The sequence below is a fragment of the Eublepharis macularius genome, chromosome 3, assembly GCF_028583425.1.
Source record: "Eublepharis macularius isolate TG4126 chromosome 3, MPM_Emac_v1.0, whole genome shotgun sequence".
Taxonomy (NCBI): domain Eukaryota; kingdom Metazoa; phylum Chordata; class Lepidosauria; order Squamata; family Eublepharidae; genus Eublepharis; species Eublepharis macularius.
In genome coordinates, this window is record NC_072792.1 from 44,053,241 (window position 1) to 44,197,419 (window position 144,179).

Genomic DNA, 144,179 nt, shown 5'->3' on the forward strand with positions numbered 1-144,179 from the left:
GCGGTTTACAAAGTGTTATTATTACCCCACAACAATCACCCTGTGAGGTGGGTGGGGCTAAGAGAGCTCAAGAGAACTGTGACTCGCCCAAGGTCACCCAGCTGGCTTTGTGGAGGAGTGGGGAATCAAACCCAGCTCTCCAGATTAGAGTCCCGTGCTCTTAACCACTACACCAAACTGGCATATGAGGAGTATGAGGACCCGCAGTCCTTCTAATGGTCACATTGTCTAAAAGGGACAATACATGGACATTGCCTTCATTCTCTACATGCTACATTGTACCCTGATCATTAATGCACATGTTAAGTGCTGATCAATACATCTCGATGTGGTTATGTATTTGTACCTTGAGAGGATGTCTGTATCTTTGAAATCAAATATTTGCTCCCCCCATGAAAAACACTAGGGCCGTTTCCACACAGCCAGTCATTCCCCTCTCTTTTCCTGCTTTAAGTGTGTGTTTTACTGAGTCGATCTGAAAACTCATCCTCCACACCCACTCCCCACAAACTCTTGCCTTGCACAGTGAGGTCGCAGGACAACCTCCAAACAGTCCCTAACAAAAGTAGTTTTAGAGGGGAAGTTGGGAACTTTCCTCATCATAGCTTGAAATCTCCTTTACTTGACATATGCACATTTGCATCCAGCTCGTTTTGCAAGGAGATTTCCACAGCTGAACGGAAAGGGAAAGTGCTTTGGGGGAGGAACTGGGCGGAGATAGGGAGCATTCTTCAGAGCACTTTAACCATTCAGATGCCAAAGAACACTAAAGAATTGCACCGTTAACACGCTGCAAAAAAAAAAAACACACTGGTGAAAGTGAAGTCCCAGAAAAGATGCCAAAAAAACGGTAACAAAACCACATGCAAACGTTTTGCAAAAGTCGACATGAGGAAGCCAGAGGAAAAGCCGCCAGAGTTCAGAGCGTGGACAATGCCTATAAGGACATGGAGAGATTTGAAACATGAGCTGGATTATAAACTTGTTTAAAATATTAACTTAATTGCTGTCATTTCCTGATATCATGAGGTTTTCCAGGTCAAATCTCACTTTACATCGGTTAGCCTGCAAGATAATGTTGTGTAGTGATTAGACTGTTGTACTAGGATCTGGAAAACCCATATTTGAATTTCCTGTCTATGGAAGCTTGTTGGTCAGTCTTAGCCTAAACTACCTCATAGGGTTGTTGTGAGAATAAAATGGAGGAAGGCAGAAGATAATGTGTGTCACTTTGGGTCCCCATTGGGCAAAAAGTGGGGTATAAATAATAAAAATAAAGTTAAGCTGCAAGATATTGGGCAAATGTAGGCAGTCGTATACCAAGTAGTAACTTACCAGGGAATTCATGTTATTGCTTGGTTAGTTGTCTGTATCATTTGTATAGGAGAATTTTTACCATTCTGATTTTTTCAGATTTCTTCATCAAGAAAGAATGGTAAAATTCTGTTAATTGCTTGACAAGATGATCCTATGTGATATAGGATGCTTAGACGCGAAAGGTAGTAATGGAGGAGAAAGAATGCTGAAAATCCAAACAGGCAAAAAAACCTCCACGTGGAAATATTTACTTTAAATGGTCCAGTTTGCAGAAATCTGAGCCACAAGCAGCACAATCCTAAGCAGAATTATGCCCTTCTGAGGCACCGTAACTGTTCTTAGGGAAACACTAAAAGAGATTAATGCAGTCTTTCAATTATTCACAATTCAAAAGCACAGAACAGACATTATATGTTATGTCTGGACATATAGACAGATGTATAATATACACCTAGGGATACTATATGGGGTTTGGAATAATACTAGGTCTGGGGAGGGGCGGCTGCCCCCTCCCAGGTGGTGGCACACAGCCACAGGAGACTGGATGGCCAGGCTGGCCATTCCCACCGGCACCTCGCAGGAGGCCGGGTGTCGGGGCCAGCAGCAGCGCTCAGGAGGCTGGGCGGTCAGGCAGGGAAGGCGTGCTGGCTGGAAGCAGCGGGGAGGAGAGGCGTCTGGTATTTGGATGACATTTCCCCTGGACAGTCCTCAAAGATACCAGACTGTCTGGGTGAATACCAGACACCTATATATCCCCAAATCTTCAAAACCTATTTAACATTTTAATATTAGACAAAAAGTACAGAAGATATTTGTACTAAAAACAAACAACCCCTTGCTTATCATGCATTAAAGAAGAATTTTGAACCGTCCTTTAAATATATTGTTTTTAGTTTTGTCTCATCAACTTCCATATGATCCTTGGGGGCTGGAAGAGGAATGGGAAGGAGTCGGGTGAAGAAAAGGCAGGAAAGTATTATAAAAAGAGAAAAGGTGAAGAGAAGAAACAAAAACAAAGTGGGGTGGGGCTGAATGAAAGGGTGCAGGCAAAAAGGAGAAAGGACAATTCTACTTTTAATTTCTCAACAACATAATTTGTCAAAGTAGAGTAACCTTGCCAGTTTGGGGATGCTTTTGGACCACCAGAGGCCTTCAAAGTATTCACAATTAAAACAGTCAATAATTAATAGAACAATAAAATAACCATACAATTACACAATAATGATTTCCACACCTGAAAATCAACGAATTGACAAACAAAATCAGCAGCAGAACATTATTTTTATGTTACCCAAGTTCTGAAGAGACAGCACAATGTCTGCCAATCTTCTACAGATTTCAACGGATTAGGCCTCCTCCAGGAAGTGAGTTCTTTTGAATTCCAACAGGAAGGTGGTGCTCCTTCCCAAGGCTGTTCCTTGTAGACATCAGCCTTGCTTCTGGGCATCCAGAACAAGGCTCAGCACCTGAATACGTAGACTCCATATCGGAGGAGATAATCTCCCTGAATCTAGGCTGTTCAGAGCTATCAAAATCTGCACCAGCATTTTGAATTAATTCCCAGAACTAAGTGGCAAATCAGTGGAGTTTAATTCCTGCAGCACTGATGTACAGCATTCCCTGTAATTAACTCCAGCAAACAGTTGAGACATCGCATTCTAGTTTCTGATCAGTTTTCAAGTGTAGTCATGTTTAGAACACATTGCTCTAATAAAGCTGGTGCTCCCTAGGTTACATCCATAAGCTGAGAACCACTTCAGCGAGGAAACAGTGTTAAGGTTCACATGAAGTAACAGCATCTCTGAATATAAAAGTTTTCCAGTTCACACATTTGTTTTGACTTCTGTTGTTATTTCCTGTTATCCTGCTTTCAGGATTCCAGAAGTCCTTAATAAAAATAGCTGCCAACATTTTTTCTGAAAGGACTCGAGTGTCTTGAAATGGTGCACATGTAACCTGGTCCACTAGAGGGAGATAGAGAGTTGGGGTATTCCTTATAAGGAAAAAAACGCAATTTTCCCTGAGAGACTGGAGGGCCTGAAACTGCAGGGAGAAGCGCACTCTCCTCAGAAGCGCTCCTTTCTATGAACTCTTTATTAATGTTGTAGACTCCTGTGAAGAACAGAAGACATCCCAATGCAGAGCACAGCTACAAGTTGTTGCATTTCAAAGGACTGGCTAGAAGATGTTAGAAAGACTGAGACTTCGGTCTGCTTGAGTAAAACAGGCCTGTTTTGTTACATGATTGTTGTTGTATATGCTTTATTATTGTATTGTTCCAAATAAGATGTTTTATTTTTCCACGTTCATTTTTTTAATAAATGTAAGGGTCACAAGTAGGGTTGCCAGGTGCCCACCGGTGGCGGGCAAGCTCCCGGAGTGTGCCTGGCACTGGCACACACCTCAGGAGTGTGTGCCACGCATGCGCTCCCACCCCTTGCGCTGGCTGCAGGAGCATCCTTGTGCTCTGATTTGGCCCCAAACCGGCCAAATTGGAGTGCAGGAGTGCTCCCATGGCCAGCACGATGATGTCACAGAAGTGACGTCGCCACACATGTGGCGTGGTGACGTCACTTTCGGAAGTGACATCATTGCGCCGGGCGCTGGAGTGCGTGTGCAAGGGTAACTTCCAGGCCCCTATCCTCCCGCTGACAGGATAGAGGGACCTGGCAACCCTAGTCACAAGATGGGATCACATAGACATGAACTCTCCCAGTTCTTAGATATATCTATTTATTTGATGTTGCTCCTTGAACAAAACAGGTTACACACACACTAGAGTAGGTGAAACGCCCCCAGTAATTTCTCTCGCGTGCTAGAGCCAACACAGGAGCCTTGCCAGAAAAAAGCTGGCATATGCATTGTGTCCGGGGTCTGAGTCCCAGCCCCCAGACTTGGTAGGAGGGAACAGCAGGTCAGCCGGGCTGACAGGCAAACAGAGGGGGCAGCCAGCAGACAGCAGGTCAACTGGTCAGCCAGCTGACAGCAGGTCAACCCCTCCCACAGGCAAATGGAGCCAGAACCTGCCGGTGCCAGGGGCAAGGGGCAAAAGCCCAGGGCCTCAGGAGGCAGGGGGAGCCAGAGAGAGGCCAGCGAGTCCCACTCCCCTAGGGAGGGAAAGGGGGCTAGGCAAGGCAGAAGGGGGCAAGGGCAGAGGGATTGGGAGCCCAGCAGTCACCCACCCAAAGACCTTACCTGAGGAGGAGAAGCAGCAGCAGCCCCAACAACCCAAAGCCACGCCCCAGCTAGAAAATAGTAGCCTGGCCCAGGGGTTGCCAAAAGCCAAGCCACTCCAGGTGGGGCTATTGGAGGCACTCTGCAGGAAGCCCTGGGCAACCAGCCAAGGAGCCGCAGCTGGACCCACCTTCAGCCATCAGCTCAGCCAGGGAGGCCGAGCTGTTAGCCAGGGGACTGCAGCTGGACAGGCCTTCAGCAATCAGCCAAGGCAGGGAGGCTGGGCAGCCAGAGAACAAGGCACAGCTGGTGCTGGTCAGTGGGGCCAGATCAGCTACCCCAGCTGCAACTGCTTGGTGCAGCCCAAGGCCAGGCTGGAAGAGGGGTGGGGCAGTAGAAGGAAGCCCTATAAAAGCTGGCTGGGAAGAGCCCTGTGGTGGTGGGTGTGAGTGAGGAGTGATGATGTGGAGTGAGAGCAGTAAGATGCAAGGGTGGAGGCTTGGAGGAGAGTCTTGGAAGGAGGAGATGAAGGAGGATGCAGAGGGTAAGCAGGCCAGGTTGAGCAGGCCAGCGAGTGGACTGAGAGGGAGTCTGGGTGAGGTATACCGCCCCTCCTTCCACAGAGCAGGGTCCTGCAGAATCCCTGGCCCCCCTGTGACGTCAGGAGCAGACCGCCCAGGGCCACGCCCAGCGGCAGCAGCGGCAAGCCCTGACAAGTTGGTGGCCCGTACGGGGAGAGACGTTCCGACGCAGGCGCCCGTCAAGGGGCAGCCTCCCAAGGCTGCCGCCCCAGCGGAGCTCGGACCGTGGCTGGAGGAACGCCAGGATAGGATGTGGGGAAAGCTGGAGGCAGCCTACCCAGCCGCTCCAGTGGAACTAGCACAGACAGCGGAGCTGCAGATGCAAGCTGGCGCGCTCACTGAGGCCTTGCCAAGGGTTTGCGCCCTCGTTTGGGAAAATAACCCACCGCCTGGCAAGCAGGTGCAGAGTCTATGCGCCACCGTGAAGATAGGCCGGCTGATCCTACAAGCCCTGTTGGACTCTGGGAGTGCAGTCTCAGCAATTCGGCCCCAGCTCCTCCCAGCTGCCACCCCAGTGCACCGCTGGATCCCGGTGACAGATGTGATGGGCCGCACCCAGCCGTACCCTACGGCCCTAATCACAATAGAGTACCTAGGGGTCCACCACCAAATGGAAGTTGCCCAGTTAGCTCACCTACCTGTACCAATACTGCTGGGAAGAGATGCCCCGGGGTTCTTCAGGCTCCTCCAGCAGGCAGCGGAGAAATTGGGAAGAGACACCCCAGAGATCGCCGGGTCTCGGCTGAAGGCGGCAGGGGAATTGACAGACCCACAAGTTGCCACCGCTCTGCAAGTGGAGGAGGCCAACGACCCGGGAGAGGGTCCCTCCACCAGACCAGGGGCAGAACCACGGACTGGAGACGCAGTTGGAACCCTGGCAGACCACCCATTCCGTGAGGCTCAAGGGGCAGATGAGTCCTTGCAGCGCTTGCGAGAGACAGCCGCTCGGGAGGAGGAGCAAGTGCGGGATGAACGGAGGTCCCAACGGCTCCCTCGCATCGAGAAGCAAGGAGGGGTTTGGGTCCGCATCGCTCGTGCCCCAAATGGCCAGGGGGAGGTCCGCCAACTACTCGTGCCAGCAGCCTATCGGGCAGAAGTCCTCCGCACGGCCCATGAGCACGCTTGGGCCGGGCACCTGGGGCACCACAAGACCCTGAGGAAGGTTCTTGAGCAATTCTTCTGGCCCTCCGTGAATGCAGACGTGAAGGCCCACTGCCGCTCGTGTCCCACCTGCCAGCGGGTGGCAGCCCGCCGCCCGCCGAAGGCCCCCCTCTCCCCGCTGCCCGTCATGGAGACGCCCTTCCAACGCATCGCAATGGACTTCATCGGACCGCTGCCACGCACACCCCGGGGCCATCGCTTTGCCCTGGTGATTGTGGACTATGCCACGCAGTTCCCCGAGGTCATCCCGCTGAAGACCATGCAGACCCCAGGGATGGTACGGGCCCTGTCCAAGTTTTTCGCGATGGTGGGGCTGCCAGACGAAATTTTGACGGATCGGGGGGGCCCGTTCCGTGCCACAGCCATGCGCCAGCTCTGCCGGAATTTGGGGATCCGGCAGGTGTTCACCTCGGCTTACCACCCTCAAACAGACGGGTTGGCAGAGCGGCTGAACCAGACCGTCAAGGAGGCCCTGAAGAAGATGACGCGGGACAAGCCTCACCAGTGGGACTTGTACATTGACCCGCTCATGTTTGCCCTCCGGGAGACCACGCAGGCCTCCACCGGCTTCAGCCCATTCGAGCTGCTATATGGGCGCAAGCCAAGGGGGATGCTCTCCCGGCTGATGGAACGCTGGGGGCCCCGGGCCAGCAGCCCCGCACCCCCCATACAGGAGTATGTGAGCCGGCTCCGTGACCGGGTGCAACAGTCCCAAGCGGAGGCAAATCGCAGACTGACTCGCACCCAGTCAAAGCAAAAGGCCGCCTATGACCGGGGTGCACGGATGAGGACTTTCCAGGCCGGAGAGAAGGTCCTCGTGCATCACTCGGTGTTCCCAAGAGAGGAAGGGGACCCATGGAGGGGTCCCTACCAGATTCGAAGGGTGCTGGGCCCCACCACCTACGAAGTCCAGTGTGGGGTTGGCCGGCGTCGGCGGAAGACCCTGCATGTGAACCTCCTAAAGCAGTGGCACGAGCGCCCAAAAGAGGAGTGCGGCGTGGCTGAGGACCCGCTAGAGCTCCCTGACAGTGTGCTGCCTTGGACCACTGATGCCCCGGAGTTCGAGGAGCCCAAGGTGGACCCTCAGCTCGACCCAGCTCAGAGGGCCCAGCTACAAGACCTCTGGGCTCGGATTCCCGGGGTCTTCTCCCGCAGGCCGGGCAGCACGAGCCTGATCCAACATGCCATTCCAACAGCCCCGGGGCAGACAGCCCGGGCTACCTGGCGCCCCATCCCCAGGAAGCGGTGGGAGGCAGTGGAGAAGGAGACCGACGAGATGCTCAGGCTTGGGGTAATCGAGCCCTCGCGAAGCGCTTGGAGGAGCCCGATAGTCTTGGTGCCCAAGCCAGATGGGACCACCCGATTTTGCATCGACTATCGTGAACTGAATAAGGTGGCCCAGTTCGATGCATACCCCATGCCCCGAGCAGATGTGTTGGTAGACCACCTAGGGTCTGCCCGCTACCTGTCGGCCCTAGACTTGACGAAGGGCTACTGGCAAGTGCCCGTGCGGCCAGCGGACCGGGAGAAGACAGCCTTTGCCACCCCACGAGGCCTCTTCCAGTTCAAGAAGATGCCGTTTGGTCTACACGGGGCAGCTGCCACGTTTCAGCGGCTGGTGGACCAAGTGCTGGGAGAGTGCCGGGCGTATGCAATGGCGTACATAGATGACATCATCATCTTCAGCCCAGACTGGCCCACCCACCTCCAACACTTGGAAGCTGTCATGGGGGCCCTCCAGCGAGCCGGACTACGGGCTAACCCAAAGAAGAGCCACCTGGGGTTCCAGGAACTCCAGTACCTGGGCTTTGTGGTCGGGGGAGGCCGAGTTCGCCCACCACCAGACAAGGTGGCCTCGATAGCTGATGCCCCCCAGCCCCGGACCAAGAAGCAGGTCCGACGTTTCCTGGGACTACTGGGGTATTACGGGCGGTTCATCCCCCACTTTGCCTCCCGAGCCGCCCCCCTGACAGACTGCTTAAAGAAGGGGCTGCCCAACCAAGTCCGGTGGACCCCAGCACTAGAAGCAGCTTTCAAGGACCTGCGGTCAGCCCTCTCTAATACCACAGCCCTGTGGAACCCGGACTTTGACCAACCCTTTACGCTGGCCACAGACGCTTCTGACACCGGCCTTGGGGCAGTCCTGACTCAGGAACGTGACGGAGCCGACGTCCCCATCCTCTTCCTGAGTCGGAAGCTGCAGCCCGCAGAGAGGCGCTATGCAACAGTGGAGCGGGAGGCCCTAGCGGTCAAGTGGGCAGTGGGGGCCCTGCAATACTACCTGGCCAATAATCCCTTTGTCCTACTAACGGACCATGCACCCCTGCAATGGCTCCACCGCATGAAGGCACACAACCCCCGTGTGCTGCGGTGGTACCTCTCCCTCCTCCCCTTCCGGTTCACCATCAAGTACCGCAAGGGGGCGCAGCATGTGGATGCGGACTTCATGTCCCGCATGTTTGAGTCTGACCCTGACCCCCACAACTCAAAGCTAAGTGGGGGGGTGTGTCCGGGGTCTGAGTCCCAGCCCCCAGACTTGGTAGGAGGGAACAGCAGGTCAGCCGGGCTGACAGGCAAACAGAGGGGGCAGCCAGCAGACAGCAGGTCAACTGGTCAGCCAGCTGACAGCAGGTCAACCCCTCCCACAGGCAAATGGAGCCAGAACCTGCCGGTGCCAGGGGCAAGGGGCAAAAGCCCAGGGCCTCAGGAGGCAGGGGGAGCCAGAGAGAGGCCAGCGAGTCCCACTCCCCTAGGGAGGGAAAGGGGGCTAGGCAAGGCAGAAGGGGGCAAGGGCAGAGGGATTGGGAGCCCAGCAGTCACCCACCCAAAGACCTTACCTGAGGAGGAGAAGCAGCAGCAGCCCCAACAACCCAAAGCCACGCCCCAGCTAGAAAATAGTAGCCTGGCCCAGGGGTTGCCAAAAGCCAAGCCACTCCAGGTGGGGCTATTGGAGGCACTCTGCAGGAAGCCCTGGGCAACCAGCCAAGGAGCCGCAGCTGGACCCACCTTCAGCCATCAGCTCAGCCAGGGAGGCCGAGCTGTTAGCCAGGGGACTGCAGCTGGACAGGCCTTCAGCAATCAGCCAAGGCAGGGAGGCTGGGCAGCCAGAGAACAAGGCACAGCTGGTGCTGGTCAGTGGGGCCAGATCAGCTACCCCAGCTGCAACTGCTTGGTGCAGCCCAAGGCCAGGCTGGAAGAGGGGTGGGGCAGTAGAAGGAAGCCCTATAAAAGCTGGCTGGGAAGAGCCCTGTGGTGGTGGGTGTGAGTGAGGAGTGATGATGTGGAGTGAGAGCAGTAAGATGCAAGGGTGGAGGCTTGGAGGAGAGTCTTGGAAGGAGGAGATGAAGGAGGATGCAGAGGGTAAGCAGGCCAGGTTGAGCAGGCCAGCGAGTGGACTGAGAGGGAGTCTGGGTGAGGTATACCGCCCCTCCTTCCACAGAGCAGGGTCCTGCAGAATCCCTGGCCCCCCTGTGACGTCAGGAGCAGACCGCCCAGGGCCACGCCCAGCGGCAGCAGCGGCAAGCCCTGACACATAGATCATACAGGTTCCGGCACTTAGCCTGCCTCAGATGTTGCAGAGCTTGCACAAGTTTAGGCCTAAGACTGCAGCAATAATGGTGTTGAAACATAGCGATTACTGGAAGGTGCAGTTTGATTTTATTAGCGCTGACCTCTTTGATGCATTGTGTGCCAATCATACTTCATCTGCTTAAAGAGACATGTCGGCATTCAAATTATATTCCCACAGTTTTCCTGCTTTAATGCATTTTTTTAATGTACAGTCTTCAGTAAGTAATCTTTCCACAGTAAAGACGCCAATATGGAAAGGAATCTGATGTACGATAAAGGGTAATTCCCCCCCCTTTTTTTTAAAGCATAGCATTGCACATTGGGATGTGCCATTTCCTTGCGTGTAGCTGCTCCTTCTTTAATGGATTCCTACTCATCTCAAAATGGATCACTACTGTACATTAGAATTTTATTTTCTGCTTAGAGTCTATTGATTCAGCTGGGTTCTTGCTAGGACCACAAGCTTCATAATGCGGTAGTAAATTCTGGTTTTGTACTCAGTTGATAATTAATGTCAGCAGCAGTTTAAAATGCAAGTACATTTTTCCCCTTCAAGTTACAAAACATGGATTATAAGTCAACTTGCTTTATGCTGGGTATGTTTCTGGAAGGTGTACAGCCTTTGCCAAATGCAGTGTGATGTTACTTGGTAAAGTTTTATCTGCTTACTTGCAGAGTTCCAAATCAATAGAGTGACGCACAGTGCCATCTCAAGTAGAATTATACCCTTCTAAGCCCACTGATTTCAGTGGATTTAGAATGGTGTAGCTCTGCCTTGGATTATGCTGTTAGCCCTTTTACTAGTAGTATTTAACTAGTATAGAGTTTTTGATTACATGAGTCATAAGGAAATGTACATAATGGACAAACTATTTTGAGTCAAACAGCTTGTTTTAAAGAGATTTATGCAACCAACTCCGCACTGTAAAACACCCATGCTTTGCTGAATGGAAGGATCATGTAATCTTTGAAATTGCACAGAAAGTACATAAAAGCTCCTGAATACAATGTGAGAGCCCGTGTGATCCAGAACAGAAAGTATTGCATTCAGAAACTTGGATGTGAATCTCAGCTCAACATGGAAAATTACAACAGTAGTTTAATGCTATTACAGAAGTTAGAACTTGACTCCCCTTGCTACAGAAGCAAACAAGGACTTCATTTAGAGTTTCCAAACCAGAGTTCTGTAAGATTCTGGGTTCCACAAGACATTATCAGGAGTTCCAACATGCCAAGAATTCAACATTTGTACAAAAATAAACAAGCCAAAATACCCACACGGGTTAAAGTAAATCTCATATTGATTTTCGATCCGAACTTATTTTGATGTTTAAGCAAACTTTATTTTGATTTGATATTTGAAAAAAAGATTGGATAATACAAAAAAGATAGGAAAAATACCTCACTTTTTTTCTTATGATGTAAACTGAAAATGAATTGTACTTCCTGCTGCCAATTTTTTCTGGCCTGCAAATGAGGGATGCCAGACCCCCGGTGGGAGTGGGGGATCCCCCGCCCCAACACCCCGCCCCCACTTACCTGGCCAGCAGGGGGCACGCAACTTCCATGCATGCTCCCCTGTGGTGCACTCCCGCACAGAGCAACCACCAGAATCGGGCCTGTTTTGGCCCGGATCAGGGCTGCTGTGGAGCGCAGGAGTACTCCTGCACTCCGCAGCGGCCCAAAACAGGCCCAATCTGCACCAAAACAGGAGCAGATTGGGCCCATTTTGGGCTGCTGAGGCGCACAGGAGTGCTCCCGTGCTTCACAGCAGCTGAAAATGGGCCCGGTCTGCGCCAAAATGGGCCCGTTTCAAGTGCTGTGGAGTGCTGCAGTGCCTCAAAAAGGGCCCAGTCCACGGGCGTGTTTTGGGCTGCTGTGGAGGGCAGGAGCATTCCTGCACTCCACAGCAGCCCCCAACCCAAGCCCCTGTGGAGCTTAGAGGCACTCCCAGGGCTGCGTGATGACATCACTTCCCAGAAGTGACATCATATCACGCTTGCAGGAGCGCACACTTTGTGTGTGCGCTCCCCCCCCTTCTCAAAGGTAAGAGCCAGGCCCCAATCCCCCATTGGGAGATTGAGGAGGCCTGGCAACTACTGCAAACCTCATTGGTGGGCGTTCCTTGGGATTTGAAAAAACTGATTTATGGATTCTTCCATGGGAAAAGAGTTCAGGGAAAACAGCTTAATTGGAAAGACACAAACAACAACATCATGTTGGACAAGAGCTACAATGTATAAGTAGGCGGACAACATTTTGATCGGTGATGTATCATTATATGAAAGAGCAATCATGTAAAAATGCTCCTACATCTACAAAAGGTTCTCTGTATCAGTTCTATGATCCTTCCTGTGGGCACTACCACTCTATTCTAGTGACAGAAATGGGGGGCAATTTCCATTGCCTCATCTATGAACCAGCTGCTCTTTTGAAAGAAACCTGACAAACCCATTTTAGTCACTGCATTATTGCAACCATTGCCTGAACTTCTAACAATAACCAAAATGAGGACAGAATTTAGCTCAGTTTGCTAGTCCAAATAATATTTTTGATAAGCACAACCTGCCTCATTGTTGGGCTTGCACACTCCCTCGTCCCGTCCTCCGACTCCTCTTCCTCCCCATCATGCAGCATGCCAAGAGTGAATCTTCAGCTAACTGCAACTTTTTTTAACATCCAAACGTGGATGCTTCAACAAACCGAAGTTTTCTCTCAGGATGGGAATCAATAGACTGCAAAGAGCTTCCATCACCAGTAACCAAAATTCTTAACACAGATTTGTTAAGGCACCTATATTCAGGTAAGAGAAAATGCAGTTGGCTGAAGACTTCAGTCTTTAATCTCAGTCCTGCTGCCCTTTGTTCAAAAGGACTGAACTGAGCTTTTTGTCTTAAATGGAGGGGTTCTATTCTGTCTAGTTCAGTAAGCACAGAAATATGGAACATATCAAGGTTGAGTCTATCCCAACCAAAACATCAACATTCATAACCATTTCATTCATTGTCATGATCTATGAGAAGTCCTTCAAGATGTTGATATGCAATTATTTTCCATTAGCCCTGTTTCTCACCTATTTCTGAACTGGATGGTCCAAGTAGCCCACTCTTGTTAGATCTTGGAAGGTAGGCAAGGTCGGCCCTGGTCAGCTTGGAAGGAGACCACCAAGGAAGGCCAGGGTGGCTATGCAGAGGTAGGCAATGGCACCTCTGAACACCTCTTGCCTTGAAAACCTGTGCAGGGGTCGCCATACACTGGCTGCAACTTGACAGCACACACATGCGCGCACACACACATACAACTACCCATTAGTGTCTGCATGATCCAATGTGTGTTGTGAGTTCTGTGTTGGGAACTGAATCCCAAACTCACACAGGTCAAAACTGGATCAGGACCACTGTGTATGAGGAGAAAGGGCTTCAACCGTTCCCTACTGTACTATTTTCTCAACTTGAAAGGGCCCAGTGGGGCTGCTGTTCACTCAATTGTGGACTCCATGACTACTGGTGGGAACACCTAGGTTCCCCAATGGGACAAATACCACCCCCCAGGGCAGTGGAGGAGGAAGGCTTAAGCTCCATCTCATTGCGTGCCATGGTCTGGTTCCAAATCAGACCACACATGCCTGAGTCTGAGGTTCCCAGGACAAAACTCACAGTACATGTTTGCTCATGAGGATCCAGGGAAGATCTGGAGAAAATGCTGATGTGTCATCAGACCTCAGAATCTGAAAGCAACTGATGATAACTGATAGCCTTTTGATGCTGTTATACGTATTAAGACAAACCTGGCAAATAGACATATGAGATGAGAAGATAAAAGAAAAAGTGGGTGGTACTAAGCATTCATCAAGCGCAGGAGCACTTAGATGAGCCCCACATTTTGTTCATGGGATGAGTGGAGGGGATACCACACGGACGACCTTTGCTAGCCCTCTAAGGTTGTTTCCCACATCCCACAAGTACCTTTAGTAAGTGAGAATTAACAGTCAACCTGCATGGAATGAAGCTGGAAAAACTGGATTCCAGTTCTTGTCAAGCTGTACAATATACAAATGAATGGCTTACACAAGAAACAAAAAAACCAATAGAACACAAGATGTTTCAAAGGGATAGCTGTGTTAGTTTACTACCGCCAAACACTGAGGAGTCCCGCAGGGCCTAGAAGGCCTAGACTGATTGTTTGGGATGGCTTCATTGTTCATGCCGAGCGCTCCTTGTCAAGACCAGTCCAGGAGTTTACAGCTTCTATGGCTGTCCTGGGCCTCTCACAGGACCCAACACATGAAAGCGGTCACACCTTGGACTTGAGCTTTTGCACTGAGCCTTTGAAGGAATGTCTTATTTGAAGGTTGGAGAGTCAGCCTGACCCACGGTCTGACCACTATCTAATCAAGGTAAGGGTGAGAGTGGCTCCAACGCCACACAAAGAAGGAGGGAGCAGTTAAAGTGACCCACCCAGAGAGGCTCGTGAATCCATCCGGATTCTAAAATGCTTGGGGATAGGGGGTAGGATTTCAAGCATATGCTTTGTTGAAGTTGTGGTGGAAGCTTGGAACCTGAAGCTCCTTGAAGCTATCAACAAAATTGCTTTGTCAGCATCACCTGCTCTTGGGGCAAGAACCCGCCCCATGGTTTAACCTAGAGCTTGGTGACCTAAAGAGGGCTGGAAGGTATCTAGCAAGACACTGGTAGAAAACTAAGTACTGAATCTGACAGTGAGCTGAAGATCCCATTAGAAGACCTACGAAATAGTGGTTATTTCCCTGCTACCATTGCTTCAGCTAGCTTACAAAGGTATCTAGACAACTGTTGACTCCTAAATTGAGCCTTTCTTATCTAGAGAACAGACAATTATCTGTGAAACCTTTGCAAGGTTTTTTTATTGATAAAACAACAGGAATACACTCTCATCTGGATGACAACTGTAACAGAGACCAGGCAGAAGAAAGTTCTATTGCTTCATCTGATCTGCTTATGGACTATTTTGACCCAGTTACTGTGATGGATGTTGACAGGATCTATGAAGGCCGCTTGATCCTTGCCCATGCTGGCTACTAAAATCATTTAAGAAGCACATTACTAAGCCCTTGATGTCCATGATAAATCAGCTACCAACTCACAGTGCCTTCTGCCAGCCACTCAAAGAAACGGTTATCCGTCCATTACTAAAAATCCATCCTTACAGAAAAATTATGTGGCGTACTGCCCACTCTCTAATCTGCCCTTTCTGGTAAAAGTGATTGAGAGAGCAGTAGCAGACCAGCTCCAGGTCTTCTTGGATAACTCATGTGCTATGGACCCTTTTCAGTCTGGGCAATTGCACAGGAATGGCCCTGGTGGATCTAGCTGATGACCTCTGTCTGAATGTAGAGAAAAGCCATTCTTCTTTGCTGCTCATCCTGCTCATCTTCAGCCTTTGATATAGTAGATCATGCCATCCTGTTGAGCCATTGGGAGGCAAGAAGGATGTACCTTGGACTGATTTTAAATCATTCCTCATGGAATGGACTCAAAAGGGTTACTATTGGAGACCAGCTATCACCAGCGTGGGAGCTGTCCGGTGAGGTTCCACAGGGCCCAATCTTATTCAACCTCTATGTAATTTAGGAGAAATCATACATAGCTTTGGGAACTGTATGTCATTAATATGCTGATGGCACTTAGGGGACACTCTGTCTCTATTCAAATCCCCTAGTGATGTGGTAGAGTCTTGAGCCACTGCCTGACATCTGTGGTTAAATGGCTATAAGTGAACAAACTGAACCCAGACAAGTGATGCTGGTTGCAAAGCTGGAGGCCTTTAAGGGCACTTTACTTCCCATTTTCTGTGAGGTTCAGCAGATCCTTGCTGATTCAGTTAAGAGCCTGGGGGTTATACTGGATCTAACATATCTATGGGACCACAGAACTTTTGTTCATTGAATATCTCGCCCTGTTAACTGTATTTGACTTTTATTGTGCAATCTGCCTTGAGTCTCAGTGAGAAAGGTAAACTATTAACAGCATAAATAAATAATATATATCTGTTGGGGCATAAATATCAATGAGCCAAGATAAATGTTGCTATTGTGTCTGATCAGGTATTATGCTCTTGATAATATACTTATGTCATTAGTTAGGGAGGATGGAGATGGGCAAGGAATCTGTGAAGTCTGTGCCAATATAGGACCTTGCTCGTGGCATAAGCAATATTCGGTTCACCTGGATGGCTGATAGTAACTCCATTAATTATCGTGATGTGACTGTATTTCAGACCCATGACAACATGGTAGGGGTCCGTCCCTTCAGGAAGACGATGGATGGAAACGCTTTTTTGCACTTCCAGTCGTTTCATCCACCACATTTGCGTTGTAATCTACCTTTTAGCCAGTTTTTACGGCTCAGACAAAATTCTACCTCATTACAAGATTTTTGCACTAGCAGTGAACGTTTGGGAAGACAGTTTTCATCTAAGGGTTACCCGGAACACATTGTTAGGAACTGCAGAAACAGGGCTCTTCAACGTAACAGACAGGAGTTACTAACAAAACAACATAAAAGAGTGGAGGATAGGTTTACTTTTGCACTAGATTACACTGCTCTGGCGCAAGCCATTTGACAGGTGGTACTCAAATACTGGTTGTTAGTCCAAGATCTGCCCGGCTGTAATGATATGCCAAGGGTAGTTTTCCGCAAAACTAGACTCTTCAGGGACCATCTAATACATACGGATTTGACAATCAGTAGACCGCTCAGGGAGCTACTGAGGGGTCACTTTAAATGTGGGTGTTGTTCCACTTGTAACTTAGTCATGTCTCCACAAGTTAAAAGAACTGGGTTTGCAGTGTGGGACATTTTCAAATTGTAATACTCAAAATGTGGTGTACATTATTGCTTGTCCATGTAAGAAAGTATATGTGGGTAATACTAGTAGAATACCAGTAGATACAGGAGCACCTTTCCAGACGACGCCGGAAAGTGGAGGAAGCCCCTATGGTGGCTCATTTTATGGAGAAGGGACACAGAGATAACGACTTAATATATTCAGTTCTATACGTGAGCAAATATAAGGACGATTCGTTTGCACGGAGGGACCTGTTGAGAGAAGCATGGTGGATCCACAAATTACACTCTGTGGAACCAAATGGACTCAATATTAACTGTGATTTAACATCTTATTTATGAGGACGTGTTGTAGGTGTTCTGTCCCTTTAACATTGTTCTGATTAAGTGTGATTTAAGAGACGCCTTGAGTTATGCTGTGCACACGCCACTGAGCGAGAGGCCATTGCGCATGGAAACTTTTGTGTGACTTACCTTGATTGGTTTTTGTAAGTATACCTTGGGATGGAATAGTCTTGCTAATTTTTTATTATACTGTTAATAAAACACACATTATTTCCACAGTTGTAACTGCCAGGAAGAAGGGGATACCAGAAACGGGATTCCTCACTAGCAAACCTGTTGCGGTTACTACTTATTGGGAAATGGGATAATTTAATTCTTGCAAGCTTGTAGCTGCTATGAATTTTTTTGGTTTGTCACTTATTAAGCCTATTGTCTGCTGTTCAAGCTATTGCAAGCTTGTAGCTGTTTTTGATACATATCTTGATTTCTGAGTTTGTACTCTTTATATTGCTCTGTGGTATATGGGGATTCAGTTGTGATTGCGAGCACCATTTAAACTGTATACATTTCAGCATTTTTGCACTTTGTATGACATTGTAAGCTTGCCTCTGGATTGCACTTTCTATGAACTGTGTGTAACCAGCCTTATAACCACTTAAGAGTTTTTGTTGTAATTAACTATAAAAAAGAATCTTTGAACATATTAGATATATTGTAGCTTCAATTGCTTTAGTTAGTTGGTCACGGTTAGAATTTTGCTTGTTAGTTACATTGTTCCGTGACCCTCTACTTTGGGTGTGTGGCATAAGCATGGCTTAAAATGTGTAGCACCATTACCATAATGAAGGATGTGAGAACACAGAAGACGCTGATAAATTCAATATAAAATATTACCTCGATGACATCTAGGAAAGACCATAAGTAACCATCGTTCGTGCATTATTGTATATGGGATTTTATTACATAGACTGCTGTGGAAATTTCATAAAAGTACTTGAAATAAAGTGAACATTCTTTTCACATCAAAATTCACCCTTTGCCAGTGTTAAGTATGATTCTTTTCTATGGTTCCCAACATGTCCTCTGCAACCACGATCTTGAACCCTGAGACTTTAAGGCGGGGGTGGGGGTGGGGGTGGGGGTAGGGATTCTCATGCACAGGAACAGAAATCGCATTGTCATATCTTCTGTCCACTGTTTTTACTGTTCAGTTTTCTTCTTTCTCTGACCTTCTTTGTCAGGTATCAAAAGTGCTACCAAAATGACCAGAAAGAATAAGTGTATTGCCTATGGAAGCTCAACATGTACAACCATTGTAAAATAAATTACAAAATGTTGACAAAAGCCTTTTTGATGTATGCCCCTCTTGTAACTTGAGAGGAAGATGAGCAAGATTTTTTTTTAAAACACCTTACTCACTGTACCATCCTAGGGTAAATGTGTACATGTATCTGTTCAGATAAAAAGGACTATTGGGACCTGTTTTCATTATCTGTGTTGCTGGTAGGAGAAACAGCGGCACGGCTGCATCTGGCTGCTTGTGGTGATGGTTTGCAAACTCTATGAAGACCAACATATAAATTGTGCCTGAATCTACTGAGCACTATGTTGTCTACTTAGGGTCAGGGCTAGTTCAAATTACATTGCTGTCCCTCATCATGTTGCATGTGTGTGTTTTCTAGCTTCTTTCAGAGGTCAACTTGGGATATCAAATACATCAAGAGGAAAGGGTCACAAACCAGAGAAATTGACAGAGTAGGATACACTATCTCCCTGCTCCACATCCTATTGTTTAAAAATCCTGAGAGGTTGGGCAACTGTCACATCCTCTCTGATGATTTGCCAGAGAATCAACCACCTCTTGGATTTCCACATACTAAGAGGATACTTGTACAGCCTATTGAGTTAGTCCAGGATTTGACTTGGGATGTTTTTCACTATATTCCAGGTAGTCAAGGAAATGGATCCATTCTCATAAACTGTGAGATTAAGGGTTAGACTAGAACAGTAAGATGACCAAAAATACCACTGCTTCATGCCATGTGCATTTTGCTCTCAGAGTTACTAACCAGGTCCAGTTCATCACAAGGAACATCTGAGTTAAAGGAAACCTTTCAAATTTTAGGTTGGAGGCAAGAATTGAGTTCGCCATCTCCTTGGCAGGTGTAGAAACACTAAAGAGGATGGGGGATGGAGGGGAAAAAGGAAGAGAGAGATGCAAGAAAATCCAAAGAAGGCATTTTTCCATAGGAAAAAAATATTTTATTTTTTTAAAAGAACAAATTCAGTTTGAAACAGATGCGGAATGTGAATTTTCATAGATTTCATTTTCTGGGAGGGGCTAACCGCAATGGAGAACAAAAGCAGATTTCAAATCTATGACAGTCTAGGTTTTTTTTAAAAAAGAGAAAAAATTATTTATAACTCAAGCATAATACTGTGTTACTTACAAACTGGACAAAGGAATTCTTAAATAAATATTCATGGTACACAATTACAGCACAAATATGCAGCAATTTGGCAACCTTTTTATACCATATCTTTTTTTTTCCTGGATACAGTGCAAAGGGGAATGACACTGCCTTTAAACAAGCTGTAGCTAAATACATAGCAAAAGTCAGATTTTATACAAAACATCTTGCTTAGACTTTATAAAAAACCAATGTTGCTCTATATACACAATCTGGTTAAGAAAAGATGTTTTTTCTTGTTTCCATGTGTATTTTTAAATTTTATATTTACTTAAAAAGGTGAATAAGGCTACTTTAACACCCCAAATCCATATACAGTAAATCTGAACTTATTTACAGCATCTTCACTCTTAGACATGATGGTGCAAATTCCAAAAAGTTAGGTGGTCAAGGGGTAACACAAAGCAAGGCATTTACAGTAACTTTTCAAAGCTGAACCAACACCAACTAAAGGAACAGTTGGTAAGATTGTCATTATTCTGCACGAGACACAACACAGATATATGGGGCTCTTTTTCTCCCCCCCCCCCGCAATGGTTGTAGGGTGCTCTTTTCCCCATTGATTCTTCCAGTCCTCCTATCCCTCCCCCAACCAGTTTAGAACATAATCATAATATAACCAACCCTTTAAACATACTGTTGATTTTTTTAAAAAAAAAATCAGGCCCATCATTTCCCCCTCCCCCAAAACAAAATCTTAATGACTTACAAGAAAAAATCTTGCATGGATGGATTCACAGAGAGGAAGGTTTAGGAAAGAATTACATCTGTATTGTAGTCAGTTACCATGGTAACCTCCCACAGAACCCTGCTTCCTTTCCACCCTCCTCTTCTGGACCAACATTTTCAGGTTCAGAAAATACAGAGAGTAATCATTTCTATGACAGTACATTTTTGCACGTGCTCAGTGGAGGTTTGAGAACCTTAAAATGCTGTAGTTACATGTTCTTTCCAGTCCAGAAAGTGAAGCGTTACTATGGTAACAGGACTATGTGAAAAGACATCTATTTTGCATAGCACATAAAAAAGTAGATTTCCGCCCGCCCCCCCCCTCAGGGTTTAGAGGTTGGAGGGGGGACAACTTTCATGCTTCAAGCAGAAACTTTATACTGGAACTCTCCTATTTGTGACTAGCTGGAATACTCCATCTTATAAGGCAAGGGGAGAAAAACAACACAGGGGGGGAAAACCCACCAGAGTATCTTGTTGTTGTTAAAATGCATGATGAACTTAAATTGATTTTGTGGTATTTTGAGGCTTGTATTTCCTAGTCTATTGTTATGTAAGACAGCTTTAGAGGGCTTTGTTATTTTTATATTTCCTCCCAGTACTGTTATTTTTGGAGTGAAGCTATTTCTTTCCCAGAAGTAGTTGCCCAAATTGTTTTGCTTTAACGCTTACCATTTAAGATTAATTTCACTGCCGCAGATGAATTTCACATCTTCTGGTATAGATTCTGTGCAATCTCAATATATATATATATATTAGTAATCAACAAAATCTGCTACTTTATATCCCTTGGGTTCTATACACCTATTATAAATAAGTCATACCTTCCTTTCCCCACTCTGCTCTTGTGTCTTGAACGTATTGCATTTTTATGGACCATAAGCAGTTTACCATATGTGCTTTAATTCGGAAAGAGAACACCCTAGGAATGGCAATGTCCACTAGAGCATCCATTTGCAAATGCACTGCCAGAAACTAGAAAGGTAAAAAGGCTCTATTGGAGGAAAAATAAAATCCTGATCAGTTTTTAAGAGATGTGAATTTTTTTTAAGTGATGGAATTATAGCCCTCTTGACGGTTTTGTGATTTCCCCCCTCCTAAGTCAGATGTTGCTGTTTTCTTAAAACACTCTCCCCCCCCTCCCTTGTTATTAGTTAAAATGTGATAAGTAGAGCAGCTGAGCCTACTTTTAAAAACCAAGTGTTATTTGAAGCAGGCCAAGATTTTGCTACAGCTTCTTCAATGCTGTACATCTTATTGCTGGTACAGTACCACAGAAGTCCTGCCCTAGTATATCACCAATGACTGTCTATTGTCTTGTCTTCCAGGTACACTCTTTGACTTACCCTCTCTTTGTCCTACTTTGAAGAGAGAACTATTTTCTCCTTCACACTGCTACTTGAGAATAACCTTGGCATTCTTCAAGTACAGCCCTGATCCACTACCCTTTGCTACTGTGTCCCATAACTTGCCTCTTAGAACTCCAAAGTGCTGTGCTACCTAAACTATCAGGTGTTGTCTGTTTAATTTCAGAGGCAGCACCAGTCCTGGCCCTTCCCTCTCCCTTCCCCACACTGTGCCACCTCTATCTTACATTTGACTTTGCTGACAAGCTTAACTTTCAGCCAGAAGATTTCCTTTTTAGCAAGCCCAATTTCTCCCAGAGTCTTATCCATTCAAGTGAGGCTGCTATTGGAAAAAGGATGGGAATATGGAACAGCAAAAAACATTACATTTTCCAACAGCAATGCAGTATGTGGAGAGAAATAATTTGCGTGTGAAGAATGCCAGAATGCTACCTAACTGAAGTAAACTGCAACAGGGACAGACTAAAAGCAAGAAAAATGATTAAAAGTCTTACTTAAAAGCCAAGGTCTGTATGACAAATCCAAAAGCACTAACAGAGAAGCACACGCAGTCACTGGGCTTCATTTCAAGGCTGATGACTTAAGACTTCTTCCTAGAATGCCTAAAACCATTAACATCCATGAATTGCTTCATCTTCTCTGGGCTTTTTGTACGTGCCTGAAAGCCTGCAGCACATGGCTTCGGGGGTGATGAATATACAGCAATTGGTATGGGTATCTTCTATGTAAATTCTTCCAGCTTCCAAGCCCAAGCTTGTCCACCGAGACAGGAATCCTACAGGCTAGAGAAGCTGTCCGTCTCTCTGCAACAGGGTGGGGCCTTGCTGTTCCCTCCGCTGCACCTGGTCCAGTAACCTGCACAGGGGTTCATCACAACCCAACCCCGTCATGGATAACATTTGACCAGAAAGAGTTCCAAAAGGTACCATTGCTGAGCGTTCATCAGACCTTGTAATAAATGTTTGCTGGACTCTGAGGGGGCATCTCTTGAACTATGTACACTGGGTGTCCATAGTCGCCGCTGACCTTTTCATAGTGGGGGCAAAAGACACTGTCTGCAGTCCTCAGAGGGATGATAATGTCACTAGGTTCAGACCCATTGTTGTTCCCGCTGCGTTTTGGGGTGGCTAACGTACTAAGAGACAGAGTTGTTGTGTGCTGTGGCGAATGCTTCCTGTGTCTTCTCCGATACTTCAGCAGCAGAACCACCAACGTGATGATGATGATGAGGAATATGATGCACCCTGAAGCTATCCCTGCAAATAAGGCCACCTCTGAACCAAGGATACTGGAATGACCAGCCTTGCTGCCGTCTGTGTTGGAACCTAGAGACAGGATTGGGCGGGGGAGGGAGAGAAAGAGACAAAGAGAGAGAACTAAGCTCAAAATAATCGTGTCCCATCACTTCTTTGCAGCACTGAAATACTGAACTGTCAAGTGAACTTTGACAAATCAATGACCCTGTAAGACAGCTAGGTACGACCAGCCAAAGCCCAGCCGTTCATATTAAGCCTGCCCCGCGCCTGTTATTCTTTGCTTTTATGTTTTCCCTAAACCGTACTGTGTTCTTTTCATCTCTCATCGTTCATCAACAGTAAGGACCGGCACTGACAAGGCACTCTTTGATGCATGCCAGGTCTTAGCAGATGTTGGTCAGCTCAAAGCAGTTAAATGGGACAAGACGGGGAAATGAACAAGGCAGAAGACTAGCCTTTACCACTTTCTTTTTCAGACACTAATTTGAACTAACCTCTATCACTGCCTGCCTGTTTTCTATCTTTGCAACAGATCAGAGTACATCAAAGCAGGGTGGGAAGGCAGATGGAAAATGTTTTAAGATCTGAATAGTTATGATATCATCTAGTTTTCGTTTTTATTTTTGTGTATCTGCAGAAATTAGGACGAAGCACCTCATGCTGACCTTTGGCCTCATCCTGGTGGCAGTTTCTTTTAGACCACAAATCTATCAGCCAGGACAAAAAAAAGAGTGGTCCCTAGGTTCCAGGGCAATAGTTCTACCACTGACAAAAGGGAGTCACAACTGATCCGCATGCACACAAGTGCCGAGGTTCTACTAAACCCTGATGCAACAGATTCCTAGCTCGGGCACTTCATGCCTGTGACTCAGGGGGGAAAAGCATACATGAGTGAAAGAGCAAAAGGGTCCCCTTTTGTGCTTTTGTACAGCATCCAGAGAGAACTGTTGGCCTGCTGAAGTTAGACAGGCAGGCACTTAAGTATACTGGACACAGCTGTAAGCAGGGGGAGAAGAAGAATCCAGTGTAGCTACAGTGCCATGAGCTGTAATTGCAGAAAACAGTGATATAAACAGATTGGCAGGACACACACGGCCAAGTTAATTTATTGTATTTGCAGCGATGAGGAAATATGAAATCATTTCACCGCAACTAGATGCCTAGGTCAAGATGGAATATTGTTGCAAAGATTTAAATTCACGTGAGCAAAAATCCTGCATGTGGTAACTTCAGTGCAAAGCCACTGATGCCTATTTGATGACTGACAAGGAAAAGATTCATTAGCATGGTAGCAAATAATGTTGCACAGAAAGAAAATGTGAAACCACCACTGAGCACCTGTGAAGTCAAGTTACACCCACTATGGTTTTGCAAGAGATCTTAAGCCTGCTGTTATTTCCCTCCCCCAGTCTTGTCCAGTATATCTCTTGTTCAGATGCAGCGAGAAAAGTTAAGAGAAGAAGCTGATGTTAAGAGTGTGTGTGGAGGCGGGGGTGGGGTGGGGAGGTGTATCCATTCTGGAGGTTTAAACAGGCACCTAATAATCATCCACGAATTAGATTAGTCATTTACAGAGCTGATACGAGTTACAGAGCAAAGATGCGATCAGCCAAAAGATTACAGCAGCAATTATAACATGTAAAGCAAGCCTTATAAAAGTGTTAACCAGAAGCTCTTCATAACAGCACGGAGAGACAATGGCTAAAATCCAGCACGCAGTTAAGATGCTTATGTGTTTTTGAAATCATCCGGAGCTAAGTGTGCTTAACTCAGTGCTGGACTGCAGCCAATGATCATAAAGCCACCTTCTCTGGCAAGACAGCTTGGTACAGTTATGAAACTATTTAGATCAATGCCCATTTCTGCAAGCCAGCACCATCCTGATGTGGAACAATTAAATTTAAGTGTCAAATGCTAATGAAGAGAAGGGCCTGGTTTTGCCAAAGTAAACAACTTTGACCTCCCATGAACTAGTTGCATCAGAACACACACTTTTTATCTGCCTCCCTATGCAAATGGTTTTTTTAAAAAATCATATATTAAATTCTAGTATTGTGGAAAATGTATGAAAAATAGCCTTTGAAATAACCTCCTCAAAGATCTAAAAGCCGTCCTGTTTACCTGAGTGATCCTTTACAAAGGGACTTGTTGTAGAGCTTTTTCCGTTGGTACCAGCTTCCTGTTCCGGGCGTTTAGTTGGATCAGCATTATTTGGGGACCCACCAGAATTGGGAACTGAAAGAACACAAATGATTCACTACAAACTAACAATAATGTGCTTTATAAGCCGGTTATCAATTTTCATGAAGCATGAACGGCTCTGAACAGAAGATCCTTTATGTAAGAGTACAAGGAGATATGAGAGTGTAATTTTCCTTTTTAAAGCAAAAAAAAAAAAGTTTGCTATACTGGTTATTTCAGAGGTTTAGATCATGAGGCCATTGGTAGAAAATGAAGGAGGTTCTTGAAACTGGCAGGAAACCTTTGCAGATGACATTTCAGTATAGCCAAGCAAGCTGACTGACTACTAACCAACCTCTAATTAGAAAGAATAATTGGGGGGGGGCACAATAGGTTATCTGTGTATGAAGAAAAAAGGGACAATGAACAAAAACTCTCTTCTTTGGCTGGGGTTTATAACAAGCAAAGTATGGAACTGTTAGCTCCTCTCCCTTTCATTTGTTTTAAATGATTTTGAGCTGTGAACCTGCACATTTAAGTTTTAGCATACAAGCAAGAATAACTGGAGCACATGTTCACGGATGACCTTCCCTTCCAAGAAGAGCTCTCCAGTGAAGAGATCTGATTGCATTAAACTCTTGTCCTACAAAATATGTCAAGAAGTCAGGTGCAGAAAACAGGCTTTGCTCTCTGCAGCTAAAGGAAGGCAGGCTGACCCAGGCTACTCTGGCATGCCTTTCTGCTCTCAGCAGAAGCCAGGAGGGGCCGGGGGGCGGGGGTGTTGCTCATTAAAGTGGCCAAATGAAAACAACAGGTAGGCTTTACCTTGTCCAACTTTCATGAGGATTTTCATGGCTTTTGACTGGCACACCCCTCCCTCCTGGTTATCCAAGCCTTCCAGTGATCCATTGGATGTTGCTGTTTGAAAACAAAACAAAAAATATTTTAGGATATCAGCAGGTGAAGGTAAGCAAAACAACAGCACCTGAAAAACAGGTGTAACGGATCCAGATTCACTTCTGCCATTCACATTTACCCAGAAAAAACTGTGAAATACATTGCCAACGCTGGCTGTGAGATGTCCTCATATTTTATCAGGTTTCACATTTCCCACATAACTATTGCTAGTATGTCCCTGGATGAAAGAACAGAATCCTTCACATTTGCATTTCCACTCCTGGAAAAAGCTGAGAGTTGGGGGGGGGGGGAGTCTTGCCAGGCTTGGCAGAGAGGGGAGAGGCAGAGAATATTTTTCAAGACCATGTTCTGCAGGGATCTCTACCAAGGGTTGCAATAGTTTGCTGTTTGGAGCTAGGGTTGCCTGGGGCCCTGGGGGGGACAAAGTTGGGGGTGCAGAGGGGACAGTGGGGTACACATACACACACTTCTGCATCATGCTAGGAAATGGTATCATTTTCTGGTCTGGCAGAAGAGCCGTGGGACATGCTGCAGCCCACTTTGGTAAAAATTACCTGTTTGGAAAGCATTTTTATTGAACTAGGCTTCAGTGTGCTCCTCCATTGTGCTGGAAAATGATGGCATTTTCTGATGCAACAAGGGAGTGCAGGAACATGCTCATACCCTTGCCCCCGTGATTCCCCCTCCCGCCGGCCAGGTGAGCGGGGCTGGGCAAGCAGCAGGTGGGGGCAAGCCTATTCTGAGTTCACCTATTGTATTCTACAAGCTCTGCCCATATACTATTATAGGCTAAAGCCAGCAGACCTGGAACTCAGCATATGCTCTTGTTTCCATCTTCTCTTATGAAGGGCAGGGAAGCTCAGCTCCAGTTTTGGAATTTAAGTTTTCAGTAAACTGATACTCAGAATTTTTTTTCAAAAAGCAGTTTTTTAGAATACGTTTTCATTTAGAACATTTTTACTGCACCTTTCCACCCCATTAGGGCCATTAAGGCAGTGAGTGGTTAGAAGACATTAAAACCAATGTTTAAAACACACACATATAAAACAACAATTAAGAAACAAACATGATGGTCTGTCAATTAAAAAAGCCAAATGAAACAAAAAGGTGCTCAAGCAGCCAATGGCAGAAAATAAAAATGGAGGGTGTGTGTGTGAATCTCCCTGGGGAGGGAATCCCACAGTTTTGGTGTCACTCACAAAAAACCCTTTTGCGGGTTCTCACCCGTGATGCCCCATGAGGGAACCATCCAAAGCAATGCCCCAGAAGATGACTGTAGAGTAGGTTCATATGAGATGAGGTGGTCCTTAAGGTATACTGGTCCAAAGATGCACAGGGATAGTTGGTTGCTCAATAAGGCTGCAAGGAGTGGGAATCTGGAAAGATCCTGGGCATTTAAACTACCAGTTGGAAGGCAGAAATGCAAATACTCTGCAGTCTCTGATAGGCTGGATGGAGCCTGCAGACCACCAATGCCACCTTATCATATAGATTTTGATGCTGTAAACCATTTTATATGCTCCGAGCAGAAACAGTGGGGCAGACTGTCTGGCTCAACTAATCATATCAAGACAATTTTAATTTGGGCAGTTAATTATAAACCTGTTAAGTTTGCTATCAACAAGCTTTCTTGGCACTTTCTTCCTCTCTCCGTGTCCTTTTGTCTTTCAAGTACATATGCACTGACATCTGGTCGCTTAACTAAAATATGAAAGGAGGGAGGAGAAAAAATAAAGGCCATGAAAGCACTTGCAGGGGGGTTCCCATGGAGAAAAAGCAATTAAACGGTGCTTTGTGCACTTAGAGGAATCTTCCTTTTCATCTGAGAGATTAATTTATCTAGGGGCCCTTCTTTTTCTTTCAGTTCGCCTTAGTTATCCTACATTTTTCCTTTGGGATTTTGGGGGAATATTTTTTTAAATGTAGCTTATGCACAGTTCTGATGTCCTTCATAAACTCATACCACCTTTCGCCAAGTGTCTTCCCAGCCCCATGTTGATGTTTTTCTTTCTCTAATCCTCTCACTAGCTACAAAAACTACAAACTTTTGGCTTGCCTTTGATCTACTACTTGCTTTGTTCTGCTTCTCCCTCCTTGTGTGCGTAACTCAATTCCTCACCATGTGAACTTCCCTTCTTGCAGCTCCTTCTAGGATTCTACACTCTCCTTCGTGCTGATCCCGCCCGGATTCCCCCCTCTGATTGTGTTTTTCTGTCTTCCGTGAAAAAATAGTCAGCCAAACCTCACCTCTTCATTTTCCAACTTCTTGGGTGCATTTTTCAAATGAGTAATTTAGTGGTGGTGGTGGGGGAGAGATGTGTACAACTACACTGCCAGACTCAGAAAATAATGGAGATATATAGTTTTGTTTTGTTGGGATCTTTCCCCTCTCCCCTCAGAGAAAAGAAAATCAATACTAAGAACCAGTTTTAGACATAAATCAAATGCATCTTTTCTCTTTATGACCTCTTTTGTTTCTGCCCTTGTGCCGGCACACTGAAAATAATGTGTAGAAATACAGCAACTGAAAGGATAGCTATTAAACAATGGCTGTTTTGCCTCGTTTAATGCTAAACTGCAGAACTTGCTACCTTTCTTAGATAACAGAATCATAGAAACACAGGGTTAGAAGGAACCTCTAGGGTCATCTAGTCCAACCTCCTGCAAAATGCAGGAAATTACCAAATGCCCCCCCCCCCCCACACACATACAGCGTCGTTCCTAGGCTGTAATTCCCTTCCCCCTTTATGTGTTCTGTTTTTGCCATGCTGAGCACCATTTCCCTTGCAGGAGAAGGCTGAGGAAAAGTAGGGGTTGAGCACTTCTGCTTTCTCTTCATCGCCTGTTACAATTTCACTTTTTCCTGTCCCTGCAATGGGCCTACCACGTCCTTGTTCTTTTTCTTACTCTGAACATAAGCAAAGAACCCTTTTTTGTTGTTTTTAGCATCTCTTGCTAGCCTAAGTTCATACTGAGCTTTAGCTTGTCTAACTCTCTCCCTACAAACATTGGTTATTTGTGTATATTCAACCTTGGTTATAAGGCTCTCCTTCCATTTCCTAAATGAGTCTTTTTTATTTCTCAATTCATTAGAAAGCTGTTTGGGGAGCCACTTTGGCTTCCTTAGGTTCCTCCCATTTTTCCTTCTCATAGGAAAGTGCCATTTAGGGTTGCCAGGCCCCCTCAATCTCCCAGCGGGGGATTGGGGCCTGGCTCTTACCTTTGAGAAGGGGGGGAGCATGCGCAAGTTTGATGATGTAACTTCCGGGAAGTGATGTCATCACGCAGCCCTGGGAGCGCACCTACGCTCTGCAGGGGCTTGGGTTGGGGGCTGCTGCGGAGCGCAGGAATGCTCCTGCCCTCCATAGCAGCCCAAAACGCGCCCATGGATCGGGCCCATTTTGAGGTACTGCGGAGTGCAGGAGTGCTCCACAGCACCTGAAACAGGTCCATCTGGCCACAGATCAGGCCCGTTTGGGGCTGCTGTGGAGTGCAGGAGCGCTCCTGCGCTCCACAGTGGTCCCAATCCGGGCCAAAATGGGCCCGATCCTGGTGGCTGCTGCGTGCAGGAGCGTGCAGCACCACAGGAGAGCGTGCATGGAAGGTGTGCCCCCCACTGGTCAGGTAAGTGAGGACGGGGGTGAGGGCAGGGGATCCCCCGCCCCCGCCAGCGGTCTGCCATCCCTAGTGCCATTCCACTAAATTTCATTAATGCCTATTATGTCATAGTCCTCTTCCTGTATTGGGATTTCAAGTTCAAATAGTCAGAAGGCTATCTGTAACTACAGCTTACAGACTGACTTCCATACGGCGGCATCTACACATCATTAGTATTATATACTACAGCAATCATTTGCAACTGGACTGGAGTACCCAGAAAGGATAATCCAGTTGAAATAATTGCTATAGCATAATAATAGTGCAATGCCTAGCAACTCATGAATTCAACCTTTTGATGCATCAAAGCAGGTCAGCAAAAGGAACCCCAAAGAGCTGACATCTAAGGAGTACAGTAATTATGGACACTGGTATAACCTTTAAGGATCCTAACCCGTCTGGCTTCCATAAAAGCATATGTATGATGTCTAGCTTTAGAGAAGGGCAGCCTCTGCTGAAATAAGCATTAGCAGGGTCTTGAAAAACGATGAACCTTTGGTAAATGATATTGCAGTGAAAAAAATTCTTTGAGCTGACAATTGACCGGGACATATCTATTTGAAACCTTGTTAAGGTCCAAATATCATCTGCCAAACCAATAGCAGAAAAATAGAAGGAACAAAGAAAACCTATTTACAGCATTAAGTAATTTATTAAAGTGAAAGATTTTCACAACCAAAGTTGCTAGAGATCTAGTCTAGCCTTAATATTAAGCAAGGTCACGCTATCCAGGGGGCAAATTCTAATTCTATTATTCTATTCTATTATTCTAATTATATATTCTATTATAAGGCAGCAAATGGTCAATTATTTAGTTTACTATTCTATTTTTACCACCTTGAGGGGGAAAACAACTGGATTTGCTGCCTGAGGTCTAAGAGATGGTACCTATTTGTACTTCTAATACATTCTGAAAGAAGACTTGGTTGCATGGCTGAAATACTTAATGCAATGTATTTTTATAACTCAGGTAGAAGTTGGTAGTAACATCACAACATCAAATTTTGTTCACTTTTCAAAAATTATTTATGTTCTTATCAAAATCTGGCCAGAATCTCTTGCTTACTATACAGATGTGCAAGGCGCTCTAACTCACTATAAGACAGTTACATTACCAACCATCTGAGAGCCAAGCTACAAGTGACGCCTCACACAGGTTGGACACTTGTCAGCTTCCCTCAAGTTTTGATGGGAAATGTAGGCGTCCTGGTCTTGCAGTTTGGCTCTCCAACTGCTGTCCAATGGACTTTTCAACTGTCACTTGTCCAACGTTCCGCCAAGCTGCCTACATTTCCCATCAAAACTTGAGGGAAGCTGACAAGTGTCCAACCTGTGTGAGGCGTCACTTGTAGTTTGGCTCTCAATACACCAGGTATGAAAGCTGGGAACTTCTCCATTCAAAGAAGGTGTTCCATCATTGAATCATAGCTAGCCACCACTACATATCCCAAGTTTTTTAGCAAAATCGAAGAGTCCAGTAGCACCTTTAAGACTAACCAACTTTACTGTAGCATAAGCTTTCGAGAATCACAGTTCTCTTTGTCAGATGCAAAGAGAACTGTGATTCTCGAAAGCTTATGCTACAGTAAAGTTGGTTAGTCTTAAAGGTGCTACTGGACTCTTTTCGATTTTGCTACTACAGACTAACACGGCTAACTCCTCAAGTTTTTTTGGAAGCTCAGTATGGAAGTTATTTGAGAGCAGCCTAAAGGTTTGCCTCAGAATACTAGCACTCATTCAACCAGCAGTCAAGAAGATACAGTTGCCAAGTCCAGGTTGAGAAATTCCTGGAGATTTGGGGGTGGAGCCTGGGGAGGTCAGGGACTTAAAATGGGGTATAACACCATGGAACCCACCATTCAAAACTGCCAGTTTTTCCAGGGAAACTGATCTTAGTTGTCTGCAGAGCAGCCGTCGACCCCAACAAGAGATTATTTCAATGTTTGCAAGATGATAATAAAAGTTCAGGTTTTTGTATGAGCTCTAAAAGGCATTTCTACACCATTCAAATCAACAATATGGTTCCTGCTGATTACACTAAAAAACAGAGCATCGGCCCACACAACTTTCATGCCATCGAGCCAAATGAAGGCCAATGAGCACGAGGGTCCACCAGGGGCCCAATACATATTCTGGTTTTGCTTTCCAAACAGGATTATATTAACTGAGGTGTGTTTGTATGGGGTGGGGGTGTCTAGGGTTGCCAGGGAAACCAGGGGTCAAAGTAGCAGCACAAGGATATTTACCTTCCTCACATGTGGCTCCCCCCATTGAGCCAGAAAATGACATCATTTTCCAGTGTGATGAAGGAGCCGCTGGGTGAGCTGAAGCCTAGTTCAGCAGGAATTGTCTTCAAATGGGAGATTTCTACTGAGCTCGGTTTCAGCTCTCCCCGTGGCTCCTCCACCACTGGCCCAACGGGGGAGCACAGGAGAGCTTCTCCCCCACCTTTGTACTTTCCCTCCCCCTCCAGCCAGGTGAGCGGGGCCAGGGGGGCAGCGGGGGGGGGGGTAGGGATTTTCCCACTCCAGGCAGGGGGATGGCAGGCCTAGCTGGAAGGCCTCATCCTTATGAGCTGCATTCAGGCTAATAGTTTAAAAGATGTGCAAGCCTGACATTTTTCCTCATCGAGACATTAATTTATTTCAGTATTCCAACTCGTACTCATTGAAGATGCAGGAATTATAATTCCATAAGGGATACAAGGTTAGGGCTTTATTGGTTTTGCTTTGTGTCACTTTCTTTTTTGGAATGGTAGTTAAGGGAAACTGTAAAATGTTAAGACAATATAGAAGTATTGTAAAATACACTGTAAACATGTTTTATAGTTGCAGGACTATACAGCTGTAGGACTCTACTAGAGTTACTTGGCTGAAACATCCACTCTCAGTTTGGCCTTTTCTATGTAATCATCATATTTAAAAGCGCTGGAAATCCTATAAACCAAGGTTTGATGTGATAGATTCATTTGCTTCAAAAAGCGGGTAATCATTCTGTTTACAGAATAAAATGTGCTCAGCTCTGAATGTGAAGCAATTGACAAGTGAGACAGACAAGAGTTTCTGGGCTATGATTTTTATATAGTTCCCATGGGGTGGAAGTAATATTACATTTTAATACATCTTCATTTGATTGTTATTACTCTGCCTCCCAAGGGGATAAGCCACAGCCTAGATCTTAGCTGTTTTCAACCTATCAAGTAAGTAACTGTGCTCTAATCAGATGGAGAATTAAGCTGCAGGATTTGTGCCTTTCATTCACAAACAGATTAGAAATAAAGGCAAAGTTGCTCTCTCTTTCTCTATCAGGCACAAGTATTTCTTTTCCAAACATGTTTTCTTTTCCAAATATACAATACAAAAAAAGAAGAGTCTTTTTAAAACTCAAGAAATCTTTTGTCACAATGAAACCATAGACAACAAGCTACCATCTGTATTTGTAGACTTTGGATACTAGACCACATCAACTCTTAATTCCAGTTTTGTGCAGTACTGCATACTGTGGTCTAAAGTAGCAAAATGTGAATAATCCATTCAATTCAGACTAAATAACAAGGATTCCATCTTTGATCCATGCTGTCTTTTGAATAGCTTACAAAAGAGGAGGTATATATCAGAATAAGGAAAGATACTACCCAGCGATGGCTGCGTTTCCTGAAAAGAGAAGGTATGAGGAAAGGGTAACTTTGAACTTCTCCAGTTAGCTTGGCACATTTTCCTTTGCAGAATAAAGATGGAACTATATTTTATACTATAATCAGCATAATATGTTAATTAATAATGAGGCTTAATTCTTAAAAATCTCATCACTGTCATTTCTAACTTTTTACTATAAATTTATCAATCATTAATTAAAATAATCAATGAATAGGCACTAACAAATTATTTCTGTGTCAATAATTTCTGTCAATGAAATGTTAGGACAAAATGTGGTTTCTATGAGGCACTACCTTCACATTATTAACTCTAAGACATGCATCTGGTAGTTTAATGTACATCTGCAAGTTACTACTGGTAAACTATTTTAATGTGAGTTTGAATCTGAGGAAGTAAGTACAGAGTATAAGCAAATCTTTTTTTTAGAGTCTCTACCGTAGCTATTATTTCCCACCCTTATCTCAGAACAGGGGTCACCCAATCATGTTGAACCTGTGGACACTTACGGCACTCCCACAAAATGCTTCCATAAAGGTCAATTAAAAAGTCTATTGGGGGGCGGGGGGATCACAAAATGACTGCCATTGGAGAGGACCATAACAAAAAAATCAAGTAGTGATGACACAGAAATACTCTATATACAGTAGGTCCTATTCAGCAAATTGCCTCTTGGGAATTTGCAACCATAATTCTAGTAACCATGCCTCCAATTCATTCTAAATATTTGTTGCTGAATACACCAACACCAAATGTCATAATGTTAGTTTGCATTAATAAGAGATGATCTCCTTTGCTCCTTTGAAGCAAAAAATGATTTGCCAGAGATAAAAGAGGGACAAAAGCGTACATGGCAGGAGCAGTTCACAGGCAAAAAGGACAACAAAATATTTGCCTCTGGTGTAAGGTATCATGTGCAAGTAGGGTTGCCAGCCTCCAGTTGGTAGATGGAGATCTTCCTGAATTACAGCTGATCTCCAGGCAACAGAGACCAGTTCCCCTGGAGAAAATGGCTGCTCTGAAAGGTGAACTCTATGGCATTATACTCCACGGAGGCCCCTCTCTCCACAAACCCCACCCTCTCCAGGCTCCACCTCCCAAATCTCCAAGAATTTCCTAACCTGGACCTGGCAACCCTATGTGCAACATGCACCCCAAACAACAGATTCTCCAAGTTTCCCCAGCCCTTCCTCATGCAGAGAAATTTGTTAGAATTTGGCATCAAGCTGTTTTGGTTCACCGGGCATTTTTAGCCTGAACACATTTATGTAACACCTTTTATATGTTTTTATTATGCTGATGTTGCTTTTAATTGTTGTATTTACTGCTGTTCGATACTGGCATATTACTCTTTTATTGACAGTCATCTGCTGCTAAATTTTGGTCCACGTGCCTTTTTTTTTTTTGCTTATAGTTTTTCATTACGTTTTTATGTCTGGAAACAACCTCCAGTGTTTTTAACCAGAAGTTGTAGCATATAAATATTTTAAATAAAATGTGAATTGCCATGTTACTGATGTTAAGAAAATGGCTACAGACCAAAAAAGGCTCCCAAGAGAAGATGACTAAGCACAGAGGCTGCCATCCTCAAACCACATCACCTGCTTGGCATCTCCAAGGGAATTCAATCAATAGCAGGACTACCAGCCCATTCCAGGATCCCTTCAGAGTCTGTAAAGCTCACTGTTCAACGTTTTACTTTAAAAAAAATTAATATTCTTTAAGAAGCCAGGCAACTGTCAACAACTACCAGCTTTCATCAAACATTGTAGTTAAGGACAGATAATGACCAAGTGGGGAGGAAGGAACAACAAAGGGGAAAAAATAGAAAAAAGCCACTAAATCTTTCAGTCCAGTAATACCAATAATATGTATTCTCTTAATATCAAAACTATGCTCGCTTTAATGTGAATTCCCAGGATTATCAACTACAGGGTTTTTTTTAAAAAAAGAGAGAGGGAGAAGAAAAATAGGTTGCTAAAGGACTGTGCATCTATGCTGCAACGGCTGTCAGTTTCCTTTGCCTTCATTAAATGCCTTTCTTGGTAAAGTATCAAGTAATTACTTCTTCTTACACATATGTTATCTAATTTTACAAGACAGCTTTAAGAACACCAGGAACCACACAGATTGAAAAACCACAAATCAAGGTGGTTGTTTCTGGAAGAGCCAGAAACAGCAAATAAAGCAGCTGCGGTGGATCTGGGCAGAGCGTTTCAATTAAATAGTATTACATTTCCTTTTAAACACAAATTCTCTGATCCCGGCGCTTCAGGAGCTTGGAAGAAGTAGTAGAAGCCATACCTCCCAATCAGGTTCAAAGCACAGGGAGGGGCCTCAGATGTTGTGCTTGTTGAGATGAGATGAAGTCTCTTTCTCTAATTAACTTAAACAATACGCAACTTGCCATTTTAAACACATTTAATCCTTGATTCAAACAGCTTTCTAATTTTATCCCCAGGTGCATCCAAATGTAGATGCCACAAATACACACTATTCCTGTTTTAGGTAAATGCTGCGACATTAGATTATGCATATAATAACTGCCAAGTCCAGGATCTGGAATTTATTCCTCCCAAAGATCCTGAAAATAATTATCAGGAAAATCTCAAGGCATCCTACTTGCTGATGCTATCAGGCGATCTTTGAGTGTGTAAGGCTCAAGTTCTAGCCAAAAAAGCCTTTTCTTCAACCCGCCAACACCCCCCATTCAAGCTTACTACTTCTTCGTGTGCATCGTATGTTTTCATGTAAGTGTTAAACCTTCCCTCTCTTTAAATGGTCAGGATTTTACACAAAAACACTTTCTCCAGAGTAAAAAGCTACATGCTTACATGAGGTGGGGATTGTCTACAACGTGCCATTTCATTGGTCTACGGCCTAAGGATTCGTTCCCTTTGCAACAAGCACTGCACTTTCCTCAAAGGGATCGATATAATATTCTCTCACACACAAATCTCTCTGCCCTCATTTGCTGCCCTAGTTCAGGGAGAAATGGAAGACGGCAAATACACCTTCATTTTTCCCATAACAACTTGGAGGCAGCTACTGGCTTGGTCTGCATAAAGGATTACAAATTTGGTGCTGCTAATCAGGCCAGTGTTCTGGATTCCACCAATTTACACAAAGAATGGGGCAGTCCTGCCATAATGGAGTATATGAAGACCCAATGAAGTATCACTCAGCTCCATGCTGCCTCGTCCTTCTTTTTTGTTTCCTTCATATCCCCTTCCCCTTGCATAAGCAAACTTTTGGCCGCCTCACAAAGCACTGCAGCTGTTCGTCTACCATTTTGCTTCCACAAGGCACAACCATCCCATGACACAAGTCACTCAGATGCTGCAAAACAACAACGCCTAAAGCATTGGCTCTTCTTTCTCCTTGCCCCTGACGACACTCTCACAAAATATGCCTCCCTCGCCAACACTTTCTTAGGTTACCTTTTAAAAATAGCTCACTTTTTTCCTTTCCCCCTCTAACTGACTATTACACAGTGTGAATATTTCATCAGGGCTAAGATTCTTCTACAGCATTATTTTTCTTTCCCAAGAATTGCTCAAGGAAATATTTTTACAGCCTTTTGAAATGTGAAGGAAAACCAAAGGTGTTTGTTAATACTAAAGATAGTGCCAAAGCAGAATCAGACCCAATGAGCTGGCACAAAGTTCCATGTCTTCAGAACAGATGTTGAAACAAACAGCTGTGTTGAAAGAAGGAGCTGTCAGGAGGGAAGAGTTACCCAATTCCTATCCAAAAAGTGTCGGACTGGGACCTGGGATGGGCTGGTTCAAATTCCTGCTCTGCCATGGAAGCCTGTCAGGTGACCTTGGGGCCATCACACTCTCTCTTAGCCTAGTTTACCTCACAGGGTTTTCCTTGTGAGGCTAAGGCGGAAGAGGGGAGAATGATGTGATGATGATTTGGGCCCTGATTAGGGGAGAAAAAGCAGGATATAAATTTTAAAAAATAATGATGATGATAATAATAATAAAGCATCTATTAGTAATAATAATAATATTTGATTTATATACCGCCCTTCAGGACAACTTAATGCCTACTCAGAGTGGTTTACAAAGTATACCATTATTATCCCTACAACAAATCACCCTGTGAGGTGGGTGGGGCTGAGAGAGCTCCAGAGAGCCCTGACTAGCCCAAGGTCACCCAGCTGGCTTCAAGTGGAGGAGTGGGGAATCAAACCCAGCTCTCCAGATTAGAATCCCGCACTCTTAACCGCTACACCAAACTAGCTATTGCAGAAAAGGAGCAGACATCTTAGAAGCATGTTTTTAAAAGGGGGGGATGGAGAGGAAACAACATATAAGAAATAATAATAACTACTCCTCTTATATGCCGCTCTTCTACACAGATTAGTGCCCCACTCAGAGTAGTAAACAAAGTCAGTGTTGTTATTATTATTATATTATCCCCACAATACATCTGGGAAGTCAGAACTGAGAGGCTGAGTCAGGTGAGCTGGGGCTGAGGAGTGGCTCACCCAAGGCCACCTGCTAAGTTCATGGCAGGAGAAGGATTTGCCGATTTGTAACCCAACCACTTAGTCACTATGCTACAGCAGCTTAAAAAATGGTGAGAACAATTAACAGAGACATAGGCGGCCTTCGGTATCTTGGGAGAAGGGTTTAACATTGAGGGGACGGTTAAACTTAATTTTGGTAAAAGGCGAGGATGAAGCTTGTATTGCAACAGTAAGTGAGATGTACTCAGATAGTGGAAATGAGGTTTTTTTTAAAAAAAAACAGGCTTTGAAATGACAATGATATGGCCAAGGGCTATGCCACTTATAACCAGGAAAGTCATGGCAATGACCTAAGCCACAGAACACTTACTGGCAAACACTAGTGAAGACCGGGGCTGAATCCACACGTCCTTACATTAGCGCCTCTTTTTCACTACCATGGTGCTATATTCACTGCCGTTTGCACGTTCTCTATTCAATTCGGTCATTCTCTCGCTATGGTTGTGCTTCAGTTGAGAACGCCTTGATAAACTCTTTCCTGCTTGGAAACGATTCTTTCGCGCTATTTTCAGCAGGAATTTGAACCTGCTTATCCCAGGTCCTAGTCCGACACTTTTTGGGTAGGAATTGGGTAACTCTTCCCTCCTGACAGCGCCTTCATTGTTTCATTGTGAGAAAATGGCTTTGGGAGGGAGGCAGGAGCCCTTCTTCCCCCTGTGGTAGAGTTCCAAGCCCAAATGGCCTCTCTTTTATTTTTAACAGACATTTCCTGCAGCTGCTGTGCAGAACCCGGACCCAACCCTTTAAAAACCTGCACATATAGTTTGTTCCTTACTTTTTCTTTAAAATTAAAGTTGGGAATTCAGAGGAACTAGCAGATCATGGCAACAGATCATTATAATGTTATTGCGCTATAGCACAAAAGCAGTTGCCAATTTTTTAAAAGCCCTCTGATGGTGCAATGAGTGAAAATGGCAACGGACAGAGGAAAATGTGTAGAAACTGTAGTAAGGATACTCCATTACCAGTGTGAAGGCCTCTACATTCACAGTCACAGCGGGAAACAAAGAGTCCTCGCCATGTGGATGCTATCTTAATCAAGATCCTGCTCCAGATAGTCTTAGTGCAATGAATTCTTCATCTGGGATGGCCTTTATTGTTGCACTGAACCGGCCACACTGTGCTTAGGAATTAAGTTTCTCAAGCATTGACATCAGCATAACTATGCGATATATTTGCGGTAAACTCCTATAACAGACTAACTGAAAAGCCTCCACTTGTGCAACTCAAAAGGCTACTCTTGGCATTTTTGAGTTGCTAAGCCAATGAAAACGCCATCACCTTGCTTGCTCTGTTTTCTTCCCTCTATGGGACCAAGGTGGCTATCAAAGTTCTATCATCCATTCCATACGGAGACTGTGAAAATAAGCAAATGGAACTGGAATCCCAAGGCACCTATTGGGAAAAGCCCCAGAAAGAGAAGAGCAAATGTTTGTTCTACGATCTCAGAATACAATTAGTTAATGTGCAAGTTACACTGATACTCAGTAATGACATACAGGTTTCTTCAGGAGGGGAAATAGCTGTTTTATTATAATGTGGTCATGTAATATGGGGTAAATATTTTCCTTACTATTTCTGCCAACCTTTTTCAAAAATCTCCTGGAGCTTGTGGCCCAGTCCCTTATTTGAGAAAGATTAAAATGAAAAGTTCCTATTTGGGATGAGGAAAAAAATTAACAACCCCTTTTGGGTGCAGTCGGCTGTTACTAATTACATGCAATGATATTAATGACCCAGTAATTGCTGTAAGAGTGGCACTGAAGTGGAAAACGTCATCTTGAGGCAGGGTTCATCTCTAGGTGGTAGGACATCACCATTGATTGAGTTAATGCCTACTGACATTTTAGAATATAACACTACAGATGAGAAAATGTGCCACTCGCACCACGCTAATGGCTTAGATGGACATGACGCTATTTACTGTGACCGCGCAGAGTCCACCAGTAACCCCAATGAAACGACACAGCCAGAGTTTGCCCTACAGATGAACCTCATTCCTTTCCAGGGAGATAGTCGCTCTCATAACAATCTAGTGCAATTTTCCACATGTTTGCTTCAATAAAAGAATACCTTCATCTCCTGCTTCTACTTCCAGCACAACAGACGTGTGTATTATTGTACAACACAAAAAGCTATTTAGATCCTCTGGCCATTGTCTATAGCAACCCCCCCTCCAAAAGGAGAGAAAGAATGGGCATTTACAGTCTCCAGATCAGTTATGAAGCCCCATCAGACTTCACAGCTGTGTTTTTACTGCTATGCAATGGGTTCACACCGAGTTACACCTATATTTAGATGAAGATCAATAGTTTATCACTTGAATATGCCATTTCAGAGGCATCTGACTTTTTGACTACTCCCCACTTTCCAGTGGACAGGAATGCCAGATCAAATTCCTTCACCCAGTAACAGTAATCATGGTCCATGAATTGGTGTAGACATTGCTGAGTATTAACAGAACAAAGAGCCCCACAAATAATACATTAACAACCAAATGGAAACCTTCTTACAGACAGAAGGCAATACAGCATGCATTTAAACACCTTCTTCACAATATAAACTTGATCTTTCCCTAAATCTATTGGAATCTACTATGAAGACAACAACCATGGCCACTGGTATTTATTTTGCTCTCTCCACCACGATTTTTGAATGTAAAATCACAAATTGTCACATTCCCGTGAGGATAGTTAGGTGTTGGGTCTACAGTAGAAAGCAGGATTTTAATCCAGTGGTGCCTCAGAGACCAAAGAGATTTTTGGAGTGTAAGCTTTTGAGAGTCAGAGCTTACTTTGAACTAACATCCTGCTGTCACATTCCCAGATATCCAAAGCAGACCTAAACAAAACAAAACAAACAAAAACCTTCTGGGATGCAATCCAGTACATAATGAGGTAATGCATATAAAAAGTATATGCAAAAATATTTTTAACTCTTAGGAGAAGTATTTAGCTATTTGCCCTATTGCCACAAATGCAACATACAGAGAGAAGCAACCCTCCATTGTGGTCGCTTCTGTTTTAGAAAACTACAAACACAAAAGAGGTATCTGAACACAGCTGCCAGCATAAGATCTTCTCATCCAAAGCCTCCAAAGGTGCTCCCCAACACTGGATTGGAAAAGCACATGCAGCATGAAATGATGAGTGTCAAAGCTGACAGCATCAATCACTTGACTAGGAAAGAGGAGAAAGAATCCAGGTGCCTCAACTCCCTTTTACCTATTTGGGGGTGGTGTTGGTGGAGAAAAAACTAGACTTGGAATCAGGCTCCTTCATCGACTCCCAAACAAATGGCACCTTGAACACTATCACTGCTGGGTCAGCTCAATGAACATCAACATGCAGACATCGCTCTTGGTTTAGGACACCAAAATCAATTAGTTTATTATTCCACAATAAAACTAAGATTGTATGAACACAGTCTTAGGTTCGAACTTAATCTAAAATAGGGATGGTAATATTTACATCATTTGGTTATAGGGGGTTCTTAATGTGTACAGTGGAATTCAAACAATTCTAGACAATTTCAAAACTTCACATTAAAGAGTATTAGGGATATTATGAGCAAGATTCTTTCCCAGCAGTCCCCATCTCAAGTTCGGAGTCCTCCTGTGTGGGCAAAATCTTTAAAATCCTCTGACTACTTTTTAACTGTGTCCATTTTAGTAACAGAAGGAATATATTAAGATGTTCAGCACATGCGTTTTCTAAAATAATTCTCCTTGTTTCTGTACATCTATAGAATATAATGAATACTGTTAATTTATCATCAGTGCTGCCAACGTGGTATACTGGTTAGAGTGTCAAAATAGGATCTGGAAGACTCAGAGTGGGACCACAAGTGACGCCTGACACAGGTTGGACACTAGTCAGCTTCCCTCAAGTTTTGATGGGAAATGTAGGCATCCTGGTCTTGCAGCTTGACTCTCTGTCTGCTGTCCAATGGACTTTTCAACTGTCACTTGTCCAACATTCCGCCAAGCTGCCTACATTTCCCATCAAAACTTGAGGGAAGCTGGCAAGTGTCCAACCTGTGTCAGGCGTCACTTGTGGTCCCGCTCTCAGTTTAGAACTCTCACTCTTGCCGGATGACCTTGGCCCTCAGCTTAACTAATGCCACAGGGACGGTTATTGTTGTGAGGAAAAAATGGAAGAAGGGAGAACAATGTTGTATTGTAAGTTGCTCTGGGCTCCCATGAAGGAGAAAAGTAGGGTATAAATAAGTAAATAAATTTAACATAGCGGCATCCCAAATCATTCCCTGGTCTTGCCATTTTGATGTGGCAACTATTTAAAACTGGACCAAATTTCAGAGGACATTAATTACATAAAAATCTTCCTACGCTTTCAGCCTTTTTTTTATCATAGGAGAAGTAACGCGTAGTATGTGTCTAGATCTCACCATCAGTGTCAATTTAGAAAGAATCTAAGTTTAAAAGGGAATAATGTTTATGAGTCTTCTTGTATGTGGAAGAAGCTTTAAGACTCTGCTCTGGCCTTCTAACTCTCCAAGATAAACTTAATATAAGAGATAACAAGAACGAAATTATAAATAAAATTACAAGCTGCAGAAATTCACTACAGACAGTCTTGGTTTACATGCTAATAACACAGGACCCACTATACAATTAAAATACCTATTTTACCTACCCATATATGTAAGAAAAATGAAGCATGTTTCCAAAATGCTCTGCTCTACTCATCTAAATTTATACTGACTCTTCTTTAATGGCCTCCTCTTCAGCAAGATGCAAATGACTCCCTTTGATTTAATGAGCGTTCTTCAAATCCCCGCAGCAAGAGGAAAAGGGCCTTAGGGCACTCATTTTGCAGAGTTTTACACCAGTAGTTAACTTTACACATGGGAGTAGTCCTACTTAAGTCACAGAGATGCTGTATATACATAAAATTAAAACCTCTGCGTGTAAGCCTTTGTAACACAGTGGCTTAAGTTATTTATTATGTTTAAAGCATTTTAGTTCATTTAATGCTAATCTGCATAATGAATATATAAAAGCTCCTTAAGCAGAGAAATTGCTTTCTTCGTTGCGCCAGTATTTTATCCCTAGTATTGTTAAATAATTTACCATGGCAAGGTTTTTTTTGGAGGGGGGGGGGGAATGCTATAAATAAACAGTAGCTGGAAATATTCAACTACGTATTATAAAATATTAAACAGTTTCAATCTGAGCAATTCCTAAATAATTCTTTTTTTCCTTCTAAGAAATCACTCCTAATTTCCTGTCTTCTTTCAAATTCAGTACACATCTGGGGATGGAGGATTCCTTTTCGCTTACTATCCTCCCATCCTATTAACAACCTGAGCCATCTTGTTCTTTCATTTGCTGCATTTGGGAATAAAGAAGTGGTACTTACAGATTTCCTGCTGTAGTACCTTCCTGTCTCATTATAAATGAGATAAACTACCAAGCACTGCCTAGGCAATGGCATGGAAGATGAACAAAGACAACCTACAAGAACAATGTTAGCAAGCAAGCTCACAAGCCCTGTGTGGACTAGAACAAAGAGCTTCTCACAAGGTCCATTAGCACTATATAAACCATACACTCCAAAAAGAACCCACAGCTTTGCAGGTTTTTTTTCCTGCAGTAATTTTATTTGTATGACTTATTCAAAAAGAGTGGAATTAATCAGGAATCCCTGTAAAAAGCTCCCCAAGACTGCCCTCTGTATATCATCTTACAGTGCACAAAAAGCTGGAGGTAATTTCATTTAATTTTTCTGAGGAAGGAGGAGTAGGTCAAAGCATGTATTTCGCATAGTCTGTGTCAAGGAGGCTTTCTAGACAAGTTTGCCTACGTTAAGAACTGCAAGTTATAGTCATAAATGTATTTTTAAAGTAACAATTTGTCACTTTCTTTAAAATAATTCCAGTATGATAAACCAAATAAGGCTAGTAAAAAGGCTCTCTTCTCAAAATAATAATAATTTAAAAAAACAAGTCAAAGTGTTGGGGGCTGGACAGGAATTGGAAGGGGGTGTAAAGTATGCAGTCTTCAGAAGGGAGCAATGACACAATTGTCATTTTAAAATTTTTACTCATAAAATTTGTTTTATTCCTGTAAGGCAAATGGAAGTATGGCTTTCCTTTGTTAAGCTTTAATCATATTTGATCGACTACACAAAAAGACAAAATAATTCTTTCAGAACTGCGAATTATTTTACTTGTGGAGCAGGACAAACCATAAAATTGCCCACTGAAATAAAAACTGCTGAACCTTTTCATTTCAGACACTTTTTTAAAAAAAAATTAAATCTGTGGCACAAAGCACACCTCCTTCAATAGCTGTATATTCTGCTTCCCTCCCACCCAAGTACTTAAAAACCTGCATACAGAAACCAAAGCAATGGATCAAATGTTTTGTTTTGGATGTCTATTTGGTGTCTATTTCTGGCTGGAGCCCTGCTTGGATGAAAAAACACTGGTCCTCTGCTCTGCTGCGTGGTTTCCTGAGATGCTCAGCAAATGCACAGGGCATGTGAATGGAGTAATAGGTATTGTTAGTGTCAAACCACAGAAAATGATGGAAAATCTGGTTTTACAGAAGAGAATTTTCCTCTGGATAAGTTAATGAAAGGGAAAGGAACCATCAAGCATTGGAATTTATGATGGTTTTCCAGTGGTCAGTCAATTTTTTTAGCAGGGTAAAAACTTCCATCTGTTGACCATCAAAAAGCTGACTTACACAAAATACACAAATTTACAGCCTGTTTTGGTCACACATTGTCTGGTCGCATTTAATCAGAAACAAGTTCCCTGGAGACCACTATAACTTACTTCCTAGGAACCATTCTTATGCCAGCAGCCATAGACTTATTCTTTTCAATAATTTATATATATTGCTGCACATTCTGTATAGTTTATAATATTTTCTTCTTTTGTTTAACTTTAGCAAGAAGCCAATTACGTAAGTAGGTCACTCAAAAAAGAGTTGGCAGAAAGTAAAGGAAAACTATACATCCCATTTTGCTCGCATCAAAGCCAATGATTATCTTAAGAATAAGCAGAGAGTGCTCCAGATGTTACAATAAAGTAGCCTCTGCATCTGTATTCTGTGCTCCTGCTGCAACATTCCAAAGAGGCCATTTATGCCCCTCTTGCTCAAAGAAATGTGAATGTTACAAATGTTTAGTGATGCTGCACTGGTTCTACCGTCCAGTTAATGGGCTGGATCGAACCAGCACTCCCATTGGTGAAAAAGGGAAGGAGGCCACCCTGATCACCAAAAAGCTGTGTTAGGGATCACAGTCACCACATTTAAGACCATCACTTCAATTACTTTTCAGAAGACTGGAAGTCAATTCATTTGGCAATTTCACTCCTGACTGTGTGAATAAATGAGTGGTAAAGAGTATCTAATTTGTATTAAGTAACCTTGTGAATTCCCCCTCAGGCTTCTGTTGAACCACAAAATATCAGCAAGCTTTCCCCACAGATCTGGGTTAGAAAATCATAATCCCAGCTACACTATGCTGAGTACAAATGCCTGACACTGAATTAATCATTTAACAAAATGTCTATAACTTCATCTTTGAAAAAAATTTTTGATTACTTTCTTTCGTCTCTCTTTAATTTTCATACCAAGCAGCATCGTTTAGCCTAAGGGCTTATGCATGACATGCTGGGTAACTAAGTACATATTTTAGATTAATTTAATCTCAGTAAGATTGTTTATTCTCTCATATGCCAGAGAGCCAATGTCTAAGCCTTAACAATAGGAAATGGTAAAATAATTTCAATAGAAAAAGTCAACAACAAAAAGCACTCAGAACTTTAATTGGTTAAAAAAAATAGAAAGTTGGGAAGAAATTACTCCTGCTTCCTCCCTGTTTTGGGTCCTGATCAGGCCAGTCGAATTCTTTCTGCGTTTCCCAATTCCAGCTCTTCTTTCACTGGGGAACAGTGAACAACCATAACAGGTTGAACTGCTTTCATAAAAGCAATCATGAATTTGCGAACATAACCTAAACTGTGCCTAGCTCTGGACTGATTTTAAAAATGGCCAAGTTTTGCTGACATCCCTTCCCTACACATTGCTTTCTGGCTAAGATCCTCCTAGTTTTGTCTCAAGAGCTTCAGCCCAAAGCAGCTGAGAAACAGGCTTAACTGCCTTTCTAACCTGGAAATGGACAAAGCAGAGCTTCCAAACTGCAACAGGAGCTTGGTGAAGGGGCGAAGCAGAAAGAATTGGCCTGCAGAGTTTTGCAAACATCCAAATCATCCAAGCACTCGCTCCCACTCAAATGATTTGCAGAGGATGGTGAGAGGCACCTGTTTCTTGTGCTTTTACTGATCCACATCCATGATTCATAACCCTTCCATCTCTCTTCTCAATGGCTACATCATCTTACTCCAGAAAAAGAACATAGCAAAACACTAACCGCATTTCACTCAGAAGTTCCCAGTTTTACCCGGTTTACACATTCTGTATCTGCAATTGCTGGTTGTTAAGATATCTGCATCAAAATTACCAGCCACATTTGGATGGCCAAAAAACTGTTTATTGTTTTGTTTTGTGACCCTGCCTATTATTCTAGTATTTTATATGTATGATACGAAATAGCACCAATACCCATGAAACTGCCTTATGCTGAGTCAGTCCATTGGTCTACCAAGATCAGTACTGTCTACTCTGACTGGCAGTAGCTCTACTCCCTGACCCTTTAAATTGCGAATGCCAGGTATTGAACTGGGGACCTTATGCATGCAAAGCAGATTTTCTGTCATTGAGCCACAGCCACACCTACCAATGACAGATTCATACCGGTTTAGTTGTGAATCACCACCTCACAGTTTGGCATATGAATAGACTCCTTGAACTTATGCATGTTTTATAAATTGAAGACTTCCTTTGTTACAAACCATAGTCTGTTATGGCATCCAAAGCCATGGTTAAACCATGGTTTAGAATCCTGGTTTCTAAGCAGGAAACAAGACACACAAATTTTGTCCAAATTGGAAATTTACAACAAACTTTTGGTTTCCTACAAGGTAGGAAGCCTTCAATTTACAAGCACCGCATAAGGGAAGGAGGGAGTATATGACAGTGAAAACTTCAAAGGCTAATTCTCCAATGAAACAAACCGTGATTTGTTTGGCTATTCCCTTCTGTCAACAATAGCTTTTTGCAGTACTTTCAGGCCCTTTTTTTGAGATGAGACCATAATACCAGCTGAGTCCCGCATCATATGCCCCTATGTGGCAAGAATTGTTATGATTCAAAACCACAATAATATAAGACTATCACCAATTATATTTTATATAATACATAATATCAGATAGTTTCGGGTGTGTAGATGTCTTGGGGTACAGTAGAACAGCAAGTTTCTAGTTGACAAATGCTTTAAAGATGAACAAGATTTCCAGAGAGTTTTTGAGAGTTAAAGCTATCTGACGAAGGGAGCTTGACTCTTGAAAGTTTATACCCTGGAAATCTTGTTGGGTGTTTTAAAGTGCTACTGGACTTGAATCCTGGTATGAGTGAGTGATAGAGGCACATGGGCAACTGAAGATGGGAATGTGTGAAGGACTTGGCGTATTGATATCTTTTTTCGTTTGTTTAAAGAAAGTAGAGGCTTCACTGGTTTCACCAGGGGATTACATACTCCCAGACAATTTGAAACCAGACCTGTACCTGTAGGCACCACCAGCCAATCATGGCTAGCCTTCTGTCAAAGCATCCCAACTATAAGGAACATTTTTCCTGAGGTATTATAATAAGTCTAGTGGCATTTCCAAAGCACCAAGCTGAAGGGACACTGAATTCTATAACCCCTAAAGAATGCCATAATCCTCCCGGAAATGTAATGTCTATTATACCTTATTGCCATAATGAAATAATTATACAAAAATGAAGAAAATGAGTCCTACTTATGGATTTACTCAGAGGGATTACTGACACAGATACGATAAAGCTGACAGTCTACCATGAAGTTCCATTTGTGTCCATAACTCTCAAGTCATAATTAAAATGGTGCCATTTATGTCACAGTTGGTCTTCTGTAGAGAATTAATCCCCATAGCATTAGATAACTGAAATATTTCATCCTCAGAACCTGCTATTTGAGCACAGACAGACATTTTTATGTTACACTTTTTCATCAGGCCTACTGGCAACTGTCTCTAGTTTCAACACAGCAATTTTCACTCAAGTAAAACAAAATTTGCTGGTAAATTTCCCCCTAAAGTCACAAACCACAGAAGGAAACCCTACAGCGTTGACACCAATGGCAAAACAAAATACTCTGAACATAATCTTACAATCTACAAGTTGCATTTTTTCATATTCCACATTTTATTTCATCAAATTTCTGAAGCATGTTTTGGTTACACTGAAATGGCTCAACTATTCCTTAATCTATTTATAAATGAATTTACTAGAAATAATCAGAATCAACACAAATTTGAAAGAGCAATTTACTTTTGTTACATTAAAAATCAGATTACATTTTCTCACTTTCTAAGTGTTTTAAGTGTTCACTGTCATTAATGCAACAAGGAGGATGAAAATTTCACTGATCTTTGCTTAATTTCCATCATAGGTGTTGCAAAGAAGGCAACATAAAACGTGAGTAAAATAACATTAACTACAATCCACGCACAATCCACGCACATTCTCCTGAAATCCATGCACAAATAACTCTTGCTAAAATCAGTGGACTCATTACCAGTAGGCCCTGGGCTTTGTTTCTCTGCAGCTTAATGAATAAAACACACTCAGAAAAACAGTATATAAATGTATTAAATAAATAAACAGAAAAACAACTGGTGAATTAATTTTACCAAATTATTTTATTTACAAATCTTATTTTTTAATCTATTCCCAACCCCTACGTTCTTCTAACCCTAACCTGGATAGTTCAGGCAAGTCAGATCTCAACAGATCTCCAAAGTTAAGTAGGGCTGGCCCTGGTAAGTAACTGGATGGCAAACCACCTTTGTTAGCTTCTTTGCCTTGAAAACCTCAGCAGGAATTGCCATCAGTCAGTTACGACTTGACGGCACTCGTCTCCACCACCATCACATTCTTCTATTTGCTTACATTAATATAAAAATAACTTGATATAAAATATGTAATATATATAAAAGTAACTTTAAACTATTATAATACGATCACTGCAGTTTACCATTTAATTTGCATTGATAGGTAGAGCTTAAAAGGGCAACAGTGGAATGTGGCAATCTCAGCCTCAGTTACAGCACCCCATTACAGCTGGGTGCCGTAATCTGCTGCCCTGGAAGGAGAAGGAACAGCCCCTCCTTCCCAGGTATCTTGAAGGCGTGGGGGGGCAGAGCCAAGTGTGTTAGAGCACACTCTGTGCCTTTTGTGAAAGGGTTTTTTCGCCTACCTTGCTCTGCATGTAGTGGTTGTGGTAATTGGACTCAGTGGTGCTGGCAGGTTAGGTCACTGGCAGGTTAGAGTTGGGGAAATGAAAGCAGGCTGGTGAGCACACTTGGGATATCCCCATTGGTGGGGAAGTGAGGTCTGTCAGGAGTGTCTGGGGCTTCACGGCTGCCAACTGCGAGGGTAGACTGCCTGATAGGACCTCCTAGACAAGTCCTTCCCTCAGGCTCCACAGCTTGGGGTGTTTGGAGCTTTATGGTGGGAATCAATCACCTGGCCAGCCAGGCCCAAGTCATACCTCAAGGATGGCTCGTACCCAGGGTAGTGGGTCTCACCCAGAAAGAGGAGGTCCCATGGTGACCGCTGGTTGACCTGTACCGCTAGTTAGCCCCCTGCTGCCACGTTAACGAAGGTTGCCAGGTTCAAGTTGGGAAATTCCTGGAGATTTGGGGGGGTGGAGCCTGGAGAAGGCAGGGGAACTGATCTTTGTCATCTGGAGATCAGTTGTAATTCTGGGAGATCTCCAGCCACCACCTGGAGGCTGGCGATCCTAACATTAACTGTGGCCCTTAAGTACCCAAGTCTATGTCTGCCTCTTATTTCTGACTAGGGTAGCAATGCTACAAAAATACATGAATGTTTGTGTGTAGGGGGCAGAGGGTTTAAGTTATCTCTCAATTTATTTGACTGATTTATGGAATTCATTGATGCCGCTGTCTATCATATCCTTCCAAATTAGATTAGGATACCAATACTTTCCATAAATTGCAATACCAGCATCACTGTCATAATTGCTCAGGCCTCATCACTTCTGTGAAAACCCAGAAAGAGCAAACAACACCAGAAAAGACAGAATCTAAAACAGCAGGGAGGTGGTTAATAATGAGCAGCCATGAAAATACTTTAGAAGAAAACAATACAAATCCTTTAAGCTTCTTACTTGATTGAATACAATGAATAAATTAAGAAACGGTAAGAAAGAGAGGAAACAAATGCCATTGTTCACTTACATATGATGTAATAATCTTTGTTTCTCTGAAATTCCAGGCCCCAGAGGTTAGGGCTGAATTCTTGAAACTTGATAGTAAACTTAACATCTTGATCAGGTTTGGCACAGTTAAGGAGAGGCGTGTTGTCCTTTTTAACAATGCAGCTATCTGCTTGGTCTTTCTCAACCATGTAGACCTTATAATATTCATACTGGCCAACAGTTTTAGAGTCCACCTTTGGGCATATAATATCCAGTTTGTCTCCTATCTTTGGGTATAGTACCAGTCCTTGTCCAGGAAGGAATCTAAAAGAATAAGGAGAGAACAAGAGTAAGATATTTGATTTTTTTAAAAAAACAGACACATGACACTTAAAGGGTGAGGGAGAAATGAATAAATGCAGTTAACCAAAACAAACTATGAGAATACAAAAATTCTTTCCCCCAACAGCAAGGGTCTCCCTGTGGTATCAAAGCAGCTGCCCTCCGGGGAATTGCCTCAGGAGCATTAGAACACTGAACTGCAAACACAGGGATATGGGTCAAATCTCCACTTAACCATGAGGCTCAATGGGTTGCCTTGAGACAGTTACTTTCTACCTACCTCACAGGGCTACTGGGAGGAGAATATGCAAAGCTCTGAGCTTCTTCAAAGAAAGGTGGCATTAAATTATAATAATAAAAACAGTTCTTTTAATATTTTCACCCCCACATTTTAAAATGAGAATGGAATTCCTCATACTGAAGTGAGGAAATCAAAAGGAACTGTTATTTGGGGAATTTCAGGGAAGGATAAGCATTTTCTATGCCAGCTTTTTCATTTTCCTCTTAAAAGCTAGTGTGGCAGCTGACATAGGAGGATGGTAGGACAAACCCATTTTAGAAAGCACTTTTTAAAATCTGCCCACCCCCCGCACCCCAAGTATGTAGCTATGTGCAGGCTACCTAACAGGGCCTGTTTGGTTGTAACTCCAACCACCTAGAGTTTCTGGCTGCTGGCCCTTCATTTAAGAACAGGCTAGTAACCAACAGTAACTATGGCCTCCAAGAAGTGGCTATACTTCTGAACTCCTTTTTAGCAACATGTCTAATTCTACTCACTAATTCTTTGGGAAGCCTTCCATTTATCTCTATTTCTCTTTTTTTAAAAAGTGCGAGAGGGAGGAAAGGCTTTGTCTTGTTTAACATTAGCTCAATTCTATATAAACCAGAGCATGTGAGAACTTTTCCTTGGTGTCCAGTAAAACACCTGGCCTATCTATGACCAAATGAAAGTGGAGATCTCTGGTGGTTATTGCAATGCCAAGCAAACCTTTATTGGCATATATATATATATATAATATAAAATTTTAAATACAGAAACGAGTCCATACAGAGTAAGATTAATATTTACAGATAGGAACAGGACAACAGTGTAGCAAAACCAATACAGAATATTACTTGTCAGGGCGTATAGCCATAACACTGTACAGAAACTCTGCTACTATTTCAGTTATTTCCACATCCGAGTTGTCAAGAAGAAACTGAACCTTAAAATCATCAGAAAACTCTGAAAGTTGGGCTAATATAGGATGTAGAAGATCCTGGCGTGGCGCCAGATAAAAAGAACACTGGAGAAGAACGTGGGAAACAGTTTCAACACAGTCCATCGAACAAGGACAACGTCTGCTAGGATAAGGAATCCCATGAAATCTACCAGATAAAATGGCTGAACTCTGCACATTCTTGTTCTCTTTTCCTCCCCACCCCACTCTGGTGGTTATTAGGAAAGATTTGCTAGGTTTTACACACACACGAGAACCATCTTCACTTCTTTGCCCAACAAGAAAATATAACCCAGAGAAATAAACAACTAGCTATAGACTGGGAGGGGGGGGGGCCTTGGCATCCTCATAATCTCTAATGTTAGACTAAAAATAAACATTCCACATGTGGAAAAGCCAGTGATAATAAAAACTGGGTGGTTCAGAATGTATTGGGCCAACCAAGCTGTGTTAAGTGAACTTCCATATCACTGCAGCTTGCCTGGTGATAATTCCACTGACTTCAGAGCAAAAACCGCATCATCTCTAGTCACGTACTTTTTAATTTTAAAAAACAAAGCCCGTTTGTTCAGTTGCACGTCACTGCAAATTAAAGCCTTGTGTAGACCCCAGAACGGCTAGAGTGCCATTAAGACTACACTCATTTTGTTACTGTCTGGTATCAAAGAGACACTGGAAATATTTCCTATTGCTTATAGTTAGCCACTTATTAGTCAAGCACCTGACCTTATTTAATGCTGTGCTTTTAACAAAATGAATGTTTTAAAATGACAATAATCACTTGTAATATTGATTCAACTACAGAATGAAGACTTGTACTCTTTAACAAAGGCTGCTGTATTTTCAGCTAATCACCCCCCCCCCCCAGATGCATATGTTCCAATTAATGCCTGGAAGCTGGTCTTTAGAGCTACTAATACAATATCCCTACCTAATACCTACAGCTGGAAGCATCCCTTTATACTTTCTAAATCTTTCTCACCCACCATCCAGCTTCAAATATCTTCTTTAAGAGAAAATGTCACTGTAGACTGAAGCAATGGTTTCCTAATGAATGGAAGCTGGATTGGGGGCCCTACCTACCTGCCTGACCCTCATCCTCCACTTCTAAGAGGGACTGGCAGACCTATGGGAGAACATTGGCCAGTAAAGCAGAGAGAGAGATTTATAATCTTGAGATCCTATCCTCTGTTTATAGAAAGGAATTTGCCTAATAAATGGAGGGGAGAGAACAGAATTGTGAACGCTTCATTTCTCTAAGCCTGGTATCTGACTTCCATCATTAATTGCAAATCGCCTTACTGTAACCTGTCTGAGAATCTGCAGAATGTCTTTTACTCACTAATGAATAACCACTACTACCAATCTCCTGTCCTTGTCCCTCTTTCTACACACACACACACAAAAATCTGGATTAAGGCTAAAGGACTGAAGAGGCGTATCTATTTATTTATGTTCTTCATTTATATTCCACTTTTCTCCCCAGTCAGGACCCACAACAGCTTGCTTTGTTCTCCTTTGCTCTATCTTACCTTCACAACAACCCTGTGAGGTAGGTTAGGCTGAGTGTGCGCGTGTGTGTCCAAAAGTCATCCAGTGAGATTCTATGGCAGAATGGGGCTTCTCCCAGAATTTAGTCCAACATTCTAACCACTACACCACAATAGTGAGGCAGTTTTCAACTCCAGAACCTCTCTCACCAAAAAAGAGAAATTCTTCACTGCAGAAGGCCAGAAGAACACAATAACCTGGCAGTCTTAACCCACTACCTCTCACTACAGAAAAGCAAAGTATTTGGGAAGATATAAATACCTCTGAGCCAAGAATAACCCCTCCTCTCAATGCTGAGGCTGTACTTTTCACATGCATGCCGTAAAATACTACACACATCTACTTACATGGATTTAGGGGATAATTTCTTAAATTGGAGAGATTGATTTGCAGGCTGGTGTAGATTAGGAATTTTCCTTTCTAGCGATTAAAGCATTGATTAATTTCTATCTCTTCCATCCTCTCCTTTCCCAGCATGATTTTGAATCCTTCCTCAACAATCTTTATGCTCCACAACATCTCTTGATAGAAGAAAGTAGGTACACTAATTAAATCAACAAAGGACTCATAATGTGATTACAAATGAATTAATTTTTCCCTGGATGTTTGATGATGTGCCATTTTGCAGATACATAGCTTCTCCTAGGACTCGTATGCATGCCTGCTTGGAGCCATTTCTGCACGTGTAAATTGAAGATGGGAGGCTACAATGGCTCAAGTACATTTTATATTAGTACAGAGTTGATTTCCATGTTATTTTTATTTTTTTAATCTGGTAAATTGCCCATCTCTTCAAAAAACAAACGTGTGGCTACACACAGTTACCATGTGGTACAGACCTAGCGGTACCTGGATAAGTTTCCCGGGTGCTTGCCAGTGGTGGACAATCTTCCAGCAATTCCTGCCTCTGCCCATCGATCACTGGTGATTGGTGGGAGGAGGCAGGCTGCCAGAAGATTGCCTACCACAGGCAGGCAGGCTATACAAATGGCTGCAAACGCGCCTGAGTCCCCTGCTGCTGATATCACTTCCAGCATGATCTCATCGACTACTGTGATGCTGGAAGTGATGTTGTCAACCAATGCCACAGGAGCATGCGTACGAACGAACGTAAGAGAGTTTGCTGCCCCCCCCCACTCCCCCAATACACATTAATCAGTAGGGGGACCCGGCAAGTCTATACATGGAAGCAGTACTATCAATACAACCTCCAGGTGACATCATTAGGCTCCACTCCATGATATCATCAAGCCCCTGTCCAATGACTCACAGGGTTTGGATGATGGGGCTCAGAGAACCCGCCCCAGTGTACTCACATCGCCTTGCTCTAAAATTTCTGGCTAAACACAGGCCTAAAATAAAACTCTGTTTAATAGCAAGCTGTGTTTGCTCAGCCTGAAATCTCACATGCTTCCCCCCAATCTCTACATACATACAGGGTGTGACTGAAGGGTTCTTAATTTTGGTCACCTTGAATTAAACTTCCAGTTTGCCATGATGTCTGAATAAATCACTATCTTTAGAAATCCAATACCTTTTAAAACTTATTTTTCCTTTGCCATCACAGAGTGGTCCTGCTCTGCTACAAATACAATTCTTTGCACCAAACTTATTTTGGCGTGGGAGCTATGTTTTAGTGGTGAGGTAGCTACTTTGCATTCAGAAGGTCCCAGGTTCAAAACCTAGTATCTCCAGCTAATGGGATCAAGCAGTGGAAGACCCAGACTTGAAGTAGGACTGGCAACAATCTGGAGAAGGAAAGTGCTACCCACTTAACAGAGGTTTAATAGGGTGTTAATTAACAAGTGATATTATTTTCCTCCATACTGTGTAGAGATCCCATTCCCCTGGTAGGGGTGGGGGATCCCCCGCTCCCAGCCCGTCTCCCACCACTGCTTACCCCGGTGTGACAAGGAATTCCTCTGGAGCACACACACACACACACACACAGTGTGAGCACGAGATAAGTTCTCCTTGCACGTGCCCCTATACAACCCCTGGATTGAGCCCCAGGGTACCTGGCAACCCTAATGCTGTGACAAGCTCCACCTGCACAAATTCCTCTGGAGATTTAGGTGTATCACATCAGCTTTTAGGCAGGTCATATTCATTGGTGCCTTTTAATTTAAATAAATACATACGCATCTACAAGGTTGAAGCTTAATTTTAAAGGTTTGGTTCACAGTGTAATGCCAAACCACATTTGATGCTATGTGAACAAACCTAAAAGACTGTCAAATTTGCACTATCCTTCCAGTTTCTTGTAAGACACTGATTTGCAAGCTCATAGCAAACTATTGTTTGCTGCTAAGTCCAGGCTGGCATTTAACAGAGATTCAAGTTACATATTGATTACTTTACAAACTGTGGCATGAAGCAATCAAAAGGTCTGAATTCATGATGCTGAAGCTACCAGATGCCCTGAAATCATGTCTGGAAGGGGCTTGTGGGCTGCAGAGCCACAATGAGGCATTTCTCATTATTGTAATTTCTTTTTTTAAAAAGAGGTGCCAATACCCATGGTGTTCTCCCCCCTCAGCCCAAGCCCCCAATGCCCAAGTGGTACCGGTACTTTGTAAAGAGGTGTATACTCACGGGGGGGGGGGGAGTCCCGGTTCCCTGACTGTGCTTTGAAAGGTGCGCATAAGGAGGTAGTCCTCAAGCTAATTTTTTTTTTTAAAAAAAAAGCTTCGGCTGGAACAGGATTGTAACTAATAGAAAGGATCAAAAGTCTCCCATATCCCACGCCTGGTGCCAAAGTGGCGATGCCAAGGCCACGCCCTCTAAAGAGTTCAGCTTGAAGCTTCGCAGTAAGAGTGGGTTAATTATGTCTGTAGCAGTTGGGTCTCTTCAACAGCGCAGGTATGCGATGCAAAGCATCACGTCCAAATGCAAAAACCTGGAGCTATAAAAAGCTGCCCTCCAGCTGCTTCACTTTACTGTTCACTCTCACAGCAGACCTTCTTTTTAATTCAGAAAGAAACCATTGCAATTAAACAAGGGCTCAAACAAGCAAAGTGTTAGTGCTGTTAATCATAAAGCATGCAATATATGCAAGACGGGAGAGACTCAGAATATGTTCCTTTTAGGGCTGGCATACAGGACCAGATGGAGCTGATGAGCAAAACTGGTTGTAATCTGCCTTTGTGTGTCTTATTCGCCTTTTTCGTGGCGGCTGTGACAGAAAATATGGAGCTGCATATGGTACTAGGATCCATTCCAGCAGCCAAGAGGCACAGCCTGATAACGCTCTTTGCCGAAGCCTAGCCAGTTTCTGACTTGAGGACTGTGGCAAGCAGTTCAAATACCAAATGTAACAAAATCCTCCCCCCACAAGTATTTTTTTTTAAGATTTACTCTTCGAAACAGCTTACTCTTTGTTGATTTTTAACTTCTAAAAAGTGGGTGTTAATTAGTGGCATTTTGAACTTTTAGTATGGCTTCTCAAGTTCTCCTTTAATTCTTTATACTGTTAATGGAGACAGAACTCATAAGAATTGCAACAACATAAAACTAACCATTTCAAAATTATTATACTTTCTGAATAGGGTGCCAACTGCCAGGAGCAAAGTCTTCAGTCTCCTTAACAAAGGCCTAATGGGATGCGATATTCCAGGTGATGTTACCATACTATGAAAAACTTCAAAAACTGAAAGCTTCAATTTCCACACATTAAGACTATTAAAGAGATAGGGCATTTTTTCTCCAGGCCTGCTGGCAACCTTATTTCCAAATCTAGAGGCTGTTAAAAATCAAATCACTAATACCATATCAACACACAGTAGGGATTTTCCATATCTTTTAGAGGTTTGCTGTAACAGAAGAAACTATGGTGAGGAGGTATTTTAAAAACTAAACTCCATACTGTTTTTCAAAGATATGTTTGAAAAAGATATGTTTTATTATTTCAGCCTTTGTTACTAAGCTTACCACACATAACACTTGAATCTGCTTTGACAACTTAAGGGGACAAAATTCTTGTCCCCTTAAGTTAAGAATATTCCACACTACTACTTTATATCTTCAGAAGTAACTACATAGGAGGGATGCCATAGGTTCTCAGTGGCATATCAATATATGTCATATTTCAGAACCTAAGCAAGGTTGGCCTTGGTAAGTAATTGGATGAGAAACCACCAATGAAGACCAGGGTTGCAGAGGCAGGCAATGGCAAACCACATTTGTTAGTCTCTTGCCATTAAAACCCCACTAGGGGTTGCCATAAGTCAGCTATGACTTGAGGGCACTCTCCACCACCAATTCTCAACATGGCCACATCTGTGGATACTTACATCCAGAGACTGGAGCCATGAACAGACAAATCTTTCTACAATCCTGAGAAAAACCAAGGTTTGTAGAAAAATCAGAAATCCAAAAATTAAAAAAAGGACATTGGGGAGGTTAATCCCCTAAAACAATAGACACAGTGCCCTCTCTATATCCATTGCTAGGCAACCACAAGAGCCCCTGAGTCTTGCTTTCTGTTACTAAAAGGCAGGAAGAGGTGGCAGAGCCCCGTTCAGGGCTGTTTTGGCCTCTGAGGGGGACTCACTGGGGCCAAGCCTGGCAGCAACCATCTGGTAACTTGTTACCATGTGATTTACATGACTCACCCTGGCTGACACTCCACAAAAGCTAGTTACAGTTTCAGGCTAGGAACCGGAGACCCAGGTTCAAATCCTCACTCTACCATGGAATCTTGCTGGGTGACCTTGGGCAGCCACACCCTCTCAACTTCACCTACCCCATAGGGTTGTTGTGAGGATAAAATAGAAGAGAATAAAACATGAACTGGATCGCTAGATATTACACTGTTCCTTTACAGCTATAACGGATGTGATCCACTCCATTTTATTCAGAGTATTGAATTACATGAATTACCGAAGGTCACAGGTAATCAGTTACAGGTTTTGCAAGGATGTTCCTTTGAGGATCTTAAGTGAGACAGGAAGTTGTTAAACTTGCACCTGAATCTATTTTTCTCACAGCAAAAAAAAGTGTCACAGGACTACTCAAGAGTTACTATAAGTCCCATATGATGGATCTTGCCAGTTTAGGAGCCATCTTAAAACTTAGAATTATGAGGGAAATGGCAATTCTCTGCTACACATGTATTCCAGTTTCATCTTAATTGTTTGTGGGCAATGACCATTAAGAACCATTAACATATATTTACAACAGTCCCAAGAAAATGGGGACCACATAAAATTCCAGCATATAAAATGTGAGGTATAATAAATACATAATACAATTTGAAATACATGTTAAGTTCATTAAAATCATTGGGGTCAAGTCAAGAGGAAGAAAAAAGTAGATCTCTATGTATGGCCTTGTTTGTTTTATCACACGGGCACAGAACTTAGCTATTAGCTTGGAGATAGTTGAGTTTTCGTCTATTAAGAGTTTCTCCAAGCACATCAAGATTTAAAAATGCTTTGAATATTCAAGTGTTCCACAGGAGGAAAGTTATTATGCCTATCAGGGCTTCCCTAAGAGGTGGGGCAATCCCCAGACTTCCAAATGCTGCCCCACGTCCTTCTACTAACACATTCACCATACTTTGGGCCATTCCAAGTCTGGCTGCTAAAAATGGCCAAGTTTGGCTGAAGACAAGGAGATGAAGACAAATTTGGGGAACAGAGATCTCAGTTCATACATTATATTCTGTGTTGTGTTCTCCATCACATATGAACTTGGACAACGATACAAGGGAATGGGGGAAACAACAAATAAAAGATAATGGCAAATGGTTTTCCGTGCCTATAAAAATGTACTCTCTCACTAGCACACCTTTATTGCCAAACTGCCATTTTAAAATCCCCAGCTGCTCTGATAAGGGTCCCTGCAGTTGGCCTTTACCACTCTTTTCTAGTTTCCATAGCAACTTCAGCTAGCCACCAGCCCATTTCCTTCTTGCTCAACATATTTTCACACATGACCTTAGAAACATTTGACTTTTCCAGCATCTGTAAGATGCACATTCTGGTTCTCTTTTCCTCTCCACCCCATGTTAGCAACACACACACACACACACACGAAAAGCTCAAAGACAATTTTAGTATAATATATGAAAATGGCTTCAAATCATTCCTCAATCGTTTCACAAGCTTCTTGAATTCTACCTGTGAAGATGCTATCATACCAGTAAACAAAGAGGGAGGGGGAGATACTAGGTTAGATAGGTGTCAGAGCCTCTGTAGCTCTTCTTTAACCTCGATGGCAGCCATGCAAATCTCAGAGAAAATAAGCCATGCCTATTGCTTTATTTCTTGCTTCTGGCCCCAGTGACACAGTCTGTGTCTCAGGGGCTCTCCTTGGTTGCTTGGACAGAGAATAGGATGAAACCAACAGGTCTGCTGTTCTCCTGCAATTACAACTAGTTACCAGGCTACAAAGATTTCTTCCTTTGGAAGAAATGGCAGCTTCAGAGGGTAGAGTCTCTAGTATACCACAGAGTCCAGGAAAAATGGAAGTCCTAGAGTAGCATCACCTCTCCGCTTCCCTCCTCTCCCCAAACTCCACCTTCCTCAGGTACTACCCCTACATCTCCAGGAATTTCCCAACCTAGCATTGGCAAACCTAGCAGCGTACTAATCCCACAAGCTGAGATAAATATACAGATGTTGGGGGTTGCCTGCTGCAGGTCATACTTTTACCCTGAAACTAGAGTCCTCTAACTAGAGGCCACATGTATTGCTCCATATACACAAACTCTTTGATGATGTTCAGACAGCAAACTTAACCTCAATTAAGGGAAAATGTGCATGAACCTAGCTTGTTATAAATTCCATTTTGTTGTTGTTGGGAGCGGGGGAGTAACTCTGGTTGTCCACATGCCTTCATATGGGTTGCCAGAGTTGCTTTCTAACTGGGACTCCGTCAGCAGTCTCAACATTAGAAGAAAGAATCAAGGGACACAGATGACCCTGGCAACAAGCAGGGTTTATTACAATATTTATACCCTGCCTTTTTCTGTTGGCTCAAAGCAGCTTACAATTCTAAGATTAAAAACATACAAAAGACAATAAAACCCTATTAACTGCCCGCCCATACAAACACCCCCGTGTTTAGCTAGCTCCACTTGGGAAACAGAAAATGTACAAACCCCACATTTAAAAAACAATCTGGCTGGCCTACCTCAAAACTCCAAGTTATAAATGCTGTTTTCACAAATGACCTCCTCATGTGGCACTATTAACTACCATTATTATTAGTATTTTGCATTATTTTGCTGAAAGCAATTACTGGAATGATGCATTTGCTAAATCAATTTTGGTTCCCACCAAAAAAAAAGCAAATGTGTGGCAGCCTTTTTAAAAATCAGCTAAATAAAAAATTCTTTACAGATGCTGTGAATATTCTGCCTTAGAACTGCATTTTCGCTCTGCTAACTTTTCTCGTTGTATGCATCTTGCGTAAAAAAAAATGACCAGATCAACTCTGCAAAGAGCTGCATTCCCAAGAAATGGTTGCCATGCATCGTGTAACAATATTTAGTTTGACTGTCCTTCAGGTTTTCTTTTTTAAAAAAAGCAAGAGTCTTCGGTAATTAGGAGCGTGTTTAAAAGAGAAGTCCTTGGAAGATGCATTGCAATTAGATACTCAGTCTAGCTACTCCTTGATGAATGATGCATGTGTCTCTGGATGAGAGCCCAACTCTTGACCCTATGACCCCCTCCACATTTTACTGCTCCAGAGCCCAGTGCCCAACCTCAAAGTTCTCTCTCTCTTTGCATTGTTTTCAGGGATGCACTGTTGGCAACACAGAAGACAAGAGAACTGGTACTGAATGAGACTTTTTTGCAGCAGCAGCAGCACTTTGTCATAAGTATCTGCAAGGAGGAATTCTTATTCAGTGTTTCAAAAAAAAGGCACGGGGTGTGTGTGTGTGTGTGTGCGTGTGTAGAAGCTTCACGTTGAGGCTAAGAGCAACTTTCACCGCCACACCGTTTGTTATTAAAAAGCAGTAAATATTTTTATATACATGTGTCTTTTAAAAAACCTGCTAAATGCAGGAAAGAATCACCTAAAATAACAAACCAGACAATTGAGATCACAAATGGAGAGTAAAACGAGTATCTAATTTTGAAGAAAAGAAAAAGGCACTCATGAAAAAGATAGCATTTTCTCGATAGCACTTTACTGCCCCCTTTTGCACTTTAACATTAGAACAGGTTTGAGCATGAACACACTGTTGTAAATCCCAGCATGGTAATGGAAGACTACCACAGAGCCATACAAAACGCTGTCAAACATGGTTTTGAAGCATTCTGTCTAAGCAAGTATGAAGACAAACCTCTTCTTCATTCATTTCCAATGGCTGTGGGGAAGTCTAATTAGAGAGCTAAATATAACATTTTCTGCCTTTGCATGTACACAACATCCATACTTGAGGCTTTTTTTCCCATATTTCTTGTGATGCTTCTTTTGTACATTTACAAAGTGAAAAAAAATACCAGCAGGTTGAGTAGATTTTTTATAGTTACAGAAGAGAAATGAATTGTGATAAATGAATTGTATACCCTAGGCCACTGTAATCACAGAGTCTGAAATTCATATGTGTGTGTATTCCAAGTAAGGTGTTCCTACAGAGTACAAAAATACTTTTTGATGAAAGTATAAGACAGGAAGCATCAACACCCTGCAAGCCCCAGGGGCAGAAACCAGCTCTACAGCTCTCACTTGCAACTATACTACTAACCAAGTGTATCCATCTTCTTTTTTAAGTCAATAGATCTGCCATCTAGTGGCTGGTTATTTACAAAACACTGATTCATGCTGACAATGGAAGAGAAGGCACTCCTTCACTAACTTCAGGTATCATTTGACAAAGCCTATGTGTGCCATGTCCCTTTAAAACTTAATCCATTTCTCTCTGTCATCCTAAAATTACCAAACAAGTCACAATAATATTAAACTTTACTGCCTAAAGCACTGTGGAACTGAACCTTTCTTGTAATGAAAGACAGTTCCCCACAATATATAAAGACTGGTGTTTCATTCTACAGCCAAACAGTATAGGAAGAGCCTGATGCTGTATTAAAGAGACAGGCATGTATGTGCATACATAGTTCAAAATATAATGCAGACAGCATTTAAGGTAGATTCTCTAACCATCAGAGAAACCAGTTTACAAATATTCTTTTTAAAAAACCCTCTCTCTACTACGCCAGTGAAATCAGTTTAGCATGGTGTGAGGTCTAGGAAACGGGAAGCCTCTTTCGACTGAAAGAGATACACAGATTTGGCATATAAAGGAGAGCAGAGAAAATCAAAGTGAACCTAACATATCCTTGTTTGAAAATGGACACAGAAATTTCAGCTCTAAGCTAAGCTAACACAGACCAGCTGGCATCTGCCAAGGAATCAGCTTTTTAAAGGACACAGTAAATCACAAGTTGAAGATAACAGAACAAGGTAGTTCTACTGCTGGACTCTTAACACGCAGCCTCTCTGAATCAAAAGGCTTTTTCTTCATCACCCAGAGTCTTAGGACGCAGACAACCTTAAAAGTTTTGAGACTCCTTCCTCTTCATTATAATTTGTTAGCACCTGTACAGTCTTGTTGTGAGTCATGCAGCCAGCCAGAATGAACAAGAAAGGGTGGGGACTGCCTTGTCATCTGGTCTGGAATGCTGAGCAAGTGACTGAGAGATTCTAGCTCCTCTGTGTGTTGCTGGGCAGCCTTTGCCAGGGCAAGGAGACCATAGGCATGCAAAAGACTTCCCACCACCAGCAGGGCTGTGGAAGAGGCTCATGCACACAATTATTTTCTCTCCACCGATTGTGTTTTTTGCATTTGCCACATGGGTGGAACTTTTGTGAGCTGGTCCAACAAACGCACAATGCACCCCAGCCTAGCAAACTTCAGAGGTTAGGATTGTTGAGATAAGTCTGTTGCACCTACACACACAGACCGAAAAGGGACCTATCACAGAGATGGCAAAAGATAATAGGAAGCAAAAGTTGAGACAGAGAAAATGTGCATATCGGCACAAACTGTGATGTATTTTAGAATTTATATGTAAACTTCGTCCCCTATCAACCCAATATGAAATAATGCCCAAACTTCACCCTTATGTCAAGGCAAAATACTTTTAAAAATGAGTAATGTAAGGAAGTTACAGATGGAATGGAAGAAAACCCTGCTTCAATAGTTCTCCGAGCTGCGTTCATAATCAATCCCTGTTTTAAATCTACTTAATTGGCTACAGCTTTGACCTTGCCTCTATAATAAAATAAATGGTATTGTGTGGAAAAACCCAGCAACAACTCCACAGTGGACACTATACAGGAGTTGGAACGGCAATCAAGCCAACATCACAGTTTGTTGGGCATTAACACACAGATTATATACAACCATATTGTGTTGCACACATGAAAGGCAAACCTGGGGTGTGGTATCCAGAGGACCCTTGGCAGGGAACAGCAGCCAATGCCAGCTTCTTGCAGAGTGTACCTATACAACATGCTCATTTTAAACTGTGCAACTGTCATATTTACCCTTTTTAAAAAAAAAAAAACTGTAAACCTGTAACATCACAAATATGATGTGTGAAACATCCAGAACTCCCCTTAAAACCTAGGCAGCTGGAAGCCAAGAATGGATGACAAAAATTGAGAATACATGATATTCAGCCCAGTATACTGAAGCAGAGAGGCTGGGGTTAATTTCTCAAGAGAGACCAAAGCCGGCTTGGAAGAAGGCCTCTGTGTGTGTATGTGTGTGACATCTCGTTGCAGATATTCAGGAGACAAAGTCATTCTCCTCATTCTAACAGAAAGTTGTTCTCCATTATTTCACATGGCCCCGGCACTGAAAAAAAAATGGTTTCATGTTTGAGTTCCTGCTTGGATTTTATACTTAAAAGATGTTATGAAGATGAAAAATAGTAATTCCTACCCCCCACCTCCTTCCAGAAGGCTTCTTTGGCCTTGGCTGCACTTCAGCCAAAGGCACGTACTGAAGCTTTCATCATACATGCTGTTGAGAGCGGTTTCTATAAGAACACAGCTACAAGAGTTAACATATCAATCTCCTCTAACATTTTAATGACTACAAAAGTAAGTTAGTTAGGATTTGGTTGGCAATCCTTTAAAAATGATCACTGCAGTCATGATTTTACAGTTTCCAACACACAGAAACCTCAGACTGTGTGTGTGTGTGTCCTTTTTAAAGCCTTTCTTACATAGTTTTAACTGGCCTTGTCTGCCAACCTGAGTCCTGTATTCGAATTTATGCAATGCATACCCTATTTGCATGTCCCAGATGTTGACTGCAGAGACTTACACCAAGTCATCCGCCTTGAGTCTCAGTGAGAAAGATGGATTATAAATAACATAAAACAAAAAGCCAAAAATTTCCCTGCTCAACTCACCAATAAAATTTAGAGTTACCTTGAGGAGTGGCGGGGGGGGGGGACACTTAAAGGTCAAGCACTCCAGAATGATTAAACTGGACTGCTCCTGAACTAAAACTGAAATTAATTAAACGTGAAGCAAACAACTGGAGTGTGGACAGCAAATGCAACGGTACCGCAGAGCCTCCCAAAGAAGCCAAGATGTTCCGAACTCCAAAAGGCACTTTTACTCAACCAGGCATACAACTCAGCTGCTGCTTTGGCACTAGTTAAGCAGATGGCAAGCACTAGCAGAAGCAGACCAGCAGTGAAGATGCCACACTTGAGAATTAGTACTGACAGCAATGTGCAGATTCACCTACGGAACTCAGGTTCTCTAAATGGCAACATTCCAAACTCAGCAAAACATTACTGGCCGGATAAACTTCCATGCAGGAGTTGATATGGAAAGGTACTAATACTTTACAGGCTTATTTGAGTCGTTCTGGCCTGATGATGTGAGCCACAGCACCAAAATAAGAACCTAGAAAGGGGTCCAACAACCTCCGAAACTGCACATGACCTGTAAGCACCATGTCAACGGGAAAAAGAGCAGGCTCAGAATACTGCCCTAGCAAAGCAATGCGTGTCTCTACTGCTAGGCCAGTGAACAAATGCCACCATCTAACAACATGGCATCACACATGTTCCATTTCATGGCAGCATTAGATTCTTTTTTTAAAAAAAAAAGTCTCACTAAAGGTCCACAAATTTGGTTACCGTGCAAACCATTCCTTCACTTTCAGGCAAACATCCCTTCCATACATGGATAGCACAAAAATCCCCTCTGCTCAAATTCTTCAAATACAACAAAGGACAGTGAGAGAGGAAGTGACTGTTTACTGGGATTCTCAGAAAATGGAAATAGCAAAAGATTTGCACTTCTGCCTTCTGTAAAAGCTTCCCTCCCCTCCCTAGAACTTTGTGCAAGGGAGAAAATGAAAGCAACGAAAGGGATTCCCCTTGATTCTTACCTGGCACAAAATAAGGGAAGCTATACCCTGACCAGACATGTATCATTTCCAAAAATTTTGAGGCTATGTGGAAACAAGTCCCCTCCCTGCATTTTTTAGAAATGTGTGTGTGTGTATATGCAATAATTACTTTATCATGTCTAAACTTATTCTACTACTTTAACAACACAAAAAGTATCACTTATAATTTAGTTAGCACATAAAACTGGACTATTTGGTACATTCACAAAGTTTGAAAGCAAAACTGCAAATATGGCTAGCACTGCTACTAGCTTAGCAAATTTATCTTAGGCGTGGGCTCTAAGGTGCTGTTCTGTTGGTACAACAGAATTTTCTTTACCTATTATCCTTGCAGTTGCATCTATTCATCCGTGGATACTCCTTTATCACCTCCCTATTCCTCTTATTCCACCGATTCCCCTTCTGTCGAAACTTAAGCTTCGCAGGTGGTGGCAGTCTTTCTTGCTTATGTTTTCTCCCCAATGTAGCAAACCCATCCCAAACAAAGAGATGGGGGTAAAAGTGTTAACATGAATCAAAATAAAATTTAAAAGTTACTCTGTATATCATAATGTGTATCTATTCAGATAATAGACAAACATGGAAATGCCTCTTTATAATGGGTCCAGGTACCAAGATGGATTTTCCCTACTTCTCATAAATTAGATGTCGCTACAGCTTCATCACTACCACAAGCACCTTTAGAAGCTCTCTTCTTTCTACAGGAATGAGGAATTAAGTTCTCACTGGCTAAAATCCAGTAGAGTTCCCCTATCCAGCCCAAGATGGCACGGAACTGTGCTTTTTGATTTTTAGTGAGGAGTCCCATACGCACCTGTCCTTCAGGTGTAGGAGAAATTTTGCCTATTACCTCCTCCTCCCTGCAGCTGCCCACCTCACACTGGAGGAAATCCATGCCAGCACCCTACTTCAACCTTGGCATTGGCTTTCTGCCACTCACAGGTGGCTATTGGAGGAAGTGAAGGATCCAACAGCACTTTCTGTTGTAGCTGTATAGGATCCCAATCATGGTAAACTTCAGTGGGCTGTTACCAGCGTCTTTCCCCTCCGTTTCTGTAGAATAATAATCAGTGAAATTTGATTTCTCAACACCGTTATGGGATGCAATCCTCATTTTTAAGATCATTTCTGCAGTTGCATAATTTTGGGGTAAATACTTGAACAAAATTTAACTTAGCAACACCTCCTATGATCTTTTAAGGTTCTTTAGAGAAGTCTTTGAGAAGAAACCCTAGAAGACAACCTCATGGTTTCAAATTGGGTATTTTGTAGAATTAATACAAACCTCTCAGCAGCTTATATCAATGGGCTTTTGCTGGAGCAACTCTACACAGGTCTGTACTCTAGGTATGCCATACTGCATTGCTAAGGGTTCTTGATACCTCGCTTTTTCCCCCAACAGGGTTCTTGAAATGAGATCATTATCCCATTGCTGAGCACTTGTTAACTGTTCGCATTAGCCACAGGACAAAGACTGCCAAATATTGTGCCATAAGCAGGTTTGCTTTCATGTTGCCACCCAATGAATAACAACTTCACCATGTAAGTCTCCTCAATACCCAGGTAAATTGACTATTTTGTACCACAGATCAGTTATTCCATTTATTTTCATGTCCACTGAGAGACACAATGGCTGAGATTCACAACAATAAGCTTTCAGTTCCTTGGAAATGGTAAACTTTAGGATATGACCCAACTTTTTTGTTAAAAATCAATTCTTGATGCATTTCCAATTATTTTAATGAGTGCTAACTTGAATAGCTAATTAAATATCTAATTAAACAGGTCTTTTAGAAACTGATGGAATTAAAAAAAAAATTTAAATCGTATTTCATTTATACCTCGCTTTTTCCCCCAACAGGGACTGAAAGCAGCTTACATCATCCTCTTTTCTTCTATTTTTTCCTCACAACAACCTTACAAGGTTAGGCTGAAAGTTTGTGACTCAGCAACCTTCTATGGCAAAGCAGGGAATCAAACCTGGGTCACTCGCATGCTAGTTTGTCATTCGACCCATTGCACCAAACTGGCATTACACTGAAATAATGGGTTAATGACAGGATTGCACATTATAGAGTGGCTAATTTAAAAGTGTTTTCATGCAAAAGTACCTAATCTTTAGGGGTAACTCAAAGACCTGGGGAGAACTGAAGCACAGTGTTTTTCTTCATGTAAGCCTGCAAATTATCTTAGACATGTATACATTTTAAAGGGTTGTAACATTTGTCATTGTGATCCAAATCACCTAGACCAGAGTCTCAGAGAACTGAAGTTAACAAACAACTGAAGACAAAAAAAAAAAATCAGGATCCAGAAGTTATGTACCTTAACTGTGACCTTCAAGTACGCATACATAAGTCCTTTTCACAAAACACATCCATGGATACCAAACACATGGGCAGAGCATATCAGCAACTTCCTCTCCTCACACAGGTTTTGGGCTTTCTGCTCACCATCATGAACTTTGCTTTTTCAGGGCTCCTAATTGCGCAGATAGGAGCTTATGCACACCGAGGATCTTTTCATGCGTGTGTTTAAAGCGCTATCAAACTTCAGCTGACTTATGGCAGTCCCATAGGGTTTTCTAGGTAAGAGACAAAGAGAGGTAGTTTGTCTCTGTGTAGAGACCCTGAGCTTCCTTGGTGGTCTCCCGTCCAAGTACTAACCAGGACTGACCACGCTTAGTTTCTGATCTCAGATGAGACTGGGCTAGCCTAATAGGGTTGCCAGGTCCCCTTACCCTCCCAGTGGGAGAACCCAGCACTCACCTTTATTCATTCCTTGCGCATGTGTGCACTCCCAAGCGCAGCACAATGATATCACTTTTGCGAGTGATATCATTGCACAGGTCCCAGGAGCCCTCCTGCATTGAACGCCTGACCAATTTGGCCTTTTCCCCCTGCTGGCCAGGTGAATGGTAGTGGGGGGCAGAGGCTGGGAGTGGGGGATCCCCCATCCCCACTGTGGGAACTGGCAGCCCTAAGCCTAGACCATCCGCCATTAAGGGAATATGTGTACATCACGGCTTGCTACTGTGAGGCCACTATAGTTAGGCTCCATAAATACGTTGTATGCAAAGGGCACACATTTCACAGGATATGATGGGTCACAGATACAACTGGGAATAAAAACTTGTTTCTGCTTTCATCTGCTGTCCTGTCCTGAGAATATATTGCCTGTCTTGTGTGTGCACTTAGTTATGGAAATTAGTAACTTACACATCTTTGAAAGATGGAAATAAGTCAAACTAAAATCACATTTTAGCTGATTTAAAATTTAAAAAACTGGTTCATTGTTCTAAGTGCTGCCAGATTCTTCATGCATTGTGAAATAGTTTTGCAACAGAGAACATAATTTCCCCAGCTGCAAACTTCAGTGTGCTACAAGTCCTCATTTGAATGACTGTATACAGGTAAGTGCCATGTTAAGATCTGAATCCTCTGTTGGTTTTGAAGAGGGAACAACGTAAAGAGAGGCATGCTTGACAATCTGCGACACAGGAAACACTACATAAATAATTGCCTCTTCTTTTCCCTACGCTGTACCAAATGTACACAGCTTTATCTGCGACGTTTCTGAAATGTGACATGACAGGTAGGTTCGAAAGCTAAACGTTGGATAATGGTTAGCAAACAAAACGACATTGGTTTTTGCATTATTTCTTTAATCACTTTAACCCTTGTTCCAACAGAAAGCATAAGGCCAGAGTAATTCCGCTGCTTCTTTTGTCATTTGCCTTCCATAAATATGCACCAGTCTCCATTTGAAAAGCTGAAGGAGGCCGCAAGCTTGCTGGACATTTATCATGCCCTGTTCCCTGTGAACAAGCAAATACTTTAGTTGAATAGCCCATTAGCAATCATTGTCAAATGCAGAATGCAAGGTGCTTGGATGTGACCAGCCTGTAAAGTAGAAGACGCTTTGCCCCTGAGCTTTGCCTAGTATCTGCAGCCAAAATGGATCTTGTGCTATAGATTCCTGAAGGTTACACTGGGACATTGGAAAACAGTTCTTAAGACTCCACATATTACACAAATATAGTCAAGGTCTCTACAGCACGTTCGTTAAGCTGTATCAACTTGGAACAGCTTGTACATTTGGGCTGAAAAATCGAGTTATGGGTCAAAACATTTCAAGTGATTTCAGCAGAGGAAAAAATGTACAGCAATTTGAAGAACTGTGTTTATCAGCTGCCTTTCTCAGAATCGTGCCAACGCTCCAATCATAGGAACTTCAAAAGTGACCAAACTACAGCTAACAAGGAAAGCACCTATTTGCAAATTTGGCAAAACTTACTCTGATTATGTATGCTGACTTCCATTCAGAGAATGATTCAACACGTAGCAGTTTTCATTTGAATAACTGAAGTTCCATAAGTAATGACAAGTGAACAACATGGGGGCTGGGAGGGGTGGCTTTTATAGCTCTTTTACAAATGTGGGAGGGTTCTAGCAAGACCAAAACTAGAATTTTACTTGCAAAGGATAGTTAAAAGCAGAGGTACTGAAGTATGCATATATCTGTGTAACCATTCCTTTTCACTTTCATAGCTATTAGAAGCCTTAACAATACATGGCCATGGGTGGGAAGGGAAGACTTCCTTTATACTGGCCTAATTTAATTGAAATGGATGTAAGAGAATTTGGTCCAACTGTTTTAACATGAAATAGATCCACCAGACCATTCAAGCTCTGAATTTCAGGCCTTTGGAAATAAATACCACTAGTACTAAGCTGCTTGAATTTATTTGGAGGTCTCCGGAAGAAGAAAAAAACACCTCTGAAAGATGGATTTCTCTTTTTTCTTTTTCTTCTTGGAAGTTGGGAAGCAAGCAAAAGCAATAAAAAAACCTCACGAAGGATCATCTGGCTAAGGAAGGAGGACAATATAGAATGTTTATTTTAGCTTCTCCCGTGGAGTGCGAGATCCAGAGCGCCGTCTGAAAGATGGCTGAAATGAAAAGCTCTCTGTTTTCTTTTCAGATAACCTCAGCACTACCTATCCCTTCTACTCACTGTTCCCTGCCAGCATGGCCCTGCCTGAATCCCAAATAGATTAAGGAAACAAACTCCCAAGTGCAGCTAATCCTACCACTGCTAGGCCAGGAGTTAAAAAGGAAAATCTTCTACATCCTAACAATTGCAGTGATCCGAAGTTTTAATCAGCCCACATCTCAGCAATAAAAAGCTAGTAAATGAAATCTACCTTTACCATATTATGCACCACCAATGAGCAAGAACTGAGCAGCTTTTCTTTACTGCTTGAACCAGCCGGGCCACAAGTAGGCCTTTCATACTGCCTAATCCCAGCCCCCCAAGTTTTTTGCCGCTCTCACATAATACCTTGCAGCCCTGAAGCAAGGCCCTGAGTTTCTACATCCCTTTCACAGACGTGTCATTTCTAACATCAAGCTAATCTATATGTTGCCATGGTATCCCCCTTTATCTGCCTTTACATCTTATGAGCTGCATGGATTTACCACATTATTTTTATCTGAAAGACAGAAAATGGTGGTTTTATTGCCATACAATCAGATTACCGCTGCTAGTTTCTCTATGCCTTTTTACCATACTTCAATCAAAAGGGATCACTTTCTTTATACCCTGCCCTTGATTTACATTACATCTGTAAAGGCATAGTCTGGGTTGTAATCCCCTTATTAACTAGGAGCAGGGTTGATTTGCCTAAAAATAAAAGCAAATTGTGTCAGACCTTTTCACTTTGTTTTTGATTCGGAACTACAAAATGGATTACTAAAAGAAATCTTCAGAGTTCACACGGCCGCTATACTACTGAATTTAAAATGAGAATTAAACAAGTTAAACAAGAGGGACAATGCCATCGGTTTACATTTTCCATCATGGGTGAAGGGCTGAATAGTGTTATGTCTTTGTATGCTCCGGCTTTATAGAGAAACAATGAAGCCACAGGAGTTCTCTCCCCAAGCAGTTTCTTAATTCTTACTCTGTGTTTGGCCATCATCCCTCCGGTCTACTTTACATTTACCAAATACAAATTAGGGGGCTCTGTCACTTGGAAATATGAAAAGGTAGTACATCCCAAGTCTGACATTTATGATTATTAGGCCCCTTGTGAAAAATATTCCACATGATATACCCTCCTTAACGTCTCCAACGCCAAGTGAAGAGTGAGTCTATGTAAAAGATAAGATCGAAGGCCTAAGAAATGGCAGGTTTTTATGTGAGTGCCCAAAGAAAACCAAGTTCACAGAAATAAAGTTTAATCACTGTTTTTTCCCCCTTCTCAGAACATTTCCTCTTTGTTTGCACCAGGAAATATAAAAGTGGCAAGAACCATTTATGACTTAGTTCCCTATAAGGATTATTAAATGTGGCATCTTTAATAGATACCCCAAATGGCACAACACCTCACAGTGATTTCTCTGAAGATAAACATTCAACCAAACTTCCTATCAAAGGAATGCTCCATAAGCAGAAGATGTATTCTAAATGTCATGTTAAAACTATATGCACCCATTAAAAATTGAAAAGAAGGATTAAATAAACCCTGATTTCAGTTTGATTTTATTCACTGACCTATCTAACAGCAATTCTTGAACTGAAAGTTCCTTTACTTTAAAATTTATATAGATAAGAGGCTTTGAAATAATTGCTAGATGCGCACAGCAATTATGCTCCCAAATAATCACATGTAAAAGGGTAGTAAAAAAAAAAATGACTGAGTCAGAAATTTGGTTTTTTTGCTGGCTGTAAGCTTCCTGTAGCTTAAAAAAAATCACCTGTGTTAGGAATGTGATGCCTTGCATCAGAAGCCACTGAAAGAAAGAAACACATTTAAGAGTCTTTGCCTTTGAGGAGCAACTGGGAATAATTATGTTTTAGATGAAAGCTGAAACAAAGTGCTTATATGCTAAGTTCCGTCTGCATACTACAAGCCTTCATATAAGTTTCTGGATAACACAATAAATCAAATCCATTTGCTGTGGGCTGGGGTGCTGGCCTCTATTATCAGGTAAATATCGGAGAGTTAAGTTTTTATGAAGTTTTAGCTAATGTGGAAATCCCTTAAAACGTTTTGGGGGTTACTACACATCCAGCATTTCAAGGGCGAGACATTCATGTATCTGTTTTCTAGCTCATGGGGAAATACCTCAATTTTCTTGACTGAGTCAGTCCCACGCATCTTCATATATGTTATAGTCCTCTAAATTCCAGTGGAGATTAAGAGGCAAAATGCCATGATCCCCAAGTAAAATTCTTGTCAAGAAGGGACAGCCAACATGTTGTGAGATACCATTCCTGCAGCCTTTTTCTTGCTCCAGTAGCTTCAGTTTTCTTGTGAAACAAGACTATCCATTACTTACAGTTTATCATCTTGACAAAACACAAGAAATGTGGATGTGGAAGAACTAACAATTCTACCCCTGGTGCTTTATCAACCCTCCCCACCATTAAAACAGACAACATTAATCCAAACACAAATTGCAGAGCGCAGTTCAAGTGTCTATTCAGTCAGCAGTGAATGTGCGTCTGTTTGCCTGCAACAACAAAAAATAAGAATTTCACAAACAACCAGGGAGAGGCAGGCTGGTTTATGCCCCTGAAAAGACAGCTTTAAATAGGGCCATCAATTGCAGGCCATTTTATCTGTCTTTGACAGGTTAGTGTTTATTCAGACTAACCGTGGTGGATTTCTTGTGTAATATGTTATCATCAGAGATATCACTGGGTTATTTGTTAGCTTTCCTTTAGCCAAATGGCAATTTTTAAAAAAAAATTGTAAAGGAGCCCAAGAATTGGTTGTAAACAGAAAACTGATTAGCCAGCAAAAGCACTCAGTGCAAGGGAGGCAACCTAACTTTAACTAGTGCTCTTGATAGGTAAAGTTCCACATCTTTCAGATTAGAACCAACCCAGTAAACAAACCATGGTTTGCAGAATTAAGTTAGATGTTTGTTGTCAGCCTGGCTCCAGAGGTCAAAGTATGTGGACTAGTATCTTTTCATGGATGGAGATGGAGGTGTCGAAGCAGTTATGGAGGGGGGGGGAGCATTGTGGTGTACAGCCACAGTACAGAAGTTTATTGTGCTGACTTTATAGTGCAATCCTAACCGAGCAGAACCCTTCTAAGTCCACTGTAGACTTAGAAGGGCGTAACTCTGCTAAAGAATGCATTATTATGCTAATCTCTGAAAAGGATATTCAAGTGAAATATTTCTTCCAGCCTACATGCCTCCTCATATCCTTTATGGAAAGGACACTACATGCAAAGAGCTCTTTTTACCAATATAGTCGAAAGTTTTATCAAGTATTTTGGAGACAGAGCTTTTAACTACATTCAAAGTTACACCTTAAGACAAAAGGAAGGGGGAGTTTAATCACTGTCTTCTCTCCTCGCCTCACTAAACATTTTAGTCATTAAAGAGAACCACTAGAGCAGTTTAGGAGAGTCCGCCATGAAAAAGGCTTTGAATCAAAATTAATCCATATAAACAATGAATGTTAACAGCATTTAACAGATTCATTGCCTCCAAGTATAACACTTGTATATATGTTTAAATGTTGCTGAATTCTGAAAGAAATTCTCCTGAGAAGGAAATCCCCTTCTAAAACCAGGAATACCACTAATGCATTTATACGCTTCCTCAAAGTACAGAGATCCAAGGGCCTATAAACCCCAAAGGCTTCTTTTTTCAATGTCTCAAACACCTTTTAGCTCACCTTCTCAGGGAACTGAGTCAACCTGAAAGAATCAAATAAAGAAACTTAAACTACTGTCCCTATGCAGAACTGATGGGCAAGTAGTACTCTTGGACCGAAATGGGACAGTAATTAGATCATCGAGTTAAAGCTCCTTTTGGGTGTGCTCAATTGTTTATGAAGTGACACAATACATTTTGCCTGGAAAATAGATTCACAACTGGAGATGGGGCCATATACTGTAAGAGCACCCAGAACAAGCCATTTACGACTAAAAATAAGCCATGAGAGTTATGGCAAGGTTAGGCCTGGAAGCAACTAGAAGAAGGATGGCCTGTTCTGTATTGGAAGAGTGACCTCTGTAGGAATAAAGCGATTACTAGACTACTGCAGCAGCAGCAGGCAAGAATGCCCTTCGCCTCTAGCGCTCAGCTTAATGCTATCAGCCCTACAAATGTGACCCCTTTTCCCCCTTCTCTCTCTCACACACACACAGTGATTTTTTTAAAAAACTGCTTTTTATATGGCTCTCATGTCTTGCTTGTTTGTGTAAACACAGATTTAATATTCAGCCTTTCTTAGGTCTGAGAGAATTACAGTAAGCTTTAATCCAAACCGGCAGATGCAACTAAGGACTATTTCTTACACAGCATCAATTTCTTTATATGTCTGTCTTGGGAGGGAAGGAAAGCACCACTGAGCTGAACGGGAGTGCCATGATCCAGTTCAGGAGAAGCCAATTCTCTCATTTTAATGAAAACAAACGGCCCATTTTTTGGTTTTTCCCTATTTCAAAAAATGCTTATCTAGGGTCACAACCCCCCACTCGTAAATCTTCCATTCCTTGGGAAGGACAAGGAAGAGAAATCTGCAACAGAGCAAAAGAAAAATGATGGAGTCCGAATATGATTTTGTAAATAAGCTCCTTTGGATTCTAGGTCTAAATCCAAACTTGTGGTGACATTTCAGCAGATCCCAGGGAGCGTGCAAGAGACACGCAACCGAACAGCCATTTCACACTTGCGAGACAGGCTATTTCCCCAACTCATCGTGCATTTAAAGGTATTTTAACAGCCATGTAACTCTGTGTTTTATAGGCACCTTGGAATTATTCACAAGCAGTAAGTTTGATATAGCAAGTTGGGTATACATGGAGGGTATCTGCTCCTTTTCTATTTTCTAAGAAGTCGTTAAAGGCGGCGCTGTTATGATGGCTCCTTAAAAATCATTCCGACTGCTGATATTATCAAGAAGCTTTCATGTGTTCTTGTAAAAAAAAAAGAGAGAATGAAATCTGACTAAAGAGGTTTCTTTGATTTAACACCCTCAACTTTATCTGCGGCAAAACGTTTTCTAAAGCTGTTAAGAAATACAAAATCTCTTTTGTCAGGAGCCCCTCTGATCTTAAGCAGGCATTAACTTCAGCACTGCATAAAGCCCTCCTGAATGCACAGATTCCTGTACTGCACACACATCACATCCATCTCAATCAATCTATGGGGGTGGGGGGAGGATATTTTTCACTTTAATTGTAAGTGACAACAAGGGATGCAATTTTACAACCACCGGAAACTCCCACCTTCTGTTTCACTGCCTCAACCTTCTGCAGCATAACTCCCCCCGTTCAACAGTTGTGCACAGGGAAGTGACCCGACCCTGGGGGTGGGGATTCTTTCTTCTGTCTGGTTTTGCGAAGAAAGGAGGCAGGCACGAAAGAGCCCTTCGCCCGGCATCTCACCAGCCTGAGGTCTGCTTACCAAGCCTAGCAGCCCAGATTCCGGATAGGCAAGCGAGCAGAGCGCCAGCCGCCGGCGCCTTCTGCCCTTTTGCTATCCGCCCAGCAGTGCCACAGCCTTCAGCCTGCTGACAGAGATGGAGGGGAACCGACCCGCGGCTGAGTCACCGGCACACACTCCGGCCAGCTTCCCTCCCCTGGCGAAGCAGGCCCAGCGTTTCTAGACCGGGGCGGGGAATGGTGTACGTGTGAATGTGCCCCGAATACCTACAGAGGTGACTTCGGCTGGATCAAGGCCGGGGGCGGGAGGCAGCTGGCCCGCACCGCCCGCAGAGCTGGCCTGGGAAGTCCGAGTGCGATCCTTGGCAGAGTTTCTCCCCATTCAAGCCCTCCGAGAGGAACTCTCCCTAGGGTCGCAGGGGAAATGCCACGGGAAGGGCTGCGCGCTGGAGCGCGGTTCTTCCTCTTGAGAAGGACCCCTGCCTCCAGTGACCAGAGCCCAGACTCCCGGGGACGCGGGCGCCGAGGCCGCAGCAACAAAGGGCCGAGGCGTCGACGGCCGAGCGACTCCCGCGGGCCCGGCCACAGGGGCGCCTCTCCTCCCTCCCTCCCTCCCACCTGCTCCGGGCGGCGCGGCGCGCACTTACTTGGGGTTGGAGGAGTTCCAGTAGATGGGCTCCAGCACCAGCGAGCTGGCCAGCACCGTCCGGCACAGGAGCACCCAGATGGCCCAGCAGCACTTCCCGAGCGGGGATCCCCCCCGGCGCGCTACCATGGTCGGGGGCGCCGCCGGCGGCTCCTGCCCCGAGGCTCGCCAACTCCGCGGCGCCGGGAAGGAAGAGTCCCCGAGAGGCCGTCGCGCCCGCCCGCCCTGCCCTGCCCTCCACGGAGCAAATCCTCGGCCGGCCTCACTGGCTCCTGCGCCCGGCCGCCGGCATAGAGCTGCCCGCCGCTCAGTCCGAAGCGAAGGTCCCCGCCGGCGTCTATAAATCCACCTGGAGAAGGCGAAGCGGCGCGTCCCGCCCGGCGCCTCCGCGGCGCTCCATCACGAGGCGACCAGGCCGGCTCCCCGCGGCGTCCAAGCCCTCGGAACGGGCTGAGAGAAGGCTCCGGCGGGCTCCCAGCGCCCGCGCCCGGAGAGCCCAAGGCAGGCTGGCGAGCGGCGGAGGCGCACCGAGCCAGGCGCGCCCGCGTTCCCACGCAGCCCCAGTCGCAGCAGCAGCAGCAGCAGCAGCCGCCGCCTCCCTCCTCCGCGGCTCGCCTCCTTCTGCTCCTCCCGGCCGGGCGCTCCGGCTGCGCTTCCTGCCGCGGGCTCCTCCCCGGCTCCCAAGGCGAGAGTGCGGCTTCGAGTCGCCGCTCCCGCGCTCCGGCGCCCCGCTATAAACCCGGCCGCCCCCCTTCCCCGCCAGCTCCGCCGCTGGTTGGGTGGCGTCTCTGTCACTTACGCGCACCTCGCGCCTAGGCGCGCCCCCCGCATGCCGAGGAGGCGGGGCCGGGCGCGGAGGGGAGGGAGGGGCGGGGCGGGCGCGGAGGACAGGTGAGGCGGCCGCGCTCCTCAGGCGCCTCCGCGGGGCTTTCCGAAGAGCACGTTTCAAAGCAAGTTCATTGTGGTGACGCGAATAGGGGAAAGGCTACCCCGGAACCCATGGAAAGGCGGGCGGCAGAGGCGGGGTCCGAAGTTGGCGGCCGTCCTCGCTCGGGCAACTTTCCCAAGCGGTCGCCGAGCATCTCCCAGCCGCGCTCTCGACAGCCCGTCCCCGGGAAATCGGGCTGCTCTTTCAAGTGCAGCTGGGCCCAGGTCGTCCCCTCTGCGGGTCTCCCGGCTTCACCGCGCTGGTCCCCCGCCCCGTCGGGGAAGCCCCTCGGGACTAGCCGCCTAGCAAAGCGCCGCCTGAGGCGCCTCTCGCGGGCTGCACCCACTCATTTGCGCGGCGCTCGCTTCCCTGAAGGGCCGCCTCGCTGTGCCGTACACTCGAAGGGGCTCCAGTTCGTCTCAAACGGAGGTGGCCGCTTGGGCCAACAGGTCCCTTCGGGCGCTTTTGAGGCGCATCTGGGGCTCTGCGGAGCGCTTGCTCGCTTCTTCCTCCTCCGGGACCGGCTTCCCTTTCACCGATCCGCTCCACCCGGGCCTCGAAGGCGGCGCTTTGCCGGCTACCCCACCGCCAGCCTCTTCCGTGCCGGCCGACGGGCGTTTTATGAACAAAATGCTTCGGTGCTGCCCGGCGGTGAGAGGCTGCGGCGGGGCGCAGCTTGAAGGAAGAGGGTCTGCAACGGAGGCCGCGCGAGGAGAAGGCAGTCGTGTCGGAACACGTCCACGGGGCAGCCCGGGACGCGGCCGTGCAGCAGGTTTGCCTCCGCGGCCAGCCAGCCGGGCACTCGGTCGCGCCTGGCCGCCGGCTTTCCTCGGCGAGCGATTCCGTAGAGTCACAGCGCCCACTAGCGCCCGCTGCGGAAACCGCAGCCGCTGTAACGCTGCGGTCCGCACGCCACTTTACCCGGCAGTTAACCCGCCTTGATTTGTAACGGGGCTTTAGGGGGAGCTTGAGCCGCTTTGGGGGTTGCAGCTGACGCGTCCTGGTTTCGATCTTCCCTTTCGATCGGCTGCTGGCCAAAAGAAAACGACGCGAAATAAAAACCAGCCAGGACGAGATGTATCCCATATGTTACCAATTATAAATTGTTTTAATGTAAGGTTTTGTGTAGGGGCGGCATAGAAACCTCAGAATGAGTACAAGTATACAAATCGAAATGGCTGCGGCGATCAAATGATGCTGCAGCGATGCCTGAAGGACAGAACATCTCTCATGAAGTATCAGAGATGGTGTATAACTATTGAATCGTTCTGGGGCAAAATAAATGCGATCGCGGCGCAACAATCTTAATTGAGGGCCGACAAGCTTCTACAGTTTTCTCAATAAAACTATAGAAATCCCCCCACTGCCCCAAAGTATTTTAGCGAAATAAGACGAAGGTGTCGTACAACGATTACACCCTCTTGTTTTGAAAAGCAGAAACTCTCCTTATACGTCCCGTACTGGCGATGGTTTGCATCCCCAAAAGTCTGCTCGGCCTCTACGTTCGCAAGCGAGTTCGCAAGATCCCGGTTTGCAAGGAGCCAGGCGAAGTTTTTCAGACTCTCGAGGTCTCCCACCGGTTGGCCACATTCACAACCGGCGAAATCGTCCAAGGGCCGCCTCTTCCCCCGACGGGGCTCACCGCGTTGGAGACCTGCGGCCAGAGCTGTTTCTCGAGCAGTGCCCCCGGCCGCACCCGCGGCTGCCCGTCACGCCCAGCCGCTAACCGGCGCCCAGTCGACTCTTCCTGCTCGTGGGGCAGAGCAGGCGCCGAAGCGGGGAGCGAGTCCCTGGGCGCCCCGGGAGACAACGAGAGCCAAGCGGGCTCGGAGAAGGAAGCCTCTCGGAGGCCCAGGCCCAGAGTTTCCGCGCCCAAGAGGCAGGCAGCGCAGGGCTCGGAACCCCGGCGGAAGCGAAGCCATCTGGGCCAGAAGCGCCGCGCCTGCCTGCCTGCCTGCGTGCCCCGAGGGGAGGCGGGACCCTCGGGGCACGCAGAGAGTAGCCCGGCTCCACACTCAGGGGGCCCTCGGGGCTCCCTGCTCAGGCGTAAAGCTCGGGGATCGGCCTCCCTCCCGAGTCCCGCCCCGGGCGCAGCTGGAAAGCCTCCGCTAGACCCGGGGGGCTCAAACTCCCGCTCGGAAGAAAGGGCTCGCTTCCTTGCAGGCTGAAAATAGCCGCGGTTGGCATCTGGATCCCCTTTTTGGAAAAGTGTTTCGAAGAGGAAACCCGCGGCATCCCCCCCCCCCCCGCTCCCAATTGCTGTTTTTAAAACAAAAACCCCAAAGGCCGCGTTAGTTATTTTTAGGGCCCCGTCAAGGATACTTCGAAAAGTATTTTTAACTCTCGTCCCTTCTGGGACTCTCAACGTGTTTACGAGGGAACGATGCTGTGGCGTTCCTGTGGCTCGCAGGGAAGTGCCGGGAGAGGCGCTGCCCCCCTTGAAGGGCCATCCTGGTGCAACCCCCGTCCTGCGGGCGAAGGCAGCGAGTCCAGTTTTTAGCCGCTGCGCTTCGTGTCTGAAAGCCGACGCGCCGCGCAGACTTTCCCCGAAATAAATGGGAAATGGATCCGCCTTAGGAAGTTGGGCTGTCGTTGAGCTTGCTTGAAAAGGCCCCATTCAAGTCGGCCGGGCTTACTCTCGAGTAAACGCGCCTGGGCTCGGGACCGCTCTCACGCTAAGCGAGTTAGTCCCGCTCCTTAGCAGGGCCACTGAAATCCAAGCTCGCCGAGTTCTCATTTGCGTGCTCGGGATCGCTGCCCTTGGCGTTACCGAAGCGACGAACTTAGATTTTTAGATTTTTCCCACGTTCGTTTTTCCTTCCCAGGAAACTTGTGTGGGGCTCGGGCGGGCGCCCTTCACCGGGAACTGCAACCCCACCAGATCTGCAGCTGGCCCTCCAGCTCCGATGCCCCGTGGAAACAGGGTCCAACCAAGGCTAACTCGGAACCTGGCAAACATTTGTTTGATGACTTTTAAAAACTAATTGTCTCAAAGTGACCCCCCCACCCCACCCCTGGGAAATGCGATTTCAGGTACAACTCGGAACAAATGCGCCGGACGCAAGTTCAGCCACAGGATACCCCTCCGCCAAAAGGCGTCTCGCAGCAAGGGCGAGGCCCACCCAAGCCGTCTGGCCTCTGCAGTCCAGAGAGCTTCGTGCGTACCGCGATCCGGACTTCTTAGTGGCCCCGCAGATCGAGGGGATCGGGCCTACGGGCTTGGCCGGCAGGAACCGAGGAAGAGGAGAAACAGGAAGAGCCGCTGGAGAGGGAAAGCAGAGCCAAATGGGGGCTTGCTGTCATTTCCCTAAAGGTGCCATGCGTTTTAGACCAAAGGTGCAAAAACGAGAGGAAGCCCTTCTGTGGGTTTTCTGAGCTTACTAGGAAATCCCAAGGGCACCCTGAAGCTGCAACCTAGTCTCCTGTCCCTTGATGACTGGGAAACAAGAGCTTCTGCATCCAGCAGGGTTTACTCCTGTGCAAGCATGCAGTTTCATTCATTCTCTGTAGGAGTTCGGAAGACAATCCCCCAAACAGTCACAATTACTCTTTTGGACACTGGACCTAGACCCAAGCCAAATTTACAGATTCACCACCCTCTAAGCAGGACCTTTAGCCTTATGGGTTAAAGGGGGTGGAGGAGAAAAAGGACCAGATTCTAGAACAAGCTTCAATATTTTGTTTTTCTTTGGAAACCTGGTATCAAGGGCATTTTATATCCCCCCACCCTCTATCAGAGAAAGTCAAATCAGGTGCTAGAGTAGAACCAACCCAAACTTGAGCGAATCCAGTTGTTAATCTTCATGTAGAGCTTTGAAGTTGCTCTCAGAAACCTGGATTGGTGGTTCTCTCTGGCCTACTTACTCATTAATAAAACTGCTTAAAAACCATTCAGATTAATTGTAAATACAAGACAAAGAAGCAAAAGGGAAGCTCTGTCAGATTTAAGGAAGACTTCCCCTTGAAGGTACCTGAGAAGGCCCCGTTTTAACTGAACTGTGCCTAGTTGAATCAGCCCCTTCAGAATCAAGTTAGCAATGGCTGGTTTCGTGGATGTAAGAAATCACTCCTGCTTATACAAAAACCAGTTTAAAACTCCTAAATGCCACCTCTGCTACACCTCTATAATCTACTCTGCAAAGAGCACCCCCCCCCCGAACTACCACCAATGGAAGGAAGCAAAGCAGAACACACTAGAAACCCTTCAGCTGAGAGTGCTAGCAGGAAGGAACAGAGCTCCTGACCTTGCTCTTTCCTCATTGCCCAGCTACAATTACTTTCTTCCCAGGCTTTCCTGGGGCCACCAAGCTAAGGAAACCATAGCAGGTAGATCTGTTTTGAATCTCCCAGGATGACACAGCAAAGCAGCAGCAAGTTAACTGTTTACTGTTCCACAGTGTGCTCTAACCACTTTCCTGTCTTCCCGGTGTTCCTTGGCAGGTTCAGGGGGAAGGAAAGATACACAAAGCATCATACCCTTCGCCCCCAACATCAATTGGTAACTTCTTCCTCTGTGTTTTCCTGTTTCTGTTTTAACTGTTTGCTCTTGGAGGTGGATAAAACAAATCAGTAGCAAGGGCCATTTCTAATATAAAGATTGAAGGGCCCATAGAAAAACTCCAGGCGCAGTAGCACAAAAATGAATGGAATAAGCTGTTGGAGCAGACTATTACACTGTTTTTTAAAAAAATTGGGACATCCAAATTATAACTAATAAAGTAGTATTGCACTATTTGTTTTGGAATTTTAAGTGGAACACAGTGCATTTGAACAGACTCAACTTTTTCCTTTTCTGCTGAAGAGCATTTGAAAGAGAAAAAGATTTAGAAGATTCTAAAGGGTTTAAGTTCTGGCAACATTTTCTATAGAAGCAAAAGTATTTTTTAAAAAACCCTGTGTTTTAAGGCCAATAGTTGGATATTTCTGCATTTTCTATGTATATAACTTAGTGCTCCAAATTTTTATTAAAGTCAACACCATCTTTGCTTGAAGAAAAAGAAAATAGAATAGTTTATATATGCATCACTCTAAGATGCTTAAAGAGTGCTGACTACCAATGAGTGCTGACTAGAATGATTAAAGGGATGGAACACTTCCCCTATGAAGAAAGGTTAAAGCGCTTGGGGCTCTTTAGCTTGGAGAAACGACAACTGAAGGGTGACATGATAGAGGTTTACAAGATTGTACATGGGATAGAGAAGGTAAAGAAGTATTTTTCTCCCTTTCTCACAAGAACTCGTGGGCACTCAATGAAATTGCTGAGCAGTCAGGTTAGAATGGATAAAAGTACTTCTTCACCCAAAGAGTGATTAACACATGGAATTCACTGCCACAGGAGGTGGTGGCAGCTTCAAGCATAGACAGCTTCAAGAGGGGATTGGATAAACATGGAGCAGAGGTCCATTAGTGGCTATTAGCCATAAGGTATAGATGGAACTCTCTATCTAGGGCAGTGATGCTCAGTATTCTTGGTGTTTGGGGGGGGGCAATCAGTGGGACGGCTTCTAGTGTCCCTTCCCCACTGGCAGACCTCCTGATGACACCTGGGTTTTTGGCCACTGTGTGACACAGAGTGGTGGACTGGATGGGCCATTGGCCTGATCCAACATGGATTCTCTTATATTCTTATTCCAGTCCTCTGTGAAAGAATGCACAAAGGATTTTATTTGAATACTGAACAAAGAATAATAAAATGCATATCATAAAATGTTGAGCAAATCATATTTTGCAATTTATACCATATATCCAAATCATTCTCAAACTGCAGGTGCTCATAAAATAGAACTGTAATTATATTTTCATATACTTGGTCCTCTTAAGTTATTTCAACATACTGCCCTGGAAGACTGAAGGGAATTGTTTGGAATACAGTAAAATCAGGATTAACACACACTTGTTTGTCACTCTGGTACATACAGTTGAATTTGTGTACCTCTATGTTGGTTCATGGGAGTCTATAAACTTGTTTCCACAATAACCTACAGAAACTTCTTGTCTCACGCTCAGTAGTATTGTGCAACAAATAGAGCCCCTCTTTTCTCTCAATACTAGAAGCTGTAGAAGGGGGGGGGGACATTAGAGCATCAGTTGCTCCTATACGCAGATTTCTAAGCATATTCTAAGGTGCCGTTGTAAAATACTGTCACACTAGGGTTTTTGATGTCTCAGTGCTATAAGGTTTCCATTTTATTTTACAAATTTAAAATGCTGCAGTTTTTTTTTCTTTTCTCATACAGAAATTTTTGAAGACAGTGCCTAGGAAAATATATCAAATACAAAGCATCAGATACTTGAGTCCATTACTCTTCTAAGTGGAAAAACTTGAACTAAACTTAGACCACACTAAAAGTTTTAAAAGATCCTTCCAGCAGCAGCTTGAAATTGCCCCCAACTATATCGAGATAAAAAGGATGTTTGCTATTAATGCAGGTTGAAGAACAGCACAATGCTTACAGCAGTATTATTTCAAGCATTTTCAAAGATTGACCTTTAGAGTGCAACGACATACTTCATTGCCATCCTTTTATTATAGTTATACTCTAAGTAAAACATGTGGCTGCTCCAGATCTGGGCCACATATTGAAATATCTGGCACAAAAAAAGTTCTGCACTTGCAAAACTAAAAGGGATTAGCATCAGTTCTTCATTACTCTTTGATCATTTTGATTAAACTGCTCTAATGAAGACAAAGAATGCATTATGGATGCTGCACTTCTATTAGAGAAACAGAACATGGCAATGTAAACAAACGTATGAGAACATTTGTAGATGAATTTATTTTTTATCTAGTCATAAAAATATTCCTGGATTGACAAAAGTGAGCAGGATCCAAGTACCTGAAATTTAAGACTAACGTGTCAAATCATTTCTTGATTCAGTCTGTGATTCTACTGTATTCACTGTCACAAAATTAACCCCCCAAAAGTTATAAAGTTATTGCAATAATCCAACCATGAACTTGCTTCACCAGAAAATAAGTGCTTAGAATGGGCTATAGACATTCTTCACCAGGCCCCTAAACCATTACTATCATACAGGCAAACACCTTCAAGAACACTGCAGCAGTGATTATAAAAAAAAAAAGTGGCAATCTTCATTTGTGCAACATGTTCTAAAAAACGAAACCAAAGGCAAGGATCAAAAGAATCATGAAACTTGTTTTGTGAGCCCGAGGAACTTTCGACTAGCTGCTCCTAAACTCGGCCTCACCTTCCAATGCCATATGACAAAGAGCTCTGAAGTTCCAAAAGCCAGCAATTCCACAGGACTAGCACCAGTCTTGAGCCTAAGTAACTCATTGGACCTCAATCAAAAAGACAAGACACCGTACATTAAATACGGGTCCCCTCAAACTAAAATCATAAAAAGCTAGCAACAGCCACTTCAGCACAACTGCAAGAGTTTCAACAGGATGTGCAAGCTTGGCATTAGAAATACCAAAAAAACATTTAGTGGTGACCCTAATACTAGTGTGCTTTTGATGGCGGTAAGAGCAGTTGCCATTCATTAAAGTAAATATGCATGCAATAAAAAATTACTTAAAACGTACAAATTTAAGACTTCACTTTATTCGGCAAATTGGATTATTTACACAATTGGGAATGCTGGTTGACTTTTATCAGTGGAATAAAAACAATTCTAGCAGAGACAATACTGAACTCCCTTTACACATCTCCAGCAACACTGACCAACTTTTTCCTTACCTGTATCGGGAACATCAAGCACAATAGTGGGATAGTATCATAGGACACCAAAATAATAAACCACTGAGGATTCAGTACACTGTGGAAATTTACCAATACCTTTGCCAAACTTTTCTTTAAAAAGCCAGCCAAACCAGCATTAATAGTTAACATCAGAGTATAACTCTGAGATCGGTGGGTCAGTAAAAACCTTATCAGACCATACATAATTAATGAAGTGACCCAACCTGCTTCAAGTCACTTTATCCTAGAATCAAAGTGGATGAGAAGATTTAATCTTTAAAAAAGACAATGATCTGATAAGGATTTAACATAAACGGAAGTTAAAACAGAGATGCAGAGCACAGCCCCTATTAGAACAAGCTAACTTTTCAGACGTCCAAAAAGAAAAAAAAATCACGAAAGAAAAATAAAAAAAAACACTTCAACATGAAGCTACTATACAAAGTTTGTTTCATTTTCCATCAGAGTTCAGAGCTGAAATTTAATCCTGACTCTTTAGTGAGAATGACAGTTTTGGCCTAGACTTCCCCTTGCCCAGGATAATTTTTTGCTCTTCCTTTTGCTGACGCTGTCTCTCTTGTTCTAGTTTCATCCTCTCTTCATGAATTTTTCTTTGTTCTTCAACAATTTTCAACTGTTCTTCAGCCTGAATGTGAAAATAGTAAAACAAATTATAAGAGATGTCAAAGTTTTCATATATTTGTTACTTCAATGTTTCTGAACTGAAATCCTGGACTATACCTCACATTTGTGGAGAAGAAACAAATGCTGCTCTTCAGCAATTAGGGTCAAGATAAACAGTTATGAACGATCAATTCTGCAGAATGTAACCTCCTCTTATGAGCCAACAGGCCTAAAAGTTCTATATCCTTATAACCTTGATGTTATTTACTTATCACAATTATTTCTTAAAGAGAGAGCTGGAAATACTTTACCCCTTCCTTCAGCATGCTCTATAAATATGGTGAATATAAATACAATAAAGAATTTGCAAAGTTATTTAAGAAACATCTTTGCCAAATTCTCAAGGTCACAGATTTTGACACCATTTTTTTACTATCAGCTTCAGTGGGAAAAGGCATTACTTTTTATAAAAACCAAACCTTCTAGGCTGGACTGAGAAGTAATCTCTTGCATAAGAGAGCGGTTTTACACTTTGCATTAGTGTTACATGAAAAAAACCTGAAACTAAATTCAAAGATGATGTTCTGCACATGCGGAGGTTTGCACAGGTTTGAAAACAGCTACAGAGCCTCCTACAGTTAACGTGGAGCAGCACTGGGAGCTATCTGCACCCTGTTCACAAGTTTGGATTCAGTCTCGGTGATGCAATTCAACCCTACTCTGAGGCCTTTCCAACCTTTAGCAAATGCTCTGGAGCTATGTTTCAGGGATAGGGAAATAATTAACAACCCTGTGAACAAATGGAAGCATCTCTCACACAGGGAATCTCTGGATCCACGCCTACAGTCAAAACCCAACACAAAGTTAAACACTATTAAATCCAACAATCCCAAGGGCTTTGTGACAGACTGCAGCAGATCTTTTCTGAAACTCTAAATTATAATTCTACTTACCAATTTAGCTTGGGCTTCTGCGATTTTTCGATTATTCTCTTCTAGTATACGCTCAAGCTCCTCGCGCTTTGCACGCTCTTCCTCCTAAAGGGGAGGACAGGGAACAATGTTAGAGAAGTAAAATACTCAGTCACCCATCTGCACTAGTCTTCCTAGGAATTCCTCCTGTGAACTGACTTAAAGGGGCCGCTTTACAGCCACCGTCTTTTGTCTTTCAAAAAAAGCAAACTGTGCAGCCACTAAAATTGGTCTCTAGCTTTAAATTTAAATCATCCCTCCCAGTTCAAACAGCAACCAACTAAACCCTCCCTAATCAGAGAACCCTAACCATTTATTACTAGTATTTTAATATCACACAAATCAACAAGGACAACTACAAAAAACTGGATAGTATTTACCAAATTAAAAGAGTAATATATAAAATATAAATAAAGTGAATAGTTTGTCTCACCAATCATGTATACCTACGTATTCTTTACCTATACTCCTTTAATCAGCATTAAAAGTTGAATATTTACTGTCTTGTCCAGTGTCCTGCAGAGTGTGCTCCTCGGCTGCCATACGCGCCAGCTTCCTCTTTAAAATGATTTGTACTGTTAGCTTGGCAATGCCTGCATCAGCAGCTCAACCATTTATAAAGAAACAACATACAAGGAAGGCTGAGCTGAGGAATGCAGATGTTTACGGTAAGAAGGAACAAAAAAATATATAAAACATTCCTAAGTCAAACAATTAATAAGAAAAATACATTTACTGTTAGCGAAAAGTACAAATGGTAATCCATACTCTGTGGAACTGCGGGTTTCCTTCAAGGGGAAATGGACTGAACATTCTACAGTGTGACAAGATCGATGACAGTTATGAAACTGTCATGCTACAATTTTATACTGGAATTCAGGAGTCCAGAGAAAGAAGGATGGGGAAATGAAACTGGAAACGGAGTTTCCTTAAATGTCAAGAGACTCTATTATGCAAACCATAAGCAAAAAGATTGCAGTAAGGTTCAAAAGTAATTTCGGTTACTATCATAGTATATTCAAGTTTTTTTAAATATTTGGATGTTTTTAGAAACAGCCAGAGGTCTGCATAAAAATAGCAAGAATGGGAAACAAAGTGAGTATGTGAAGGAAGTCCTTCTTGCTATGTCAAGTAACCAGTTAAAGGTTGGCACCCTTCACTCCAGGAATTCAAGATGATGCTGTGTAGAAAAAATCCAGATGAGGCAAGCCAGCATCGCACTGACCCCACGGCTTCTGAATCAGCTACCCTTTGGGAAGCGATTCCTGCTTCAGCCAAAATCCATTGTACAGAGATTTTTTTAAAAAAATAAATAAAATTTCAACCTTAAATAATTCAGCAGTTTTTTAGAGCCAACATTTTAATTATGCTGAATTTATGGCACATGCAATTACTTTTAATTGTAAGCATGCTGTATTATAGCAAAAGCCCTGAAGGAAAAAGTTATCTTACTGAAGTCTCCTATTACAGGCTAATAAACTACGCTCACTCGGTTAGATCACCAGATAGATGTATGGAGTGAGAGCTGACTGACACTCAGGACTATTTTCAGTTGTGTAGTCTAACTTTGAATTTTGGGATCCTGGAGTGATTAGTGCTGGCAAGCATCAAAACCTCCAGTAACAAATTACTGTCTCACAGAAAGACATTTTCAGCTTCTGCTCCAGCTGCTGACAGAAGAAGTCACATGTTTAGCTCAACTTCAGACAAGGACAACCTGCTCTTTTACAACTCTCTAGGCTAGAGAAAAAGAAGGAGTTGTTAGTAGTCACTGAAAAACTGGATCTCATGAATCTGGCATAAGCCTTTTCGTGAAGAAAGTGAATAGGACCAGCATTCCAGAATTTGTCCACTGTGTGTTCAAGAAGAACGCATGTTTGCTTAAAAGGGAAAATAAGAGTAGCTGTTTGTTTAAGAAAAGGTTCTGCAGCTCAGTGCTGGATCCTGTATTTTTTCCCCCGACTGAAGGCATAAAGCCTCTTACAGTCTAGGTAAGACAAAACAAATGAGGGATACATAATCAAAGATTGTTTAACCCCTTCCCCCAGTAAGAAAGGACTGTGGATATATCCTGCAGCCATGGCAAAAGTTTCAAACAATTCTCAAATATGAAGGTCAGTTCCATTAAAAATCAAGAATCCTTGCGCAAGTTTTAGGAGAGTAACCATTTTAGGTATCAGTGAGCTCCTCTGAATAACTTAGAAATTAGAAATCGCAGCAATGCAAGTTTACACAAGAAGGGAATTAGATTTGCTGTATTCCATCTCCTTCTCAACGCAACAGGAGGCACAACCCGACACTGAAAGTTTTGCCATGGACTGTCTCTACTTTCCAAACGACCGAGCGTTACCTCTCTGGCCTTTTGTGCCGCAAGTTCAGCTTGTCTCTGTCGCTCGAGTTCTTCGAGCAACTGTTTTTCCATGATGCGCTTAGCCTCCTCCACCCTGCGAAGAACCTCCCGCTCAATCTCATCTTTTCGTTTCTCTAGTTCTTCTTCCACTCTCTTGGCCACAAGTTCTTCCACTCTTCGAGCCGTCTCTTCCTCGATAAGCTTCTCTTCTATTTCTTGTTGCCGACTATCAAAAAGGAAGTAAGAAGTCAAGAACTGGTCACCTAAAGTAGTCAACTAGAATTTCTTAAGCATTGCATAGCTTTCTTCTTTCTATGAACAACACAAACAGGTTCACACATACACACAAAGCCCGCTTTCTGGATTTGATTTTTATTTAGCAGAAAAAGATGCAACGCTGCAAGTATACTTAACATCCAATATGCTGCTTATTTCTCACTGGAATCTGAATGGATGCTACCCATCTGTCACATTTTAGTTTGCCCTTTACCCAGCTCAAGGAGGCATACACGTTTCTCCACTCCTCCATTTTATCCTACTAAGTTCTGTACAATAGGGTTAGTTACACACACTCAGCTTAACTTGACTGGGCCAAGGTGATTTGCAGTAACATCCTCAGCAGAGCACAGATTTCTATGGGCCTAGAAGGGTGTAAGCGTCATAAAACTGGGTAGGAATTTGAACCTGCTCCTCCCCAGCCTAGCCTGAAATACTAACCACACAGTTTCCATGCCTTCAACACTCTGCAAGACCAAACAGTACAAATATGCTTAACTTTTTAATCTTCCAAGAAAATCACAGTAAAACAGAAGAAAAATACAGAACTTGGGCTCAGCTACTATTCTCAGCTCTCAGTTTTATGAGTCTTTAAACACAGCATATATTAAGGGCACTACTGTGCACTTAAATCCTGCTGCTTTATTTCTACATAGAACATTGGTTAGGCAGATTCTGTTATGTACCATAGGTGGTATGAAGCCCCTTTCTGACCAGAAACCACATTAGAATCACCTTGGCAACAGCCATCAAATTGCATCTCACTCCCCTTCTTTTGTAATTTTATACAGTTTGTCATTTCATAGAATAAGAGCAAAAAATACTACTATCTATTTAAAACAGCGAGTAGAATCCAAGGCACACACTTTTTAACTGGAATGTTATACATGTGCTTAAATGACACTCACTAAAGACAATGGTGTTGGTCTTAAAAGCGCTTAATTTGTCAGCACTATCTTATTATAATTACTGGGTTGAATCCTATGACTCTATCCCACTAGCAACGTAGCCTTGCTCAGGAACAAAGAAGCTTCTTCTAAAGGAATAGATATTCTCTGCCAGCAATAGGCTGTTTGTGCGGGTAGAAGACTTTGCCATGAATGTAACAGAAAAAAAATCAACCCATAGTTAGAGGAGGAGACTGCACACATACTGAGGCCACACCATCCACACTTACTCTCCCTTCCCCCACGGCTTGTGACAATTTTGCAGTACCTTATTTTGCAGCATTCTCACAATATGGCTTCAGTTATGTTTGCTTATATGCCCCACTCATGCTGCATGACAATTACATTACAGTATGGCTACAGGGAGACTGCCATGGTATGACTGAACCTGAGACTTTTACTAGTGTTTTATTCTGTTCCTTACTTACAGTTGCCTTGTAATTCAGAGTTTTTTATCTGATTTAATGCCATAAAAGCCTCTGCAACAAAAGTTTTGTAAAAATCAGATTCTCAAGCCAATGAACCATAGCTAGAAGTCAGACTAAAAATGTGAAGATGTAAAAATAGGAAACAAATTTTTAAAAGTCTTGCTGATGTTTTTCCAGAAATGAAATAATTACACATAGTAGGTAATGATGCCATTTTTTTAAAAAAAAATGTATACTGCCTTGGGCACATTGTGGTGGAAAGGCAATTACGTAGTAGAAAGGCAATCAACGAATCTCAAAAAACTTTACACGTGGTTTGCTAGTAAACAGAACTTTGTCAAATGCAGGTCCTAACAGTTTTACAGCTCCTCTACAGAGACAGCTTATTTTAAGCAATGCAGAGACTGATTGAAGGTAATTTTAATGTGCAAAACTTTCATTAAAGACAATGTGTAAGAGTGTCTTGACCAGTGGGTAGCTATGGTCTGGGTGCACAATTTGATACAGGAAAAAAGCACAGCATGAGCCGGAGGGCTCTTTCTACCTTTTTTAGCAGAATGCAATATAATTTGCATATCATTTTGAGAACCCAGCATATGCCCACATCTAGTAAGATGCTGTATTTATTTAAAAATGGTATCCTAAAATATGAACACAAATCACTATTTAATCTTAAGACTGATGAAAGAAAAACATTAATGTTCAGCTGATTTGTTTCTGGTTTCATCATATTTTTTTCAAGCTTCTTTTCTGCAACAATGAGGGCCAGACACGTCATGTAAAAAATATATATATATCACAAAAGCGCTTTTACATTTCAATAGGAAAGCGAAGCATGTGTTTAGAATCTGGTCACTAAATTATGTTATTTTAATTATTAATCCTGGCTGGATTTATGCTAAAATTAGGTCAACACATTTCATGTGCTGAAATGAAAGCTAGGATAGAATCTCTGCAGCCATGGCCATACTGCAGTGTAGCTGTCATGCACAATTGGCAGACAAAGTTGAAGCCATACAAGAGTTATTTTACTCCCAGTCCTGCCACTTGCAACTAATTTGAAAATATGAAAAAGGAACAGTACTAAAAGTTACTAGAGGGCTTTATAAAAAGTACAAAAATAGGAGGAACTGTCTTTGGTTGAAAGGCCACCGATTCATGCAGCCCACTGCTAATGCACAGCAGCTCTCTAAGATATCAAGCAGCCTACCACAAGAGAACCATCTTAAACTCAAGATGCCAAGGATCAAGCCTGGGATCCCCATCTATTTTCCTCTCTTTATAAAGGTACTACACGTGTTCTACCACTGAGCTATGGTCCTTCTGAATGTCAAATAGCCTTCCTTTTTTTGGGACCATTTTGATCTTCCGCACAGAACTTTTTAACCTATCAATTTCATAAACTGAGGGTACCACGTTTTCATAATATTTGTGCGAAGTCAACATTAAAAAAAAAAATCGCTGTCAGCTATGGTTTGATAATCAGAACCAGTTTTACGAGGCAAGATTTTAATGATTTAGTAAAATCATCTTAAGCACCTTCAAATTCCACATTTCACTTTGGTTCAGGGATCAAACTTTACTTCTCATTAGGACATGATACCCACTGACCTTTCAGTGCAAGCATTTCAACGAATGAAGCAAAACACTTCACAAGTCATAAGACTGATGCACACCCTCTGTCAAACACTTAGAAGTATGTGTATACAAAGCCCACTCAAAAAAGATGTGTGAACTAGCATTAATCTGAAAAACTAGCAAAGACAAACTATATTAAATGTACAAATCCCTCAGGACAATATACTGTAACTCCTTTAATTTTGATGGGAAAGAGTATTTGTCTCTCTGTGGTAAACAGAACATCATGATACACAGGGAAGGAGTAAACTCTCCCCTCAAAGAAGTTACTGTTATGATATTCATCAATACTGTTAATCCCACACTGAACTTTTAGCACACAAAAGATTGGCCATATTAAGAGATATTTGCATGAATAAGCCAACATATATGACATTTCAATTCTTAACAATTTAGCCACTGGTGAAAATACTGAGCATATATAAATGCGACTTATTTTACACCACTACTAAAGTATTGATGTGTGCTTCACATTGAAAATGGGATCCTGCCTCCAGCCCTTTTGTTACCTTCAGCATCACACACAAAAATGATCAGTTTCTATTGATTCCATTCCTCAGAGCACTCCCCTGATAAATTTATATAAACTTATTTAATTGCTTGTATGTACAGCATTCACTTAAGGAAGATACTTACTTTTGAACTTTTAACAACCCAGAGGCCCTGTGGGCAGCACTGTACTTGCTTTTCTGCCTAGTGTAGCCTGTGCATCACAGAAGGAACAGGGCAGGCTTCCCATATAGTGAATACTCTAGCTAGAGGAAAGCACAAGCAGAACAGAACTGGACAAGTACTGGGGGGGGGGCGCTATATTTTTCTTTGCTCTCTCTGAGCATACACGAAGTGTAATTGTGGTGTTTTTACTGCGGTGTCAGTATCTCTTACAGTGAAAAACAATATTAGGTTCAAAACTTGTAACAACATGGACCATACTGAGAGTAAAAAAATAAATAAATCACAAAATATTTTCAAAACGAAAGCAAAACAGGATAAAGAATATTTTCTATGAAGAAAACTCATTACCACAGTTTCATCGCCTTTAAATCAACGAATGGGAATCATACCCCTCTCATCCCCACGGCCAAACTACAAATATTCGGTCACAGTCAAGATTTTTGACAGCACCTTCTCCCCACTTGCAACGTTTTCTGACAGCCAACAGAAAAGACCTTGTTATATTGCTCACCCTACCCTGAAGATAAAATCCCAGATTTCTCCCCTAGACCCTTTAAAAAGTGGCACACAGCTAACTGGAAGCACATCTAACATTAAGGAGCTGGCTGATGACACAAAGGCCTCACTGAACATATGCCTAGGATGTATGTACTGTACACACAATTATTTCTATACAAACAAACTTGCCTTGACTGAAGTGTTTTTATGTCTTAATTTTATTACTTGTGGCTTAGGGATAGAGTACTTGAGGATAATATTGCCTTGGATTGCTTATGCTGTTTCAGCATTTCTTCAGCTCTGTATTGGATTTCTGCTGGTTTTTAAAATCTTTGCAAATTCGAATGTATATACCTACTAACACGTTTATTGAAATAACTTTGAGCTTAACCGTACTAACTAATGTTGTGTAAACCATCTTGAGTGTCAGTGAGAAAGGCAGACTATAAATAACATGAATTAATAAATAAACAGTATATTTAAAGTTTAAGAACCACTGAAATAACCCTTGGCTAATTTTTTCATCCAAGGTCAGCTTTAGCCTTGAAATACAATAGCAATCAGAGCTTCACACTACAGGGAGTGGAGAATCCAAGTGTGCAGCAGAGCAACGCACACCCTCAAGACAAGCAAAGGCTCACAGGAAGCAAGCAGCCCCACATGCGTGTGTGCATTAGTCACGCAGAAGAGAGAGGGCTGAGCGTGCAAAAAAGGAAGCGCAGACCAGGCATTCCGGGCAAGCACGCATCAGTCGAACGAGGCAAAGAACTGAGAGAAGGAAACGGCCGAGAGCGGCCCGGGACAGGGCAGGAGTGAGAAATCTTTCTGCAAAGATTTAAAAAAAAAAGAGGGGGGGGGCTTGCTTGGGGAAGGCCGACTGAAGAGCAGATAAAGAGCCATAAAAAGGGGCCGGCCTCTGGTCGTATTCAGATGGAGAGGAAGGGGATGCGAGGCAGGCGGCCAGCCAGAAGCAGCGTCCTCTGACACGTGTCAGTGGGGCCCCCACCTGCCTCCAGCCTCCCTGCCATGTCTCTTCTGACAGCCCCCCACCAGAAACCTCCATCGCCTCATACTTTTGGACTCGAGGCCTCCCCAGCACCGATTCCCGGGCAGATCCGCCTGCCCAAGTTTCGACCAAGGAAAGCGGGAGGGGAAGAGCCGCCTCGGCCCGCCGCCCCCTTCCCCGCCAGCCGCCCGGCGTCCGCTCACATTTTCCGCTGCCTCTCGAACTCGGCCTTCTTCTCCTCCTCCTCCCGCTTCTGCTTCTCGTCGAGGCTGCTGCGTTTGCTGACGGTGCGCCCGAAGATGTCGATGCGGTCGGGCGGGGAGGAGGCGCGCTCACGCTCTCGGTCCCGCTCCCGTTCCCGCTCTCGGCGGGACGGGGCGGTGTTGGAGCGCGACCTGGAGCGGGACTCCCGCCGCCGGCTGCGCTTGCTCTCCCGGGACTTGGAGCGCTTGCGCGGCCGGTCCTTCTCCCGGGAGCGGGACCGCGAACGGCTCCGGTTCTTCTTGTTGTGCTTGGAGCTCTTGACGCGCTTGGAGTGGGACGAGCTCCGCGAGCGGGAGCGGCCCATCCCGAGCGCCTCGCCCGGCTTCGCGGCCCTCAGCGCAGCCGTAAGGGCATCCACTCTCTACCGGCCTGACTTCACCGGAGCAGGCCCGAGGCCCAGCGGCGAGCAGACAAGATGGCGGCTACCCGACTCCCGAGGCAGGCCCCTCTCCGCCTCTCTCCTGCCCCACGATGCACCGCGCGGCCCCCACAATGCACCGCAGCGTCGCGCCTTGAAGAGAAAAAGCGCCGCAATCTGGTACGAAAATGGCCGAAGACGCTCCGGCGGGATTTTCCGGAAGTAGCCGAGAGCGGGGCCGCTTCGGTACGAGCCGAAATGATCGCTCCGGAAGTGCCCGAGCGGAGGAAGGAGTCCTGTCTGCTGTGGAAATGGAAGGGAGACTCGTGGCTGCTCTTTTTGGGCGGGGACTGGGTGAAGGGAAGAGCAGCCTGGAAGAGATGAAAGTGGCGGGCATGCAAGGTGCTGATATAGCAATTAAGTCCTTGGAGAAGACCTGAGAGATCTCACTCTCAGCCTATTTCACAGAGTTGTGAGGGTAAAATAGAAGAAGCATGGTATGCTGCTTTACCCTTGGATGAGAGAATTGGCAAAAATTAGTAACTCAGTAATGAATAACCTCCTCCTCAAAGTGTTTATATTTCCCTGAATTTAGGGACCATCCTGCTGAAAGTAAACTGGAATCTTGTGGCGCTTTAAGGATTTTTTTTTTAAATCTAGCTTTAGCTTCTGGGGAGAAGATAAATATACAGAAATAAATGGCTAACTATTATTCTTAAATGCAATTTGAATTTTAGGACTGCAGTATTAAGAAAAATGTCTTAATACTGCAGGACTGTTAAGGTTAATCCCTCACAGACTCAAAGAGCTTTGAGTGACAGACTACTTCAAGGAATCTGATTGGGTAGCATGAGCTGGAAAGAGGAGGGTCTGTTTTTCAGTCCTAGCAGAGAGAGGAATGTAGTTGGGAGATGGAGTCTTAATGGAAAGCACTTTTGACTCTACCAGGACAACTGGGGAAAGTTGGCATGGAGGTTTGGGAAGTAGGTGCAGACTCCTCAACAGGCCAAAGAAGGGGATAGATCTTCTAAGGAGAGGAGATTTTCCCTGTCCAGTCAAACAGGGAGGTAGCTCTGGAGAAAAGAGAGATCCCTGGTCATATGTGGTTGGAAACTGCCTGTGGAGACCTTCAGATTCAGTCCAAAACTGAAGGAAAGTGCTGGTGTGTGAAGGGAAGGGGACTGGGGTAGTAAAAAGTGGGTACCAGCATTCCTAACTCCAGAAGAGAAAGAATACTAGAAGAATATTGGAGTGTTGGGGGAAAACAAGGAAACCAAATCCTCAAAACATAAGCCTTTAAGTATCTGAGAAGAACTAAAGTCTGTGCATGTTCTGATTTCACGTCATATATATATAACCTCAGAAATTTCCAACTGCTGATTTCACCTGTTCTTTCCCCACTGAAGTAAATAGTTATTTTTGGAATTTTAAAAGCGCCTCTGGTGCCATTTCTGCTGTTTAAGGATGAGGGAATGTCATAGCAGATATAAACCACATTACGCAAATGTATTAAAATGGTATAAATACAAAAGGACAGAAAAAGACCCTAAATCCATCTTCACTGTATGCACTGAACTATATGAACATTGTTTCAATTAAGTTTGCTTGTCCTCAAAAGACTAGACGGAAAAGCTTTACAGTACTTACATAATTGCATCAGATTCCTCCCTATCTCCTCTGGGATAATGTACCAAAGAAAGGTGTGTCATGACTGAAGGAACATGCACAAGCCATGGCAGAACTCTTGGACTTCAAAGGTGGGTCACTCAAGAGAAAGCCCTGGGAAGATCTAAATTGTTAGCAGAACAAGGGGTCTTTGAGATATGTGGGTCCCTGGCCATGTAGGGCTTTATTATAAGTACCAGCACCTTGACTGGGAAACAAATAGGCCTGAAGTGAAGAAGAGGTAAAATTGGGGTGACATCATACTTGAGAGCTCTTGTTAGTAAATGAGCCACTGATATCTGTACTGAACCTTCCAGAGCACCTTCAAGGGGAGTCCTATACAGAGAGTGTTGCAGCAGCCCAGTCTTGAAGTTCTGGGAGCATAAATCAATGTGGTCAGCTCAACAGAGTCTAGATAAGAAACCAAGGTTTGAGTCCAGTAGCACCTTAAAAAACAAACAGATTTCTGGGGTATAAGTTTTCAAGAATCAAAGTGGTAAGAAGCCAATTTCCATACTAAGTGTAGTGGAAAGAATACTCTTCTCACACCAGCATTCATTCATTAACCAGCAACACAATGGGATCTAATAAAACTCCCAAGCCTTCATTGAATTTGTTGCTACCGTAAGCACCTTACCTAACCCTTTTAGGTTAGGTAAGGCAGTATCATCTAAAAACAGCATCACTTCCATCTTGACTGGATTCAGTAAATATGCAGGGAGGAAAAAATAGCAACACGTTCATGCACACCTCCATTTGCATGGTTTAGTTTTTTTATTTCTCTTTCTTACTCAAGTTTTGCCTAAGATGGATTCAAATATTTCCCCCTTATATATCAGAGTAGACATATTGGAAAGTATGTGCAATACAGTACGTGCCACCCATACTTCAGCACATTTCTATGTTCATTTTATGATACATAAAAATCATGATAACCAACACAGTTAAAACAGGATTAGAGTCAGTGGCATTTTTGATCACATGATGTATTGACCACATGGCCCTTTGTGGTAAACAGGGTACTCATCCTTACTGCACCTGATCACAAGAAATAGCTAGTACTAAGACGATGCTGGAAATTATCCTTTAATATAGAATGAGATTTAAATAAGGTTAATTTCTAAATGTGTCTTCTGAGCTTCAAGCCGGATTTATAGTTAAGCATCATTAATGTATAAATAAATATATTGTACAGTGAATGATGTGATTTGCAAGTTAAAGCTACAGTACTGTAGCTCTTACATGAGAAAAAGCCCCAGGAGCACAATGGGGTTTCCTTCCTGGAAAACATGCACTGGTGTGCACATAGGATTATTAGTGTTAACGTTGCCTTAAAGTTGTTCCCAGCTTCTTACATTTGTCTCTATTCTAATTCTCAAAATGCTGCTTAGGGCATGTTTTATTTTCTTGCAGCTGCTCTGTATCTGTGGCAATGGATGTGTTGATTGGCTCTACACAAGACATCTAACATCTGTGAGATCAGGAGAGCATCTGGGTAACATTTTCAGCAGACACTCAGAACAGGTGGTACTGTGGGAAACAAACTTTTTTATCTCTTTAAAGCTGGTTGGGAAAACACTCCTAACACATTAAGCTATGAAAGATTATTTTGGAAAGGGGAAATGTTACATTACAAGGTCAGTGGAAAAGTCAATTAAGTAACAACTTTGGGCATTGCACATTGACTTTACATGGAAAGATCTGAATATGTAAATTATTATATTTGCACATGACAACACTAGTTTTTCTGTCAAGGAGATGAAGTGGAAGGGAAGAGAAAAATGTTAGTTTCAGCAGCTGAGAAGAGAAGAGAAACTGAAACACCCAAGAGGCAAGCAACTTCACAGGCACAGGGAGCCAGTTTGGTGTAGTGCTTAAGAGCGGCAGGACTCTAATCTGGAGAACCGGGTTTGATTCCCCACTCCTCTTGAAGCCAGCTGGGTGACCTTGGGCCAGTCACAGCTCTTTCAGATCTCTCTTAGCCCCACACATCTCACAGGGTGATTATCGTGAGGATAATAATAGCACACTTTGTATACCACTCTGTGGCCTAGGACGGTGTATAAATCAAATATTTTTAAAATCCCACACTTATCAAGTGGGTAAGGGAGCAATCCTAAGCAGATATGCTCAGAAGCGAATCCCATTTTATTCAGTAAGCCTTACTTCCAGGAAAGTATTTTTAGTATTACAGTCTAAATCAGGACTGGCACTCTCTTCAAAGGAAAACCAAGGTAAAATTTATATAAAATTTAATACTGACAATGATGTGGTGCACATAATTTTTTAAAAAACTGGGAAAGTGCACAGGCAACAGCAAATTTTATAATAGAGAGAGCAGGGCACATGTTTTCCCCCTTGACTGTTTGTAAAAATTGTTAGTGTAGTTTTTCATAAAATGCCACACAGCTGTAAGCCTGCCCATTTATGCCTCTGTACCATCTCCTCCTGTTTTAATGGCATGAGGAAGAGCAGCATTATCAGAAGAGCAAGTGGAATTCTGCAATATTTCTGCTGGGATAGAACTCAAATATTTCTGTTTTTTTACAGCACCTTTGTGATGTCAGAAGCTTCTACACCAATCCTCATATTCATCTCAAACCTATTTGGTGACCTACAACCAAGACCTCACACTAAGGAAAGTGAAAGAGTGCCACATAGGGTTGCCAGGTCCTTTTACTCCCCCGGTGGAAGATTTGGAGCCTGGCACTTACCCTGTGGAGGCTTGAAGTCTTTGTCCGCGTGCACGCATGCTCCCAGCATGCGTGACAATGTCACTTCTGGGAGTGACATCATCATGCGGGTCAAAGGCCGGCTCTGCAGGCAGAAGGGCGCTCCCCATGCAGCACTGATTCAGCCCAAAATGGGCCCACTGCGGGGATGCTGTGTGGCACAATTCAGGCCGCTGTGGCCACAGGAGCACGCCATGCTGCCTGGGGGGGGCACCCTGGGGAGTGCGCCCCCACTGGCCAAGTAAGTGGGCGTGGGGGAGGGAAGGGTGGGAGCAGGGGATTCCCCCACCCCAGGCAGGGGAATGGCATCCCTAGTGCCACAACTCATAATCCCGGAAACACTGAATCAGAGAAGATCATGGGCATACAGAGCTGCGCAACAACTAGCACAGATTCTCCTTAAATATTGCCACTTTTTGGTACTCATTTAAGTCCACATGATATTTTGCCACTTAATGCAGGTCTCGTCATCTGCAACTAGAGTGCGCAAAACATGTTTGACATTTTTGCTGAGCCTGGAGATCTAGAGCATCCGCTTGTATTCCTTATACTTTAACCATAAGATATTCCTTATCTTTTAACCATGGTTAAGAGCCATACATTCTCCTTCCCACAGCAGTCCAAAATAATCCCCCAAAATGCGGTTCCTGAAGATCCCCTAACCCTCAGGAGCAATATTTCAGGAGACATTTTGGACTGCAGCGGGAGGGAGAAGGTTGAAAAAAATTGCACTTTGGGTAGATAGGGCTGCCAACTCCTGGCTCAGAAATAAGTGGAGACTGTAGACAGTGGGGTTAGGGAGGAGAGGGATTGGGGAGCAGGGTATAATGCCTTACAGTCCTCCCTCCAAAACAGTCATTTTCTGCAGGGAAAGTAACCTCTGTAGTCTAGAGATCAGTTCTGGAAGATCTCCAGACCCCACCTGGAGGCGGCAACCCTGTGGGAAGAAATCCTTCTGCCCCTGGAAATGTTATACGGATCCAAGCTATAGTTTCTATTCTCTTCATAGAGGATTATACCATGGTTGGGAATCCTGGTTTGAAGGAAACAGAACCATCAATCATTTGTGGTTTGAATGGAACAACAAACTACAGCTTGCTATTAAAACAGAACTGATTAATTTCTGAGATGTGCACAAAGAGAGGAGGGAAAGTGAGCACCTGAATCAGAAGATACCCCAGGTTCATTTCTGTAAGAACAAATGGCACTTTTCTGTTTTGGGTCAATCATGTCTAATTCAGGCAAGAGGGGGAAGGAAGGAGGGGAAAGGACTGCATGAGCCCCTAGTCTGCTCTCAACTCCTTAGCTCTTTTTGGAAGTTTTATGTATTTAAAAGGCTACAAAAAGTTACCAATATTGTTATGAAGATATATCTACACTAGACACAGGTTTGTGGTTTGCTTTCTAATTTGGCCAAAACCCACACTAAAACAGCTATTCTAATGAGTCCTTTAGCTTTTAAACTTGAAGGCAAGGACTGTGTTATTTTCATTTATATACAGTGTCTGCCACCAGCATTGCTGCAAGCCCTCTGCTGGCAATCTCTGGAAGCTTTTCATGAGTGGAATCTGGAAAAGGGGGGAGTGTCACAAACACCATGATGTCACTTTCAGTAATCTCGCAGTGTCTGTGCCACTCTAGGAATTCCCCCAGTCTCTATGATAAATTCCTAGATCATTGTGGATGCTGTGACATCCAACACATCCAGAAGTGATGTCACAATGTTTGTGCCAATGTTTCTACCTCCTTTTTCCTCTACAGCTGCTCTGTAGAGCAAGGGTGGGAGCCAGGAGCCTTAACTGTATATTGAATGTTAATTGATGTGAGCTGCATTGAGAGGTGGTTTGTTTGAAAAGAACAAAATATAAGAAAAAATTAACCTTGCTTACCTGAAAGGAAGACTAGCTTTTTTGCCTACATGTGCCATCCAGAAAAAATGGGAGACTTTTTCAATTCACATGCAACTTATATACAGTAATATAAACTCTCTGTGTATAACCTTTTTTAGGAGAATCATATACATTCAGGGTCATCTTCCTTTTGGGTGAACACAGTACAAACATATCAACATAGTCATCATTGAGCCATGACTCATAATTCCCCAAAGTGTATATATTCTGTAGCAAGCCTGGATTGATTTATGTACAAGATAGTCCTTGTGAATATGTGGTGAGTGGGCATGTGGTTAACAAGAAGACTTGTTGCAAGAAACTCTTCTATTTTGTGGCTGAAAAGCCCATGTAATTCATGCTGATTTAGTAAAATAATTAAGTAAATCTGTGGTGCATCCTCTTTGTACAATATTTTTTTCCTTTGTACAACTCACTCACTCTCTCTCTCTCTCTCTCTCTCTCTCTCTCTCTCTCTCTCTCTCTCTCTCTCTCTCTCTCTCTCTCTCTCTCTCTCTCTCTCTCTCTCTCAGAGAAATAAAGGGGGGAAAGAACTCTAATAACTACGCACTTTGTTTGGTGGGGAAAGTACATTGTGTACTTTCCCCATTAGAAGACAAGTCTTCTAATATTAATTGTTAATGATATGGGAGAACGTTGTGTCTACTTCTTATATAACTTACTCTACAACAGTAGAAGCTATCTTCATTCTGTTCCTTCTTTCCATATCTTGTGCCACTGATAACATCCAGCTTACTCCACAGAATTCTTTGTCTGATGGCAGTCTTTGATTATTTTAATATTTGATTACTGCTAGGTGACACTATTTTAAATGAAAGAGCCTTTTGGATCTTCTCAGCTGTGTAAAACTGATCATGCCTACAATAACTTTGGATACAACCACTCCCTTAATCCCTGAACAAGTCACTGGAACTATTGGTATCTCTTTATCTAATAGTAAACTGGCTGGCCCCTGTGTGGATGGTAAAATGTGTACAATGGGGCTATTCACATACAAGGCACGTGTGTCAACCACTCTTGGAACCTGCCTGGAACCCTTTCTTCCATATTAGAGAAGTGGTTTCCAAGTATTCAGGGATAAGTCAGGCATGATTGACAGCTCTGAGCTGGTACTTACTTTGCTTTCTCTTCCAATCAGTGTGATTCTTGAGAGAAAACTATGAAAGTGTAGAAACATATATAGGGTTTGAGCTAATTGCAACTACCCAAGTAAGGAACAAAATGAAACAAGTTGTTAAAATGAGCTAACAAAATGAATCAGACCACCAAATGAAGCAATGAAACAAAAATGAACTTTTTTTTTTTTTGCATAATGGCTGAAAAAACGACTCTGGATTAACCAAATAAAAAACAAAGCCTTCAAAAACCAGTGTGAGGAGCACTAAATATGTACCAGAAGGGACAGAATGTTGGGTACAGCCAAGTTTTAGTTACAAGGGAAAGGGAGGAAAAGCTTGCTGAAGTCTGATTAATCCAGGAGGAGAAGATCTGAAGAGGATTTAGAAATTCTTTCCCCATATGATTCCTCATACCTCCCTTACATCTTTGTGTATGTTTACAGAAATAATTATTTTGTATATGCTTCTAGCGATCTAGTTTATTAACTATATACATAGGTTTATGTAACAATGACAGTGCTCTGCTACAACATGGATTAAATGCTTTTATGTGCATAGTTAAGGTGCGATCCTATGAGGAGTAACTCCAGTCTAAGATGATTGAAGTCAACTGGATTAGACTGGAGTAACTTCATAGGATTGCATTGTTAACATCATTATGTAATGGATATTGTCATGCGCCGCAATCTGGTACGAAAATGGCCGAAGACGCTCCGTGTCTTGTATGACTAACAGTGCAATCCTAAAAAGAGTTACTCCAGTCTAAACCCATTGAAATCAGTGGGCTTAGACTGGAGTAACTCTTCTTAGGATTGCACTGTAAATGTGGAACAAACTAGACTACATCTCAGATCACTGTGGGGAGGGCTGGACATGTGTGGCTATGGTCCCCCAGCAGTTTCCATTTGGGGGATTTTCAGTAGGTTGAAGACAGCAGGCATTACAATTTTGGCTCTGTTAGAGAAGGGAGTATATTTCTAAATCCAGTCGTTCTACAGGGCTGATATGTCTTGAGACTCTTAAATATGTGGAGGGAGAGATATAAAGTCTCTGTGTGTGTGGGAGAACTGGAAATCAGCAAACAAGGGAGAGGCATTTGGGGGTCAGCCCAAATTATTCTGTGTTCCCTCTCTTTTGCCTTTTGGCAAAATGCCTTGACAGCACATTCCTCTTCTGGATGCATCCTGCTACACCCTTTTTTCCCCAACGGAGGCTTCTCATACCTCTTTCAGGCCTACTTTGCTGGATGATTCTAAGGGAAGAAGAAATCACCATCAGTGGCCGTTGCTGAAGCAAGGAAAAGAAACATTATGAGGTGGTCCTGTAACGGTTGGAGGCTGGACTGCGGCCCTATTTATTTAAATCTTCTCTGAAGTGCTGCTGTGTATAAGGTGTCTTCCATATGACAAATGCGGGGGTGGGGGGTGGGAATCCCTTTAATAGGAACTACTAATTCATTATCTGGCTTTTGATAAATTACATTAAAATAAATGTACACATTGCCAAAACTTCAACAAGGTACCTCACAGTGTAGCTTGTAGGAATTCAAAAACAAAACTTGTATGGAATGGTTACCATACATTGTAAGCACTAAACTTGAACTTTCTATCATACGTACATTTATTTAAGACTGATATTTTAAAAGCCCGATAACCAGAAATTAAACAACAAAAATGTTTAATGGATTGATGGTTTGAAAGTTACAAAGACAGGTTTTGTGCGAGAGAGGTTTTCTCTCATTTAAAACCAGATACTGGCTGGAGTTGATTTTGGAAACTGTTCCTGAAAGAAACATGATTTGGTGGAATTGGAAGATATTAATGTTTTAAAAACCACACTCCCCCCAAAAGGAAGAACATGATCTAAAACAAGGATGTGAGCCTTCCCATTATCAGACCTAGCCGAAGCTTTTTAGGAACATTGTGTATTTTTTTAAAAATGCTACAGCGATGAATTCTTTTCTTGGCTTTGGCCTGCTACTGTGCAAAGGTCCTGATTAATCTTTCTTAATATAAGATGACTATGTTTTGCCAAGTTCTAATGGAAACCATGTCTGATGGGTATGCTTCTGTTTCTTGTTGTATCCTTATCAGATAGAAACTTTTAGGACGTCATTTTGTTTCAGCACTGGGAAAAGAAACGGGTCGTTTTTAAGTAAGTGCTGAAAAGAGAAAATGAAGTTAGTATGGTGATCTTCCAGCTGTTCAGACAGCCTTAGAAAACAAGGTATAAGTGGAAAAAGAAAATGAAGTGCTCGTCCAATGGGTAGCACATGTGTCATGAACGCATCTTTGCTCATGATGCTCTTGGAGGTTAGGCCTTTCAGTGGCCATTAGCCCTAATAGTTAGATAGAAAATCCATGTCCAGTTGCAGTATACCATGGAACAAACAAAGAGAAGGCTATTGCCTTAACGTCCTGCTTGTTGCTTTCTTGGAGCTACCTGACTGGAAATAGGATGTTGAACTCGATGAACTTTGATTGGATCTAGCAGGGCTTTCCTAATGCTATTACAATCATTTTCTCCTTGCAGCTATTGGGAGACTTAAGAGTATAATCAAACGTGTTTATGGTTCAGAATAGGGACCAATCGTGCATAGCAACACTTGCAGGATTGTACATGCAGTATTAAAACTTTTGCTTCGTTTTCCCCAAAGCACGAGCATGTGTTTGTGTTTAGGCTGCACTTATGGTTAGCAATCTGTCAGCATTTCCATTAGAAGCTTTCTTTTTCTCAGCGCCTCATATGCTAGCAGCTTCTACAATTTCTTCCCAAGAAGAACTTGGCATTTGGACTCTCATTCCAATTATTTTTGAATTAATTTTGGAACAAAGATGACTCTGACTATTTGAAAGCTTCTGGGAAGGCAAACTTATCTCAAAGCCTTTTTTCAGATTTTGGATGCCCCATTTTGCACCCCTCTGACAATAATGTGAAAGCAAATAGGGTGTGACACATAATGACTTGTACCCTACTGTCTTTGGCTGCGATCTCAAGGATACTTTCCTGTGAGTAAGTTCCATTGTAAAACATAGGACTTATTTCTCAGTAGACCTGTTTAGGATTATTCCCATTGCCAACAGAACTGCCCTTCTGTCAGCAGAGGGAAGATTTTTTGTCACCTCCTCCCTCCCACTACAGACCACCTCCTGTTCAAGAGGGTTCCCTGTCCTGACCCCCTCAGAACAGAATTTTGGAAGGATCAGAAAGGGGGTGACAGGAAAGTCCCATTTGGTGAACTCTACACTGCTTGCAGTTCATTGGATACAAGCCACAATGAGCTAAATTCACAGGGTTACTAGAGTAAGATTATACCCCTGAGACCCAATCTCACACACCGTCACTTCGGAGAAATTCCATTTAACCAGCATGACTAATTCAGGGAAAGCATCCATAGAATTGGGGTAAGATGGTATTTAGAGATACTAACTACTTGTAGGTATAGGAAACTCTTGGAAATCTGATTTTCCTTCATGATATCAGTGAGTGACAAGAAGATATTAGAAAATAAATTATTAAAATCTAAGCTTTTAAAAAGTATATCAGCTACTCATATCACTATCGGGGGTGGGTGGGAACTGGCTGCAGTTTTAAGCACCCTTGAATAAACATAGTTAGAACTGAGATGAAAAATTGAGAGTGATTTATTAAATAATGGGGGGAAATAACTTATGGAAAAGAAAATTGAATTTTTTTTTTTATTGATGAATGGAATAATATACAGAAATGAGGTCAAATGAACATATATCCTTTTCTGTTTAAAAAGATAATGCATTAGATACCACAGATCCATTTTGTAGTAAAGGCACTTTACTCTGGAGAAAGTAGGGTTGCTAGCTCCAAGTTGGGAAATTCCTGGAGATCTGGGGGTGAAACCTGGAGAAAGTGGGGTTTGGGGAGGGAAAAGACCATGGCATGGCATAATTCCATAGAGTCTACCACCCAAAGTAGCCATTTTCTCCAGGTGAACTGATCTCTGTGGCCTGGAGACCAGTTGTAATTCCGGGAGATCTCCAGCCACTACCTGGAGGCTGGCAACCCTAGGAGAAAGGAGGCCTCTGGTGTCACGCGTGCTTGAGTTTCTTTCTTGTATCATGTCAGGGGAAGGAGCCTTCCGTTTGAGGATAACACGTTTGCTAGTGGAACAGATCCTCACCATTCCACTTGATTGTAAAAGCTCTCCTTTGTTGCTGGGTTTTAAAAAAAGAGATAAAACAGCTTTTCTATGTGTGCTGATTTTCATAAGTATTTATCTGCTTTCGAGATTTCAGCTGCAGTGGCTTAGAAAGTGCTATAAACATGAGCTAGGAAGTCCCTCATTTGACTCAGTCAGACGATTCTGTTCCCAGATTTCTTTTTGTCCCATTGTCACCTTTTGCAGGCTTTTGAAACAGTAGAAAACCCACATAGCTTTGTACTAAACCCGAAGGATTATTATATGGGTCATCCTTCAGATGGCTGTTTAACATTCTACCTTTACACAGTCTCCAATTCTGTCCATTGTAAAATCAATACTGCTTGTCCTATCAAGTATGAAAGAGGGCACCTTAACTATTTCCTTGTCTTTTTGCTGTGAGTGAATCCATAAGCTATAGAAACTGTTCCTATAATTCATAACTGTTCCTATCACTCATCCAACCTGAAGTTGGACTTCCTCATTAAATCAGTATGACTTGGGTCCCTCTTCAAAGAAGTTTGCTTTGAACCAAACTGCTATCATTTTAAGATGGTTGCTGTCAGCATTGTGTCTGTTCAAAGTTCCAACTCCAGATCCCTAAACTGCTTTTTGAACGGGAGAGTTTTAAGTAGCGGTTTGGGGTTTCTGTGGGGCCTCGTTTGTAGAAGAAAAAACCTTGGGTGTGCAACCCTCTAGACATGTGGAACAAAATAATCTAAAAGGCCAGATTATTATCAGTTGTGTGGGCTGTTTTGTTCACAGCCGTGTAGCCATGTTGATTTAAACCAGCTGAGGATGTGTTGCAAAATGTTTCAGGGTTCTAATCTGAAGAAAACATCTGTGACTTTCTGGTCCATGTAAGGCTTGGAAATTGACAGATTGCAAGGGAACCCAGCAAAGACATTGTTCTAGCATGTTAACAAAACAACAAATACAAACAAAACTGCCACCACCATAGCTACAGAGGGTGCTCTGAAGCCAAAAGTGTGATTGGCATGCAGCTACAGAACACAAGCATCTAGTTCCCTAGATCCTATGCTGTCTTCCTACGCTAGGAACTGTGAATGACTTCAGTTGTGGATTGGAATGATAGTCTTGTAATGGCACGTTTGAAATGAATTTGGCACATGCAGTCATTTGATCAGCAGAGACACGAAAGAGTGAGTGGGTGAGAATGCAAGTATCTTACAGGGACTTTCATTCATCTGGTATGCATTTTATGGCAAATAGAGAAATAAATAAAACAAATCAGATACATTAAAGCACTGTGTGTGGGGGTTCTCTACTTCGCTCATGTTTACTTCTCTCTGGCTATTACGGGAGAAAGTGGCATGTGCCTTTCATCCTGTTTTTTATATGTTTTATATTTCTGAATCTCTTTTCTGTTTTCTTAAATAAATCTTAATTTTGTGTAAATAGCTTTTTATTGTCTCTCAGCTGTTCAAAGTTCATACCATCAAAATCCTTCTAATCACTGGATATGTGTTACTTGTGCTAGATTACAGGAAGCCCCTAATTAAACAAGGAAGACATGGTTAGGACCTCTCTCCTGCCTTTGTTCCTCTTAGCAGTAGGAGAAAAGGCCCAAGCTAGAAATCATGTCCAGTGATATGGGATGTCACATCTGCCCCCAAATCTGTATGTGATGTAAGCACATCTGTCATGATCTGGCTGTGCCAGGAAGGCCTAGCAAGGCCGTAGAAGCCTGTTAGCAGTGGGAGTAGGCCTGCCTACATTTCCCAGGAGCCCCTGGGCTGTTTTGGCGCCCTTTGGGGCCAATCAGAACACAGGGGGCTAGTGCTATATAAGTCTGGGAGGGGGGGAAAGCCTGTGTTCTTCCTCCCAGGGAGCAGGCCAGAGAAGATTTCTGCTAGGGAGAGAGGCCCTCATCCAGGTAGGGTGAGAAGACAGGCCTGGCAGACAGAGGGACAGTGAGTTCAGTCACGCTAGGGCCTTTTGTTATTTTACTTTCACCCATCTATTGTTACTAAGGCACCTTGCTTGCTTGTTATTAACTGACCTCCTTGTAAATAAATCCTTCTGTTTGCTGTTACTCTGCTGGGTCCTCATGTCTGTTTATTGGCCAAGCTATGGCGGTCAGAAGGGTTGGGGATTCGGTTTTGTTTTCGCGGCCATGTCGGACGCTCCTCTCCGCAGGTCCGAGAGGAAGCGCCCGAGCAGCCTGACCGGGCGGCTGATCTGCAAAGATTAGCCCCCAGGACTCCCAGGGAGGGAGTCAGGGTCCGGGACGCGGCGGGAAGAGCCCCCTGGAAATCGAGGCAGGGGGTAAATTGCCCGTTTGTCCCCATGGAGGCCAGCAGACGTGTGCGGCACCTTGTGTGCTGCCGGGCCAAGGAAAACGGCAAAGAACAGGACTAGGCGGAAGCCTGTAAGTAAGCGAATCCCTTCTGTTATTACAAGTGCATGTGAAGGAGTGGTGGGATCTGAAGTTAAGAAGACTCGGATTTCTTCCCCCTCACTGAGTTTCGGAAGGTTGGCGGTCCCCCCCCCTAAAATGGCAGTGAAAAAGCAGAGTCCTGCCCTGGGCAAGTCAATTTCGGCTGCCCTGCAGGGAAGAGGGGAGTCGCTCGAGGATTTGGTGAAAAGGTTGGTTATCGAAGCCATAAAACCCTTTGTTGACAAGTTGAATGAAACAGATCAAAGGGTGGGCTTAATTGAGAGCGATGTGAAAGCCATCAAGGAAGTAGCGGGGGGGGCAGAGAAGTCTGCTCGGGAAAATGCGTCACTCATGAGAGCAACGAACAAGGAGCTAAAGTTGGTGGAAAACCAGCTGATCGGGCTGCAAGTGGAGCGAACACAGACCATTTTGCGCCTCCAGAATGTTAAAGAGGAGGAAAACGAGGATCTAAGGGAGCTTGCCTCGGAATTATTGGAGACACCCGCGAGGGCAACTAAAGAAGAAGTAAAAAGCGCCATTTTGGAAGTCCGTTGGGCTTCTTCAAAATATGCAACGAAGCGGCAGCTGCCTCGCGAGATCTTTATTGAGTTTTCATCTAGGAGGGTCCGGGACACTATCCTATATAACTCATATAATGCGGACTTGGACTTTCTGGGAAATAAAGTCAAGATACTGAAGGACGTTCCATTTCTAGTTCGGAAAAGAAGATTTAAGTATAAAAGGCTGGCAGCTCTCCTGAGGGAACGTGGCATAAAGTATAAATGGCTATTTCCGGAAGGAATTTGGTTCAGTTATAAAGATCAAGCTTACAAGATAAATTCGGAAGATCAGCTAAGGGATTTTGTGGACAAAAATCAAGAATTTGGGCAAGACACCAAGCAAAAAGAAGAAGATCCGAAGCCTGAAGGGAGGGGGGAGGCAACGAGCGCTGCGGCTGTAGCTGCTTAGAGAGAATTGCGTCCGAGGCCTAGGGGCGGGGGGGAAAGACTTAATTTGAACTGTAATTTGTATTTTGTAAGGTCAACCATTCCATCATTACTTTATTAAGGTTTAATCTTTAATTATGGCAGTATGAAGGGAAAGCACTGAAGTGTAATGTTTATTGTTTGTATGTTGCCTTCCCCCCTTTTCCACCCCCCCTTCCCTTTTTCTTTTTTTCTCCCTTTTTTCCTTCCCTTGTACTATCGTAGTTTTTTGTAGCTTTCTGTTTTAGATATTAAAAATAAAAATTTTCAAAAAAAAAAAAAACTAATGAGGTAGGGACCATAGACTTCATCACCATATTGCCTTACATATTATCTGCTGCTTTAAATATGTACTGCTATGTACCACCAGCGCTCCATGTTGTCTAATGTTAGTCCTAGAATTGATTATGTTCTGCTTCAGTATTTTTCCTACTCTGTATTGGATTCTCGCTAATACTACGTCTTTTAAACTTGTATCTATTTACCCTAAAAAAAAAAAAAGGGTTGGGAGGGTACTCTGGGCCTTCCCAAGGTACCCTAAATCCCAGAGTGGTAGCAGCGTAAGGTGGCTCACCCCACCTGAGGCATGACGACATCAGACAACACTCTGGCTGTCACCCAAAACTCTGTGATAAGTACCATGGAGTTTTCAGGAATGGCTAGATCATCACCCAATATGCTTATTGTCACAACTGAGTTTTCAGGCAGATGTTATATCACACATCATCAGAAGTCATCTCCAACTATTGCCCCATCCTGCAGGCTCCCAGGTATGCTAGCTGGGGACCTGGGATCCCTATTCATATTGGGAAGGCATATGGACCCTTCAAGCATATGGACCCGTTTTATTTACTGGAAGCATTCTAACCTGCAGATAGCGTCTTTCTATTTTTAGGTTTCTGTGTACCACACAGGTTTTTTTTATTTATTTAAAAATCCTTCTCTGCAATACAGATAGTATTTGTTTCTCGGTTGTATGAAGTTTAGTTAGCTTTGTGATAAGTAGCAAGTTACAGGATGATCACATGTTTTGTCAGAACTCTTTTGCCACTACTTTAATCTCAGTAGATGACCGTGGATGAAATGTTTACCAAAACGTTACTTGAGTATACTGTACTTGTTTAAGACTGTTTACTTTCAGCATTGCAACCATTCTGTTACACTGTATGAGAACACTGGAGCAGATCATTCTGAGAAACTTTATACATTTCATCTATCTCCTGGATTTTCACACCTTCGAGAAAACGAGTGGTACTTTCCATCCGTTTGCATGTATGGCTTAAGTAGTTGCACAACTCACCTTGTATATTGGTCACGTCAGTCGGATAAATAAAGATATCCCTTTTCCAGTTATTAAAATGTAAACTCCCACAGGTATTGTCATGAGAAGGCTGGAAGTGTGCCCTTTGAGTCATCATCCTTAGTTTATAATGAACAATATAGTTTGTAGTGACCTCATATTCACTTCCAGTAGAACTCCATAATGCCGTAACTTGCCAAGAGAGACATGGGAAATAAATGAGTGCACTTAGTGTGATGCATTTTCAGAATGCAGTGTGCAAAGCAGGTCATCTAAGTGATCTGCTAATAGAAAGCTTGGCAAAAGAAACAGAGAGAAAAATCACCACTAGCATCTTAAAAATTAATTAGAAAATAATAGCCTGTGGAGTGGCATGCTATCGTATTAGAAGAACTGTATTAATCACCTCTGTTATACCTTGTCCACGTGTTTCTTAATGCAGGGGTTCTCAAATTTGTGTCCTAATGAGCGTCCTTGGTGAGACTGACATTACAGTCCTAAGCACACTGGCTCGAAAGTAACAAGTTTTGTTGCAATCAGTGGATAAAGCAAACAACAGGAGGGGAAGAACTTCCCAGTGTGGCTAGGGCAGAAGCTGGAGGAAGAAGTCTGGATATTGCTGACAAGCACAAAAGTAGTTTGAGGGGAGGGAAAAGAGCAAAGAGAACTACCATATTTTCACTCAGTGCTGGCCTCTTTAAAAACTTGACATTCTGCATTTGGGTGGGGGTTCATGTGCGTCTTATTTCTCTGTTATAGGGGGTGTGTGTGTGAGCACAACCTCTGAGGTCTTTTCTATTTTGGTGGGATGAGCCCGCACAATAAAATGCCACTGTCCTCTAGTTAGTAACACATTGGTGGTAGAAATAGCAACCTCAGCCAGAGTTTTCAAGGTGGTTTGCCACTGGCTGCCTTTGCATAGCAACCCTGTTTTTTCTTCAAGGTCTCCCATCAATTGCTAACCAAGACCAACCCTGCTTAGCTTCCAAGATCTGATGAGATCAGGCTTGCCTGCGATATCCAGGTCATGAATGTTAGAGGAAAAACCTCCACATCCCACTCTGCCCTGTCACCAGGCACATGTCACACAGAGAGGCCAAATATTTGATTATGAACTGGCTTGTTAGTGTTGGTTAGCCAGCTGTGAGGTAAATAACTGATGCTGATGACACCTGCCGCTGGAATGCTGTGAAGACACTTGCCCTCTCTCTTGCCCGGGAATTAAACCTTGCCCGCTCACGTAGACCAAAAGGTAAATAAAATCAGAATTTTTCTGTAGGGGGAAAGGTTTTGGTGTTCAGAAATAAACTGAATACAGTTGTAGGTGTGGGGGAGACTTAATTTGGAGAAACAGTCACTAAGAGACAAGTTATTTTATTATTTAATCTATTTATACCACATCTTTTCTCCTCAAGCAGTTTATATTGTTCTCCTCACTTCCATTTTATTCTCACAACAACCTTGTGAGATAGGTCAAGCCGAGTGTGTATGACTGGCTCAAGGTAACTCAGCAAGCTTCTATGGAAAAGTAGGGATTCGAACCTGAGTTTTCCAGATGCTATTTTAAAGCTCTACCCACTGCATCACACTGACTCTTTAGCTGTTAACAGCAAAACGCTGCCAGTCTACTGTATGAGGATAAAACAAGACAAATTTCTTTCAGGTTTTCTAGCCTAGTTTAAGACTTTGGGAGTTGTTCCCACACAGACCTCAATGTGTTCCTTAGATTCCCTCTACCGAGGAATACTAAAGCCCTATTCACGTTACAGTGAATGCGTGTACATTCTGCCTGTTTGCGCATACATCTGTTGATAAGAAAGAGTCAACATGCATTGACTTTACAAATAGAACTGGGCACCAGTACCTGGATAAATGTGGGGTTCATATCACATCTTCGGTTATTCTTGTGCTGACTGTAACATGGGAATGACTCAATGCATATTCAAAGAAAAATCAAGTGTACACCGTGCATGGATTGTATGCGATTAAGTTTGAGACCTTGTGAACAAGGCTTATGTTTGAGACCTTACAATCAAAGTGTGTGCCCCTCAAGATAAACACATTAGACCCAGTCTGCTTGTCTCTGAAAAAAGACTACTAGATAGGAGCAGGGCTTTTTTTCTGGGAAAAGAGGTAGTGGATCTCAGTGGGTTGCCCTCGGAGAAAATGGTCACATGGCTGGTGGCCCTGTCCCCTGTTCTCCAGACAGAGGGGAGTTTAGATTGCTCTCTGTGCCGAGCGGCACGGAGGGCAATCTAAACTCCCCTCTGTCTGGAGATCAGGGGGCAGGGTCACCAGCCATGTGATCATTTTCAAGAGGTTCCGGAACTCCGTTCCACCGCATTCCTGCTGAAAAAAAGCCCTGGATAGGAGTACCTCTAGCTTGCTTGTCAGAATGTCTAGCCCCTATCTGAGGAGACTGTTAGTGAGACGCTCCTTTTCTTGCACCAACTTCCTCCTCCTTTCTCTGTGGATTCCAAGGGGCCTGACTAGATGTTTCTGGCTTCTCCATCGCAACAACAGAGTGAAAAGGGAATTGGCTCATAAAAGGAAAAGCTCTATGTGAGGCTGCCCCTGAAGACTGTCCAGAAACTTAACCTTGTCTATCACAAGCTCGTATGACAACTTTGTCCCTATATCTTTTCATACAATGTAAGGGAACCTAACAACATCATACCATTAGAGGCCCATTCACTTGTTCGTTATCCAATATGAATCATGTCATCACATGTAACAATTCACTTGCAAACTCTACATAGGTGAACAAGTCAGTCTCTATATAAATGAATGGGTTGGATTCAACTAACATTTTTTGCAGGTGAAAACAGGAAGAAATTTTGGATTCAGCCCAATAAATGGACACAAATCTGCCTCGAAAAAGGAGACATTCAGAAACTACAAAGGACTGGGCACTGGGCTGCTGACCCGAACATCTCCATTATCCAACAAAAGAATCTCAAAGGTAGAGTCTACCTTGAAGCTGCTGAATTAGAATTCCCATCAAGTTTTATTGCATTGAGGTATTTTAATTAAGTTTTTTGCACTGGTGTTGCTTAGCAAATCTAGGAGGATTGTGTTATCTCCAGTTCCTGAGGTTGTGGACGATCATTTGAATTTTGCATAAAAAATGTTACCAACTGTACCTATTGCATGTCATAGACTTTAGCCCTGCTGCTTACATTTTTATACCCTTGTATGTATGATTGCATGACACCATGCAAACTACAAAATAGGCTCTAGTGCACCCAGATTTATGGCACAATAAACCTGTTAGTCTTTAAAGGCAACAAGCCTCCTTTTTGGTTTTTTCGAGAAGCTATTTGAACACGTGAACCAGAAAACAGGAAGGATGCTGCTTTGGTAGGGGAGAGAAAGTCTTCTACAAAGAAGAGGAAAAAAAACCTTCAAGGAATATAAATCCTTAGAAAAAGTAAAGGTCCCCTGTCCTGAAAATATTGCATAGAATTTTTTCCCCAAGTATTACTTTAACGATCACCATAGAAAGGGGTTGTTCAATCCTTCACTTGGCAAGAGTTTGCAAAAATGCAGATTTATTTAAATTTAGATTATTAAGTCATCATCTAATCCTTCCTGATATCAGGATGTCTGTTGCATTTAGATACGCTGGGGTATGATCAGGGTAGGAGTGGCTCTTTATAGAAGAAGAGGCTGCTTCTGTTCCAGAAAAAGAGGAGTTGAACAAACCCAGTGTCCCCCCCCCCAAATGCACCAGAGTCAAGAGCCATGCGTGGGTCCTGCCTTGGTGCTATCATGCAACCCTCTTATCCAGGATTCTTTAAAGGATCATAAGGTGGGGGAGATCAGCCCAGAGAAAGTGACTCCCACGATTCAGTCTCTCTTCTTCACATGTGAAAAGTTTGTTCCCACTTGCACATCCTACTAATAAACTATATGAATGAATCAATTGATAGCCCCAGTTACAACATTTTCAGTCGTAGGCAGAAGGCTTTGCTGCAGTTTGGAAATAAAATATTAAAGTATCTTTGCCCTTTGGCGACAGTATATCATTGTGCAAAAAACGGGTGGGTGAGTATAGCTAGCTGCAAACAATGATGGATGGATATTGTGCCACAGCCCCTTAATTCACCCCTGCCAACAACATGCTTTTGTAAATCATGAGGTTGGTTTAATATTCATCAGATTTTCAAATACGTTAAAGTGCTCCGATGTGAGATTTTAGAGTTCATGTTTTGAGGAAGTATTTGCAAGATCACTCTCCTTCTTTTGTATCTTTTCTTTTGTATTGCTAGGCATTGATACAAACTCTGACATGTGGAACCTTAATATACCAATATACAACACTACACTTATTTCAGGGGCTGCAGGTCCCTGGACTTACCCGGAGGCCCCCTTTGCACCCTGTGTTGGTAACATCTTCCAGGCACAGCATGTCCTTCTTTTTTGCAGGCTCCTGCATCCTTGCTAGCCAGCTGGCCAATCAGATGGCTGGCCTGGCTGGCTTAAGGGTGGGCCCTGGTGAGCAGTTCACATGGGGCTATTCCCTCTCTGGTTTGCCTGCCCTACATAAAACCATTCCCCCGATGTGGCAGTTCCATTTGGCTTTTGGCTACTTTCCCACCATCCCTTCCTAAGCTATGTATCTGTTACTCATGAAGCACTTGCTTTTCTTTTGTTTTATCTTGCTTGTCTTGTTACAACTTGCTTGGTGGTTTTGGCTTAAGAGGCCCATGCGGGATCCTGTTTCTGCTATCCCAATTTTCCCTTGTCTGATGCCTGGATCCACTGCCCTATGCCAAGCCAAACCTCTGCAGCTGTAATCAATAAAGTTGTGGTCTTTTATACTCCAAAAACTGTGTGTGCTTGTGCCACACTTGTTTTCAGACACTTTGTACCACTAGGGCGGCAAAGTTGGTTTATCTGTTTTGCTGACAATAATTTGGCTTCTTCAATGTGGCATCCGCATATTGTTGGAGATTTATTTATTGAAACCATTTCTATGTCACTTTCCCACCAAAATACCAGTCCCCAAGGAAGAAAACATCAAAACATTAAAAACATTTCCGCATTAAAACAACATTTAAAGTATATATATACACAATTCAATAAAAATTTATAAAACACACATAACACCATAACCGAGGAGGAAGGTTGATGACAGTTGCTGGGGCTATGCCAAGCAAAACGAAGAAGTCTTCATTCACTGGTGGAAGTCAATGATAGAGGGAGACAGACAAACCTCCTCGGGGAGAGGGTTCCAAAGTTTTGGTGCTATTAAGTATTGAGATTTCACCTCATAGTAACTTTATTGAAGACTGGAAGCAGACAGGCTCAACAGGAGCCAAATATATACACACAAGCCACGCCCCTTTTCAAGCAACAACCAATAGACACACACAACTAGAATCCTTAGTTTGCATTAACTATATACAAAGCAACTCATTTGCAGTACAGTGATTGGTCTTTATTATACAGAACTGACTGGCTACTGCCAGCATGAAACAACCAATAGTAATGAAGACTTCAGGAGCCTTAGCTCGGATGGAAGCTAAGTCAATATATAACAGGTACCATGACCAAGAACGGCCTTTCTTGGATTGCCACCCATCCAGCCTCAGATAGTAGAGGCACCTGAAGCAGGGCTGGAGTGGATGGGCATGTGTCTGTAAAGAGTCAGGAGACGCAATGTTAGCAGGAAGCATAGTTTTAAATGACAGAGCCAGCGGAGATTTCTCCAGAGGGGATGGATTCTCTCACAGCCCTCCACTGCCCCTCTGGTGTTTCCCCTTCTGGAACCTTTGCTCAGTTAATTCAAAATTTTAAGCAGAGAGCGTGGTAGAGTAAAAACTCTGGAAGGGGAGGCAGAAGAGGACTGTGAGAGAATCCGTCCCCTCCAGAGCAATCTCCACCAGCTGTCTTTCAAAACACTGCTTCCCAGCTAACACTGCATCTCCCGACATGTGAAGAACATGTGTCAAAAGTATTGTGCAGTGAGACTATATGTGCTTCTGCCTTGGATCACTGACATATGCATAATAAGAGAAATCTTTCCGTGTTATAAAAGAAGAGAAACACCACAAGCCAATAGATTAAGCTAGCAGTTGTAGCTGTGCTCTCCTTTCCTATTTCCCAGCTTGTTTCCTGAGCCATATAGTTGTACAAAAAAAATCTGACAGCATCCTAATAGTTTATTGGGTTCAGAGAGACACATTTGGCAGCAGTGAACATTAAAGAACAGTGCTCCAAAATTACCTTGAGTAGCCCACACAGCCTGCCTCTTTTCTTAAGTGAGAAGAAAGCTTTGTCCTTTGCTCTACAATTCAACAAGAACACTTGAGAGGATGTCTCTGTCTTGATCAAGTCTGCAATTTGTAGAGGATGAGCAAGCAGGGAGACAAAAGAGATCAAAAGCTTTGTATCCCAGGGAAGTTTGTGTGTGTGTGGGGGGGGGGGGAGAGCTTCTTTAAGTAGGGGTCAAAAACTATAGCAACACAAGATTTTGTAAAAAAAACAAAAAAAAAGGGAAACTAAAACAGCTATTTCCAAAAGGAGCATCAAACCAACCTGAGATGTATGAAAATTGCTGCATCTGACTAATTAAATGTAAACAAAATGTATACCTTTTGGGTTTGAAGCGTTCGAGACATAGCTAGTGAATGGAAGATGGGTGGAGCAGCTGGCTGGCTCCATCATGCTCAACCCACTGCCCCCTTTGGGTTAAGATCTGCATTGTAAAGGAGGTTGGGACGCAGAGTTACAGCTTGCTGGCAACTCATACCTATTCAAGAGCAGTATAGCATTTGTTCACTGTTCCTTTCCTTGCTGCCGTTCCGATCTGTTTAGCTTTTCTAAGCAATTGAGATGAAGTGATGTCTCAATTATCCATAGCATTAAAGTAGCCATTTGGCCTACCCCATACTTTTTTTTTTTTTACTTACTCCACATGGAAGCGCTTACTATTTGACTCATGTTACACTAGTAATGAATCTAAGTCCTGCAAATTGTCTTTAATCTGTTCAAATGGTAAAGCTAAACTGTATAATCTATTGCTTATATTTCACTGTTGTGGTTCCAGTACTATTTATTCCATCTGGGACCACATCTCACTCTTCTGTTCAAACCTGTATGTACTTCACAATTTGATATATCCAGCATATCATTCTCTGTGTGGAACTCTTAACAGGTGATCCTACAGAGTTACACCCTTCTACATTCCCTTCTGCACCCACCAGTGGCCTTAAATGGGTGAAACTCTCAATTGGATTGTTCTTTAAATGTACTTTCCTTTGTGCTGCCTTGCTTGGTGAAATATTCATGACAAATGATAGTGATGCAACTGCATCAATTAGTACTGAAATATTTTTTTAATTTGATTTGTATTCAATTGCAATAATTTTCTTTCTTTCACTTACCAAACATTTCTATTAATTTTCTTTATCTCGTTGCCTCCTTTCTTTATAGCACTGTTTTGGCTGGTGAATTTGCATACAAGGTGAAAGAGGTTGTAGGGCCAAAATTGGGACTGAGAGCTGAGAAGCATACAAGATGATTTTTGAGAATTTCTGTGGTCTGTGTTTGTGAATCTCAGTCCATTTTTCTGCATTTGCTTTAGCTCTGCAAACTCACCTAGAGCTGAGTCAGTTCAAAAGGGATAAAAGAGTACAAATGATTTTACAGTTCTTTTACAGAACAGTTTCCCCCAAGAAAAATCAAGCTAGACATGATTGCCGAGAGGTCAAAATCTGTTGTCAAGCTATGAAATAAGTTGAAGGGCTGTTTTCTCCCAATGTTTGTCTCTCTCCTCACTTCATTATCATCACCCTCAAAATAGTCCAGTCTTTCTTTTGGTTCCTTAAGCCCCTGTTCAACAATTCCTCTAAATGGCCTGCAGCCAAGACTGATTCCTCACAAACTCTGCTCATTGACACCCTCTGGGGTTAGCATTTAGGACAAGAGTCTTCTTAAGCTCTCCAAAGTAACGGAAACTTCTATCCAATTCCTTAAAATTGTTATTTGGGAGTAAGTCCCTCTTATTTCAAAACTTTCAGACAAGTGCCTTTGGGGAGCAATCCTAAGCAGGTCTGCTTAGCATCCTAATTAGGTCTGTTCAGTGGATTGCACTGTTTACCTTGCAGCGCTTGTTCATTTTATTTTTAGTGTATTTATGGCATGATGACTACTACCAGCACCTCTTATTTCCATTTTGTAGAGAAAAATGAAGATTTTCTGAACACATCAGAGAGATGAATGTGAAACATTGTCGTGGTGACTACAAAAGTTGCATGATTGTTTCTATGCAGGTTCAGTGCAGCAATGTACAGTCTCTGTTTTGGCTTTATTTTATGTTCCAGGACCATAGATTAATGAAAGGAGAATGATAGGCTTCAGTCTGTGCCATGGAGTGTGCTTCCTCTTCCACTACAACTTCTGTTTGCACAAAGACCCTTTGAAAACCATTGATCTTGCACAAATGTAAGATGGAGGAGGAGAAAAAGAGGAAGCATGTTCCATGGCAGAGCCAGTCTAGCACATATTTGTTCTCCAGATCCAAGCCAAGGCTGTCTCTGAAATACTGGTATGGAACACTCTGATGGGTATATGGTAGAAATTCAGGTGCAGATGCCCATATATTTAACACACAGCCACTTGTTTTCAGTAGATGTATAAATAGATTGTTTGATCATGAACATGTGCACATCTCTACATGGTAAATAAAAGAGTAGTGAGTTATTATATATATTCATAATACGGTGCCATGATATGCATGTGTAAGCACAGTAGACTGTTAATATTTGGTAGCTTCTGATTATGTCCCCTGACACCCAGTACTTATATATCTTCCCTGGTAGTTCAAGATTAAATGGCCCAATCCCAGGGTATCTTAAAAAGCATCACTTCCAATGTAAGGCCAAATGGCAAAATTGGGGGTGGGGGTGGGAATCCCTAGGCGTAGGAGACTTTGTTACTGAGGTAGGGTGGGTGGAAGGAAAAAAGAAGATAATTCCACCTTTGAATAGTCCGTTCTCTATATGGTGCATATAAAGCACTCCGTGGCCTACTTTTTTGTGTGAAATCAATACCATACAATGGTAAAATGAATAAAGCTGTCACCTTAAGAGGTGATGTCATGACTGTCTTGTCAGGGCCCATTAAAGTATAGGCCTCGTATTGGTTGTATTCCAGGTAGAAATGCACAGTGCGATTAGAGCTTTTGTAATTTTAGACGGCTTGGCTTTTGGAGCTATATTAACCTGACAGAACTGATTTATCCTGATGCGGCAATTCAAGGCCTGCATTTTCTTTTGTTAACGTATCAGAAAAGTTTCCATTTTTTTAATTAGTGATAAATTACAGTTTTTATGAAGTGCTGAGTTATAGTAATTTCCTTGTCCCAGTTCCATTAACGTCTTCCACGTATTGTCTATAACAACCAGCCTCTGAGGTATATCCTAGCTAACTGTTCCCACTGTATGTGGGAAGTAGTAAAATACTTATTTGTCTCGTAAACAGTTCTGGCTAAATACACAATTGTTTCTTTCACATTAAATTTTTTGGAAATACTGGGACACACTACATTTGCTTTGGCAATGTGGGTAAAGTCAAGAAGCCAGACATTTCACAACACTGTTGAACTTGCAGAACAAATTATGCATTTGTTGTCTTGTAACAGCACTCTGCTGTATACATGCACAATTTAGGCATGGACAACAGCTGATAGGCTTGAGTCAAAGCCCTGGTGTCACCAGTTTATGCTGACATACATTTTGATAGTCTTCATTAGACTCCTGTTTTATTTTACTGCTGGTGTTAGAAGTAGAGGTGGGCACGAATCATAATACAAATTTTAAAAATGCACGAACCAGGCTGGTTCGTGAAAACACGGTTCATGAGGCCGCATTTTCCACGAACTCCAAGAATTTTTTGCCTGGTTCGTGAGAGTCATAAGCTGGTTTGCGAAGCCAGACAGGCTGGCACCACAAGTGACAGCCCCCTTCTCCTGTTGCTCACAGGCAGCAGGAGAATGAGGCTGTCACTTTCACACACCCTGTGCTGGGTTCAGCTGATTGGCTGAACCCAGCATGGGGTGTTTGAAACAGACAGCCCCCTTCTCCTGCCGCTCGCAGATGGCAGCAGAAGGGGGCTGTCACTTTCACACACCCTGCGCCGCCTTCAGCCAATCGGCTGAACCCAGCACAGGGTGTGTGAAGGTGACAGCCTCTTTCTCTTGCCACCCATGAGCGGCAGGAGAAGGAGGCTGTCACTTTCACATACCCCGCTCTGGGTTCAACCGATCGGCTGAAGACGGTGCGGGGTGTGTGAAAGTGACCGCCCCCTTCTCCTGCCGCCCACAAGTGGCAGGAGTGTTTCAAATGCCCTGCACCAGCTTCACCTGATCAGATGAAGCCTGCGTGAGGTGTTCTGAAACTGACAGCCTTCCCCTGCTGGTTGCAAGCAACAGGGGAAGGCTGCGACTTTCAAACGCCCCACGCTGGCTTCACCCAGTTGGATGAAGCCGGCATGGGGTGTTTTGAAACTGACAGCCTTCTTCTGCCGCTTCTGGGTGACAGGAGAAGGGGGCTGTCACTTTCACACATCCTGCACCAGCTTCAGCAGCCAGTGCTGGGCGTTTGAAGTACCACAAACCACGAACCGATTCATGAACCAAGGAAAGTTCATGGAAGTTTGTGGTTCGTGGTACATGACGAACCATGAATCACGTGATTCTTTTTTTTCGATTCGTGCCCATGTCTAGTTAGAAGTTCTACAAACTTTCAGCACATGCCTTTAAAATGTCTTCAGACATGAAGGTGATTGAACACTTGGAACTAGCAGAAGATATCTGCTTCATTTTCACAAGATAGACTAGCTACTGCCAAGCGTGAAATAATCACTTAATCATTTTAAATTAAGGCTGCTGGAATTACAGTCAGTTTAAAAAAAACTCAAGCATTAAGTTTTCATGACAAGCAATTACAACAAGAAAATAGTGTACCATCTAAGGGCCATACTCCAAACTGTCATTGAAGAAGTTAACTGCAAATTATCAGGAGGGGTATTTTGACTTTTTCTTTCCTTGGTATTTGCCAGTAAACATTTCTTTTAAAGAAGTGTCACTACGTGAAAAAAATAAACTTAGAAAAGCAATCTTCCACACTATATAGTGGGGTAGTTGTGGGGGAGGGGGAGTAAGTCCTTTGATTACTAATAAACTTTTTACAATACCAAAACCATAGATGCTTACATACAGGTAAGGACCTGTCCTATGCAGACAAAAGGGACAACCTTCCATTGGTGAAAAACAGATCCATATCTGCCTTCTTTATGAGCAAATATAGACAATCAAATCAGCAGCTGCACTCTGGCCTGCTCCGTATCACCTTGTGCTTGTTTCTGGTAAATCCTGCTTTGCCTTTTCCAGATATTTTGGAGGATGTGTGTGTCCGGCGGGGGAAGTTGTGCACTATATTTAACATTTCTCATAACAGCCAATCCAGAGAATAAATCTTGCTTAATGTCCTTGGGCTGCAGCCATTCTACAATAAGTATAACCAGATCCATCAGCCTATTAAACATGTTTAAGTGTTTTTAAAAAGTATATTGTTAAGGTTAATTTACTAACACACTACTTCAGAAACCAGGGCAGGATAGACTTTCTCTGTGGCAAGCAAAAAAAGAACCCTCAGCAATGGGTATTGAGGGAGGAGAGAACTCAGGCAGAGATCTCTGGGATATGAATAGAAGTATCACAAGTACAGAATTGGTGTCGTTTTCATCTGTGAAACACCAGACTATATGTTAATAATTTTATCTCCATTGTTAACTCTGTTTGGGAACATATACAAAACTAAGCGTGGTAGTTACTCGCCGTGGTTGTAAATAGTATGGTACATTTCAAAATGTTTCCATGACCAAAGGCACTCACATGTCGCCAAATGGTTAAGGAATAGCACCATACACACTAGCAGCTGTCAGTGACATTAGGCCATGTATAGAACGACTTCTTGTAAGAGACCATAATCATAACGAATCCCTTGAATGGTGATATACCTTATAGCAAGGGTCCCCAACATTGCTGAACCTGTAGGCACTTCTAGAATTTTTAGGGCAGGCTAACACTGGGTACGTGGGAGAATCATAAAATGGCTGCCAAGGAGACTGTGTCTAATCTGCTAATGTTGTGAGGTACCACAAAATGTTAGGAGATTCTAACACAAGCATCTTCCTATCATGGAGGCAGCTGTTACCAAATGGGTACTCTCTGCAGACAAAAAGGTGATATGATCTGGGCACTTGTGAAGTACCTCCTGCTACAGCAAGGTGGAAGAAAGTCAGTAATGGCTCTTTGCTTTGATGAGGAAATTATTTGGGGAAAGAGCAAGTGGGTAGGTACCAAGAAGTACATCATTGGGTGCCATGGTGGCCATAAAGATCAGGTATGGGATTACTGCCATATAGCATGAGTCCTTATCCTTATTGAACCTGTGGGGTTTGAATTTTGGAACTGGTTATGGGCACCACAACAAAATAGTTGCTGCAGGGACTCACACAATCAGCAACTATTGGGAAGTTCCATAGGATCTTTCTGCAGATACAACAATGGTGCCTCCTGGGCTTGTCTGAAGCAATTTCTACTCGAATGAAGTGGAAGACAGCCAGGATTGTCCCTTCGCTTTGGGCAAGAAGGAAGCAGGAACAAAGAAATAGATTGGCACGCACCACCCATGGGCACCCCCTTGGGGAATACTCTTTTACAGGGTACCATATAGAACTGGTACTCTGATATATTTTTAGAAGCATATATATCATCACTGAGGAATACTATCTCCATGTAATGAAGGACTAGCACAAGACATTTGGACATCCCAAGCATAGGGAAGGGGGAAAGGAGGTGAAATACTTTCGGCTGCTAACAGTTCAAGATCTGAGCTCTAACATACTCTGCAGTGGTTCCAGTTTGGCTATTATCAGCCCCATGTAATTTACAAGTGGCTATGTTTCAATGGCCTGCAATTTACGATGGGCTTACCAAACAAAAACAAGCCCCACTGACTTCTCAGAACTAAATCAATGGGCACAAGTGACCCCACAGTTGTAAAATGAATCGGCTCTTGGAATCTCCATCTCTGTTCATGGTTTAAATTATGTTTGGCTGTAGGTGGGAACTGGAAGTGAGCAAACAGGCTTAGTCTGAATTTTAATAAATTTGAACCAGTGATGACCAGTGCGTGGCATCCAGGGACTGTGCAGGTATGCAGCATTCCTGATCAAACCACTTTGATAGCCTTGAAGTGATTTTGGTTTTGAGTGCCTGGAATGAGGCTAGCTAGAATTTAAAATAGTTGGGGAATCAATAATGGAGTCAAGTGCCATAAATATTTCACTATCTCATCTTAGTATTCCAATAACAGCATATTAACCCGGTTTGAAAGCATGTCTGTATGTGCTGAATTTCATCACTTGTGTGAGTTATACTGTCCAGGATCCAAATATAGACATGTGGAGAAAGTGGCAGTTTTATTGTTCAATGGACAATATTTAACAGCACCTGAGGGACAATATGGTTTGTCCCCAACATCTGATATTCAGTGGTATATTGCCTCTGAACATGGAGGCATCATACCTAATAGCTAATGATAGACCTGGGCCGTTTTCACACTACTAACCTGCTTCCATAACGTTGCGAAATGTTGCGCAAAAACGCGGAAGATAGTGTTTTCTCGTGAGGGTTTTGCACGACGTCGCACAAAACTCTCACGAGAAGATGCTATCTTCCGCGGTTTTTGCGCAACGTTTCACAACATTACGGAGGCAGGTTAGTAGTGTGAAAACAGCCCTGCTCTGTGTATTTATAAAGCACTTTGTTAATTGTGACACAATTAATAAAGGCATTTATTTATATGGTCAGGAACTTGGTAAGAATCACTAGATCAAGGTGACACAAAACAAACTATCTGGGCAAGTGGTGAGTGTGTAGGAGACTCGAGTCATGATCAATGTCTTTTGACCTCAAATGGCATCTTGGAGGAAATGAGGAAATAGTAGAAAGTACGAATCTTGATGGGTGACCTTTGTTATCCATGGTTTCCGAAGAATTAGGGGCAGGGAGTGGGGCGGGAAGGCTCTGTCAGCCTCTGTTTGGCATAGAAGAGACCCGGGAATCCAAATTGAACACTCTAATGAAGGGCAGATAATGGGCGTGAATTGAAACTAATTGGCGTTTCAGATCATTGAGCGGCCGGAAAACTCATTTGTAAAAAGAACTGTACAAGTTAAGTCTCTTTTTTAAATGCTTAATTAAACACAGCTCTGGGCTGAATGAGGGAGAAAGCATATTGTAGCCCGATTCTTAGTACTTGACCAAGTGATTAAAATGGATAGTCAGTGAACTCACTCAGGGCTTGTGCAACAATAGTCTCTCTTTCAGAGTATGTGTTGGTCCAAGCAAAGTTTCTCCAATACATAAATGGTGAGTGAGCAGAATAACCCAAGAACTAGGCAAGGTGAAGAGAGAGCAGAGGAAAAAATAGTTAGCATAACTGCACCCCCCACTCCCACCCAAGGATGTTCTTGGAACTCTGTATGTGTGGCCTAATTCAACACACATGGCTCATGGTGGTTAGGAAATCAGTCCGAAATGACTCTTGGGTTAGCATACTATTCCTAACAATTGGATCATTGCTATTGCTAATGAACGGAGCGTCATGTACACATGTCATTGTGGTTTATATGCTCTACTGATGGAAATGGTTGAATTATTGCAAGAGTAAGGGTTATGAGACTGGGAGTGGAAATTGAAATGTGATTGAATAGCAAACAGTACGTTCCCTATCTTCTTTCAAAGCAGTAAGTCTTTCACTCTCCTTGTTTTTGAGACTGTGTCATTAATATAAAGCTATGACCCACTGCCCACTGGATTGAATGGGTGCTATTCACAGATGGGTGTTCAAATCACAATTTGATCACAGATTGCATCCTTCAACACTTCAAAAAAATGAGGGGTTTTGCCCCTCCCCAAATAGCTTAAAATTATATTGTAAATGTTTTGTGCATGCACATGCATGCTCCCACAGCTTTCCTACACTTCCCATCACCCACAGTCTGCCCAACCCATCTGACAGAAAGAGAAACTAAGTTATGAAGGAGGTGCTCTCCTGCTTTTTTTTCAAGCCTTCAAAGACAGCAGTGATGGGATGTAGAGTTGCCTTTATGTCTTGGCAAATGCCAGGAGATTTTGAGGGCCGTTTCTGGGGAGGATGGAGTTTGGGAAGGAAATGATGTCACTTCCATTAAAGACAATAGAGGATTGGGGAAATTCCTAGACTGTCACTGAGGAGATCATTTTCCAGTCATTCCCCCCGACCACCCACCTGCTCTTCAATTTCTCAGTGGCAGGGAATTGGGGCTGAGGATAGGGGTTTGCCTGCTGTGGGCAGGAAAATGACTAGTTTAGTTCCATGGCATCTCTCTTGCCTGTTTTGTTTGATTCACTCCCTGAACCAAGTATGTTGGTGTTAATTGAGTGTTCTACCTTGGATAACAAATATTTGGTGTTTTCCTCATACTACTGACTGAGGAGAACAGTTCCTGTCTTTATGTTCCAAGCATGCAAAGGCTAACGAGTTGTACAGTTGCAAAAGCAGCACATACACTCAAAATGCAGCCTTGAGTTTCACCATGGAACAATGGCAGGACGTTAAGAAAACAGCATATCTTTTGAGAAAAAACAAGCATTTAATAGAGATCTTATAAATGGGCAAATAAGACAGGAAGAGCATCAACAGGTCATTGCTGAAGATTTTTTTAATTACAAAAAATATTTTTCAGTTTAATAGAAAAGATAAAAATGAAACTCAGAGACCAGCCTACACAACTTGTCCAGTTGAATTCCAGGAGGCTGTGAGCCAAGAAACAATCTCCATTTTAACATTTTTGATATACAACAAGGGCTTGTGTCAATTCAGCCAAGGGGAGGAGCTCTCCAGAGGCTAGAATCCCTCCCACCAAGAAGTTTAGTCAGTAGATATTGCATGCTACTTTGCTAAGATGCAGTCAGTTTTATGTTTTTGTGACCATTACATACAATATACATGCCAGTCTGGATGGTAATCTGGAGATGTTTTGACGGGGCTTTTTTTTTTGGTTGCGTAGAATAAGTATGATTTATGCAGGAACATGACCCAGAGGTAATGAATTTGTCTACATTTTGAAATACCAGGCCAGATCAGAACCACATGGCCTTCTGTATTGTCTAATCTGTTCAAAAGAACAGGAAGGAAGCAGGCTTATTAAATTCAATTTCGCTCCTTTATTTCATTTTAAAACAGATGCTTAAAAGCATTCAAATATATTCCTTTTCCCAACTGTTTATACTCAAAAGCTCAATTTTTTGGCTAAAGTTACATGTGCAACAGAATAAAAGTGGCAGAATACACTATACTACCTCAAACTGCAGTGAGGAGAGAAACCATTTTAATTAGCCCCCCCCCCCATGTAAAATCTCCTTTAATGTAGAAAACTAGCACAGCAGGGAAAGAGCTACGACTGCAGTCTTTTCTCTGCTATATCAAAAAGAGTCTAGTAGCACCTTTAAGACTAACCAATTTTATTGTAGCATAAGCTTTCGAGAATCAAGTTCTCTTCGTCAGATGCATGGTACATAAACTGGTCAAATATAGAAGAGGAGGGGAGGAGAGAGAAGAGAGAAGATGCAGTTAGGTGGGGAGAGAGGGAGGGTGCAATCAAAACATTCCTTTGCTAGTAAATGTAAACATCTCCTTTTGGTGTCCTTTTGGGGTCAGTTGGCTTGAGTGAGGCTTGACCAGTTTATGTACCATGATCTGACGAAGAGAACTTGATTCTCGAAAGCTTATGCTACAATAAAATTGGTTAGTCTTAAAGGTGCTACTGGACTCTTTTTGATTTTGCTACTACAGACTAACACGGCTAACTCCTCTGGATCTTTTCTCTGCTATGATTCTCTCTCTCTCTCTCTCTCTCTCTCTCTCTCTCTGAGCATTAAAATATGTTCCCCCTTCGCATCTGCATTTTGAAATGATAGAGTCCATCTTATCATATCAGAATTCTACTTCCATCTTACCATCTCGTTCTAGTGCATAGGTTGCTCAAGTCTTAGGCTGCTTTCCCAACAGCCTCTTCGTCGACCAGGAAGTGACATTGTCACTCCCCACTAGGAATGCACCCGGTGTGCGCTTTCCCAGGTTGCCTGCCAGTGGCTGGCAATTGCTGGGGTCGGGGGGAGGCCACCTCCCACCAACTGCCTACCACCAGCAGGCAACTGGGAAGTCTATTGCCATGGAAGATGGAAGAAATCACAAAAACTTGGAAAGTTGCAAGCTACGCCTTTTCCTATGATAGAGAAATTGCTGTTTTTTTAATGTGCTCCCACCCAGAGCACATTACTGAGGGTGTCCTGAAGAACCTTCTTCTCTAATGGGGAGGAGGAAAGCAAGGATTAGCTATTTGCTAGGTGTTTTGGAAAACACATCAATCATGTATTTTGGGAAGAAGTTTCATTAATTTCTTTAGCTTATTTATAGCCCAACATTCTTAATGAGACTCAAAGGAGATTACAGAGTAAAGAAAGAAAAAAATGCAATTATACAACATAAAACATCCAATGAAAATGCAATAGGACTAGGAATACAAAAGTCAAAGACAATGTGAGCAACAACAAAGCATCAAACTGCATATGGCTAAGTTTCTGATCTAGATTGCCCAGGCAAGTCTGATTCCATCAGATCTCAGAAGCTAAGCAGGGTTGGCCTTGGTTAGTAATTGGATGGGAGATCTCCAAAGAAGACCAGGGTTGCTATGAAAGGAAGGCAATGGCAAGCCACCTCTGTTAGTCTCTTTCTTTGAGAACCCAAGCAGACATCTATGACTTGACAGCTATGACTTGACAGCACTCTTCACCACCACAGCTAATGTTGCCAGGCCAAGTTTGGCAACTGGCCAGAGACCAAGGGCAGGGACATGAAGGGGCATGGTCAGTGACAGTATGACATCACTTCCAGGAAAAACCTGGACATGGCATTATGTCCGTCTAGGAATCGCCAGAAACTCTATGGTAAAACCATAGACTTTCTGCCAATCCACAGAGAGGACTGATGTCACTTCTAGGTTTTCCCTAGAAGTAATGTCATCCTGTCAGTCCAGAAGTCTTTTTTGCAGTTGTTTATTTGTTATTTATTTATTATAGAGTGAGACCTGGCAACCCTATGGCAAAAGGTATTTGTGAGTAGGGTTGCCAAATCTGGGTTGGGAAATTTCTGGAGATTTTTGGGTGGAGCCTGGGGACGGACATCAGCAGGATATAATACCACACAATCTATAGAATCTACCCTCCAAAGCAGCTGTTTTCTCCAGGGGAATTGATCTCCAAAGTCTGGAGATCAATTGTAATTCCAAGACTTCTCCAGGCACCTGCTCCCCGGAGGTTAGCAACTCTATGAGCAATGCAGATGTGGAATAACAAGGTATAAGACAATTTATTAAAAGCCAAATTATTGAAAACCTTATGCAATGTGGTTTGTTCCCCAGTTATTTTTAGACAGCCTTTGCAAGCAGGAAATAGCGTTAGCAAATGTTTACATTAAAGACCAATTATGGTACGGGGGAAGGAAAGCTTTGTTTTGTAAGCGTGGAATTGTTTAAATATCATTTTAAGACCTACTACCGCACAACAATGACACTGAACTACCATACATTATTATTTGAATGGTCAGGAGAGATGGTGAGTGCAAACCGATTTTTGTTTGTAAGTAGAGATGGGCATGAACTGGGAAAAAAATGAACTGTGCGGTTCATGGTTCGTTGCATTTCACAAACCATGAACTTTCACGAACCTGCCCCAGTTTGTGAACCGGTTCGTTTGGTTCATGAAAATGTCACATCCAAGTCAGCAAATTGTCACTTCCAGGCCAGCAGAAAGTCACTTCCGAGCCAGCAGAAGGCCACTTCCGGGTCAGCAGAAGGTCTGCAGGAAGTCCATTCCCTGTTGCCTAGGAAACTGATTGATCGGCACCAGGCTGTATGCAGTGACAAACTAAAAAATGAACCAAATGAACCAGTCTGAAGTTCGTGGTGGTTCATCAGAAATGGGTTCTGATGAACCACCAGTTCGTAAACCATGAACCGGCTCGGTTCATCACAAACTTTGGTTCATATTTCGGTTCATGCCCATCTCTATTTGTAAGTATAAGAGAGGCTGTCTCCAAGAAGAGGGGGGAAACCTGTGGAAATAAGAGTTCCCATCTGATGCTTGTTCCAGCTGACTACTGACAGCTCTAGATCTTGTGTTCAAATTCTACAGACTACTATACTTTAGGGGAAAAAGAAGAGTGGCTGGGGCAGTCATGGCTACTGGAGGAGGGTGGGATCTAGGGGCAGAAAATTTCAGTGACCTGAGTAACCCTGGGGACCCGGAGAGCCAGGGTGCAGATCTAATTTCCTCTTTGCCAGGGCTCATTTCGAGGGGGAACGCACAGGAACGCAGTTCTGGCAGTTCCCCAAAGAGGTCACATGTCAGGTGGCCCTGCCCACCTGACTCTGGGCCATTTTGGGCCTGTTTCAGCCTGGATTGGACCTCTGACGGGTGGTGGATCACTCTCCCACTCAGCAGCGGCCCGATCCTGACCATTTTGAGCCCCTTTTCGGCCATTTTCAGCCCCTTTTTTGCCATTTTGGGCCCAATTTCAGCCCTCAATGGCCGGGACTGGGTCCAAAACAGCCAGGATAGGTGATATGCAAATCAGTTATGCTAATGACACACTTCCTGTGCTGTCAAGGGGTGTGGCATATGCGAATGAGTTATGCTAATGAGTTCCTCCAGCTCTTTTTCTACGAAATGACCCCTGCTCTTTGCTGTTTTGAGACACAACAGTGAAACATCATACTCAAGATCTTGCTCAATGAGAACAGGTCATAGAAGGATTTTAATGTGAATTTGGTGCTACATTAAATGCACTGCAGAATCACAGCTCTAATTCTGTATCCAATTGCAAAACAGCCATATCACAGGCAGCACAAAAGGTGCCTTGAGTGGTAGCAAGCTCAATTGCAAAAGATTCCACTAACCCAAACCACGTCCCTCGTCGACTACCTAGCCTATAGGAAAGCCAGAAGCATTTCCTGAAGATCAGAATGGACAAAATTGCAGTTTTGTTATAAATCTAGAAAGTCATGATAGTACGGAAGGGAATAGTTAAAGTTTTCATATTGGTGGCTTTTGAAGCAAGTTTACCAACTTTCTTGTAATTCACTGGGAAACAGAATGAAAAAATTAAATCATCCAGATGTTTGAGAATTATTGGCCACACGCGGGATTAGTGTGCATACTGCCAAGTTGGTGCTGGTATTGCCTTACTTCATAACAGTGTCCCCAGTGACTTGGCAAATTCAAAACTGTATCCTTCCATTTCCTTAACAGGAGAAGGTTGAACTATAAGCACTTTCTCCTCAGCATATATTGCAGTCAAAATATCGCTGAGTCAGGTTGAAGATACATAACAGAAAGAGCTCATTACTTGCCTTTGGCTTCTAATCAAGTCTAAGTATTGGTTCTCATTCACCATGCCACTTTTAATTTTTTCAACAGTATTAACCGTTTTATGAGATATTACATACCTTACCTGAGGATCACAGAGGTCGATTTCAAGATAGGTTGAATAATAGCTGGGGACTATTTTCACACAGGATGCTGAAAGCACTTTTGATCCTTTCCTCTTCACACATTATAGAGTACACAGGATGAGTCTGGGTCCCCACACTATGTCAATCACAACAGAATCACGTACAAGTTGTGGATTCACTCGAATTCCTGAGTGCGTGGTGCCCAGTTAGGGTCAGAATCTCATTGCACAAGTGAAGGGGCTTCAGCCCTTCTTATGCTATTTTCTCAGCCTAAAATGGTTCCAGAGGGGCACTACTGGACCTTTGGGGGAAACCCATATGTATCCCCAGGTACGTATGGGTTTTCCCAAATAGCTCTCTTCTAGGACTGTTTCAGGCTGGGAAAAATGGCTCATATGCAACTAGGGCCTTTTGCACACTCTTTAACACCGTGCAAAACTCATGGAATGAGGGTGTCTTTGTGGCATGATTTCTGACATCATTGCGCCATGAGAAAGGAATCATGACAGGGTGACGTCAGAAATCACGCCATGAAGATGCCCTCGTTCCATGAGTTTTGTGCGATGTTAAAGAGTGTGAAAACAGCCATGGTCTTAATCCTAATTGGGCAATGCCTATGAGGGAATTAAAGAGAACCAACAACTCATATGTGATTGTGTTACATAGGACACAGGATGGGGTCCCTGGACCCAACCTCTGTATTCTATAATATGTGAAGAGTGACATATTGGGGAAAGGGGACAACATTTGACACCGCTCAGTACAGCTGATTCACAGGAAAAGGTAAAGAAAGCCAGTAAAAATTGCCGGCTGAATTTGGAGCTACGCTGGAGTTCCCAAATTATGGTAGTGTGGGGCTGCCTAACGCATCCTGCCTTTAAATATGTGAATAGTTTAATAATGTAGATCAGCCACTTCAATAGTTAATCCCTCCCACCTTAATGTTTCACTTTCCTCATTGATTGTTAATATTTACCTCATTATGCATTTCTTTTTGAATAAATGTCATTTTTTCCCCATTTTAAATGCCCCTCCCCCAACCCTGGAACATCATGAAGAAACAGCTACATATCTGGTTTCCCCCCCTCACTTTTCTCTCAAAGAGAACAGCTTTTTCTTAAAAAGAGCTATTCTAGTTATAGTCCTTCCTTGATTCCCTAGTGTATAAAACTGAGCAGGGATGTTAGACAGGTCACTATTTGCCCTGACCTGGTGAAGCTACAGAAATTTAACCCAAGTGTTTTCAACTGCCATTCAAAGAGTGTCTGAACCCTGCTAACAGATGCTACATACAGTTGAATAATGTAATGACACCACCTCTTTGTGATGTCAGATCTAAGCCATAAATTAAAGAAAGATAGGCTGAACAGTATCTTGCGGTATTTTCAAACAGAACTTTCAGCTAACTAAATGATTTTTGTTTTAGTTGGGAATAGAAAATGTAGGTGAGGCAAAGATGCAAGCTAGCCACTGTAAATTTCTTCATATATATTATGAACTTACTTTTATGTAACAATAATGTCTGCAATGGCTGAACTAGATTTATCCAAAGACTACCTCTTTGGACTAGAAGGCCAACCACGTCTTTGCATTTGAAGCATCGTCTTCTCTCTTTAGAGTGAAAAAGAAAGAAGTGGTCATAGATACTTTGCTACTCTGACAAAATGTACGATAGTGCACAGTCAGTCATGTTTCCCCATGTGTGGTCCACTAGTCTGCAAAGTGATGGCACCTGCTTTTCCTGAGGCAGATGTCCCTTTTGCTAGTATATATCATATATTTCAATGTTAATCACATGCATGTACAGATTGTGATGGCTATCTCTTTGAGCTTTCTCTGGCTCAAGGGGAAACTACAGGTGACGGGTTCGCTGGATTTTAAACCCATATCTGCTGACACCATTTTTAATTGATTTGTAGTTTTTAAACACAGAGCTGCAAGGCACCCCTCTAGCACAGACATGCAATGGGGCAGCCCTAGTGACATGGGCTTGCTTTCTTCCTATTCCCACCTCCTGGTGAGCCCCGCTGCTGTCTCTCTGCTGTCATGCCACCAAACATGTTCAGGGTGCAAGAGACTGTTGGGCTGTTTGCTGTGCCTGGGTGTCAATTGGCAATCCTCATTGTGTACAAAAATAAACAGATTTTGTAGTATGAGCCACCTGGTATTTCTTTCTTTTAAAAAACAAGGTCAAAGTGTTCCTCAGGAATAGCTCAGAGTAATTCATGAGCACTGAACTGTCCTGGAAAGGCCAAGGGGTGGTGGGAGGGCATTGTGAAAATGCCCAAATGAAACCACAGATTCTGCCCAGCTGACAGACACTGCACAGGGTCCTGTGAACGGTGACTTCTGGAAGGAGCCGAGATGCAGCCGGGGGACTAGAAGCCTTCCGTTCTTTGTGCCCACTGAAGCCCAGTGCACCTGCCCTGCCCTCCCTCTCCCTGGCCCCTTTGCAAAGAACTGCCCAGTGCCTGGATGGAAGATCACTGAAAATCCCATATAAATTGTTCTGAATTACTAAATTGTGGGGGGTCTGTGTATGACAAATAGTGCCTTAGGTGTGTTCTCCCAGAAATACTCATATTCTCCAATTCTATATCAAATTACAGCAATAGATAGGTGTGCGCAGAGACCTTGGGTTGAATTCAGCCCAAGTATTGCTCTTTATTGCAGCCCCCATTCCCATATAGCGTGTGTCCAACCCCTTGTATGGGTTTTGTTTGATGTGCTCTTTTGAGCAGAAACACGGTTCAAGGAGCCAAATGTGGGAGTTTAACAACATGTACTTTTGTAATAGATAATGCTGCTGTATAATGCTGGTTTAAGAATTTGATCTTTACTTTTCAACGGTTAAGCGCCGTCCTTACCTTTCAGCATTAAATATTAGTGATATCTTAATCTGAAAAGGCTAAGATGTCGACTCTCTAATATCTCTGCAACCTTCCATTCTCTTTGCAGCCATCTTATGCAGGAGTCTGAAATATATTACTAGAAGCAGTATTTGATGTCAGCAGTATTAGCAAGGAACATTAAAGACTTCCTTTTTTTAAAAAAAAAACATGATTTATTGATGTCTGTAGGACAAAAAATTATACCAGTTTATTGGCCTAGGGGACTAGGTTGGTCATTTATTAGCAACATATTAAGCTTTTGAAGAACTTATCACAAAAGATTCAATGGACCTCAGTTTTTAAATACTTACAGGATTTGTTCACCTTTCATATTACTTAATCAGTTGAATGCTAATAAAAGTTAGTACTTCTTGACGTCTTTTCTGAAAAATGAGACGTACCCTTTTAAATTATTGACTGGATTCTCGAGCACCTGTCACCTATGAGACATGGTAGGTTACCATCAAAAGATTACCCAAATTGTAAGCTACTAAATATTTCATCTTAACGATAATGTGGGCTGCAAAAAGTTCAAACTTGCATCAGTTTCTGAAATTGCTGTCGATAAAAAGTTGTAGCAAGTCTTTTTGTCCCTTAGTACATTAACAGCACACTCTGTACAGACTTGCACCCTTCTAAGGCCATTAATACCAATGAACTTTAAAGGGGTAACTTTGGTTAGGACTGTATTACAAATTGTACAGGATAGAAAATGTATTGTTAATAACACAAAGGCTCTTTTATATACTGATTACCTGAAAAAAATCATTTTTATGTAAAAGATTAAAAATAATTATAATGTAGAACAGTGTTCAAAGACAAAAATTAGTAATTTTTAATAGACTAAGGGAGCAATCCTAAGACCGTCTACTCAGACGTAACTCCCATATTATTCAGTAAGGCTTACTCCCAGAAAAATGTCCATAGACTTGCAGTCATAGAAGTATATTTTACCCACAGATGGGAGAAAGTACAATTTTACTATTAATATAATAGAAATATAGTTCAGCCAGCCATTCTTTCTTACTAAAGTGCAGACAACAGCATTTATTAAGGCATCCCGGTTGCATATCCTGTTCCTATGGGCATGCTAGATTTTCCTATTTAGAAATATTTCATTTTTGGCAGTAGTTCAACGCTGAGTGCAATATCAAGTTCTACCCTGTCACTTAATGTTACACTCAACATGGAACTACTGCCAAAAAATGGCAGTCACATGTCATGCCATTCCATTGCAATATTTTGGCACGCTTACCTATCATCACATCATGTATTTCCTCACCCCTGCCACTAGCAGCCAATGATGTGGGTTGATGATGATGTACATGGGGGGGGCACTCTACCCAAAACTTCCATTTTCAGTAGGTCTGCATTACACATAATTCATATTAATGCCTGAAAGTGTTCAAATCATTGTTATTTTAGAAACAGAATTATCTTGAACAATGCTAATGAAATCTGTTTAAGGTAATAATCAGGTTATGCTGAACCCAGTCAAACAATATTTATCAAATTAGCCACTTTGTACAAATTGCATTTCCTATATTTTCTGTGTAAAATATTAACGCACATGTAGCTAGTATGTACCTAAGGTCCAATTCACACAATAAGAACCTTCTTCCATCTAACTGTCTATTTGCCACTCCAAAGATGCTTTTGCATCTAGAACATGTTACCCAAGACCTCCTCAGATAAACCTGAAGTTACCTTGATGCAATTCCCACATTCACAAAATTTGGAAACTGTAGTGTTTTAATCACAGAACTCTTTGTCAGGAAACTGACTGATTTCGAATGGGGAAAATGGTAAACAGGGTAGGATTTCAACCCTTTACAAATTATTATTAAGGGTGTTACATAAAGACCCTCTGCCATACCAAAAAAAATGATCTGATTCTTTAAAACGGGTAATCTCGGAATCCTATTGGAAACATATATGGAATTCCCCTTCCAACAAATCTAGTTGCTGGAATATTAAACTCCAATTTTACAAGCTACTGTCCAGTTGGTATTTAACACCACATAAATTGAATCAGATGAACAGGTTGTTGAGTCCTCTGTGTTGGAGATCTTGCAAGCAGGAAGGCACGACCCTACATATGTGGTGGGAATGCCACTATGTTCAGGAATTTTGAAGAGTGGTTCACAAAGAGATATTCAACATGATGGGTCTTTCATTGCCATATGCCCCAGAATTTCTTCTATTGGATTTTTGGCCCAACTCTGTGTTAGATAGGAATACCAGAACTCTTGTCTCGATATTAGTTGCCTCTGCTCGTCTGGTCATTGCTGGGAATTGGAAATCCCTCAAAGGCCCATTGCTAAAAAAATGGTATCAGAAAATTTGGGAGCAATATCTGATGGGTAGGATTATGCATAATCCGTTTTTTGGGAACTTGCATATGGCAGTCCCTTTATTTGAATACGATGAGATCTGGAAACCAATTTTAGATGTTTTAAATGCCAAAGAAGTAATTCCCCCCATGCAACAAAGTTAAAATGCTCATTTATTGTAATTCTTGGGTTTTTAAAAATTTGCCAAGAGTGGTTTTGATAATGTCTTTTATGGCTTAGTTTTTATCCCTTTCTTGTTTGTACAGTACGGTTTTATCATTTCTTGTATTAAATTTGGATAAATTTATTTTTTTTAAAAAGGAAACTGACTGCAGCAGTGAATGATTATGTTTTTTATGGTAATGCGGCAGCTAAAAAGACAAATGTAATTTTGGGTTGTATTAACAGAAATATAGTGTCCAGATCACATGAATGAACGGTACCACTTTACTCCATTTTGGTTAGATCTAATTCAGAGCCACGGGTTCAGTTTTGGCCACTGCAGTTTAAGAAGAATGTTGACAAGCTGGAATCGGTCTAAAGGAAGGCAACAAAGATGGTGAGGGGTCTGGAGACCGAGTCTCATAAGGAAAGGTTGAAGGAGCTGGGCATGTTTAGCCTGGAGAGGAGGCAACTGGGAGGTGATATGATAGTCATCTTCAAATATCTGAAGGCTTATCACATAGAGGATGGAGTGGAGTTGTTTGCTGTTGCTCCAGAGCAAACAACAACAGAACAGAACCAACAAGTTAAAATTAAACCAAAAGAGGGGTTTTTTTGCTAAACATTAGAAAGAACTTCCTGATGGTTTGAGCAGTGGAACAGGTTTCCTTGGAAGCTGGTGGGCTCTCTTTCTTTAGAAGTTTTTAAGAGTATAGATGGCAGCGCTGATTCTATGATTCAATGTGAGCTTAGGCAGTTCATGAGACAGACGGCAGGAAGAGATGAGCCAGTGCTAGGCTCTCATGGCCCTTTCCTACATGCCCAGGGTAATGCTGATTGCCCCTTAGGAATCAGGAAGAGATTTTCCTCCAGGCCGAATTGGCTGGAGATCCTGGAGGGGTTTTTGCCTTCCTCTGGGTGTTTAACAGAGGTCTCTGGGGGTGGGGGTGGGGGTAGCTGTGAATTTCTCACATTTTGCAGGGGATTGGATGACCCTTGGAGACCTTCCAGCTTTATTACCCTACGGTGATACATCTTCAGGGATACTGAGGCTGCATCACATGAAGAAATATTTTTGACAATATGAACTGGCCGCATTTCATGCATCATGTACAAAGGATAGAAAGCTGAGATTAATGGTGGCTGCCTAATGATGTGTAAAGATATAGGCTTGGGTCCCACTGTAGCTTCTCCATGGGTGCAATGATTGTCACATGCAGAGCACAGCTCTCATTCCTCTCCTCCTCTCTTGTCACACTGGAGGTCCACCCTAACAGTGGACCTCCAGGAACAAGATCTCAAGCAGTCATGGGAGGAGGGCAGTGAGAAAGGACAGAAATCCTTGGACCATTGGAAAAACTTCAGTGGATCCAAGCCAAATAAGCTGAATTTGACATACATTGTGAACTATTATGAGATTTGCACAATTACTTACACAACTAGTATTTCTGCACAGGAGATTATCTTAAATGTAGTCTTCAAGAAAAAAGAACACAGATGCTTCTGGTAGCTTCAATATTCTCTGAAGTAGGCAATATTAAGTAGGCACTGGCAATAAAAGCCACAGCAGCTTTGCTCATCTGAACAGGGCCTTCTGGAGGTGCCACCCCACACGTGGGCAAACTCAGCAGCCCATACATGAGCATTCTCTGTGGTCCCCACCCCACCCTGGAATGGTGTAATATTTTGCATGTAATATATTTAATTTGGATTTTATTTCTGCTGGTTAATGGATTTTTTAAAATATATGTTATTGTAGGTTTAAATGCAGGCCGCTGAAGAAAAAAGGGGAGTGGGACTGGATGGGTGATTGGAGTATCCTCTGATTGGGTGGTAGCTCAGGGGAAGAGTGAAGTACAATTTTTAGTCAGTGTGCTGAGAGAAAGTGTTCATCCTAGTTAAGTCAGGAAAACTCTATGGAGCCTGAAAGAGAGAGTCTGTGTTTCTGAGAGAAAGAATTCATTTTGGATAAATCAGGCAAACTGTATGAAGTCTGAGAGCCTAATTCTGTCTAAGATAGGCAAACTCGGTGTGCGCCTGGGTCAGTTTGTGCATATCTGAGAGAGAGGTTATTCTAAGTCATGTGTGGAAATGTCTGAATGAATCTCTGTCTGTGTGGATAAGATTAGAATTTAGTCTGCTGGTGAAGATCTGTGTGGAAAATAACTCTTATGTGACTGAGGGCCAAGCTACAAATGACGAATGACACAGGTTGGACACTTGTCAGCTTCCCTCAAGTTTTGATGGGAAATGTAGGCATCCTGGTCTTGCAGCTTGGCTTCCGACTGCTGTCCAATGGACTTTTCAACTGTCACTTGTCCAACATTCCGCCAAACTGCCTACATTTCCAATCAAAACTTGAGGAAAGCTGACAAGTGTCCAACCTGTGTCATCGTCACTTGTAGTTTGGCCCTGTGTGAATATACCTTCAAGAATAATTATTTTTGAAACCAAGTTTAAGAACTATTCTTAAACTAATACACTTATCAAAACTCTGAAACCATCACACTTACGTTCTTATAAATTAATTCTACTTTTGTTTAAGCAACAAAGATCCCTTTTCCCCCTCATAGCTACCCTCACTCACTGACCATTCTGTTGAACTACTTACTATCTATAACCAGCCTTCCTATATTACCAGTTAAACTGAGGAGGTCTAAGGGGAAAGCCTTTGGTGGCAGTGAAAACCTTTTGACGGAGTAAGGGAGGCAGCAATATTAAGGTTATACAAACACGAAAGGGAAGGTGTTCTTTAGGTAAAAACCTGGGTAAAGTAGAGAACACTTGAAGCTCTGTATGAGTAGAAATAGAAATAATGTAGTCTGTGGTCAGTCTTCCTGAGGTATAAGTTTACAGTAAACTAAGAAGGATTTGGACTAAAGGTCCAAAGGCAAAGATTTAAAAAGACAGCTTAGTGTATCTGAAAAGAGTCTTCTGCAGGTGACATCTTGCACATGGGCAATATCAGCTGCTGCCCGTATATGAGCATTCTCTAGGGTTGCCCCCTTACCTTCCTGGCAGTGGGTGGGGGGATCTGGCGCTTACTTTTAGCATCTTCTTCCTGGAGTGACATCATTGTGCAGTCCCTGGAAGTGCATTCTCTATGGTGGCCCTGACCTTTTGGAAGGAGGTCATAGTGCATCTCTATACTGCCTTGGTCAGGCTGCACCTGGAGTATTGTGTGCAGTTCTGGAGGCCTCACTTCAAAAAGGATGTGGACAAAATCGAGAGGGTGCAGAGGAGAGCGACGAGGATGATCAGGGGTCTGGAGACTGAGCCCTACGAGGAAAGGCTGAGGGCCTTGGGAATGTTTAGTTTGGAGAAGAGGAGATTGAGTGGGGACATGATTGCTCTCTTTAAGTATTTAAAGGCTGTCATTTGGAGGAGGGCAGGGAGCTGTTCCAGTTGGCAGCAGCGGGTAGGACCCGAAACAATGGGCTTAAATTACATGCACGAAGGTATGGGCTGGATATTAGGAAGAACTTTTTCATGGTCAGAGTAGTTCAAAAGTGGAATCAGCTGCCTAGGGAGGTGGTGAGCTCCCCCTCACTGGCAGTTTTCAAAAAGAGGCTGAATGAATACTTGTCAGAGATGCTTTAGGCTGATCCTGCACTGGGCAGGGGGTTGGACTAGATGGTCTGTATGGCCCCTTCCAACTCTATGATTCTATGAATGGCCTGTCTGATAAGGTCAGGAGAGCTCCTGCTCTCATTGCTTTCTGAAAAGTATGCAAAACCAAATTATTCAAGACGGTTTTTTTTACTTAGATAGGAGGGCTGTACTTTAAGGAAGTGGTTAGAAAGAGATTGGTAAAAGAATGTGGACTATAGGCTATACTATTATGTAATGTTGGTTGCCGTGTGACCCTACTAAGTAGTTTCTGAATTGTTTTGTGTGTCAGGTTTAGAATTGTTTGTGCTTTGTTTTCAGCATTGTTTCAATTCTGTATTGGATTTCTGCTTGTTTTCAAGTCTCTGCAAATTTGCGTTTGTATACTATGATGTAGTGCAGTGGTTAAGGTGTTGGACTGGGACCTAAGCTGACTGGGTTCAAATCCCTTGCTCCACTCTGGAAGCCTGCCAGGTAACTTTGGGTCTGCCATGATCTCTCAGCCTAATCTACCATCACAAAATTATTGTTGTGGAGATTAAGTGGAAGAAGGCAGAAGAAGGTCAAAAGCTGGTCTGGATCCCAGCATTGTTTTAAAAAGTAAATTAAAAAAAATATTTCTAGGGGCTATAAACAAGAGCTGTAACTCAACATTGCTTACAAAAATTATTTACTGTCATCAGATTTCTTCACTTATTCCCCACTGAGGAAACAGGAAGCCACAAATGCATTAAGAAATCACAACTTTGACGGCTTGGTATATTCCTGGTTTTTCCTTTTACTTTTATGTCGCACTTGAGTACCATGTTAATTCCACAAGCTATGCACATGTTTAAATGTGTGTACAGCTTTTCCACTTCAAAAGAAAAGCTACTGTTACACAGGAACATAATTCACTGTGAGCATAGCGCTTCAGCAGGGGCCCTTCCTAAAATAAGTCCTGAAAAATGTCTCGGATTCTCCCAGGTTTTGACTATCCAGATTTGCAGAGTAATAGGATCTACTATTTCAGCATTTTTATAGACTGTTTAAAACCAGTAAAATTATGAAGCACAAAACACTAATCTTACAACACAAGTGATTTATGCAGGCAAAACCTGTTGAAGTGGATGCAGAGATTATGAGTCTGAAACGGGATATTTGAAATTATTTTTTCAAGTTAAAATAATGATACTGATTTGCTATTGCGAATCTGAACCAAACAGAATTGTGGTAGTCCAAAATCGAAGAATGACTAGCTTTTCAGAAAAGCAGGTTTTAAAATTAAAAATAAATTTTAAAAATTGTATTTTAGAGAAGGAGAGATCTATCTATCTATCTATCTATCTATCTATCTATCTATCTATCTATCTATCTATCTATCTATCTATCTATCTATCTATCTATCTATCTATCTATCTATCTATCTATCTATCTATCTATCTATCTATCTATCTATCTATCTATCTATCTATCTATCTATCTATGGATGACACTGTAAGGCAGATGAGTCCTGCATCCATTGTTCAAGATGGTGAGAAGGAGATTGTGAGAAAGAGAGGAAGATGAGGTGTCACATGGAGGAAGTCCTGAGAGTAGCAATCTCTAAACATCAAAGGATAGTGCCAGGGCAGTAAAAAGCAAAGAGTAAACAGATCCCTGACCTCTCTGTAATTCTAACTTTCTGGTTTGTCTCCTTCTGAAACCTTAGTAAGGGACAGCATTAGTCTTCCTCTTCTAACAGTAAGTATATGCATACTCAATAACTAATCTTTAATTATAAGTCTATGAAACCTCTAAAAGAGAATGTGTAATTGGATAATAATCAAATTCTAACCTGAATCATGAGAATGTAACTAAATTTGATTGCCAGCTAAACCAGTGGGAGCCCTTGGTGGCAGGAAGTGACATTGCCCAATGATGTTTGATGTCATTACATCAATTCTGGTTATATAGAAGGGATGTCATGAGAGATTAACTTTTTTAAAGACATACTTTTTAACAAAAACGAAAACTAGAAATTCAGAGAATCTGCTGCATGTATTGCTGCAATGGTAGGTCAATATGATGCTATGAAAATGACAATTTAAAATAACTGCAAAAGCCCTGAGGGCCTGGATGGGCTACAAGTTCTGACACTAGAAAAAACAGCACAATTTGAGCAGCTCATAGCTGCTGCTGCTGCTGCAGCCTCCATCGCAACAGAGGTCAGTTTGCTCTAACAGTGCCAGCCTCTGCCTCCCTGAGTCAGCCGGGGCAGGGCTCTCTAATTTGGACTGAGATGGAGGGAACATAGAAATAGACAGTGGAGCTGCTCCTCTTCCACACACAAATACTTCCCCACGTATTCGTTTTCAATCTGTTTTTAAAAAAACCCAGCACTTTTAAAAATAAAGGGGGGAGGTTTGCTGTGACATCACCAATGGTGCCACTGATGATGACAGCAACTCCATTTGGAAATCCTGATTATTTAAGAGATAGGTAAAGGTAAAGGTAGTCCCCTGTGCAAGCACCAAGTCATTACTGATCAATGGGGGGACGTCGCATCACAACCTTTTCTTGGTAGACTTTTGTTACAGGGTGGTTTGCCACTGCCTTCCCCAGTCATCTACACTTTACCCCCAGGAAACTGGGTACTCATTTTACCGACCTTGGAAGATTGGAAGGCTGAGTCAACCTTGAGCCAGCTACTTGAACCCAGCTTCCGCCAGGATCAAACTCAGGTCAGCTTGGGCTGCAGTACTGCAGCTTACCACTCTGCGCCATGGGGCTCCTAAGGGATATGCAGAACAAAATAAATCAACTCCACAACTGTAAAAATGCAAAGGGAGGACAGACCTCCGGAAGAATAATCTCCAAACTGATTTCAATGCTTGGGGATTGTTTCTAAGAAAATTAGGAATAAGTTGAATGTGTGGAAAAGCCAATAGACAAGGAAGGGGCAGCCTGATCTTCCAGGGGGAACACATTCCAGAATGCCAGAGCAATGGTAGAAAACGTTGTGGAATGGGTCAATGCTGAACAA

At 43.0% G+C, this 144,179-nt stretch overlaps 2 protein-coding genes across 2 annotated transcripts; both read right to left on the minus strand.

Annotated features, from left to right (window-relative positions):
- Positions 1–19,206: 19,206 nt before the first annotated feature.
- Positions 19,207–76,829, minus strand: EFNB2 (ephrin B2). The gene is made up of 5 exons (XM_054974336.1): positions 76,596–76,829; positions 50,066–50,349; positions 25,742–25,834; positions 24,857–24,970; positions 19,207–22,804 (listed from the first exon to the last, which is right to left on the minus strand). Exons 1-5 carry the CDS (start codon positions 76,721–76,723, stop codon positions 22,422–22,424), a joined length of 1,002 nt encoding a protein of 333 aa, XP_054830311.1. The 5' UTR covers positions 76,724–76,829; the 3' UTR covers positions 19,207–22,421.
- Positions 76,830–85,070: 8,241 nt separating this feature from the next.
- ARGLU1 (arginine and glutamate rich 1) lies at positions 85,071–95,385 on the minus strand. The gene is made up of 4 exons (XM_054973415.1): positions 94,845–95,385; positions 89,174–89,399; positions 86,806–86,889; positions 85,071–85,874 (listed from the first exon to the last, which is right to left on the minus strand). Exons 1-4 carry the CDS (start codon positions 95,207–95,209, stop codon positions 85,710–85,712), a joined length of 840 nt encoding a protein of 279 aa, XP_054829390.1. The 5' UTR covers positions 95,210–95,385; the 3' UTR covers positions 85,071–85,709.
- Between the last annotated feature and the right edge of the window lie 48,794 nt (positions 95,386–144,179).

Excerpts from the sequence above, each read along its gene's own strand:
- EFNB2 (XM_054974336.1), bottom strand. The coding sequence starts at position 76,723 with ATGGTAGCGCGCCGGGGGGGATCCCCGCTCGGGAAGTGCTGCTGGGCC. Across the intron at positions 50,350-76,595 it reads TGGAACTCCTCCAACCCCAA|ATTCCTTCCTGGACAAGGAC; the intron begins GTAAGTGCGCGC and ends TTATTCTTTTAG. Across the intron at positions 25,835-50,065 it reads CAAAGATTATTACATCATAT|CAACATCCAATGGATCACTG; the intron begins GTAAGTGAACAA and ends GTTTTCAAACAG.
- ARGLU1 (XM_054973415.1), bottom strand. The coding sequence starts at position 95,209 with ATGGGCCGCTCCCGCTCGCGGAGCTCGTCCCACTCCAAGCGCGTCAAG. Across the intron at positions 86,890-89,173 it reads CGGCACAAAAGGCCAGAGAG|GAGGAAGAGCGTGCAAAGCG; the intron begins GTAACGCTCGGT and ends CCTCCCCTTTAG. Across the intron at positions 85,875-86,805 it reads CAGAAGCCCAAGCTAAATTG|GCTGAAGAACAGTTGAAAAT; the intron begins GTAAGTAGAATT and ends TTTCACATTCAG.